This window comes from Halichoerus grypus, chromosome 4, assembly GCF_964656455.1.
Source record: "Halichoerus grypus chromosome 4, mHalGry1.hap1.1, whole genome shotgun sequence".
In the NCBI taxonomy this organism is placed as follows: domain Eukaryota; kingdom Metazoa; phylum Chordata; class Mammalia; order Carnivora; family Phocidae; genus Halichoerus; species Halichoerus grypus.
This window is the reverse complement of record NC_135715.1, coordinates 106,116,929-106,261,107: the sequence shown is the minus strand read 5'-3', so window position 1 is coordinate 106,261,107 and position 144,179 is coordinate 106,116,929. Positions and strand designations below refer to the sequence as shown.

At 35.5% G+C, this 144,179-nt stretch overlaps 1 protein-coding gene across 1 annotated transcript; it reads right to left on the bottom strand.

The window, feature by feature from the left end:
- Positions 1–39,332: 39,332 nt before the first annotated feature.
- On the bottom strand, positions 39,333–40,185 carry LOC118518816 (translationally-controlled tumor protein-like). Its single transcript, XM_036065818.2, has one exon. The coding sequence runs from the start codon at positions 40,076–40,078 to the stop codon at positions 39,560–39,562; it is 519 nt and encodes a 172-aa protein (XP_035921711.2). The 5' UTR covers positions 40,079–40,185; the 3' UTR covers positions 39,333–39,559.
- Positions 40,186–144,179: the final 103,994 nt, after the last annotated feature.

Here is a 144,179-nt window from a genome sequence, read left to right as displayed (position 1 = left end):
AACGTGTCTTTTCTGAATGGGCTACTAGCAAGTTCTGGCAGTTTTTAGGCTTGAGTATTTGCTGTGGGTGGCCTTGAAAATTAGCCATTTGGCCTTGAAAATTAGCCGTTTGGCTCTGTGTAGTAGGCATGACTCACGTTTCTGCTTTTCTCACCCAATACTGGTATTTCTGGTGCGAAGAGTGGTTGGGAATTGACCAAGATTCCAGATGTCTTGGACTATGAAAGTCTTTTTGATTCTCCTGGATGTGCTGTAACTAATTGTGATTCAGTGTTACAAAGCCACTTTAGTTTTTCACATCCCACTAGCTGCTGCCCACATGACTCTTTCCATAGTTGTTGCTTAAAACCAGCCCCTTAGAGGGACACCTGGGTGGCTCTGTCATTTAAGCATCTGCCTAGGGCTCAGGTCATGATCCTGGAGTCCTGGGATCGAGTCCCACGTCAGGCTGTCTGCTTGGCGGGGAGCCTGCTTCTCCCTCTGCCCAACCCCTTGCTTGTGCTCTCTCTCTCAAAAATAAATAAATAAAATATTAAGAAAACAACAACAACAACCAACCAACCAAACAAAAACCCCAGCCCCCTAGGGATTCTAAGGATTAATTTCCAGGTAGAGCATAGATAATCCTTGCAAGTAGTAGAAAGAATATTATTTTATTAGTATTTCAGTAACTTCAAATCCATGAATGATAGAAACCTTTGAGAAAACATCTGACATACTATTTTAGATGTTTCCTTCAAAGAAGAGGGGACAAGATGGATATTGAAGGACAATGAAGCTCATTAGCCTGAGGGGAGCTAATTTTTACTCAGGGTCTTTTTACCCAGGTGTGCCTGTGAATCTAAAAGTAAGATTTTATATTGTTAATAAACAAGCATTTTAACCTGCCATGTTTCCCATTTCTTAAAGTTACTGTTGTTTCTACATTAGTACTACAGAGTACCTTCAGGTTTCAAACTTCTTCATTCATCACTAATTTATTTAACAAATTGTTCTAAACACTTTTTGTATGCCAGGCACTAGATTAGGCATTGAAATACAGATATCAAGAGTATAAGGTTCTTTTCTTGGTTTCAATAAGCTCATAGTCTAGTGGGAGACAAAAATTAGTTAAACCATCCATTGGAGCATTCAAAATCAGACTGGAGTGGGGAGGGTGATAGGTGATAAAGGGAGAAAACTTTCTTTCAGAGGAGATAATGTGGTGAATTGAATTTCAGATGATAAGAAGGAAAATGAAGAAAGAACATTCCACCCAAAAGTCAGAGCATCTGGTAGCAAGATTTGAGATGCATGAGGTGTTTGCAGTGTAGCAAAATAATAGTGAAATGATTGATAACAAAGACTCCAGAGGAAGAGTTCCTGGGTTAGATTTTGGCTTACCATATACTGTGCAGCCTTAAACAGGTTGCTGCTTTTTTGTACTTTTGTTTCCTCATTAGTAAAAATAAGAAAAATAAATCTACTTTCCTCAGAAGTCTGTTGTAAAAATTAAATGAAACAATACAAGAAAATGCTCAGAATTGTGCATGATAAAATTAAGTCATTTCCAACTCCAACCATCCAGGTTACTATGGAAGTCTTTGGATTACCATGAACTCCAGAGGGACATTTTCAAATGGAAAGAATAAAATGAACAAAGACAAATTTATGAGTTACAGATTTCAAAGGTGAAATAAAGGATGCAAGTAGGCGTAGTTCAATTTTTCCTTTCACACCTGACACTAAAATGTCTATAAGCCTTGGAGAGAAATTACAGTTGGATCATATTTTATTTTATTTTATTTTATTTTTTATTTTTTTAAAAGATTTTATTTATTTATTTGACAGAGAGAGACACAGCGAGAGGGGGAACACAAGCAGGGGGAGTGGAAGAGGGAGAAGCAGGCTTCCCGCTGAGCAGGGAGCCCGATGCGGGGCTCGATCCCAGGACCCTGGGATCATGACCTGAGCCGAAGGCAGATGCTTAACGACTGAGCCACCCAGGCGCCCCAGTTGGATCATATTTTAGAGGGTTTTGCAAGTACAGAGAAATACAAGGGGCTCTTACAGAATAGAATCCCCCCTTGAGGCCTTGAAGTTTGGGGAATTCGAAAGAAGGGAAAAGCAGTGCTTCCTCAAAACTGTGTGTGGCTCTGATAGTCAAATGTCTTTGATGGAGTTGTTTGTGTCCAACTGAGAATAAGAGAACACATCCAGAATTAGATCTGAAGCAGACTGAGACAGAAGGAAAAGCTCTCTCCTTTAAACATGGGGTGATAATTATGTAAGTCACCTCCACCATCCTCACTTAATCTCCCAAAGATTAGACTCAACCCCTAGGAGAAGTAGTGCAAAAAATAAAAATAAGAGGGTTTAATCCTTTATGTGACTAAAATATAGGTCCTAAATGACTGAGAAATCACTAAGTTGGACTGAGTTTACATGAAAGTGACTAAAATCAGGCATATATAGTTTGGAATCAGAAAATCAAACTGAGTTATAAGAAAATAAAGTTAAAACTTTGCACAATGGCATCTGTGATTGTGAATGCCGGTACCCCCTGCATGATAAGAGGCTTGAACTTCTTCCTAAGGTCAATTAGATGCCATTGAAAGATACTAACCTGAGAGGTGGTATGATTATATTTTTATTTTAGTCAGAAAGCACTTAGGGAGAAAATTAATTGGATAGGAGTGGGAGGAAAAGCAGCAGGGCATAGATAAGGGAATCAGTTAGAAAGATATTGCTGAAATTCAGGCAAAAAAGAATTAAGTTCCCTAAATGTTGTAGTGAAGTGAATGAATCTGAGAGATATTAAGTGGAAAGAATTCATAGGACTTAATGGCTTTATACATGGAGGGTGTTAGAGGAATGGAGGATACATTCATTCATCCATTCATTCATTTAATAATTATTGAGCATCTGCCATGTGCCAGACATTGTGTTAGGTTCATGGAATATAGGAGTGAGCAAAAAATGACCATGATAGTCATGACTATCAGTGAACTTACAGTGTAAAAGAGAGATATAGTTATTAATCAAACAATCACACAAACAAATGTAAAATTATAGCTCTGATAAATGGTAGAACTCAGGGTTTCTTGATGTGATAAAAGACTTAAACTGGACAAGGGAGGTAAAGGAACATTGTCTGAAAGATGAACAACTGAGCTTATAGAGTTGAAGGATTGGGGGGGTTAATTTAGTTTTGGGAGAAGAAAGATCTGCCTGACATTTCAAGTATTTCTGATTATGACCATCAGTAAGAAATGTATTTTACCTAATGACCCAGCATCCGTACAATAGACACAAACATACAGGTGTATGTGGATGCGTGCCACGTACACACACAGAAAGAAAGAAAGAACAGAAGCTTTGGGAATCAAATTTACTCTAACTCCCTGCATGTACTCTGTCATGCTGTAAGTCTGTTTTATTATTTAATGTCCCAGGCAGTCTGTTAAATTGATTTCATGAGGCTCTTAGGAGTTGGAATCTACAGTTTGCAAAACACTGACTTATTTACAATGTTTACTGAATGCACATCATAATAATGTTTCTTCACATTAAGCCAAGGAAGTAAATACCACCATTAGTCCCATTTCATATATAAGGCAACTGAGGTTACTGGTCTCAAGAAGTACAGTTAAGAAATGGCAGAGCTTGTATCATGAAGAAACCAGAGCCAGCATGCTTCATCACTATACTATATTATCTTGTTTCTTATCTGGCTATCTAGATGGATGAGAATAAATCTCAGTAAAGATAAGAAACCAGAAAGTAAAAGATCCTTTGAATATAATCTCCTATTACATATGGATAATATCTTTTTATATCCATAAAACAGACCACAGCATGGCCAAACTTACCAGTATGGCATGCCACTGACCATATGAAGGATTGTGAAATATTTCTAAAGGAATGAAAACAAAACGGAACCAAAGTTATTTGCCTTGCCAAATTAGGATTTGGCATAGAAATCCGTAAGATTTCTAATCTCCTCTATATCCTTTTATAAAATGGTAGCAAAACATAGTCATTTATACACTGTGATGCAGTGTACATCATGACTCAGCGTACACACACACACACATCCCAAAAGCTTCACAAAACAGTATTTATTCTAATTATGTGTGATACATTATATTTTCCATTTTCTTTTAATTTTTCAAAATGCTGGCCAACACCCACTAAATTGAGGTTTACCTGCTTGCATACATCTTCCCAAGCATCTGCTGCATTTTGATGTCATTTCCTTGGGGAATAGCTGTGTCTCCAGAAGTTCTCTAATAAAAATTCAATTATCTTGTGTGAGTAGTGACACTTCAATCCATTATCAGTTTTTGACAACTTAATGGGAATTAGATTATCAGATTCAATTCAGTGTAACAAATATTTATTGAAAATCACTAGGAAGACTCTGTGCAAGGTTCAAATAACTATCTTTGGAAGCTGACTGCAAGAGCAGAGAAGGAATAGAACAAAAGTGGATAACTTTGGATGGGGGAAAGGAGAAAGAGGATTCTGGAGCCCAGCTTCCTCTGATCAGCTGATGTTGCAGAGTTGTAATGGATGAGCCACTACAGGGCAGGGCCTGGAGCAATCTGAGTCCCCAGGGACCCTAGGGAATTATGAGGAAGAACCAGTGGTAAAATAAGCTGGTATCAGAAGCAATGACACTCCAATAGCAAGGAGCTCACCTAATACCCAGATCTCAGTTTCTCATACATTCTCTGATAAAAGGAACCAGTGCTTCTTGGAGAAATGGCTGACTCCAGGATGGGGGCAAGTTTAGCCTGGGAGTGTCTTGTGTGGCCAGAAAGTAAAAAGTATTAAAACAAACAAACAGATTACCCACCATGACACCATGAGTATGTAAAAGGGGCACAAGAGACAACAGGAAGAGTTCCCAAGGCCAAAGCTGGAGCTATTTGAGCAACAAAATTAATGATGTAGTATTGGATTATAACCCAAAGTATAAAGTAAATATCTGTGGATGCATACCAATAAATGATTAAATAAATAAAAGAATGGGGGAGAAGAGACAAATCTCAAGTGCAGAAGAACTCCACATAATTTATGTAGATACTCTCCCAACAAGGAGGTGGCACATAAACCCGATGTCTTAAGTGACTTCCTTCCAAAATGCACAGTATGGAAAGGGGGAAGAAAAGAGTAATGTTACAGTGGAAAAACCTGATAGACAGTACCTCAGCCAGGCAATGAGGGTTGACATCAACAATGATGAGCCTTGTTGATAGTGGGTACCTTTGAAATGATGATGAAAATAGAGCTTTCCCTCTGTGGTCTTTTTTCCCAACCCCCTCAACCTAATCATGAGGAAAAATTTTATAAAAAAAACATTTAGGGACAATTTGCAAAGTTACTGACCAGTATTCCTCAAAACCACCAAGGTCATTAAAAGCAAGGCAAATCTGAAAAACTGTCAGAGCCAAGAGGAACCTAAGGAAACATGATGACTAAATGTAATGTGGTATTCTGAATAGGATATGGATATTCAGAATGTGGAACAGAAAAGGACATCAGGTAAAAACTAAGTAAATTTGAATAACGTATGGAATTTAGTTAATAATACTGCATTAAATTTGTTTCATTGGTTGCCTCACAGGTACCATAAGTAATATAAGATGTTAACAATAGGAGAAACTGAGTGTTAGATCTGTGGAAACCCTCGGAACTAGCGTCACAACTTTTCTGTAAGTCTATTTTAAAATTATAAATTATTTAAAAAAAAAGTTGGCATCACAAATGGTAAAATGTTGGCATCACAACATCCAACAAAACGAATTCTCTTCCTTATACCTCAGCCTCCAGCTGGCTTTACCTGTGTTCCAAAGTAGATTTTCTACTTTTTTCTACTTGAGTGCTAAGTCGCCAAATTAATTCAAGTTTAAAAAGCTGGCAGCAAAACCATGAGCGGTGGAGGTGAGTGACTGAAATGATGCATTTTCAACATCATCAGAGCCCTCTGGCACACAACTCCTTATATAAAACAAATAAAGTGTTATGAGACAGTAAATTGAATATGATGTAATGCCAAATGATCAACTCAACGTGCCTTGTCAACAGAAAAATAGCAACTCCCTGCAGAAAATCAACCAAATAATTGCTGTGTATGACACAGATAGTGTTCTCCTTGGAGCAGCTGCTGATGCCTCAGGAGAAGGGAAGAGGGCAGGTGGCGATAATGTCACTGCCTCTTTTTAAGTCATTGTTTCATTTTCCCTTTAGTTTTTTTCCTCCTCTTTTGTTTGTTGTCACTAGTTGGTCTCTGTGGAAAGAGTTAATCGGATTTGTGAGGTTACTCCGCACAGCCAAAGTTGAATAGCTTCCAGATTGTTAATACTCCACAGTACTGCATCCTATTATGATGAACTACTTTCTTTTAGGCCCTCTGCCCGACTGCTTTTCCCCTTGTAGACAGACGCTTACTGTTCCTTGGAGGTCCTTATGTGTCCAGAACTATGCTAAGGCATTATGGACATTAACTTGTAAATCCCTCAAAATAGCCCTATTTCTGGGGGATTTAGTTACTGGCGAGAAAACTGGGGCTTAGGAAGCTTAAGTAACTTTTGCAAGATCAGAAACTTGCAAGTGGCTGAGCCAATATTTGAACCCAGGCAGTCTGGACTTCAGCGTCTACACATTTTTCCAATTTACCACCCAGCCTGTACCACATACCCTGTGCGTGGAAGGTGGTCATCTGTGTGTTTGTCTGCTTCCCTTACTAGAGTGAAAGCTCTGTAAGGAAATGGATTATATTGTTTTTAGCTGTCCCTTTTACATCAATCCCTAGGAATAATAAAAACACCTTATAATTCTTTATTAAAGAAAATACACACAGCATGTCAAAACATTGTTTCTGTTTTAAAATGTGTATTGTATATATAATCTACATTGACCTAAAAAAGGAGGTGAGGTCTTGCTAATGTTTTTGTGCCTTTTTCCTGCTCTTTATTATTCCTGACATCAAAGGGCAAAGTAACCAAGAAAACTTTGCAAGCGGAGATGTTCAGAGAAGGAAATAGCCAGTGACAAGTGTTCCTTTTTAGTTGCACAAAATCAGGTTTTGAAATAACATTTCCTTGAGTAAAGGTTTTTGGGAAGGATGCCCTACACTGAATTATTTGCATAGCCAGCAGGGTAGTGTGATTATCTGGAGTAGAAAATCGCTTCATGAAGTGGCCCAGTGCTTCCGTGAGAGGCAAAACATGATTAGTTGTGAAACCGAGGACTGAGGAAAAATGCCCTGTCTACCTGGACTGGTAAGCATCCACATGTTCACATGTTCTGGGACTTACTAATCATTTGCAGTGCACTGAATAACTCTCTGAAGGAAGGAGATTGCATATCTTTGAAGACATAAAGATGCCAGAGGACCAATGAAACATATGCCTCAGCATCTTTAAGTGGGAGCAGCAACATTGCTCTAAGACTTTCCCATCAGCTCATGCATTTTGTAATATGGACTGAGAGGAGAGTTTCTGAATCTTCTAGGCATTCCTTAACACTCATAAATAAAAGGGGATCTTTATTAAGTAACTCTGACAGTGGATTCTGCAAGGGAACTGCCAAGAAGATGCCAAACCTGGGAAACCCATCAAGTGGGAAGAAATGGTGGCAGAGTGATTTTTTAATTCTTGCCAACAGGATCTATAACAGAAGGTGAGTGAGAGGTGACCGGACAGAATAAGAAAAAGTAGGAGAACTAGAGGGAAGAAGGAAGAAAGAATAAGAGAGAAGAGGGTGTATGAGGAAAAGAGAAAGGAAGGTGTATTTGTTTCTAGGTCACCTGTAACAAGTTATCAAAACTGGATGGCTTAAAACAACAGAAGTTCATTGACTCACAGTTTTAGAGGCTAGAAGTCCCAAATCAAGATGTCATCAGGGTCATGCTCTCTCTGAAACCTGTAGGGGAGAATCTTTCCTTAATTCTTCCAATTTTCAGTGTTTGCAGGCAATCCTTGGCATTTGTTGGCTTGTATATACATCATTCCAACCTCTGCCTCCCTTGTCACGTGGCTGTCTTCTTCCTGTGTCTCTTCTGATTGTTTTCCCTCTGTGAATTTGTGTCCAAATTTCCCATTTTAATAAAGACACTGGTCATATTGGATTAGGGGCCCACCCTACTCTGGTATGACCTCATTTTAACTAATTGAAACAACTCTATTTCCAAGTAAGATCCCATTCCGAGGTACTGGGAGTTGGGATTTCATCATATCTTTTTGGGGGACATAATTCAATACCAAAACAGAAGGTTTTGCCAATTAAAATTAATTTCAAAATGTGGTCTGGAAAGAATAAGATTTTTAACAAAAGCCATAAAATCTGAAAAGAATTATCAACCATTTCCACCTTTCGGATATGTGTGTGCCTTCACTGCCTTCAGAGAGAAGCCCCTTTCTTAACCTTGGAAATGGAGGTCTGTGTTGGGTGGGTGGCACAGAGCTGTATGAAAAAAGCTGAAGGGGTATGATACCAATTTTGCATATACTCAAGATGAGAGAGAAGATATGAATAGAGATCACTGATTTGGAAACAATCTATGAACCATAAAGTTCAAGAGACTCATTAGAGTAGAAGCTTCATAATACAGAGAGTGTTAGTTTTGTTGTTTAGTATGTACTGCTAGTTCCTAGACCAGTGGCTGGCAGAGTCATCTCTCCATAAATTTCTGTTGTATGAATAAATGGAGGAATTGATGGGAGCTAGTGTTGGGTGGTGGAAATATTAGAGACTATTAAATCAGAGATGCTGGTTTCAAACTCCAGCTCTCCAATCCACAATTATGGGATAACAGCAGTGTCACTTGTCATTGTCAGATGCCCTATTCTCACATATAATAACAATTATTAAAGTTTTTATGACTCTTAAATGCCAAGGGTTATAGAACCCCTAGTACCATTCCTAAAGCATTATAGTGTTCATGACTTTTTCAAAGATATTGCTGTGAGTTCAGGACAGCACACAGTTTAGACACCGTGCAAGAATATGTAAAGAAAATGATACAGAATTTTTCACTTCAAAGGGCTTTCACTATAGCTAGCAAGGTATACAAAAGATAGGTACCTTAAATGATTAAAATAAATAAAATAAATAAAATAATTAAATCGTTTTGCAGTAGTGACCATCAATAACAGCTCTAGCGTTTCAAAGAAATAAGACATGTAGGAAAAGCCATCTGCTCATTTCCCCATCTCAGATACACACTTTTCTTTCACAACAACACAGACTTCTAAGTATCCTACTAACTAAATGTCCTGGTATAACTTAAAATCTGTTATTTTAACTTATTTTTCTCAAACATTTCTGTTCTGATTTATCAACATTAACTCTTTTTTTTTTAAAAAAAAAAGATTTGTTTATTTGAGAGAGAGAGAAAGTCGGGGGAGGGGCAGAGGAAAAGGATCTTCAAACAGACGCCCTGCTGAGTGTGGAGCACTATATGGGGCTCTGTCTCACAACCCATGAGGTCATGACCTGAGCTGAAACCAAGAGCCAGTCCCTTAACTGACTGAGCCGTCAGGCGCCCCAACATTAACTCTTTATAAAATGCTGAAGTCAGTGCTGTGTTATATGGTTTATTTGATGTCTTTTGATAGCAAGGGACTAATAATTTTTCCAAGAAACCTCAAATATTGAGGATGGTAGGGATATTGGGAAGATACACACACCCAAGTAGCCAGGAAGGTCTCATCATTGCAACTTCAGAAGGAGCACATAACAAGGGAGTACAGTGGAGCCTGCCTTCAGGAAGAAGGGGGCCATGAGAAACCTGCCTCATGGAGAGTTCCCCTAGGAGGGCACTCAGAGTCAGAGGCTATGACAGGGACCAAAGGGGCAAATGATCTCTGATCCTTTCAGTGTTTTGTGTTAAACCTGCACTGTTTTGCTGCATTGCTCTTTTTCAGTCTCTCCTTTTTGTCCTGATATTCGACTACCATCTGCCCTTTTCACCCTCTAATTGATGATTCCTTTTCTATTGCCTATCTTATTTTGAATTTTTATAATTTCTGCTTCCTATTTAGGTATCATGATAGCTCTTAGGCTTTCCAGCAGAACCCGCTGTTGTTTTATTTTCTGTTTATTTCCAGTCTCAAGTTCCTGAGAAGAGTTTCTAGAAGCGTCTGGGGGTATGACAGGCACTGTGATTGGCTTTTTTGGTCAAGCCCCTTGGTACCCTCCAGAGGAATTTTAGGAACTGTACATGGCCATTCTATTGAGAGACCACCAGAAGCTTCAGTGGAAAGATTAGACTGAGCAAGAGGACGCTGACATTGAAATAGTGGTCCAAGACCTTATCAATCAGTACTCAGTCAAGGCACCCATCTTTCATGGACCTCAGTTCCCTGTTCTGTAAAATGGAAATAAGCTTATCTGAAGAACAAATTAGATAATACAGGCAAAAAGGTATTGAAAAGTCTAAATTCACATAAGCTATTTCTATTATTGTTGTAGTATATAGGAATAAGAAACCATTGAACTAAAGCGCTTTAAAAGAAATCAAATCAGGGAGGTAGGAAGGGCATTTTCTTTATTAAAATAATATAATTTTAAAATTTTAATGATGTATAACATTTTCTCTGTACTTTTTCTTAAAAGATTTTATTTATTTATTTGACAGAGAGATAAACAGCGAGAGAGGGAACACAAGCAGGGGGAGTGGGAGAGGGAGAAGCAAGCTTCCCACTGAGCAGGGAGCCCCATGCGGGGCTCGACACAAGGACCCTGGGACCATGACCTGAGCCCAAGGCAGACGCTCAACGAATGAGCCACCCAGGCGCCCCTGTACTTTTTATTGTATATAAAATAACCATATTACATGTGAGTTTAACACAGTATTCTAACAGTTTAGTATTAACTGGTCTGCATTCTGATTGGGGGTGGAGAAACCATAAATCAATGATGAAATCAGTATTCCTTAATACCCTCCTGCAATCAGCTGTCACTTTCCTTGGGCTAATAAGCAAAGGGACATTTGCAAAGCTGCCAAACCTTAGTACCCCATGCTGCAATTTGAGCTTATTTCCTTTTATTTTATCCATCATAGAAAGGAACAACAGCTGGACGCATCAATTTGCATAATAACCGCTCCTGCTTGGAGACTGTTAGAAGGTCAGGTCTCCACTCTTGCTAACACATCTCAGGGAGAACCTCTCCCGTTTTTCTTTTGTTCTTCTCATAGCAATAAAAACTTTTTGACCAAAGCTGTATTTCCTTTAAGTATTTGGGTGCCTGACTATATAAAACTGCTTTTCTAAGTCTCTTTCATTTCCTTAGCTGGGGAACATGTTTTTAAAACAAACACCCCCCCACCAACCACTGCTTCTTTTATTAATAAATAACCTTGCTAGGATTCTAGAGTGGTTTGGGTACATTTTTGTTCAGTCACTGCTGTGACTTCTGTAACATATCAAATTCAACTGAGATTAAATTCTTGGATAGAAAAGGAATTTGAGAATTACTTTATAGTTATCTCATGGGGAGCTAGACCAGATAGAATGCACAGATATTACTTTAAAGAATTTATCATACAATATTAAACTTTAGAATTGATGAAATATGATTCATTTCATATTAGAAAGGTACATAAATTTTCAACTTAAAAATCTTTCTATACAAGAATGATTTAAGGAGATAAGAATATGGATAAGATAATTTTTCATAGATTTTAAATAAAATTGGGACTGGTGGAAGATGTTGATCAAAGAATTTAAAACAAAATCAATTAGTTAGGCTTTCATTTTGGCCCCATGAAGTAAGTGGCACTGGACTAAACTTACTTAAACAAAAAACAAAACTATGAAACTTGGGGAAATATGTGAAATAATAGTTTTCAGGTATCAGACAATAAGCAGAGTAAGATTGTAAAGAGGGGAAACTCGTAAGATGAAACCCATGGTCTCCCTGCCTCTCTGCATGAAGACAAGTGTTGATGGCTAGGACACAGGAAGATCATGGTAGATCCACTGAATTGAAGACATCAGGGTTCAGGGGTGTGGAAGTAGCTGGAATCTGGTGATCAGGATACTAGAGAGCAATGGACTGCATGGGGAAGTGTATGTAGAACCACATGAGAAGGATTCCCATGAATTCTTCATTAAAAGTAAAACCAAACATACAAAAGGTGAGGTTATGCAAGGCTTGCCAAAAATTGGTTGTGATAGAGCAGAAAACAAAACAGAGACTAGAGATTGAGCAGTGCTGGGAGATGGTAGAATTCTGGTTTAGAATTCAAAGTAAAGAAATCATTTTAACACCCTGAACATGCAGCTAAGACAACAGAAAAAAACATGCCTTAGGAGTAATGACCATGTTTTAGAGGAAGGTTTACTTTAGACCTGCCCTAAGATAAACTCATCAAAATCCATACGGGAAACAGAGTTTAGAGCATGAGTTTTGCCAACATAGAGAACATTAGGAAACACCTTGGTTTTTCTACAGATGTTGGAAGAACAAAAACAAAAACAAAGCTAGAAATCATACACTTTGCATTCTCTGACCACAGTGGGTTAAATTAGAATTCAATAACAAAACAACAAACATAAAATCCCCAAATATTTGAGACTTAAATTATACCCCTTCAAAGCCCATGTACCAAAGAAGAAATTTCAAGCAAAAAAGTATATTTTTAAATAAAGGATACTGAAAATCCAACATATTTAATCTTTTCTATGGGATACTTCTAGAGGAGTCCTTGGATGGAAATGGTGGAATTTTCCACTTTAACAAGCTAAAAACATGTTTTAAATTATAAACTAGAAAAACTGTTATAAATTGTAAACTAGAACACAGAAAAATTTATCCATGGCAACAAGTCACTTCTCAAAATCATTGATAAAATTGATATTCCTCATCATCGTAGGTATAAAAATCCTCAGTAAAATTTTAGCACACCAATATAAAAAAAAGGATAATGTATGATTACCAAAAAAAAGGAAGGAATTCAAAGAAAGCAAACCTGGTTTCAGTATTCAAAAATCAATCAATGCAATTCTCCACATTAACAGAATAAGGGAGACAAATCATATGATCAACTCAATGAATGTAGAGAAAGGATTTGACAAAACTCAATCCCATACATGACAAAAACTGTCAGCAAACTAGGAATAGTATGTAATTTTCTCAATCTAACAAGGCATATATATGAAAATCCTACTGCTGACATTGTACACAATGGTTAATATCTAACACTTTCTCCCTAAGAGTTGGAAGAAGTCATGGATGCCCATTCTCTACCTCTTTTATTCGAAGTTGTGTTCTTGGATATATGTAGCAGAGTAAGGTGGCAATAAGAAATAAAAGATACACAAATTGAAGAAGAAAAGACATAGTTTCAATTTATAGATGGTGTGATTATTTATGTAGGAAATCCTATGCAATTTAGAAAAAAAGCTATAATAATTATTAAGTCAGTTTAACAGTTTTCATTTATAAAAGCATACAAAATAAATGCTTAGGAATGAATTAATGAAAATTGCCCAAGGCATCTTCACTGAAAACTACAGAACATTGCTAAGAAAAATGAGAGATTTAACTACATGGTGAGTTACACCATGTTCATGAACTGGAAGATTTAGTATTGTTAAAATGTCCATTCTCTTATTTCTCTTTACATTGATCAATAGAAATAACACAATGTCAGTTAAAATCCTAGAAAATACTTTATACAAACTGGAATTGCTTTTCAAATGTATCTGAAAATTTAGGCAACTAGAAAACCCAAATCAGTTTTGGAAAAAAGCAAAACATATTTGAAGGACTTACACTACCTGATTTCAAGAAATTTAAAAAGCTTCACTTATTAAACTGTATGGTATTTGGGTAAGGATAAACACAAAAATTATTAGAACAAAATAGAGTCCATAAATAGACCCACACGTATATGTTCATTTTTTTTTTCTACAAGGACGCCAAGATAATTCAAAGGATAAAGTTGTTTCCTTTTTTTTCTGCAGATGATATCGGAAAGAATGGATTTCTGAAAGGATAAATAATTAGTATTGACTTCTACCTTTCACTGTCGAGAAATTTAATTTGTAATTAACAATAAGACTAAAAAGCAAAAACTATAAGAACAAGTAAGAAAAAAATTATGACCTTGTAATTAAAAACTTGCATCTGAATGTTTATAGCATCTTTACTTATAAAAAGCCAAAATACTTGATACAACCCAAATGCCCACCAGAGGTGAATGAATAGATTGTTGTGTATTATCAGAATGGAATGCTAGACAGCAATACAAATAATAAAACAAAGTGGATGAGTCTCAAAAACTTGAAAAAATATTTTATACACAAATACATACATACAGTATAATTCCATTTATGTGAATTTCAAGAATTTCTAGGGTGATAGAAATCACATCTGCATTTTCTGGGAAGAAGTTGGGAGATGGATTGACTGCAAAGGGGCATAGAAATACTTTCTGGATGATTAAATATTTTGTTTTGATTATTACAGTGGTTATGATGTGAGAAACAAAGGCAAAAGAAAAAATTAAATTTCCTTACTACCTATAGCCCATTGATAAGTCCTTGAAACAGGTAGAGTAACCTTCCTTTAGGAGCTCAGCTCCCTTGATGTTGACACTTTGCTAAGGGTGAAAGACAATCTTAGCTTAACATTATCCTGATCCACTTCCTTTATCTATACCTCCCAAGATATATGTTAGCAATCATCCTCCAAGGATATGGCCCACTGATATACATCTGAAGGGTTTCATGATTGAGTTTTAACTGGACAGTAATAAATGACCTTCTCCTAACAATAGCTAGCCCCTTCAAGGTCCTGGAAAGCTTGCTTCCAAAATTACATAGAGGCTTATGCTATCCCTAACTCCTCCCAACTTGAAAGTATATAATCAGTCACCTGTCACAACACCAGTGTAGCCCTTTCTGCCCACAGGTCCTATCCCTGTGCTTTAATAAAACCACTTTTTTGCACCAAAGATGTCTCAAGAATTCTTTCTTGGCCGTCGGCTCTGAACCCCAAGATTTTCTACATCAGTTACATGGGTGCAAACATCTATTGAAACATCAAACTGTTCACTTGAAATGTGTGTTTTATTATATGTAAATTATACCTAATATAGCTAACTTTTTAAAAATGTTATTATGCTTGAGAAAGTATTAACTTCTTTGTCTTAAATAGTTCTCTTAAAATAATTTTTAAATAAGTACTGGTAATCTTTTTTTCCTTCCACAGAACATATCTTCTATTTTATACTGACAATGAATGAGAACATGTTAGAATATAATGCTGTATTATTTCATAAATTGCTTCCTCGGAATGTGTTCTTCTCGTGGTGAGGTATAGCTTTATTTTAATTTCTCTTGGCATTAAAAATAAATGCAGTTGTGCATTTCTCTCTGCTTCATTTCTTTTTACATACCTTCCGCTTTTGCTTTGTAAACTGATTGACAGTCTCTGCGTATCATGCAGTCATCATTATTATCCACAGTATTTGGTAATGAAGTACATAGATATGTTTGTTTGGAATCTGTGTGACACATTTTATTTCTTAAGTGAGGTTAGCCTTTTTTTTTTTAACTTCATTTTCTTTTTTTTCTCACCCATATTTAAAATATGTTCTGTAGGTCCACAGCCTTCTAGTACTGATTTCCATTTATAGACAATGTGTGAGATTGTGTGGTCACTCAAAATTTGGTGTGGATGTTAAGATTCATGTGGTCACACAAGCACCAAGAGGGTATGAAAAGGTTTACAATTCATATAATGAAGTTTTCTGCAGGGAGAGCAGGACAGATTCTCAAGCAGGTCTGAAATAGCCTGAGTGATCAGGAAAGGAGAATGGCTTGGGTTTTTATGGTGGTTAGGGGCTGAGAATTGGGTAAGGGTTCTGCCACAAGCTGGGGCTTGTGTTGTTTGAACTTCCCAGTGGCACCAAAGGAAAGCACACCCAGGCTTTGTTACCACCTTGCCCAGATGTGGATCTGAAGGGGAAGAAAGACAGATGGGGCTTGAAATCTGTTGGCTGTCAATATTAAAAAATGGAGTCATATTTACTTTTTTATTACAGGAAGGAAAAAGGAAATAAAAATCAGATATCATAGAAGTCAAAGTATATAATATTTAAAGTACCTTAAGTAGATAGACCTTGAAAGGTTGATTTTTGTTTGTTTGTTTTTGTTTTTGTTTAAGTAAGATCATCTCAGAGAAGATAGGATTTTTATTTCCTGAGTACACATTTACCTTATCTCTAGACATGGAATATAGTCTTGACCATTAACGAGATAGCTTGAGTCACCAACAGATCATGGACAAGATTGTTTGGATGATCTGAAGTACTATCTTCTAACCCCAAATAGTCCTTATTCTATACAGAAGTTCAGCTGTATAATTTCTAGTCTTTTCCAGTTTTCTTTGGGTCTTAGAATTTAAGCATACTTGCTTAGTTTCTTGTCACAATTGGATCTTGTCAGAAAGAAGAACTTTGAATAGCAAGTACATAGACAGTTCTTTCCCTGAAGTAAATTTCTAATGCCCCCCATTGATGCATAAACTATTTTCCGTTTAGTGAACCAGCTACGACAGGAACTTTCAGGTAGTTGTTTGGTTTTGTTCAGAATTGGCTAGTTATTATAATTGGCACTGCTAGCTATACACAGGAGGGAGTTTTCCATTGAAGAAGAATCCCCAGCCATAAATTATTTGTTGGTCAGAGATCCAAGTTGTATTTGACATCTGCAAACATTAAAATAAAAATGACAGATACTCAGGTGGCAAACAATTCATGTGACTTCAATGGGAAAACAGAAGAAGAGAATTTGACAAATCATTCATCTTTCTTAAACTTAGCTGTGGCTGGTCAAATATTTTTTGTTTCTATCTCTTTAAGGTAGACTTTTGAAAAGTGTTCAGTTGTCCATATAAGTCATTTAATAACAAACAAGTTCAATATGGGGGAATAAATTACATTTCAAAGGCCAGTCTGTAAATTTTAAGGACTGGAGAACTGGGTGTTACAAGTTTAACTTGAAGAAGTACATTTGCCTGAAGTATAAACCTTCAGGATGGTGAACATTTACGATAATATAGGACTACATTTGTACTGTTTATGACCAATGTTTTCAGGACTTAAACTAAAAATAACTGTGTCTCATAATTTTTTCATTTGTTATCTCAACAATATTTATTGATAACTTATGTGCTAGGCATTGTGTTAAATCATACTTTGCACATGATTGCAAAAGAAAAAAGGTGATCCATACTCTCAAAAGGAAGTTTCTAGAGAAATGGTGGAGATAGACAAATAAACAGGAAATTGCAACTTAGGGAGATAAGCTTGATACTTACTATAAATACTTAAGCTACGGAAGCCTGTGGAAGGACCCATTAACTTAGTCTTCAGAAGTCAGTGATATCTACAGGGAAAGTGAATTGGAATTTGAGAAGCTACACTTTGGTAGAGTTGAGTGGGGAAATGCCAGGTGAAGAAGACCGAATATATTGAAGACAAAAGAAACCATGGCACATATGAAGAACTGTAGTAGAATGTGAGAGAAGCAGTCCTCAAAAATGCTACTGAAGGAGTATTCAGAGGACAGAAGACAAAGGCTTAGGAATGATTAGGGACTTTTTCTTAACAGAAATAGGGAGTCAGTGAAGGGTTTTAAGTAGGATTGTAATTTAATCAATTCATATTTTAGAATGCTCACTTTCTACTTAAGTATAGAGGGTGGATTGGAGGGGGATAAAACTAGAATTCCCATGAATATGGAATCCAAGCTTCAAATCATCCTTTCTTTATGTCATTAACTTAGATTTCCTGTTTTATAAAGGATGCAAAATCTACACTCTAAAGTGAGCACTTCTACTGTAAAACAGATTGCATTTAAGTAGGTGGTGAAACTCCACTACTAATTACTGTTGGCCAAATGTCCTGCAATCAATATAGAATGTTGCTTGAAAACAAAGCCAAATACCTTCTGGAGTCTTTATCAAGTAAACATATTTGTCGTATATAAGCATGAATGGAAAACAGGCTTTTTAAAAAAGTAGATTTTCAAACTTCAGATTTTTATTTTAAAGCAGTTTTTAATATTTTATAATCTGGGTATATGTTATTCTTATTTTAAAACCAGTAAAAGTATTTTATTGCTTAAGATTTCATTTTATAATGTTTTTTTTTTTTTTAAATGTTTTATTCCCTCATTCATGAAAGTCAGAGAGAGAGAGAGAGAGGCAGAGGCAGAGGGAGAAGCAGGCTCCCCGCCTAGCAGGGAGCCCAATGCGGGACTCGATCCCAGGACCCCGGGATCATGACCTGAACCGAAGGCAGACGCTTAACCATCTGAGCCACCCAGGCGCCCCAAGATTTCATTTTAGATCATTGAAATGTCCGATCTTTTTTTATTAGCTTGATTTAGAGTAGAGAGCACTTTTCAGTTTGGGTCCGAATCCACTGTTTTGTTAGGTCATTATTTATGTCAACATTTATATAAATACTATATATGTTATACCTCAAACATCTTAAATACATAAACTTGAAATTTTAAGAAGCTTGTAGTTGCATTCATATGTTTAATCTTTAAAATATATTTATTGATATTTATGTGATAATGATCATCTAGATTAAATATATTTTATTTACATATATGAGAAACATGAATGAAGGCATACAATATAGGAAGTGAGACTAAGCAACTCAATACCAAAGTATTTTATAGATCTTTATAGCTGATGTGAAATGTGCTTGAACTAGAACTTGTAACCATAGTTTTAAATCTCAGAATCAACGGAAATGTAAATAAACTACCATACAAATATTTCTTAGAGGGATTTGTTATTTTGGGGGATTTGCTATTAACATTTTAAAAGAGATGAGTTTATTGCGTGTCTGTTTTATGAGAAACAGGAAATCTGAAAAGTTACATATTTAATCAAAATTGTTTTACACAAAATAATGTAAATGTTCCAAAAGCTGATTCTGTTCACTGAAGAAAATCAAATACTGTGGAAATTCCAATATGCTGTCATCCTTTGGAACTAGTAACTCACAGTATTTTTAAATGAAACGTACTACTGGCTACCTGGGGTGAAAGGGCTCCTGTTTGTGATGGAAGAAAGCACAAAGAAATGAGTGGCTTAGATAGGATTGTAAAACGGAAGCCTTTACTTTACACAAAAGACAAACATTGTTACCTACATCACAGGGAGCTTATTTTTATTTAAGAAAGTTATTTAGATTTCTAATCCCATGGGAAAGAATTTAGAACCTGAATAAATGAAAGCCATATTTTATCTTTTCTGTACTTACACAACACAACCAAAATCTCCTAATTTAGACTTTGGGGGTTTTATTATACCTTATTACCACAGTGTAATTATCTCAACTATGTGTTCTTCTAGATTCAATCTTTATTTCATTCAGCAAATATTTATTGAGTGACTGCTATGTGCCACACACTGGATAGGCACTTGGAATATATCAGTAACCATCATGATCTAATATGTTTACTTTTCCACAGGTTATTTTGTGGTAGTGTTAAATTGCAGACATATCTGCAAGTAAGAAAGACCTCTTTTTTTTTTTTAACTTTTTATTATTTATTTTTTACATTTTTATTAGGGAAAATTTCAAACACATAGAGGTAGGGAGAATAGTAGAATGAACTCTTATGTATTCATCACTCATTTCAACAATCAATATAGAACCAAACTTATTTAATACTTAGCCCTCTTGTCTTCCCATCCCTACCTGAATTATTTTTGTAACTTCTGATTGAAACATCATAAGCATACAGACAAGTGTACACATAGTATCAACACATTTTCACAAGCTGAACACATTTATAGAGCAAGTACTTAGATCAAGAAATAGAACCTTACCAATCCTCAGAAGAACCCTAATTTCCCCCCACTGGAATGCTGTTCATCTAATAGCATAGATGAATTTTGCCTATTATTGTACCTTTTACAGTTTATAGAAAGTATACATTTATGGAATCATATACCATGTACTCTTTTGCATCTGGATTCTTTTTTATTCAGTGTTATGCTATTTAATAATCATATGAGTATGTGTATCATATATATGTATATATCATATGCATATCATATGAATAAACCATATTTTTTTCTTTCCAGCCTACATTTGAGTATTTGAATTATTTGAATAGTTTCAGGTTAGGGCTAAGAACAATAACGTTTCTATGAACACTTTATCCATACCTTTTAATGAAAAAAAAAAATGTCAGGTATATACCTAAGAATGCTGGGTGATAGGGTATGTGTATGTTTAGATTTAGTGGATCCTGCCACACTTGTCCAAAGTGGTTTGCAGCTTATTCTCCCACCAGCAGAGTGTTCTTTCTCTTTGTTCCATGCCCTCATCAAGACTTGTGTGTTTCAATCTAGCTTTTCTAGTAGGTTAGTGGTCTATCTCCTATCTCTATCAACTAGTGAAATTAATTACCCTTTGTCTCCTCTCCTCCCCCTTCCCTTCCTTCTTCTTCGTTGTCTTTGTTGTCATTCGGATATCTTCTTTTTTTCCAAGTCTTTTGACTACTTTTCTTTCTTAATGTTTATAGTTCTTTAAATAATCTATATGCACTCTATTTTCCTTCCATGATGTGAGTTGCCTTTCAACTCTCTTAATAGTGTTCTGATTAAAAACATTTCTAGATTTTAATAAAGGTAGCTTATTTTTTTTAATGATTAGCACTTTTAATTTTTTGATAAAGAAATATTTAACTATATCAAGGTTACAAAGCTATCCCTCTGTGTTTGTGTCTGAAAACTGTATTGTTTGCCTAATACATTTAGATCTACAGTGCATTTGAATCTACTATCCATAGTGTCTGGCTCCTTTTAGAAACTTGATAACTGTTTGACTCTATTAAAAGCAGCCTGGCTTTTACAATAAAAATACCCCTATATAAAAATAAATTTATTTCTAGTAATTTAACAAATGGCTATTTGAGATGTTAGAAAATAGCTAATTCATGGTGGTAAATAGGGCATGCACATTTGTTTTTATCCCCTATTGACATCTCACTGAAACAAATGTTCAGGGGCTAAAAACGGAATAGTTCCATAGCACCACATAAAATGTAATGAGAATTACTAATAAATTTCTGTAGAAATAGAAATCAGGTGGTCATGGATAGCAGATAAGACAAATTGCAATTTAAGTGGGATTTATGTGGGGAGGTAGGCATTCTTTGCCAAGCTATAGAAGACCATAGACTAAGAGACCACAAAAGTAGCAGAGAGTGTGAGTGAGAATTTATTACCCCCCCCCCCCACACACACAAATTAGTGGGGAAAACAACTGTAATAGTCAGCCCCAATAGGCTTGTTTCACCCATACACTGAAAGTACAGGTGGTCAGTATTTGCTCCCTGGCAAACACTCCATATAAGAACAACTAGAATATCCTTTTCTAATGAATTTTAGCCTGAAAAAATAAGGTTCCTTTTGGAGGAGTTAATTCAACTAGGTAAAGTCCATTTTATTTTGAAAATACATGTTCTCATCATGTACAATAAAAAGACATAAATTGAAAATATAAAAGGAAGAGATATAGTAAAAAAAATGGAGAGGAAGAAATTACCAAAGAAATATTAAAAAAAAAAAAAACCCTATTCTCTAGAACTGAAGAAGCACATGACTTTTTCTTCAGATTGAATAGGCTCACTGAATGCCCATTTAGCACAATGATGAAAATAAACATATGTAATCTTGAATTTCACCAAAGCAGCAATAAAGAGATTACAATACTTCCAACATGGGGCAGGAAATAATCAAGAAACAAAGAAATGAAAAAAACACTGCCATTTAACTTTTCATCTGCAACAGGGAATACCATACACAATGGAGAATGGAGTTTTTAGTGTTTTGAGGGATAATAATTGTCTGTGTAAAGTTCTGTACTTTACACTGCCAAATTATCAAGTGGAAGGACAGAAGAACAACATATTCAGATATTCAGAAATTTAGGTAGTCTACCTTCTATTAACTGTTTATATTACAAGTTACTAGAGGTACTTCTAGCAAAAGAAGAAAATAAACCAAGAAAACCAAAGACAGGCGCTGCAGGAAAGAATTGGTCTAGCAAAGGAGGACAATGAAATAAAGGTCTGGGAGCCACCTGCTTTGAGATGGATGTTTCTTGGACAAAAAAAAATAAAAGCTTAATCTGATATAATGGAGGATAAATGTGCAGTGCCTCCCCAAAATGAGAAAGTGATTAAAACATTTAAAAAATCTCTTTCTGAATATCTTGCAAACAAATTTGTGGCATGATTTTAGACAGCTGATTACATAAAGGTAGATGGGCATTTAAATTTGAAACTAGGAACATTTTTTAGAGTACCCCAGGGGTATGGTTATTGATAATCTATATTTAAAATAATTAAACAGTGGGAAGAGAATAAAAGGGTTGAGTGGCAGCATAAGTGAAGGTAAATCTTTTTTCACATCATGAGGGTGATAAATATGATTTAAAATTGATAAACCAAGAAATAGAAGTGAAAGCATGTGATTTTGAATTATGGGGATACTTGCCAGAGAACTAAAAATAAGTAAGTTAAAAAAAAAAAAAAAGGTTGCCTTTAAGCAATAAGTCTAGAAAGGGATGAGATGGGGAAGTCTTACATTTATGGATAAGATCTCCAGTTCTATTTGATTTTTTACCATGTGGCTGTATTATCGTCACAAAAATAAAAATAAATCTTAGTGATGTATAAGATGTGCTGAAATAAACAATTGTGAAAGTGTGCCAAGATTCTTTAAGTTTAAAGGGCTGTAGACAGAAGCAGACCATGATGGAAGAGTAAAGAGAGATTAAACTGCCACAGAAAAGACCACATGCAAAAGGCCAGCTTAGCATGAAGGCAAAGTTCTTTGCTCTTACCATGAAATGACTTAGGTTAACCTAAAATAATGGCGATAGATGAGTAATTTTGAACAGGAGAATGACATGATCTTTTATGATGATGGTAATGATAAGAACACTTCTATTAACAGAGATCTGTATGTGTTAACTAAGATGGTCATGTGCAAGAAGTCTTAAATAGTAATATATTCTCTAGATAAATAGCACTGGTCCACACATTGAGTTCACACTACCCCTTTCTTAAAAGAATCACAAAGCTATAGAACCCTATCTGGAAGAACCTTTGGTCCAAATCTTTGGACCAAGGAGCATGTCTGGGTATGTTGGGTGTTTGTGAATTTTTATATTTCCATGTTCGTGATAGTCATGGTTGCAGTGGGGAGGAGTGGTAGAAAAAGGAATTTTACTTTTTCTTTTAATCTATTATTATGTCTCACGAATACATCAGCAGAGTTCTGAAGTTATTTTTACACACATGGAAGGTTGAAGTCCACTGTATCAAAGTACCATCTAAGATACTGACTTGGGAAAATAGTGTGGCACCATCCCTTTCCTGTCCATTAACACCAGTCGCTTGACATCAGTATCAGAATCTTCTGTCTTCTTTGGTAACCTCAAAGGTTCATGAAAATAAATATAGTAGTGTTTTCTCCTGAAAATACATTATATCCCTGTTTCTGAGATTTCCTTTTTTTTTTTTTTTTTTTTAAGATTTTATTTATTTATTTATTTGACAGAGAGAGAGAGCGAGCGAGCACAAGCAGGGAGAGCTGCAGGCAGAGGAAAACGGAGAAGTAGGCTCCCTGCTGAGCAGAGAGCCCCATGCGGAGCTTGATCCCAGGACCCTGAGATCATAACCTGAGCCAAAGGCAGACACGTAACCGACTGAACCACCCAGGCGCCTCTGTTTCTGAGATTTCTATCAGGTTATCTGGTTTATAAGAGAAAATGAGGTCTGCTTAAGAAAATGCTCATAGTTAATTTAGTTCAAAATATGGCATTTTCTTGGGCGCCTGGGTGTCTCAGTCATTAAGCATCTGCCTTCACTCAGGTCATGATCCTGGGGTCCTGGGATCGAGCCCCACATCGGGCTCTGTGCTCTGCAGGAAGCCTGCTTCTCCCTCTCCCACTCCCTCTGCTTGTGTTCCCTCTGTCGCTGTGTCTCTCTCTGTCAAATATAAATAAATAAATAAATAAATAAATAAATAAATAAATAATGGCATTTTCTTTAAAGAAGAAGAAACACAGGGTCTCCGGTAGTTTATAATTCATGCTTACAATAATTTAACTTTGGTCAATTTCTTTCCTTCTAGTTACTCAGGTGATTTTCCCACAGAAATATTATGAGATAAATGGTCATATACTATTATAAAAGGAAGTAACTAAAGACCTTCTAGCTAGGAAACTGGTTTAATTCTTTTTTTTTTTTTTTAAGATTTTTTTTTTTAATTTATTTATTTGACAGAGAGAGAATGAGAGAGAAAGCACATGAGAGGGGGGAGGGTCAGAGGGAGAAGCAGACTCCCCGCCAAGCAGGGAGCCCGATGCGGGACTCGATCCAGGGACTCCAGGATCATGACCTGAGCCGAAGGCAATCGCTTAACCAACTGAGCCACCCAGGCGCCCTAAACTGGTTTAATTCTGACACTTGGTCATCTGCTATTGTTTTTTTCTCAGGTCCTGTGAGTACTTACAATGCAAGGCTATTTACTTAGGTAATGTCCTATCTGATTTTTTTTCTTTTTCTTTACTGAAAAAAGAGAATTTATAGAGAATAGGAAGCTAAGATAAAAATGTGCTGGGCTGCTTCAAGAACTTCTTAGGTGGTGAAGTGCTTACCGAATTATCATTACTATTTAAAGGATCAAGGATCTTCTGAAGTGCTGCAAAGGGATTTGTTTGAAAGCTATTTCTTAGAAGTAAACTTGTAGGTTTGTACACTGGCTGTTTATCATTTCTTTCATGTCAAAATCCTTACAAATAAAATGATTCTGATTTAAACTAAATGATAAATGAAAATGTTTTTGTACAATTAGAGAAATGTTTTTGTACAATTAGTGAAATGCTCAAAATTATAGTTCTAAGGTACCCAAAAATAAATTCTTTAACATCTTTTACAATAAAACCCTTCTTACTCAATAAATGCATCACTTTATACTTTGACCCTTTTGATAAATGACACAAAATTTAAAGACCAATCATAATGTAGTAGATATCCTATTAGCAAGGCCTATATCATAAATGTTTACTACTTCCAACCCTTACCCATTTTATGAGAATATAATATATATTAAAATATTTGTTAAAAAACATTTGTTAAATGCCAACTCAGGCCTCTGGTTGAATTTTGCATCAAGTATTATTACTTTATCTATAAATATGATGCATATACTTATATACATGAATATCAGTTCAGGTTCTGGAGAACAGTGACTAGTACAGTTGTATATACTTATAATTGAGTTGTGGTTAGAAAAAGAAAAAGACCCGAGGCTTAAGAAAGTTTGAAGAGCCATGATCGGCACCAATCTTGACCTTCTTCCATTATGATACAGTGCCCTTAAGACAGCCATAATTATTTGCCATCATCATCTTTTTGATTGGTGTATTTTTTTGTATTTCATCCTAGAGCTACAAATTCTAAGCATCTGACACATATGGCAAAATAAAATTTACTAAATCTGTCACAGGAAAAATAGTTAATATGACTATTAAAGAAATTTTGAAACTATAATTACAAACCTCCCTCAAAAGAACGCCCTAGGACAGATGGCTTTACATGTAAATTCTACCAAACTGTTAAGGAAGAAAAACCATCAATCTTATACAAGTTCTTTCAAAGAATAGAAAAAAAAAAATAGAATTTACTTTGTATTAGTTATCTATTGCTATATAAAACATTCCAAAACATAGTAGCTTAGAACAACAAACATTAATCATTTCACAGTTTCTGTGAGTCAGGAATCTAGATAGGGCTTAGCTGGTACCTCTGGCTCAATGTCTGTTCTGAGGCTGTAATCAAGGTGGAGTTGCTCTTAACTGAGGGAGAAGACTGCAAGAAGAGTAGTTAGGTGGGTGAAATCAGGGCACAAGCTCCAACATTTTAACTTTGAGATGCTTATTGAATATCCAGATGGAGCTATCAAGTAGCCAGTTGGAATATGGGTCGGGACTCAAGGAAGAGGTCTGAGCTGAAGATATAAATGCATGAGGCCAGATGAAATCACCTGGAAATGAGTGTCATCTGAAAAGATACTAAGGCTGATCACTGGGGCACTCCACATGAAGACCTCAGGTAGATCAGGGAAACCTGAGTGGAAACTGCACAGGGCACCTAGAGAGTTAGAGGGAAAACAGCAAACAGAGGCTTGGAAGCCTGAGCAGGGACTGACTTACTGTACTGAAGGGTGCTAAAAGACAAGAAAGATGAGGATATTATGCCTCCTACCTGTCACATGATGAACCTATTTTATATCAGCTCAAAATTTAACAGAAACAGTGCTTTAAAAAGTAACAAAACTAGAAGGGTCTAAAACCATCAAATATGTTGAATAAGCTGTTCACAATTTCCCTAACCCTCTACTATTAAAATTTCCATCAGGCTCAGGAAATTGTATGAAATCTTCAAAAAACAGATAATCCTACTCTATATTAGAATGTTCCTCAGATCATTTTATAATGCTAGTATAATTCTGATTCAAAACCAGACAAAGACAATACAAGTAACCAAAATTACGTACCACTTTCAAGCATAAATATAGTTGCAATAAACCTAAATAAAATAGAGGGAAATTCAATTTGACAATGTATTAAAAGTCCAAGAAGTATTTATTTCAACCTGCAAGGATGATTTAATTTTGAAAATCTATTAAAGCAATTCATCATATTATCAAATTAAAGGGGAAAAACACATGGGAGGAAAAAAGCTTTTGATAAAATTCAGTATTAACAAACATGTACTAGAACAGAATTTCTTTGAATTGATAATAGATATCTAATAAAATTGGTCAAATATATTGTACTTGATGGTGAAGCATTAGACAAATTCCCTTAAAGTCAGGGACAATAAAAAAATCTGTTTCTTCATTACTAGTCATCATGTTACTGGAGAGTTGAGCATATCAGGTGAACTAAGAAAAAGAAAGAAAATATGCAAGGATTAAATAGGATGCAGTAATTGTTATTATTTATAAGTAATAAAATTGTATATAAAATCAAAGAATCTGGAAACTATTGCAAATAATAAAATATATCAGAGAATTAGAAGTAGGTATTAATATTAATAGAAGAGTAAAGGCTAAGAATATTCAAGGCAGAGAAGAAAAAATATGAACTAAAGCAAAAATAATTGAAACACCATGATATGTTGTAGATCTAGATAAACAGACTGAAGGAAAGCAGTAGAGAACCTATATATAAGTTCCCATGCATATTTAGGATCCAGATAATTAGGATGGAACCGTATCACATTAGAGGAGAATATGGGACACTTTAAAAATAGTATTGTGACAATTGGATCCTCATATGGAAATAAAATAGATCCCTACCTCATTCTATACATTTTAATCAAACTTTTACACTCTTACACAAATATATCAATATTGTTGTGAATCTAGCATAGAAAAGGATTTCTTAAGTAAAACCCAAAAAGGACAAACTATAAATATGTGCAAATATGGCTAGTTTGTCCTTTGAAAACTATAGCCAAAATATTATAAACCCTGTAAAAATACAAGTGAAAGACTTACCAAGATACACACACAAGCAATAAAAGATTTTTAATCAGAATATACAAAGAACTCCTAAAACTTAATAAGGACAAATCAACACAATTGCAAAATGGAACAAGGTTTTGAACAATCAATTTACATAAGAATCCAAAAGGCAAATATTCATATTATTAGATGCTCAGCATTACTATTGATCAGTGATATGTAAATTACAGCAACAACAATATATAATTTATCACTTTTCAGAATGGGAAAAAAATGTTTTAAAAATCTGTAATGCTAGTTGCTGGCAAGGATGCAGTAAAATGAACATTTTTACAGGTTGCTTATGAGGTTGTAAATTGTAACTACCACAAGACTCAATTTGGCAAAATAACAAAGTTGAAGATGCACATATATTTTAATATCCATCAATTTTGCTTCTACTTACAGTACTTTTGACAAACTCTTTTAGAAATTCATCTGGAAATAGATATAAGTAATTAGAGGGAAAACAAATGAATTTCCCTCAGTATGGAGACAGATAATTAACTCTAGTGTGTTACTGCAATAAAATTCTACATAGTAATTAAAATGAAGTATCTCAGATATAGATAAAGCTAAAATACATAAGATAATGTATGAAAAACTAGTTGCAAATATATATTTAACACTATTACATAGCTTTTTTAAGTGTTCAGAGCACAAAATACTTACATATGTATTGCTTTTTTGGTAAAAGTATGAAATTCTAAATGTAATAGAACAGTTCATCTAGAAGGAATAATATATAGAAAGGCCACGATAAACCAAAGATATGTTTTACTAGCTGCAACAAGATCCTTTTGGGGTACAGAATTAAGCTTAATGGGCACAGGATGAGATGAGCTTGATAGTGTAGGGTTTTGGGGACTATGTTAAAGAATTTTGAACAAATGGAAACTAAAGTGTATTCACATTTCATGTTGTTGTTCAGTCATCACCACTATCTATCACCAGAACAGTTTTCATCTTCCAAAACTCAAATTGCGTATCCTTTAAATATCAACTCACCATCCCCACCACCCACCCCTTGTAGCCACTATTCTACTTTCTGTCTCTAGGGATTTGACAATTCTAGGAATTTTATACAAGTGGAATTATACAATATTTGTCCTTATGTATCTGACTTATTTTATTTAATATAATGCCTTCAAAGTTCTTCCATGTTATAGCATGGATCAGAATTTCATGATTAGCTTAAGGTTAAAAATACTCTGTTTTATGTATATTCCATGTTTTATTTATCCATTCATTCACTGCTGGACATTAGGGTTGTTCCAGTTTTTGGTTATTGTAAATAATGCTGGTTTGAGTAGTGAAATGCAAATACCTGTTTAAGTCCCAGCTTTCAGTTCTCTTTTATATATATCCAGAAGTTGAATTGCTGGATCAAATGGTGATTCTATGTTAAGTTTTTTGAGGAACTCCCATATTGTGTTCCAGAGTGACTTACCTTTTTAGATTCTACCAGCAAGCAATGCACAGGGTTCCAATTTCTTCACATCCTGACCAGCCCTTTTTTTTTTTCTTTCATAATAAGCCATTCCAGTGGGGGTGAGGTCTCACTGTGGCTTTGATTTGCATTTTCCTAATGATTAGTGATGTTGCGCATCTTTTCGTATGTTTAGAGTAAGAAAAAAAGGAGGCTAAGAAGAAAAAAAGATAATGAGGCTTCTGTACCCAATCTGATATGGTCAGCCTCATGGACAAGGACCATTCTTCCCATTTCTGCAGAGAATATGGCCAATGAGGACCAACGGGAAACAGCAGGCTGTTGGTCTGGTGTTGGGTGTTACAGGCTCAGTAGGACAGTCGTCTCTTAGAGAAGCATTAGCTGAGCACACGTGGAGATGGCGCCTGCTCAGTGGGCATGGGGTCACCCAGTACAGGCTGGCAGAAGATCCCTATGCCAGATGAATATGGGTTTGTTTGAGACCACATGTGAAAACCTTCTGGGGACAACCAGCAGTAACAGTGGAGATGCATAAAAGACGAGATTAAACAAGTGCAGATGGAAGCATAGAGGGTATTTCAGATTTCTCACCGAACTCATGTTTTATCATAGGAATGATGCACATGTATACTGCACAACATGTAGAATGATACTTAAAAGAACAGAGCTAGAAGACAGGGCATCAGGATTGTTTCCCTACAATGCATTACCCTCAACGTCTGACCTTAGGGAAACCATTTGACCTTTTAACGCCTTAATTTCTTTTCACAAAATATTTGGGGAATAAGATGTATCACATCTTTTTACAGAGCTGTTATAAGGCTCCATAAAGATAATAAGTGGGAAAATCTTTGGAACAGTAGAAAGCATGTGAGATATGATAATGCCAAATTTGACAACTAGAAGGAGACATGACAAACTCTAGTTCCCTCCAACAGTGCTGTATTGTTTGCTCAAGGAGGCTGGAGAGCGGTATGTCCGCTGCAAGCCTAGCTCCAGTCAGGAGCAGACCAGGAATGACTTCCTGCTTTCTAAACAGTATCGATAGTGGCTTTTTTGTCAGGGAGTAACATCTAGAATTGATAGGCTAAGAGAAACTGAGATTTCTATTTCTTAATGTGAATTACTGTCTCAACTACACATGATACAGAGTGTGGATGGACCAAGCAACATTCACCAGAACGTTCAAAAAAGATTCTGGGAAGTCCTACTGTTATTTATTTCAAAGCTTTAGGTTTCCAAATGAGTAATAAGTTAGAATTTAGTATTCTGCACATCACATCAACCACAACATCTCCAATATGTATACAAGTGAAAATTAGGTAATCAGCAATATGTGGAAATAAAACTGACATACTCAGAGGAAGCAAAAGGATACGAGTCTGTCATCTAGTGTTCCAAAACTGACAGGTCTCTGACAATTGATGACAGTGAAAAAAGACCTGCTGCTTTGTGCACAAGATGACTCAATGCCATGATTCTTTTAGAATCAAAGAAATGTCAGATATTATTAGTATTAACAGAAAGCTTAAATATGTGGTAGAGCAAAATGCCCTAGCACCATTCTACCTGATTCGTGTTATTCAAAGGCCCAGTTTCTTGGCCTCAGTTGATGATGGATTCTAATATATAAAAGGATTGTTGATCTGTGGTTCTTATCAGAGGAAATGCAGTGGGTGGAAATATAAATTGTGAGCAATTTGCATTGGTTTATGCTCTGCTGCTCATTTGAAAAAAAAATAAATACGTTGCTTATATTATCTATTATTATGGTCATCAACCAAACGGTTACAATTTATCAGAAATATAGCAGGCAATAAGGATTTAAGACTTTTTTTCATCATCTGTGAGATTGTGTGTTTGTCCAAATATTGAATGTACAGGAAGAGTGATGCTGGGGAATAGGATGGTGGGGAAGTTGTCAAGAAATTCAGCAATTTGATTCAACAGATATTTTCTGTGCCTAATGTGTACTGGGCAGTACTCTGGGTGCTGGGGCTATCAAATAACAAAATCCAAAGATTTCACCTTTGTAACTCCTACATTATAGGTGGGGGACACAAATAAGAAAAAACAACCAAATAAAATCAGATGAGAATATGAGCACCAAAATTGCAAGTGTGGGAGTAGATTGGCTATTTTAAATAAAGCATTCAAAGTAGTTACACAAGAATGGTGACATTTGTGGAATGTCCTAAAAGAGGTAGGGAAATTAGCCACTTAGGTTATGTGGGTAAAAAACTTTCCTGGCAGAGGGAATGACCAGTGCAACGGCCCTCAGAGCAGGGTGGGTGAGGAGGAGAGGAGGAAGAAGAGAAGGTAGGGAGGAGAGCGAAGATCACTCTCTTAGGCCTTTGGAAGGTTTTGGTTGCATCCTCACACTGGAGCTGTGGAAGGCTCTAGCAGATTTCTGCCTTGCATGTTAAGAATTATTCTTGCAAGATAGACTATGGGGCAAGGAGAGAAACAGGGAGACAGGGTAGGAGGCTTTTGCAGAAGTTATAGTAACTCATACCACAAAGGCAGGAAAATTGGGAATGGTGCACTTTCTGAGGTTTACTAGGTGGGCCCAGGAAAATGACACGTGGAACCTGACTGCAGTAAAATAAAATTCAAGATAAAAAAAAAATGGTGACATATTTTGGAATAGAAGGCTTGGGGAGACATTTTTTACTTTTGTCCTTTTCATAATGTTTTCTCTTCTCACATTGGGATCTATTTTTTTTCTGCTTGAAAATCATTACTCATTTGGAGGAAAGATGCCGAATCATCCATAAACTTTCAATAGATGCCCTTGCATTCATGGAGCACTGCCCCTGTTGCCCTGAAGCTAACAGCAAGATGCATAATGCATGATGCACTCCAAGCCTTACATAAATACACATAAAACTTTAGCAGTTAAGAGGATGGAGCTATTAAAGAAAACAATGTGGGTGTAAAACAGTTTTGCAGAGATTAAAAAATTTTAAGCCAGGAGCTTTTTTCTAAAAGAACAGATTGGATTTCTGATTAGAGATTGGAGGGAATGATAATTGAAATACTCATTTCAATACCAATAGAGTAACATGTGTGAATCTGTCCAACTTATATTTGGTTTGGCTAGAAAGAGAAACAAATAGTGATGGCATATTTCCTTTAAGTGCATAACTATTTTTCTCTACTTTGTAGCCACTTTCTTCTGAAATGGTTATTTAAACAATTTACAGTTTACACCTTCCATTTTTTTTTTCATAATTTTACTTTGAAGCTCATGGAGATATGACTTAACTGATGAGAGAATGAGTGTAAAAAGACAAGGAAACATTTTGTGTAATGACATGCTGATTTCTTCATCTACTGCGGCAACCATTGCTTTAACCTCACTGATTGTCTTGTTATTATTACGGAAAATGGCAGACAGGCACGAACTTTTGATTAATCAACATGCTTCATCTGAAATCAAAAACCTCTAGGTTGCATGTTCACTTTTCAAAACAGTCTGTTCCAAGTAGAGAATTTTTGAGCACTCTTTATGATGGATGATCACTGCCATGCTCCCTGGTATATTTTTTATATTCCTGTTTTTTTCACTTTGATTAAGCTGAAGTAAAGAGCACATTGCATTTTGAAATGTCAGAGTTCAGCTTTTGTTCCATTCTCTTGGAATTATTGAAAATTGCAGTATATCTTTCCCACCAATGAGCTGAAACCTAACCCGGCAGACCTGCCCACCACGCCTGGACACAGAAAAGTGAATGGACAATATTAGAGAGAGGAAGAGGAAGATTCCCTAACACGTACTCTGTGACTTTTAATTTTTTTAATGGTTGAATGAAGTTGCAATATTCATTTATACTTCATGTACACTCTCAGTAGCACTATAGTGCTTCCCTGGAGTGTAGGCAATTTATTACAGATTATTCCCAATTCTTCCCTCCCATCCATTATTACATTGCTGTCATTTATTTCCCTTATCCCTGAGCTATCATCACCTGATACGTTATTGCTGTTATTATTATTATTATTATTTTAAGATTATTTATTTATTTATTTGACAGACAGAGAGAGGTAGAGAAAGAGGGAATAAAAGCAGGGGGAGTGGGAGAGAGAGAAGCAGGCTTCCTGCTGAGCAGGGAGCCCAGTGCAGGGCTTGATCCCAAGACCCTGGGATCTTGACCTGAGCTGAAGGCAGACGCTTAACAACTGAGCCACCCAGGCGCCCTGTATTGCTGTTATTATTTTAAACAAACTGCTGCTTTCAGTTAGCTCAATTAGGAATAAGAAAAAAGAAAATATTTTATTATATCTTCATTTATTACTTTTCTAAAGCTCCTTTTTTTTTTTTTAAATGTAGATCTAACCCGTAACATTTTCTGACCTATAAAATTTCTCTTCTCTCAGAAGACCTTCTTTTAACACTTTTTGCAAATCAAGTCTACTGGTGATAAATGTCTTTAATATTTGTTTGTATGATAAAGTATTTTTTTTTACTTCTGAAGGATAATTTTGCTGGATATATAATTCTAGTTTGTTTGTTTTTAATCTTTCAGAGCTTTAAATATCTCATCCCAGTCTCCTCTTGCTTACATGGTGTCTGAAGAAAGGTCTGATATGACTATTATTTTTGTTTCTCTATGGGTGAGGTGCCTCCTCCCCACCCACTTCCCAAAGCTGGCTTCTTTTCAAGGTTTTTCTTTATCTTTGATTTTCTGAAGTTTAAATATAATATGCATAAGTGTAATTTTTAAAAATATATTTATCCAGCACATAATTCTTAGAGTATCCTGGAGATGTGGTTTTCTGTCATTAATTTTGGAAAACACTCAGCCATTTGTATTTAATATTTCTTATGTTTTTTTTCTCTCTTTCTCTTCCTTTGGTATGTCCTTTGCATGTATGGTACACCGTTTGTAAGTGTCCCACAGTTCTTGGATATTCCAGTTTTGTTTTGTTTTTATTTTTTTCCTATTCATTTTTCTCTTTGCTTTTATACTTGGGAAGTTTCTATTAACCTCTTCAAGATCACTTATTCTTTCCTTTGCCATACCCCGTCTACTGATAAGCACATCAAAGCATTCCTCATTCCTATCACATTGTTTTTAATTTCTAGGATTTCTTTTTGATTTTTCTTAGAGTTTCCATCACTCTGCTTACATTACACATCTGTTCTTGCATGCTGTCTACTTTTTCCAGGAGAGCCCTTAGAGTTTTATCATAATTAACAAAGAATTCCAAGTTTGATAATTCCAAATTTTCAGCCATATTTGAATCTGGACCTAATAATGCTTGCATTATCTCTTCAGACTGTTTTTTACCTTTTAATGAGACTTGAAATTTCTTGTTTAGAGTCATACAGGGTGTAGTAGGTAAAAGGAAATGGGGAAAATAGTCCTTTAGTGTGACATTTTTATGTTTATCTGGCTAGAAATTAGGCTGTGTTTACTGTCTGCTGTAGCTGTAATATCAGAAGCTAGCATTTCTTCTAGGGTTCTTGCTTTTTTCTCTTCTATTGTTTTTGGGTTTCCTTAAAGACCATTTGTTAAACAGGGTCAGAAGATTGCAGTTATTCAGCTATAATTTTCTATTATCATATAGGAGCCCTGTTGATGTAGGTGGTTAGGTGTAGGTTAGGTGGTTAGATGATTACATCTGAGTCTTTTAGTTAGGTATGTTCTTGGGCTGTGGCCTTCACAAATGTTTCTCAGTCCCCTGCTGCCCATAGGTGAGCCAGGAAGGCTAAAGGAGGTTGGCGTTGGGTACTTCCCTTCCCCTGGGCAATTTAGACTTTGGTGAAATCTAAAGCGTGTTAGTCTTTGGTACCATGTTTTCTTTTCTTAAGGGCAGGGCTTATTAATGAGAGCATGGAACTCTGGGGATATTAAAAAATGGTTATGTTTTTTCACTGTATCCCTGCCAGAAGCAGAATGGGATTTTTTTTTTTTTTTTTTTTTTCCTCCCATCTTCACGGTGAGAACCTTGTGGAGCTCTTTGGGGTAAAATTTATAAAAATGTGGAGTCCCCCAAAACAGCCCCTCAATTTTTAACTCTCATGCTAGTCCACACTGATCCTCCAGTCAGTGTAGTTATAGCTGAAGTGTTCCTACTGCTACTGGGCTCCAGCTGCAGGAATCTGTTCCTGGGCGCCTACTGCTGGTTAGCTGTGATGCTCTATATCCTCCTGTCTCTTCTGTTTGGGTGGCAGCAGCGTGCCCTCTGAGCACAGTTCTTTAAGGCATTCGAGAAGAGTTGTTGATTTTTGGTTTGTTCAGGTGTTTTCTTATTGTGAAGATGAGCGTGATGACTTTCAAGTTTTTTATAGGACAGATTGGAAACTGCAAGTCCTCACTCTGTAACTTTTGAAAATCAGTGGGTCATAACAATAGCTTATTCTTTTTTTTTTTTTTTTTTTTTTTTTAGTAATGTTCATTATTTTTTTTTTTTTAAAGATTTTTTATTTATTTGACAGAGAGAGACATAGCGAGAGAGAGAACACAAGCAGGGGGAGTGGGAGAGGGAGAAGCAGGCTTCCCGCGGAGCAGGGAGCCCGACGCGGGGCTCGATCCCAGGACCCTGGGACCATGACCTGAGCCGAAGGCAGACGCTTAATGACTGAGCCACCCAGGCGCCCCAACAATAGCTTATTCTAATCACTGAGAGGCAGTTTGACCCTATGGCATAAGCTCTGACTTAAAATAAGTTCTACTTCTGGCATTTAACTGTTACTCACTTATTTCTTCATCTGAATGTTTATATTACCTATCTCAAAGAGTTGTATAAAGATGACACTCTATAAGGAATATATATATATATATATATATATATATATACACACACACACACATTACTTGGTATATAGTATTTGTTCAAACAAACGTTAGTGTCTTCCTTGATTTTCCATGAAGAATGACTTGAAGGTTATTCACAGCTGGGAGGCAGATGAGAAGACAAATGCTGGGTTTTTTTTCTTCACTCAATTCTCATTTGTTTCTTTTCTCAGGCACTGCTCCTGTAGTTCCACTGTAGAATAACTGTATACTCCACAGCATGCATGGATCTGAAAACTTTCAAAGATTCTTCTTCCTGAAATTCATATTCTTATTTCCCAAGTTCATGTTTTGAGTTCATTATGTGAGAGTAAATGTCTCTGTATTCTGCTACTTTGCCCACATCCTCTCCTCACGGAGTTGTTGCGATTCTTCCTTAATCAGTATAAGAAATAAGTGAACTCTCTATCGCCAACTGGCAGTGTTAGGTTGGAGTTGTTCTGGGGGACACTTGCAAAAAAATTCTTCAAGTGTTAATGACCGTGCTGTGACAGGCTTCAGCAGTTGTTAGAAGGGACTTAGAATCTCAAGATGAATGTAACTGCAGAAGAACTCCATGTCATTAGGGGTTGAGTGATAATTACAATCATTATCACAACATGGAATGATTTTTAGGTAATGTGAAAATTGTCTCTGAAAGCAATATGCTTTGTGAATCAGTTCCTGTATAAATTTAAGTATAAAATGAGCATATGCAGGTGAAATAATCTATTAGCTGAAGAGCTTTAAGCCACAAAATATGAAATTAAAGCAATATAATATTAAAGCAGAAACAAAACAACTCTTCTGTGAAAATGGAGACAGTTTTGTCGAGAATCATCTGTGACTACAAAGGCATGATGTTTTTTTTAAGTTTATTTATTAGTTTTTTTTTTAGTAGTTTCTACAAACCCAACATGGGGCTTAAACTCACGATCCCGAGATCAAGAGTCATATCCTCTTCTGACTGAGCCAGCCGGCTACCTGGGGCATGATAATTTTAATAGAAAGATGGAAATACTGTGGTCTTGTAACTATTTTTTTTAATGGTGGCTTGCAATTTCTCTGTGTTGGGGGAATTTTTGAAGATAGTATAACGAGTGAAGCAAAATATTCTATTTTTTTTTTGTATTACTGTAGCACGACTCAATAAAGTATCTTCTTTCCAGTTCATGCTACTTTCCTAACCTCTTCGTTATCACATTTTTCTTCTATTATCATGGTTTTATTTTGTCTTATTCCACTTCCTTCCTTGAAAGTACATTTCAAAAGAATGGAAATCCTTAACGAACTTTTACTGACTCTTTTTCTTCAAGTGGGGGTGCCATTTGTCTTTGGTGTTGGCATTAGATGAAATAATATGTTACAATATCCAGACTATGGAGCCCCACTAGTGCTGATCTGTACAAAAATACAAGATTTCAAATAGATGCACTTACGTGAGCTGGTGTGAATGGATTTTAAACTTGGTCCTTTGTTACCTGTTTGCTTTAGAAATGGTGTTCCATCTACCTAATCATCTCAAAATATTTTTTCTTTGTTTATTTCCACTTAGGGGATGCTCTTAGGTTTTTGATACAAAAAAGGTGTATTGCAAATAGGTATCTCATTAAAAAGAGACTAATGTTTGATTAAACTTTCATAGAAACTATTTTCTTACATAAAATTGGAAGACTTTAACATATTTTTAGGACATAAGAAAAGTAGAAATCCTCAATCATAAAAATAATACTGTAGAGAATCTATTAGAAAAGACCAGTTCACTTCATTTAGGTCTAAATAGTCAAATTCACTTCTCAAGCAGCAGAATATGCCCCATGACACTATTTGTCATCTGGTGTCCCACCAATAGGTTAAATAAAGTGTTCCAGAGATTAATTTTCTACTTTTGTAATACCTTACCTCTTAAGTAATTAATGTATTTTATTTCATTAAAAGGCACTACCTACATAGTACACGTAAATATGATCAAATATCCATTATCAGTGCTAATCAGAAAACCAGTAGTATGATATATCTCAAAAGGTTATGAGTAAAAACATTATTTCTATATGGTTTTGGAAAAGGGTTTTGAATTTGCACTTGATGTGTGTGTGTCTAAAATCCTGACCTGTCACCTCATTTTAAATTAAATTGTTGTGATGAATAGGTAGGGATAAGTAGACAAGGTTTGCTTAGGACTATTTCTTGTTCTTAATTTCCATTAAGTATGTAGGCAGACTTACCCAGAAAAAAGTGAAAATGAAACTAAAAAATGAAAAGAAAGAAAGAACATAAGGCTGAATGTCCCCCACCCATCTAAAATTGCAGCATTATCTTCATACATTTCATGGGCTGGTGAGGATGAGAGATAGCTAATAAGGATTTGGGTTTCTAAGGTCCCTTGCTGGACAGAAAGCTCAAGAGAGTGGAAAACACAAAGGTAAATAAGAGTCAGAAAAAAATCAAAGGGCAACATCATGGGAAAAATAGTCTAAAAATAGTATTTATTATATATTATCAAAAAATGACTTTGCATTTGTATTTTTAAGAGGGAGACATTTGCAGATTCAATATACTTGTTTAAATGCCTACTGTGCAAAAGTACTGTGCCAGGTGTTAACCATAATCTTTATATCTTTCACATTTCATTTCAATTACTTTCATACGTCTCATGCAAAACATAACAATGTAAACTTGAGAAGACTTCTTGTGTTCTTTTAGGCTATTAAAGTAAATTATATTAGCAATTGTCAAATCAACTTCCACCCTCCTGCTGAAGAAAGAACCATCCTGTTGTATGATATCTGTCCTCATAGCAGAGGGGTTCTCACTTTTTTTTTTTCCCTTCATAAACAAAGAGAAAGGGAATAGTTTGTTACTTATCAGGGTTTCTATCTACCTTTTTTTATTTTTCTCTGCGTAGATAAGCAATGAAAATCTGCTCGTGAACCGAGGAAATAACAACTTTCCAAGCATCTTTTAATATGCCTCTGTAATTCTCTCCCAATTTTCTTCCTGGTGACTTAATTTAGAATTTTTTAAAAATTTTAGTAAAATTTTTAATAAAAACTATTTTTAAGGAAATTTGTAACAATGAGTGCATCACTACCAGTTTCATTATTACTCTTTGCAAACCACAGACACATGGGGCACGTGTTCATTAGATAATATCTAATGTAAGTCCAGATTTGAAAACTGTGAAAGACAGAGTCCTTTCCTAGATGCTAAGGACTTAGGAGTTTCATGCATAACAGTCTTGACTGGCATAACATGTGCAAAAATTTTACATTTGGGGGCTACTAAGTACTAATGAGCTAGTACAAATGTGTATGTTAGGAAATAATATGTTCTTATGTTAAAGTTTAAACAGATCTATAATTTTAAATTCTGTTTATGGATTAGCAAACTGATTTGTCATGTAATTTTTATTGTTTTCTCTAGGAAATTAATTTAAAAAAAGTCTCCCACCACAAAGTTTGACAGTCTGCTCAACTGAGTTCTTTTTTTTTTTTTTTGAGTTTAAATGCATTTTATTTTTAGACAACCTACATGACATGTTTTTTTCTTAAAAACAATGCCTCCACTCCAAATAAATCCTGGCCAAAACAAATGAAGAGCTCAAGATGCCATCAGTCCCATCTGTCTAAGTCCTGGTGTCATGTGGATGAAGAGGAGCAGCCCCTTAGGGCAACAGGTGACACATCCAAAGTCATGGCCGAATTCGTTAACATTTCTCCATTTCTAAACCATCCTTAAAGAAAATCGTATATGGGGTCACCTCATCCTCACGGTAATCCAGCAGAGCAACCATGCCATCTGGATTCATGTTTTCACCAGTAAAGAACTGGTAGTTTTTGAAATTAGCAAGGATGTGCTTGATTTGTTCTGCAGCCCCTGTCATAAAAGGCTTTACTCTTTCTGGCCTCTGTTCTTCAAGTTTGCCTTTAATTGATTTCATGTAATCTTTGATGTACTTCTTGTAGGCTTCTTTTGTGAAGCTGGTTTCCTGCAAGTGATGGTTCATGACAATATCAACACCAGTGATTACCGTGCTTTCGGTACCTTTGCCCTCCGAGCCTTCAGGGGAGGCATTTCCACCAATGAGCAAGTCATCAATGTTACCCTCTGTCCTACTGGCCATCTTCCCCTCCACCTCCCGGCGCAGCCCGTCCACGATCTCCCGGATCTTGTAGATGTCGGAGAACATCTCATCATGGCTGATTAGGTCCCGGTAGATGATCATGACGACGGCTGGAGAGAGACGATGGCGGCACTACCTTAGCAGGAGCCGGGAGCTCTGAGCGAGTGCGGTGCAGCCAGAATGGCACTCGGGGGGAGGGGGGAGCAGGCAGAAAAAAAAGCTGCTCAACTGAGTTCTTAAAAGTGGAAATGAATTAGAACTGTAATATCATTAGCAGCAGAAGGGTCCAAAACAATAATTTTGAAATTACTCTTGTCATATGGGAGAATTGCAAGACAAGTCATAAACTAACAATTCTGTCTTTATTTAAATTAATTGGAATTATCAATGGTGGATATCCTGGTATTTGCTTTAAACCAACACAAGCACGTCCTGGATTATGAATCAGGAGAGTTAGATTCTATCACGAGTTAGCTCTGTGACTTGGTGTGGTTTACGTAAGTTACCTTGTAACCCAGTTTCCTCATCCCTTGTGTGAAACACTGTCAGTGCTCCACCCAGATCCCCTTGGATCCTTTTATTGTTTCTCTATGCTCCTTCCCCAACATCTGTGTTCTTTCACTTCTAATTACCTGCACTTCTGCTACTCTATAATACAGGGCATATTTTGCTAGAAAATATGGGGCCAAAAGTGTGTGGGAATTTACGTGGCTCTGCAGCAGCCCTTAGCCAAAGACTGCCTTGTGCGGAAGTGTGAGGGCACAGTCCCTTCCTTCCTGGATGGAAATAAACTCTGAGATGTTATATACATTCAGAGCTCCTCTTCATGATTAGTCTGAGGCTAGGACTTTGCTTGAAATCACACCCATTTGTGACTTCTTCATTTTCTTGTTTCTCCTATTTCCTTACCCATCTGAGGGTGCTTCCTTAATACATCACTTGCTGCACATCCTCATCTGAGTTTCTTCAGAACACAATCCATGACACCTATAAAATCAGATGCTAGACTGAAGCCCTCTTCCCCTCTAATAGTCTATGATTGAAATTATAGTTTAAATATATATGTATTTAATGACAGACCACATCAGTATGCTGTACTCATTTCTAGTGAACAAAGAGCAGTAAAAGCAACATCTCTTAATTCGATTTCTATGTTATAGAGAACTGCAATTACACTTGTATCTACCATGATATTCATAAAAATTAAAAGGGCATGTTCTTTTGGTAGGGTGTCTGTTGACATAAAATTCTTATTTGGATTCTTTTGAGATTAGAGAAGAGAGAAATTATGTATGTAATTACCCAGGGTTGACACTAAATTACGTGAGGTTGAGGGTAAAGAGATTTTCTTTGTAGTTTTCACATGCTGGTTCTCAGGAAAAAAGAAAATAATGACGAACCTTTGTCAGTAGCTTTTTAGGTTTTGTGTTGTGTTGTTTTTGTTTCTTTAAGGAAGAGAAAGAACCGCAAGCAATTTGTGATCAGAGAAAAGTCTCAATTGACAAGAATGCAGAAACACAGTAGGTGTGTGTACTCATAGTTATCATCCAAATGAAATGTGGAAACATAAAAGTTGGACTCTAGTTGGGCTTCATAAATGAGGGCAAATTCTCAGAAATAAGCAATGCTATTTAGCAATCCAGAGTATGTGTGCTCATGGTTCTATAATCCTGATGTTGAGAAATGAAAGAAGAAAAGTATATTGATAATTTAGAGAGCACACATTTAAATAATATGTTAGGTGTAGAGCATTCTCATTATCTTTTTCAGCATCCTTTTTTTTTTTTTTTAGGTTTAGCTGAGACTTCTGGATCATGCAATGTTTATGATGAGTTGTGTAATTATGACATAGATAGCTTCTATTTATTTCATTATAACTGACACTTTATTAAGCCCTTTATTTGTATGTATTATCTAATTCATTCTTGCAACAACCCTGTGATGTAGGTATTATTAGCTACCTTTTGATTTAAAAAGTTAAATTCATTTATTAAGCAGATTTTCCTTATGTTTAGCAACAAACTATATAGCATTGCACTAGTTTTTGGTAATCAGTAGTAAAAGGTGAAAGATTTATGCGATCTGAAGAGAAACCAGAGTAGTAAAGAATGTACACATGGTCTTTATTTTCGTGTGACTTACAGTTTAGGGAATACAATTGTCCACATAAAGAACAGTGAATTTGAATTTAAACAGATCTTTCATAGGCTAAAGCTCATAATCTTTACATTCTATAGTTTTTGACAAAAGAGTATTTGAAGTTCTACAAAAGACTACTAATATCTTTTTACCTAATGAACCCATAATAGATAAAATTATCCATTTATGGGTTTAAGGTGTCTCATTTTCCTTTTGGATCAGAATGTAATTGAAACATTAGATAAGAATGCCAGTTGGAGATTAATGCACCATGTTCATTTTGCAACTTAAAAATTGTGTGCAAAGTCCAGGTATTTACCTGGGGTATCACAAATAGGAAGAAAGACAACTAGAACACAGTTCATTCCCAGTCCAGTGCTTCTTAAGGCAGGTTGCTGCTCACATGGATTGAATGATTAGTTTGCTTTCTTTTATGAAATAATGAGATCCAGATATCTCTCTCTGCCCACCGCCCACCCCACACACCTTTTTTTTTTTTTCCAAGATAGAAACTCTGGGCAATTTTTGGTTCTCAGTTCCAACAGATCTTTATTTCTTGGATTTTCTTGGTGTAAATATTTTCCCTTCAAACACTTTTTTTAAAAATATAGAGCTCATGTTATTTTATTTGTATTATAAATGATCCTACTATTATGTTCCTTTCTTTGTAACTCACTTAGGTAGAGTGATTCCTGCAACACAGCATGATATGTTAGAGTGAGCCCCAAACTCTAGAGAAGAACACACTGGACTTTCAATCTTGGTTCTGTCCTTTATATATCTGTGTGATAAATCTTTAGAAAATTATTTAATCCCTTAGAGGCTTTTTTTGCATTAGAAAATGAAGATAACATCTACATAACCGGTTATTGTGAAGAATTGAAATGAGGTAATGCATGTAAAGATTATAATAAAAGTAGGGAACAAGTTAATTTCTTCAATGGTAGAGTACGTGGTATATAGTAAACACTTCATGATTAGTAGTAATTATTTATATGTGAAATTAGGAAAAATAATGATGTGTGGTTCCCCATGTTATGAAAGTCAGGTATGCGAAATAACTGTAGTCTGATTAGGGAGGTTAGAAAGTTTGAGTGTTTATGGTTTGCCATTACCTACCAGACTTCAATAGCATTGATAATACCTCATGCATATTTTTAATAATTTGAGTCTTTTACAAAACATTATATTGAACTCAATATAGTATCAGCTTTTAACTTCCTCAAGTACTTTGTTTTAATTGATTATTTGCATCCCTAACTGCTAAAAAAACTTCTTTATAACTGCAAATTTTTCAGAAATTGTTACACATATTTGAGTATAAGTGAAGAATGGGATACAGAAGGCAAAGGCTGGGGCTGATTTTTCTAAACAGGTAAAAAAATAGACATATATTTGGTTTTATATGTACTTTTAACTGAAGTGGGATAAATCTACCTTTTTTTCCGGCTTGTTTCTATCATTCTGCATAAATTATGATAATTATAATTATGCACCTAAATTATCATTTTATTTATTTTTTAAATTTATTTTTTTTTAAGATTTTATTTATTTATTTGTCAGAGAGAGAGAGAGCACAAGCAGAGGGGAGCAGCAGGCAGAGGGAGAAGCAGGCTCCCCGCTGAGCAAGTAGCCCAACGCGGGACTCAATCCCAGGACCTTCCAGATCGTGACCTGAGCCGAAGGCAGATGCTCAACCAACTGAGCCACCCAGGCACCCCTATATTATCATTTTAAATGACTTTTCTTATTCATTGTATGGCTATTGCAAAATTGACACAAACTTGTTTTCAAATTGGCCTCACCCAAAAGTTAATCTGTTATTTTCATGTACAGAGAAAAAAAAGTACCTGTTTTCTCACACATTAATATAGTATTAGCAATCTTCTAAAAATTTGGCAACATAAGTTATGGAAAATCTATCTTATTGTCAGTTTAATTGCAGAGAGATTGATGACTCTGAGGTTTATTGCTCATTTGTAGTTCCTCTTTTATGAATTGCCTATCCATGTTTTATTATTAATTTTCTTATATCGTTTGGGAAATTATTTTATTGTTTTGTAAAACTATTTGTGTCATTTCTAATATTGTTCTTTTATGCAATTTGATTTTTAATTATGTTCTATTATCTCAAATATGACTTTTAAATTAGTCACATAATGTGTGGTTTCTGCCATTGGACTAATGCATTAAAAATATTATATAAACAGTCACTTACATTTCATCCTAGCAATTATGAATTACCTCTACATAAAAACCTTTATTTTTTTGGTAGATTTCTATATTAGCTTTTATTTTTAAAAAATTATTTAAATTCAATTTAGTTAACATATAGTGTATTATTAGTTTCAGGGGTAGAATTTAGTGATTTTTCAGTTGCATTTAACACCCAGTGCTCATTACATCAAGTGCCCCATCCCCCCATCCACCTCCCCTCCAGCAACCCTCAGTTCTTTCCTATAGTTTAGAGTCTCTTATAGTTTGCCTCCCTCTCTATTTTCATCTTATTTTATTTATTTCCTTCTCTTCCACTATGTTCACCTGTTTTTTTTTTCCTTAAATTCCACATATGAGTGAAATTGTATGGTATTTGCCTTTGTCTGACTGACTTATTTCTCTTAGCATACTATCATCTAGTTCCATCCATGTCGCTGCAAATGGCAAGATTTCATTCTTTTGATGGCTGAGTAATATTCCATTGAATATATATACCACTTCTTTATCTATTCATCTGTCGATGGACATCTGGGCTCTTTACATAATTTGGCTCTTCTATTGTGGATATCGCTGCTATAAATATTGGGGTGCATGTGCCTCTTCCAATCACTATTTTTGTATCCTTTGGATAAATACCTACTAGTGCAATTGCTGGATCTAGGGTAGCTCTATTTTTAACTTTTTGAGGAACCTCTATACTGTTTTCCAGAGTGGCTACACCAGTTTGCATTCCCACCAACAGTGTAAGGGGGTTTCCCTTTCTCCACATCCTCGTCAACATCCGTTATTTCCTGAGTTGTTAATTTTAGCCATTTTGACGGTGTGAGGTGGTATCTCACTGTGGTTTTGATTTGTATTTCCCTGCTGCTGAGTGATGTTGAGCATTATTTCATGTGTCTGTTGGCCATTTGTATGTCTTCTTTGGAGAGATGTCTGTTCATGTCTTCTGCCCATTTCTTGACTGGATTATTTGTTTTTTGGGTGTTGAATTTGATAAGTTGTTTATAGATTTTGAATACTAATCCTTTATCTGATATATCATTTGTCAATATCTTCTCCCATTCCATAGGTTGCCTTTTGGTTTTGTTGATAATTTCCTTTGCTGTGCAAAAGCTTTTTACTTTGATGAAGTCCCAATAGTTCACTTTTGCTTTTGTTTCCCTTGCCTTTGGAGATGTGTCTAGCGAGAAGTTGCTGCGGCCGAGGTAAAAGAGGTTGCTGCCTGTGTTCTCCCCTAGGATTTTGATGGATTCCTGCCTCACATTTAGGTCTTTCATCCATTTTGAGTCTCTTTCTGTGTATGGTGTAAGAGAGTAGTTCAGTCTCATTCTTCTGCGTGTGGCTGTCCAATTTTCCCAACACCATTTGTTGAAGAGACTGTCTTTTTTTTCCTTTGGATATTCTTTCCTGCTTTATCGAAGATTAGTTGATCACCCATTTCTGGGTTCTCTATTCTGTTCCATTGATCCATGTGTCTATTTTTGTGTCAGTACCATGCTGTCTTGATGATTACAGCTTTGTAATACAGCTTGAAGTCTGGAACTGTGATGCCTTCAGCTTTGGTTTTCTTTTTCAACATTCCTTTAGCTATTTGAGGTCTTTTCTGGTTCCATACAAATTTTAGGGTTGTTTGTTCCAGCTCTGTGAAGAAAGTTGATGATATTTTGATAGGGATTGCATTGAATGTGTAGATTGCTTTGGGTTGGATAGACATTTTAACAGTATTTGCTCTTCCAATTCATGAGCATGGACTGTTTTTCCAATTCTTTGTGTCTTCCTCAATTTCTTTCATAAGTGTTCTATAGTTTTCAGAGTACAAATCCTTCATCTCTTTGGTTAGGTTTATTCCTAGATATCTTATGGTTTTTGGTGCAATTGTAAATGGGATTGATTCTTTGATTTCTCTTTTTTCTGCCTCATTGTTAGTGTATAGAAATACGACTGACTTCTGTGCATTGATTTTATATCCTGTGACTTTGCTGAATTCCTTATCACTTCTAGTAATTTTTTGGTGGACTCTTTTGGGCTTTCTACATAGAGAATCATGTCATCTGTGAAGCATGAGAGTTTGACTTCTTCTTTGTTGATTTGGATGCCTTTTATTTCTTTTATTTCTGTTCAGGTTTTCTGTTTCTTCCTGGTTCAGTTTTAGTAGTTTATATGTTTCTAGGAATGCATACATTTCTTCCAGATTGCCTAATTTGTTGGAATATAATTGCTCATAATATTCTCTTATAATTGTTTTTATTTCTGCAGTGTTGGTTGTGATCTCTCCACTTTTATTCATGATTTTATTTATTTGGGTCCTTTCTCTTTTCTTTTTGATAAGTCTGGCTAGGGGTTTATTTATTTATTTATTTTTATTTATTTATTTTTTAAAGATTTTATTTATTTATTTGACAGAGAGAGAGATAGCGAGAGCAGGAACACAAGCAGGGGGAGTGGGAGAGGGAGAAGCAGGCTTCCCGCCGAGCAGGGAGCCCGATGTGGGACTCGATCCCAGGACCCTGGGATCATGACCTGAGCCGAAGGCAGACGCTTAACGACTGAGCCACCCAGGCGCCCTGGCTAGGGGTTTATTGATCTTACTATTTTTTTCAAAGAACCAACTCCTAGTTTTGTTGATCTATTCCACTGTTTCTTTTTTTTTCTGTATCATTGATTTCTGCTCTAATCTTTATTATTTCTCTTCTCCTGCTTTATTTAGGCTTTATTTGCTGTTCTTTTTCCAGCTGCTTTAGGTGTAAGGTTAGGTTGTGTATTTGAGAATTTTCTTGCTTCCCGAGGAAGTCCTATATTGCTATATACTTACCTCTTAGGATCACCTTTGCTGCATCCCAAAGGTTTTGAACTGTTGTGTTTTCATTTTCATTTTCTTCCATGTACTTTTCAAGTTCTTCTTTAGTTACCTGGTTGACCCATTCATTCTTTAGTAGGATGTTTTTTAACCTCCATACAGTTGTGGTCCTTCCAAATTTTTTCTTTGGTTGACTTCAAGTTTCATAGCGTTGTAGTCTGAAAATATGCATGATATAATCTCAATCTTGATTGTGACCCAGTATGTGATCTATTCTGGAGAATGTTCCATGTGCACTCAAAAAGAATGTGTATCCTGCTGCTTTAGGATAAAATGCTCTGAATATATCCATAAGTCCATCTGTTCCAGTGTGTCATTCGAAGCCCTTGTTTCCTTTTTGATCTGTCCATTGCTCTGAGTGGGGTATTAAAGTGCCCTACTATTGTATTACTATCAATGAGTTTCTTCAATTTTTTTTATTAACTGGTTTATATATTTGGCTGCTCCAAAATTAGGGGCATAAATATTTACAATTGTTAGATCTTTTTGTTGGGTAGACCCCTTAATCATGATATAGTGCCCTTCTTCATCTTTTATTACACTCTTTGGTTTAAAACCTAGTTTGTCTGATACAAGAATGGCTATTCCAACTTTCTTTTGATGTCCATTAGTATGATAAATGTTCTCCACCTGCTCACTTTCAATCTGGAGGTGTCTTTGGGTCTAAAATGGGTCTCTTGTAAGCAGCATATCCATGGGTCTTGTTTTTTTATCCATTACGATACCCTATGTCTTTTGATTGGAACATTTAGTCCATTTACATTCAGAGTAACTATTGAAAGATACGAATTTAGTACCATTGTATTACCTGTAAAATCACTGTCCTGTAGATTGTCTCTGTTCCTTTCTGGTCTTTGTTACTTTTGGACTCTCTCTCCACTCATAGGAACCCCCTTTAATATTTCTTGCAGTGCTGGTTTAGTGTTCACAAATTCCTTTAGTTTTTGTTCATCCTGGAAACTCTTTAACTCTCCTTCTATTCTGAATGACAACCTTGCTGGATAAAGTATTCTTGGCCGCATATTTTTTCCATTTAGCACGTCGATTATATGATACAGTCCCTTCTGGCCTACCAGGTTTCTGTGGACAGGTCTGCTGTCAGCCTTCTGGGTCTACCCTTGTAGGTTAAATTTTCCCTACCTGTTTTCAAGATTTTCTCTTTATCTTTGTAATTTGCAAGCTTCACTATAAAATGTTGAGGTGTTGACCTATTTTTGTTGATTTTGAGGGGGATTCTCTGTGCCTCCTGGGCTTGAATGCCTGTTTCCTTACCCAGATTAGGGAAGTTCTCAGCTATAATTTTTTCAAATAAACCTTCTGCCCCTCTTTCATGCCCATCATTTCTGGGACTCCTATAATACAGATTTTATTTGACTTTATGGAATCACTGAGTTCTCTAAGTTTTCCTTTGTGATCTCATATTTTTTCCCTTTTTTTTTTTTTAAGTTTTATTTATTTGTTAGAGAGAGAGAGAGAGAGAGTACAGGCAGAAGTAGAAGCAGGCTCCCCGTTGAGCAAGGAGCCTGAAGCATGACTTGATCCCAGGACCCTGGGATCATGACCTGAGCTGAAGGCAGACACTTAAGTGACTGAGCACCCAGGCGTCCCTTTTCCTTCTTCTTTTCAGCTTCCTTATTTTCCATCATTTTATCTTCTATATCACTGATTCACTCTTCTGATTCATTCTTCCTTGTTTTTATGGCCTCCACTTGGGACTGCATCTCAGTAATAGCATTTTTAATTTTGGCCTGACTAGATTTTAATTCTTTTATCTCTACAGTAAGGGATTCTGTAGTGTCTTCTATGCTTTTTTTTCAAGCCCAGCTAGTATCTTTGTAATCATTTTTTAAACTTCTAGTTCATACATCTTACTTATATCCATATTGATTAAATCCCTGGCAGAGAGTACTACCTCCTGTTCTTCTGGGGTGAATTTCTCTGTCCTGTCATTTTGTCCAGAAAAGTAAAGAAGAAAGAAAGAGGAAAAAAAAAAAAAAAAGACAAAAACAACAATAACAACAGAAAAAAAAACAAAACAAATAAAAAACCTAGATCCTGGGTGTGTTCTGGTCTGCTTGTTAAAAGACACTAGATCCTAAAAGAAAGAAAGGAAGAAAGAAAGAAATATAGACACATATATATAATAAAATACAATGAAAGGAAATAAAAAAGATAACAAATATATATATATATATATACATAAAGTATATATAAAAATAAAACTTAAAAAAGAATAAAAAGAGAATTGAGAAAATAATACTAAGAGACTAAATAAAAATACCTAGAATGCTATATACTTTTTTTCTCCAAGAGCTGAAGCTTTGTAGCCTCTATAATCAGTACACTTGGTGAAATCGAGTTTTTTGTGCTGGTCTTCTGGGGGAGGGGCCTGTTTTGCTGATTATCAGGTGGACTTGCCCTAGTGGAAATCGGCCTCCAGTGTGCAGAGACAAAGCTCGGTATAGCAGCTCTGGACTCCATTATGTGGCAGTGTTTTGCTCCCTAAAGTGAGCACTGATGCACAGAATGAATATGGCTGTGCCCACTCTCTAGCCCCAGAGCTGAAAATTCATACTCCCCACTGTTCAGTGAGCCCTCACATAAAAGCAGTCATTCACTCTTGTTTGCCCGGTTTCCCTCAGAACTCTGTGTTCACCCAGCCTATGACGAGCATTTTTATCTCAGGCATGAGAATGAGTTTTCAAAACTCCAAATTTTATGGACTCCTGTGGCATGGACCTGCACTGTTCCTCCTGGGAGAGGGAGTGGGGTCTCGCCATGCTTCTGCCTTTTGCTGGATCCCTCCCAGGAAAGCGGATGCACAGCCATCCAGTGGTTCACAGTTTATGGCAACACAGAGCAGAAAGCTGGCACCTAGGCTCCCTGTTCTCAGCCAGCTCCCCAGCTCCTATGCCTGGGAACTCTGCCTCACTCAGGCACCCCCAATCTTGCAACGCTGGGGATCCTGAGACCATACTGTCACACATGGGATTCTGCCTCGCTTCCCCAGGTGAGCACCTTTAAGCCAGGCACTTTCCTCACTATAGTAGACTTCTAAAAGTTCTGATTTTGTGCTCTGTTGCTTATAATACTTTGCAGTAGCCTCCTTAAGCAGCCTCCCTCCCCTCTGTAGTATCCCGAACTATATTACACCAGATTCCTCTCTGTACCTTCTACCTTCCAAATGATGTTCACTTTTCTGCTTGCAGACCGCATTTGTTTTCTAAGATCTCCAATTGATTTCTCAGGTGTTCAGAATGATTTGATAACTATCTAGTTGTTTTCGAGGGATGAAAGAAACCTAGGGTCCCCCTCTTCCTACACCATCTTAACTCCTCCCCTAAAAACCCTTATTTTATCTGGAATTTGTTTCGGTGAAATAGCTAAAGTATTTTTTCAAAATGGATTTCCAATCATTATATCATTTAGTAAATAATCCATTATTTTCCCCAACTATGTAAAAATGTACACAAAACTAGTTATGTGAATTTGGATATCAAGTGTTACTCTTACTGTTGTAATTTTATATCTTTATGATTATTTGTTTTCAAATATTTTCTATAAGTTTGTGAATTAAGGGATGCCTGCGTGGCTTAGTCAGTTAAGTGTCTGCCTTTGGCTCAGGTCATGATCCCAGGGTCCTTGAATCAAGTCCAGCATCGGGCTCCTTGCTCAATGAGGAGCCTGCTTCTCCCTCTGCCTGCTGCTCCCCCTGCTTGTGCTCTCTCTCTCTGACAAATAAATTAATAAAATCTTTAAAAAAAAATTATGAATTTATTTTCTTCACATGAACCCTAAAATTATTTTATCCATTTGAAAATAAAATCCCATGGGGAATTTTATTGAAATTTATTTAAAGACTAATTTAGTAAGAATATATAGTGTAACTTCATTCTTATTAGACGTTTATTAGTATCTCATGATAATCTTCTATTCAAGAGAACACAGATTAGAATCCTTGCTTATAGGAGAATAATTTCAAAAATGTGATTATTGTTGTGATTCAAACTATGTTTTGAAGTTCCCTAAGGATCCCTTGGGGGTACTTGGAAGAATGTCACTGACCCAGAGAAGGCAAGAAATTAGAGAGGGTGTATGTATGTGTACATTTATATCCACAGATCTTCAACATGATTAGCTCTGCTTTAATTGTTGTGCTTCCACACTATATTTTATGTGAAGAAAGGTCCATGGGATGCGTAGGTGGCTTAGTCGATTAAGCATCTACCTTTGGCTCAGGTCATGATCTGGGGGGTCCTGGGATTGAGCCCCACATTGGGCTCTCTGCTTAGTGGGGAGTCTGCTTCTCCCTCTCCCTTTGCCCCTCCCTCTGCTCATGCTCTCTCTCTCTCTCAAATAAATAAATAAAATCTTAAAAACAAAAAAGAAAGGTCCATATGATTGATGAATGGAATTATAGACTAAAGAGAAGTCTCCAGGTATGTACTTCAGAACTTATACTTTGTCCCATTTTGTCCTTTGTATTTTTTTAAAGGCAATGTCTTATTAAATAAATAAGTCAAAGAGACATTTATACTACTGTCTGACAAAACGAAGTGGAAGGGATAATAAATATATCGAGGACCAAATCAAGATCTCTCTCCCTGAAAACATGACAAACAAACCTCAAAGATCAAATTTAAGAAAGGAAAATTTAAGGTGAATTGATAGATGTTCACACTTGGTTCTGAAGTTCTAAGGGCAGAGGTTCAGGATGGGGCAGATGCAGTTTAGCAGGAGCACATCTAAAAATATAGGTAAGAGATTTAGCCATTAGCAAGTTTCATACGAATTATCAGAAGACAGTAGTCATCAAAAAGAAAATTGTGATCTTGGATTCTATTGCTATCCTTATATTAAGTAGAATATTTGGCAGTAGCCAGATACATCTGTAGAAACACTTTTCATTCTTTATACAGTAGTTGAAATGAGATATAAACAAATTGAGTTTGTTTCAGAGAACAGAAATTAGATAATCAAGAGAGTTAAGGGAGACTCTAAACCTTATTATGTAAGAACAGTTGAGGGAAATAAGGAATATTACCTTTGGAGTAGGAAAGATTCGGAGAGAACGAGACAGCTGCTTATAAATATCTGAAGCATTGCCATGAAGTTATATGGCCCCAAGAATGCAAACTAGGGCAAATTTTTGTATACTACAGGGACATGAATTTTAGCACAAAATAAGGAAGAGCTAACAGCTAGAGCTATTTGAACATCAAACAAACTCTCTTGAGAAGTAATATGTAGCATATCACTGGAAATGTTCAAATATAGGCAGGGGCAGTTACTTCAAGTGGTATATTGTAGGGGAGATTCAAGCATAAAAGGGTAGCTAAATGAGATGATGGTTAATGCCCCATTCCAATCCACAGATTTCTGTACTTCTATTGGGGGTTTCATTTGACTGTAAACTCAATATGAATTAAAATGAAAGATTTTTTTACCCTGTTTAAACTAAAAAAACAAAAAACAAAAAACAACAACAAAAAGTTTTAAGGGAGGAGGGGAAAGAGATGTTATAATTTCACTGTGTTTTAAAGTCAGATCACAATGGTGAAGTGAAATGTGTAAGGTTCATTAAGAGCAAAAGGGAGGGAATAGTTAGGGGAGAATGAATAAATATTAAGGATATCTTGCCTATATGAACAAGTTCTCATGTACAGTGTATCTAGGTTAACTTTTTTGATGACTATCAATGTTTCAGGAAAGCAGATTAAACTCAATGTAGTCATTAGTGAACCAATGATATATTTTATAATAGATTGCCTCACAAAGAAGCACATTCAATGTTTATGTAGCCATAATTATTAAAATCAGAATAAACAGACTGTAATGCTTGCTTCTCTTTTACCTAATTGTGAGATGTGGAATATGTCCCTTGCCCTCTCTTGGCCTCAATTTCTTCACATGTAGTGGGAAGTAATTTGCAGTAAGTGACAGCTAATTTTCCTCCCACTTCTGAAATGCTAAAACTCCACACACAGGTGCAAGTCTGTTTTTTGTAACGCATTCCCTTAAGACTTACTTCCATCTTTCCTTTATTATAGCCAGCTCCAATGATGCATATAATCTTGTTTCAAAACCTTACTGTGATTGCCTGCTCAGAAGTCCAGTGAATTTTATATCATCTTGATTTGGGGACCTTTAAACCCGTTTAGTCAGTCTAGCAGAACTGTTTTGAAACTTGAAAGTGACTGTTGCTCATTTGTAGTATCCTTGGGGAACCTTATATGAAAGACATTCAGGTAAGGTAAAATATTTTTAAAACATGGCTCAAGTGCAATTAATGAATGTTGAAACACCCACACAAAACCCCTTTGGAAATTGAAATAAAATTCAGAGTTTTGAAAGGATATGATCTTTGGATATGATGTTTCAATAGTATCTTTTATCACAGTTGGAGAGAGAGAGAATGAAGGGGACCAAGCTAACTTTAACCCTACTCTGAGTTGAGAATGATACTGCAAGTAATCTATTTCATGAGCTACTATAGTTGGCAACTTCTTGACATAACTGACAGAGTTAGACATAGTACATACTCAATAAATGTTTGTTGATTGTATATTGATTTTGTTCTGAAGAACAACTTAAAAATATCATTCTTCCTTTCCATTCTTTGGCCAAACTCCAGCATGGAAAGTACATTGACGTCAGACACAATAGGTGGCAGTAAGGTTTCCTTGCTGTATAGTTCATGGATGTGACAAATAAAGCCTTGAGTAACTAATTCCATTTCTCTGGGCTTTATTTTCATTGTCTATGAAATTAGGAACTGGAGTTTTCATGAATCAAAAGTGACTTTCTACATCTGACCTGCTGTTACACTCCATTGATGGGATTATTATGCTTTGAGGTTCAGTCCAGAAGAGCACATATGTTTTATCATCTGCTATTTGTTTCTCAACCCTGCTGTTCTGAGAAGCTCACAGGCACATTTATGTTTTAGAAAGTGAGTAGTGTAATTGTGGAGACAGAAACACCAGCTTTGAGAATTGCATAGCTGTTCTCATTTCAGAATCAAGAATGTGAATTTTACCTTTTTCTGTATTTTTTCTTTTTTTTTTTTTTTTTTTTTTTAAAGATTTTATTTATTTATTTGACAGAGAGAGAGACAGCGAGAGAGGGAACACAAGCAGGGGGAGTGGGAGAGGGAGAAGTGTATTTTTTCTTTGGTCAAAAGAAAGGGATGAGAATTTGTAAAGTTTTGAAAATGCTCAATTTAGATCCCCAAGTGTCACTTTTTTTTTTTTTTCTGAGAAAAGCAATACATTATTTGGTGAAATTAATACTAGGAGTAATACTTCTCAATTCTTTGTGGAAAAATATAAACTTGAAGAACATTTTTTGTAATCTTTTAGAAGAAATAAAGACTACAAAAGCCCAAAGTAGACAAAAAGCAGCACCAATAAAATGTAAAAGTGATGCAGGTGTTACTTGAAATGTTAAGTGTTAATAATCTTACACAGTTTCTATGGGAAAGTTGGCAATGCCGAAGTCATGCCCCTGACTGGAATTTTGAAGTCTCACATTTCTGTTCCTTGTAGTGCACAAAGATAATCAGAATTGATGTACAGGGGAAAAAAGAAATCATAAAAGAATTAATTATGCTATAAAAGTATAATTTAGAAGGGTAAGAATATTTTATAGAATTTTTTAGTTGGATTAATACCATGGAAAGCCTTAGCTCTGTGTCCACTCTGAGCTTCAGATTTCTCATCTGTGAAGTGGGTATAACAGCTCACATGACATCACATTGTTGTGGCATTTAAAATAAATGTTAATAAATTATACAAACCTTCTGTAATATTTCGATATCTAAAGGAAAAATAATTATTTTACAAAAAGAGTCCTTTTAAATAACAAATGCACAATGTATGTGTTATTGTTATGGACACCATCCTTATGTTTTACTGGTTTAGGATATGTGGCAGAATATAAGCCTATGCTGAAATTATCAACTTTTTAAACATCTAATGAAGAGATATGGAAAGTTCAAATCTTTAATCAGTCTAAAAGGGTAGCAGCACATAAACTATAGGAATCAAGAGGAGGAACAGTTTGATAGGGAATGAAGGGGGGGTTGATTCATATGTCTGTGCTTGCATTTGTATAAGACCAAAGCAATTCCACTGATTATTTCTGCAGAGCCAGGCAGGCGTCCAAATACAGAACGGTGGCTCAAAGTATTTTTTGCTAAATAAACTTGAAAGGAAGGAACTTATTGAAACTTTAAAAGTAGCTTACACACTGATATTTATAAATTCTTTTAAAACTTTTCTCAGGTAAAATAAAGCCCAATTGAGGTATCATATTCCTTTCTGGTTTGTTACTTGATACAAGTGGTGTGGAATGATAGTAACACTTGGAACTACAATTCTAAGAATGTTGTTCAAATTAATTTGTGGAGACCCTTTGAGAGAAGGAGTTGAAAACATACTGTTATCTCTCTATAGCAATAGAAAGTTGATAGCCTCCTTTTATAACCCTTTCCAACTCAACTTCCCTCTATTTCAAATTCTATATTATTATAGAGAATCATGTATAGACACTAAAGAGAATTAATTATCCCCCAACCCTTTTCCTCTTGTGTATTCTGTTTCTCTCTTGAAGGCCCTTCTATTCAATGAATCATTCAGTCGTATTACCCGGAATTATACTTGATTCTTTACTCTTCCCTGCATATAGTAAAGTGCCAAATATTTCAGATTCTACCTCTGAAATATTTCTTATAGAATTACCTCTCCATCATCATTACTATTCTCTTCTAATACAGGCTTTAATCATCATTCACCTTGACTATGGCAACAGTCTCTGTCATAGCTCCGTGTCCTGTCTGAAATTAATATGCTATTCTACAATTAAAGTGATCTTTCTTAGAATGCAATTATTACCTAATCACTTACATACTTAAAACATTTAATTGTGTATAAAATATCTTCAGAATAAAATAGGCATTTAAAAAAAATCACATAAGGCAGTTTCTTCCTCCTGCCTCGTCTCTTAATCTTCTTTGCTTTAAGTGTTATCCTTCATCAATATTAAATATATTGTAGTTTCCAGCATATATCATGCAGTTTCATAACTCCCTTAATCAGGACATATAATTCTAAAAATCAAAATTGATTGTACAAGTGAATGAGGTTTTATCATGGGTCAAATAAGTCCTGTGAAAAATAACTGGACAAAGTATTTCTGATTGTCTCCTTTTCTTAGTCCACACATCTCTTATTCCAAAGCATTTGTACTCTTCTGCTTTAGATAATAATTCTGGAGTTCAGGTGATGCAACGGATAAAAAAATAAAGACATAAAGAATTCAAGTCTTAAAATCTTTGTAACATTAAGAACTGGGATTTCTAAAACCCTAAAACCTACATCAGTTAGAGTGGTTGGTTGGGTAAAGAAGTAACTTGTAAAAGTACAGGAAGAAATTATAAAGCTGAAGGAGAAGCATGGCATATTGCAGAGTAGTTAAACGTGTGAACCTTGGAGATAGAAAGCCTTAGGTTGGATCTTTGCTTTGCCATTTACTAGGCATGTTACCCGAGCAGTTATTTGACTACTCTGTGCTTCAGTTTCCATAAATATAAACTAAGAAAAATAATAGTACCTGCTTTATACAATTATACTGAGGATTTAGTGTGTGTATGTATGTGTGTTTGTTTGTGTGTATAATACCATTTATAAATTTGGCACATAGTAAGTACTCAGTAAGTATTATTATTTAAGGAAAAAGATGCAGTAAAATATGTTTTTTTGTGTGTTTCTATAAATGGGAACAACAGTGATTCCACAGAAAATTTACTTCTGATTACCCATATAAGAAAATATGGAGTTTCCAATATTCAGAACAAATGCCTCTTACCGCAATTGAGAAATAATGATTTGCTATCTCTCATATTTAGGGATTTTTTTTCCTTTTGTATCTGCATTATGTTTAATTCTAAAAGGAATGAAGAGTTGTGTGTTATGATGTAGTAAAGATTGAATAACATGAAAAAACTTGCCACATGGTAAAAAAGATGCAAAACACAGTCTATACTTGTCTGTGCATTTTTGTACATTATTTAGCAGTAAGACTGATAATTCAAATATGCAGGCTGTCTTGGGCCCAAACCAAAATATGTGAATGAAAGTAGAAGAAAGATACATGGCATGTTTTTCTTAGAATACATTTTTGATTGGAATAAGATCCCTGTAATATGTGTGTGTGTGTTCTTTTCCTTCCTCTTTTTCTTCTGAGTGCTCAGAGGCTTATGTACACAGTCTATGTCTCTTCAAAGCCAAGAGGGTGTGCTACCATCTCAGATGAGCATTACACATTTGTTAATTTTTGTGGAGTTGTTTGGGTGCCATAGAACTGAAAGTCCCCATGACATCTACCATACCCAGGATTACCAGAGAAATCTCCACAGTCTACACCTTTGGCATGGATTTGTTGTGCATAAAGAGCTTTAGAAGAGTAGTGTGGCTGGAAAATGGTGCTAGATTTGATGTTAGGATTTTTTTTAGCCTTCTTTCTAAGAACAGGCATTTCTAATGTTTTAGTAGAAGAATAATGACTTGTAAAGGTGGAATAATCAGGATGTGCTTATAACTGACAGAATTATCTTCCCACCGCACAATCTGCTCCATAATCCACACCATTGTTCTTGTCAGAAATACACACACAGGGGCGCCTGGGTGGCTCAGATGGTTGAGCGTCTGCCTTCGGCTCAGGGGGTGATCCCGGGGTTCCGGGATCGAGCCCCGTGTCGGGCTCCCTGCTTGGCGGGGAGCCTGCTTCTCCCTCACCCTCTACTGTTCCCCCAGCTTGTGCTCTTGCTCTCTCTGTCAAATAAATAAAATCTAAAAAAAAAAAAAAAAAAAAGGAAGAAATACACACACAGTCTCTCCCACAATGTTTATAGTCAAGTCAATCATAACATCGAGACTATTGTATTTTTTAAATAACTTTCAAATACACCCATATCAATTTTGTTTTTAACAACTATTTTGAGGTATAACTTATATATCATAAAATTCACGTGTTTTGAACTATACAATTCAATGATTTTTAGTAAATTCCTGAGTTGTGCAACCATCATCATAATCCAGTTTAGGAGATTTTCATCATAGGATCCCTCATGCTCATATACAGCAAACCCCCATTCGCCCTCCCCCCACCTTCAGAAAAACACTAATCTACCTCTATCTATATAGTTGCCTTTTCTAGATATCTCATATACACTTAATTATATAATATGTGGTCTTTTATTTCTTGCTTCTTTCACTTAGCATAATGCTTTTGAGGTTCATTTATGTTGTAGCATGAATCAGTATTTCATTCCTTATTATTTCTTTTTTTTTTTTTTTAAAGATTTTATTTATTTATTTGACAGAGAGACACAGCGAGAGAAGGAACACAAGTAGGGGGAGTGGGAGAGGGAGAAGCAGGCTTCCCACAGAGCAGGGAGCCTGATGTGGGGCTCGATCCCAGGACTCCGGGATCATGACCTGAGCTGAAGGCAGAGGCTTAACGACTGAGCCACCCAGGCGCCCCTGTTCCTTATTATTTCTGAATAGTAGTCCATTGTGTCAACATATCACATTTTGTTTCTCCATTTATCAACTGATGGACATTTGTGTCATTTCCACTTTTTGGCTACTATGAATAATATTAGCTTCATGTTCAAATGTTTGTGTGGACAAATATTTTCATTTCCTTTGGTAGCTACTTGGGAGTGTAATTGTTGGGTTGTGAGTCATCCACATTGATTCTTGACCCACCTTTAATCCATTCATATAACTATTAAAGTGGTCTCTGTAAAGTGAGATCTTTTTCATGCCACACATTTGTTGAAAGCTCTGAAGGATCTCCCAATGTATATTCACACTCTGTGCTAATAGATAGAATCTCATACAAAACATAGAGACCATTCTTCATCTCATACTATCTAATTCTTGCTCCCCTCTCTCTAGGAATATTGGCTTTTTAATAGCTAGTTGAAGGAGCTAGATTTTCTTATGCCCTGATAGTCTTCAGACTGCTCTTCCCTATGTTTGGTGGCCTACAGTATTATTTCCAGTGCATTCAGTGACTAATTCATCTTTTAGATCTTAACTTCCTCAGAGAAGCTATAATTGATTCTGCAAAATTTTTTAGGGTCCATTTATAACAGCACCCCATCTTCTAATTTTATTTTCTATCATTTCTCACTATTGATATCAATTAACTATGTGAGTAAACATTGTGTAAAATGTCTTTTCTGGTAAATTGCAAGCTCCATGAAGCCAAAGATCACAATTATCACAGCTATCACTATAATCTTCAGTTCCTATATAGTGACAGACTCATAGTAGCTTCTCAATAAATGTTTTAAAATGAATGAATGGATTCAAGGGGCAATTGATGATTGATTAGATAACTGTTAATCTAGATGGTACTAAACTCAAGAACATCTTTAGATATTATAGATGTTATTAGAGAATGGAGTACCAACTTTCACTGGGAAAAAGTAACTCTCCATAAAGGACAAACGGAGAAAAGTATTATCTGACTGCATACATGTAAATATTTTTTTTCTTTCTTTCTTTATCTCATTCTCTTTTCAATGTAGAATAACTATAACTCATACTATTTGCTCTCCTGCCTCCTTGAATAACATGTTGTATTGCCGGATATGGTAGTTTGGGCCTGATGTGAGATTTTGAATTGCCATATGCAAGAGATAGCCACAGGAGTAGGTAGAAAACATATTATGGAATTTGCTATGCATTAATGCATAGTGACAAGGAGAGATATTCTGAAATGAGATGTGGAGGAAGAAAAATCAGTATGGGACAGTGTTTTAGGATGCTTAATAATGAGAAAGTGATGACTAATGCTATCCAAAGGAGAGCTCGGATTTCCTGAGATTGAGGCAGCCAAATTCACAGTAGGAAAAGGCAGCCTGTAAGAAACAACATTTATTTTTTTTTAACATTTGCTTTCAAAGTGAAGTGATTATAAACTCACAAAATATTTCTCACAAGTTCTGTGTGTGAAAACAATGTTGTAATGTCATGGCACCTATGTTATGGTAAATTTTAGGGATGGTTATTATTTTTAAAATCTCTTAAAATACGAGTTGGAAATCATAGCATTCTTGAAACTCAGTTGACCTTTTGATACTGACATGTCATTGATTGGGAAGAGGGCTCTAATTTTCTGTAGGTCTGGTGCACTTTTTAATTTTAATGAGCAGACATAAGTGAATCAGGAGTGTGAAGAATGCCGTCAAGTTGTACAGAGGCAAGTGTCAGTTTGATAATAAGAACTACATCGGGAGTGGACTCTGATGGTGGAAACTGAAATTCTGGCTACATATTGAGAAGCTAAGGAAAGCTCTGTGAAACTAGGACAAAGGAAAGTTTGACTTTCAAGAAAGAAATTTAAAAATTCTCTCAAACCTGAAGGTTTGTTAAATATTTGTTTTGTTTGGGGCCTTTGGACTTGTTAATATTTTATTAATACTTGTTAAGTATTTTATTTTGTAATCAAAATAGGCAATACAAACCAGTTGACATAACAAGGATTCATATAAATAACTGCTTATAAACTTTGAGGAAAAATACCCGTGAGCATGGTGGTTGGGCTCCCAACACAGGGTAGAGACCAACCAGGCAGCTCTGCTTTTAGGAGGCAAGAAGGAGCCCAGAGGCTGAAGGGATGTCTGGGTGGGGCTGTTCTGAATGGAAGGGATACATCACTCCATAAATAAGACACAAAATTGTAAAAACACTTAAGGAGTCTCATTCAGACCCAAGAGTGAGGCTCAGGATACTTCTCTGAAGGCTCAAAACTTACCAACAAACTCATAGTAGCTGGCTCCTGAACTGCTCAGTGCTCCTGCATACCCTTACAAGGCCCTGGCTTGGCCTCGCTCCAGATCTAGTGGAGGCCTGGGGCCAGCCCAACAACCGAATACAAACAATTGTGTTTGAGATGCTCCCTAAATGAGGAGGCAAGAGAAACCAGAAAGCATAGGGTCCAAAGGCCCCAAACAAAGCCCAGCAAATAAGGAAAGCTATACCTTAGAGCTAAACTATACTGGGTACTCTGAGCTCTCAAGAAGCCCCAGAGCAAGAAAGGGAAAGGACCCTGCCCCCAAACAAAAGAGAGGCACAAGTCAGGGCTGGATGCCATCCCTTAGACCCAGGAGGAGGAAGTGAGCAGCTTGGCAGTTGCCCTGTGGTATTCTAGGGGAAAACCCTGCCCAAATCCAGAACCATAAAGAAGACTTTGCAAGAAGAGTTTGCTCAGCTGAGGAGAAGATTTCCCCAAGAAGACAACTTCTCGGGGCAGTTGGGTAGCGACAGTAAAGCCCCGGTTGAAAGTTTAAGACTGAGGGGTTATCAGATATAAGGAAGGCTCCAAATCCAAGCAAGGGATTATGAAAGGAACACGAGTCTTCTCAAATTCCCCTTGAAACATTTGGTCACTGGAATAGCTGAAGAACTCACCAAATTAACTTCTGCCTGCTGCTGCCATAGCAAAGCTCACCTCTGTCCTGGATCTTCTTACATTTCTATTGTTCGTGTTATTTTCCATATGTCTATCCCACAATACTGTCATGCCCTTAAGAGCAGAATGTGTATTGTATGTTGGGACCTTAGCACCCAGCACAGTTACGTACCCCGTAGGAGGCACTCAATGGGACAAATAAGTGGATAGCTAGATAAATAGATGCGTAAATGAATGAATTCATTAATCGTTGCAGTGGACCAATAAGGATGATTTTCTTTATTCAGCATGCAGACTTACATCAAACATTGAGAGTTAATAAGGGAAAGTGAAATCTTGATTCTGTAATATTTTATTATCTGCTGCCACAACTTTTAAAATGATGCTTTAGCAGACTCTGCACTCTGTGAGTATAGAGGTAATTTTTAAATGATTTGTAGTGTTTACAATAAGCTAATTTACAAGTATTTGGGGTGCATATGTTCTTGCATAAAAACCATTTACTGGCAAATATATTTCTCAAACTAATGTAATGTTCTTATCTAGTCTACTGTGCCTAATTTAAAAAGTGGAAGATGATGTGGAACTTTCTGGCAGGAAGTTGAGTGATAACACACGTTAATGAAGGCAAAGTGTATGACATATCAATTTAGGTCTGATTGGATCAAAGCATAACTTTCATAAACATGCAGTGTCCTCATTGTATATAGCTCCTTGTCCTTATATTCTCAATATTGAGATTTGAAATGGGGCATTCTTTCTGTGCTAATGTTGGCAAATAATGTTCATTGCTATCAATATGCCATCTATTTAGAAAGAGCAGGGATGACATTTTACCACTTTTCCTTAAAGGGTCATAAAGCTGCAAACTATCTCTGGATATCTCTGCTACAGATATTGACACCATGAGACAAATCACTTAAACCCCAAAAAGCCCTTTTCCTTTGAAAATCTGGAGATTGTCAATGCTGAAAAAAGAAAAGAATAAAATAAAATTCAAAAGTATCTTTGAAATTTTTAAGTCCTATTTAACAGAGTAACCATTCCCTTTGATTTTTTGGTGTGGATTAATAGCCATAGGAGATAAGTAAAAAAAAAAAAAAAATCCACAGTACATTTTTATTTGATTCTCAAATTAACATAATGCATTGATTTTTTATCTTCCTTTATTTCAAGGAACACAGGAACTTAAAGGATTTTGTCTCTGTGTGTTACTTTGCTCTGTCAGCAGCAGCCTGGAAGAACATACTGTGGAGGCTGGTTTATCAAGTAGCATAAAGCACTACCGAGCTAGATATTGCCTCTGGCACAATGTACAGTACTAATAATACCTCATTTATCCTACTACTGCCCATATAAAACTTGTAAGTGCTAAGCATAATTCATTTTATCTGCTCTAGCTTACTAATCCTTTTGCATTAGCACTTTCCAAGGTGTTCATTGTTGGCAATTGTCTTCCAGGCAGGAGGCATTTCAAGTTCTAGGTGCCAAAGAGTTAAAGTGGTATGGAATTATTAAATCATTGAATTTCCTATGTGAAGAAATGCTGGGGTAAATAAATCCTTTTGCTTATGCAGATTTGGTCCATCAGATATTCTTGGGAAGTCTGTCATCATTAAAGATGTAGAAGCAACTTTGCCAAGAATGTAATGCTTTGTTTGTCTTCTTGGCAAATTCAGTATCATAGAAAAGTTTTGAGTTCATGGAAATTTATTAAAGTACAATCAAGACAAGGTAAGCGGGTTTAAGTGCTATGGGAAGTTACCCTTTGCCACTTTCTAGTTTAGTTTTGCATCAGTGGTTTTGGAGTTTTTGAAAATTTTTTAGTCTTGGGAACATTTATTCAGCTGAAATATTTGGAAGAAGTCCAACACGTAAAATACACACTAGGGGATTTTCTCTGCTTGAGATGCATGTGAGCTGCTTGGAGTCCTGCCTACTTGGCCCTCCTAGTCTTTCATCCCCTGCCTCCAGCATACCCATATCACCCTCTGAGGACTCCACAGAGTACAATTTATAAAGCACTCTCTTAGACCATAACTACTTGAGAGAAAATTGAATAGAATACCAGTGTCAAAAATCGCCCTGTAGTAACCATGGTAGCAATAACAAATTAATTTAATTTAGTTGTTCATTTATTTAATTAGGATTATATAAAATCTTAATTATACATATATGTATAGGATTTTAAATATATATATATATTTAGGATATATATAATTAGGATAAATAAAATTATTATATTATATATTATTATATATATCCTAATTATATATATCCTAATTAAACATATATTTTTTTTCTATGCCAGGCATAAACATAATTCCTCCTTTCAAGGTGGATTAAGCAAAAAAATTAATGTAAAAAAAAGTGCTTATAGGACTCTGCCGTTTATATTGAAGCCTCTAGTGCTTTTCCTACTGAGATTCAGGAGTCTGGACTACGTGCTATTGGGTGCATTTCTGGCCAAAACCAAAACAAAACAAACAACAACAACAAAAGCACCAAACAAAACGAAATTGGAAAGATGGCATTCAAAATGAAATCTAGGAATAAATGAAACAGAAAGTCTGAAAAGTCTCAGGAGAGTAGAGGACATCAATATAAGGCCTCAAGTCAAAGAGTGGAAGTAAGGAATGAAGAGTTTGGGTTTAAAACAGAGTTGAGAGCCCTCTTCCCAAAGCGGGCAGGGTGGTGAGGAAAGAATCTTAATGAAGACCCCTGTCACATTATGAACAGTCACTGTATTTGTATTTTGTGAATTAATGGACATTTACTGTTACAGACATATTTTGTACAAAATACTGAGGAAAAAGCGATGCCTGGTTGACTCAGTTGGTTAAACGTCTGCCTTCGGCTCAGGTCATGATCCCAGGGTCCTGAGATCGAGTTCCGCATTGGGTTCCCTGCTCAGCAGGGAGTCTGCTTCTCCTTTACCCTCTACCCCTGCCCCCTGCTCATGCTGTCTCTCATTCTCTCGCTCTCTCTCTCAAATAAATAAATAAATAAGATCTTAAAAACAATAACAACAACAACAAAGTACTGAGGAAAAATAAGAGGAAACAAAGGCAGGGGCAATGTCAAGTTTAGGGAAGTATTTAAGAGCAGCTCAAGGATGAATAGAAGTGTGTCATGTACAATGCATGTACCCATACATGGACAGACCTGGCAAATAGTTGAGTATTGTTGAAATTCAAAGTGAAAACGGAGAAGCAGAAAAGCATGAGGCTAAAGTATTTGGGCAGTAGGCAGATCATGAAGGCCATTGCCTTCCAGGTAATCAGTTTAGAGTTAGTCCAATAGCCTACAGAGAGTCATCAAAAAATACTGTGCAAAGGATTATCATGGTCAGATTTGTATGCTAGAATGATATAATGGAGGAAGGGAAGACCAAAGACACTTAGAGAATGATTCTTAAATCATTGTCAAAGAGAAATTTCCCAAACTGCATTTTTTTTTTCATTTCAAGTTTTAATTTAAATTCTAGTTAGTTAACACACATGGTAAAATTGATTTCAGGTGTAGAATTCAGTGATTCATCACTTACATATTCCCAAATTGTTTTAACCAGGAGCATTCCATAATTAGAAGCATTACAAATTACTAATGGAGTGGTAAAATTCTTCATAGCAACATGGCAGCCAGATCATTTTTTAACTCCCATTTCCTGTTGAATTTTCATAAAAGCATAGGAAGCAGTGCAAATATTAAATCGACAAAGGAAGAAGGGAATACACATATCAATCTTTCTGGCCCAGGATGCAATCTGGCCCTGGATGTAATTCCAATAAAGTGCAGTTCACTCCTAAAGGCAAAGCAAAGGAGCAAGACAGTGAAAGAAACTTTTCACTTATCTCTACTTTGGACTTGTAACTCAGAGATTTGGGGGCTCTTTGACAGAGTAAGCATCCATACTCTTTTGGATTGGATGTGGCTTTCTGAGACAGCAAAGTAATCCCATCCTTGAAAGCCTCCAAGAAATGCATTTGTTTTAATCTCGGCTCCTATATGTGATATTTAGCTGCTATGTGCCTTACTTTCTGTGCTATAAAATGTGGATAATACTGGTATCTATTTCCTGAGGTTGTTGTAAGGGTTAAATGAGGTGATAGAAATAAAACAACTTTACAACTGTTGTTGAAACACAGTAAGTGCTTGTAATTGTCTTATCGTTATTCATCTTTATGCACATTTATGGGTTACTATATGCAGAAATACGTTTATTCATCTATAAAAAGGAAGTACTGACACCTACTTCACAGGATTTTTCTAAGTATTTAATCAAACTATGTATGTGATCTTCTTCGCTGGTATCCATAATGTATTAACTATGAATAAATCATAGGTTTAGTAGTAGTAGTAACGGTAGGAAGCAGCTGCAGTAGTGAAATTATAGTTAAGTAATGGTACACAATCAAAGCAACTGACAGTTGGGCATTAAATTCTGATATAAAGTTGATAATATGAAGTTGCAAAGAAAATAGATGTCACTCAGCAGACCAAAGTTTTTCATTCACTCATGTATTTCACGTACAACTTTCAAATAATCTGGTGGCGTGGAAGGAGTTGTCTGGAATCTAGTAACAGAATAGGAAAATATCTCATTCCTCTTCCTGGCAGTGTTACAGTAAAGAAATAAATGCAGACGCTGAGGGCATATTTTGCATATCAACTATATCTATAACTTATATCTAAGAGTAGGATTATAATGAGTGAATTGGGAGGAAACCTAGGAAAATTATCCATGATATTCAATTAACAGAGTAAAATTGACCTTTGTTCTTTAAAAAGGAAGAAATGGAAAAATATCATAGGACTTTTTAAGAGAGTCATTAATACAATGTATTTTTATCTTTTTCAACTTTATTGAGGTATAATTGACAAATAAAATTATAAGATATTTAAAGTGTAAAATCTGATGATTCAATATACATATACATTGTGAACGGATTCCTCCCATAGAGTTAATTAACATACCCATCACCTCACATATTTATTTTGTGTGTGTGTGTGCGTGTGTGTGTGTGTGAGAACATTGAAGTTCTACTCTCTTACCAAATTTTAATTATGCAATACAGTGTTATTAACTATAGTCACCATGTTAAACATTAGATCCTCAAAACATACTCATCTTATAACCGAAAGTTTGTACCATTTATCAACATCTTTCTATTTCCTCTATTTCAAGCCCCTGGCAACCACTTCATGGTTTCTACTCTTTTTTATGAGTCCAACCTTTTTTTTTTTTTAATTCCACATATAAGTTTACTATTGATCTTTGTCTCTCTAGCATATTTCACTTGTTATGATGCCCTCCAGGTTCACCCATGTTGTCAGAATGGCAGGATTTCCTTCTTTCTCTTTCTCATGCTTTTATAGATCACATTTTCTTCAGATATCTCTTCAGGATAATGGTTTTGTTTAATTTGGATATATACCCAGAAGTGGAATTACTGGATCATATGATAGTTCTTTTTTTGATTTCTGGAAGAATCTCCATACTGTTTTTCATATAGGCTGCACCAGTTCACATAACCACCAGTAGTACACGAGGATACTCTTTTCTTCCTGTCCTCATCAGTATGTGTTATTTCTTGTCTATTTGATAATACATATTTTATCAGGTATAAAGTGATATCCCACTACGGTTTTATTTGTATTTCCTTATGATTAGTGATGTTGGGCCACTTTTCATGTACCTGCTGGCCATCTCTATGTCTTCTTTGGAAAAGTGTCTATTCAGGTCCTTTGCCCATTTTTAATTGGGGTATGTATGTATGTATTTATGTCTATTCAGGTCCGTTGCCTGTTTTTTAATTGGGGTATGTATGTATGTATTTGCTATTGAATTGTATGAGTTCTTTGTATATTCGATATAAGCTTGCAAATATCATCTCCAATTTGGTAGGCTGCCTTTTTCATATTTTTGATAGTTTCCTTTGCTGTACAGAAGCTTTTTAGTTTAATAAAGTTCCATTTGTTTAATTTGCTTTTGTAGCTTTTGCATTTGTTGTCAAATGAAAAAAAAAATTCTAAGACTGGTATCTGGGAGCTTACACATATTTTCTTCTGGGAGTTTTATGACTTCAGGTCTTAGATACTAGTCTTCAATCATTTTTGAGTTGATTTTTGTGTATAGTGTAAGGCAGGGTTCCAGTTTCATTCTTTTGCATGTGGCTATCAGTTTTCTCAATATGTTTCTTGAAGAAACTATTCTTTCCCCATTTATTTCCCTGGTTCATTTTTTGAAAGTTAATTGACCACATATGTATAGATTTTTTTTTTTTCTGGGCTCTCACTTCTGTTCTTTTGATCTATGCATCAGTTTTTGTGACAATACTATACTGTTTTGATTATTATAGCTTTGTAATATAGTTTGAAATCAGGAAAGTAATGTCTCCAGCTTTGTTCTTCCTTCTCAGGATTGCTTTGGCTATTCATGCTTCCATACAAATTTTAGGATCATTCTATTCCTGTGAAAAATGCTTTGGGGTGGGGTGCCTGCGTGGCTTAGTTGTTAAGCATCTGCCTTTGGCTCAGGTCATGATCCCAGGGTCTTGGGATCAAGCCCCACATCGGGCTCCCTGCTCAGCGGGAAGCCTGCTTCTCTCCCTCCCGCTCCCCCTGCTTGTGTTCCCTCTCTCACTGTCTCTCTCTCTCTGTCAAAAAATAAATAAAATCTTTAAAAAAAATGCTTTGGGGACTTTGATAGGGGGACTTTGATTGGGGACTTTGCATTGAATCGGTAGATTGCTTTGGGTATTATAAACATTTTAACAATATTAATTCTTCCAATCCATGAGCACAAAATATCTTCCCATTTATTTGTTTCTTCTTCAATTTCTTTCCTCAATGTCTTATAGTTTTTGGTGTATAGATCTTTCACCTCCTTGGTTAAATTTGTTCTTAAGTATTTTATTCCTTTTAATGCTGTTGTAAATGGGATTGTTTTCTTAATTTCTCTTTGTGATAGTTTGTTGTTAATGTATAAAAATGTAACAGGTTTTCACATACCAATTTTGAATCCTGAATCCTGCAACTTTACCAAATTTACTCACTAGTTCTAAACGTTTTTTGGTGGAGAACTTAGAATTTTCTATATATAATAAAATGTCACCTACAAACAGAGACAATTTTACTTCTTCCTTTCTGACTTGGATGAATTTCATTTATTTATTTTTCTTGCCTAATTGCTCTGATTAGGACTTACAATACTATGTTGAATAAAAGTGGCAGGAGAATGCATCCTTATCTTGGTCCTGAACTTGAGGAAAAGATTTCAACTTTTCATTATTGAATATGATGTTAGCTGTGGGCTTGTTATATTTGTACTTCATTATGTTGAGGTATATAAACCTTCCTTATGAATTGTTAAGAATTTTATCATGAATGGATATTGAATTTTGTCAAATATTTATGCAACTATTGACATGATCATATGATTTTTATCCTTCATTTTGTTAATGTGGTGTATCACATTGGTTGATTTGCAGAGTTTGAACCATCATTATATCCTTGGAATAAATTCCACTTGGTCATCACATATGATCCTTTTAATGTGTTCTTGAATTCAGTTTGCTAATAATCTACTGAGGATTTTTACATCTATGTTCATCAGAAATACTGGCCTGTATTTTTCTTTTCTTACAGGGCCCTTGTCTGGTAAGGTATAGTATAATGCTGGCCTCGTAAAATAAGTTTGGAAGTGTTCCCTCCTCATCTATTTTTTGGAGGGGTTTGAGAAGGATTGGTATTCTTTAAGTGTTCAGTTGAATTCATCTATGAAGCCACCTTGTCCTGGGTTTTCTTTGTTCTTTTGTTTTTGATTAGTGATTCAATCTCTTTACTTGTTACTGCATTAGAAGCAATCAACAAACACAGACTCAAACATTAGAAATAACCTAGACATTTTTCTTACCAAAGCCAATTTTAAGCCAGATCCACTGTATTCTAATAGGTCTTGCCAAACAGAACTCCTGCAGGAAGAAATCAAATCTGAGATCTTTGATCAGAGCTTTACTATTCTCTCTGCTCCTCAGGGTTCCGCCAATTTTTCAGGCATGACTTAGGTTATCTTTTAAACATACACTTAAATGCCCATGTCTTTATGCTTTAGTAAAAGCTTTTGAATTTGTCCTCATGCAATTTATATCCTTCATACCCTCAGGTGGTATATCTTAAATCTGTTTGAGTAAAAGTTCAAAATAATCCCCTTTGGCCAGTTTCAACATTAATACATTTTATAAAGTGTGTTAAATCTGTAGACAAGATCTAGCTGGTGATCATTACTGACTTCAGTCTGTAGTATAAACTGTGGATACTTGGTGCTTTTACCAAGAAAATTCCTGGCATTTTTGGTATTATACCACTTGTTTCTCTCAACCATCCCCAAGACATTACTTTGTCCTAATACCTTAGATACTGAACACAGCACTCATTAAATTTTAATATGCACCTAAGTTACCTGAAAGATCTTGCCAAAATATTGCTTCTGATAAACTAAGTTTGAGATAAGCCCTAAGATTCTGCCTTTCTAGTAACCTCTTATGCCATAGAAATGATGCTAGTCCAAGAACCACATTCATAATAGCAAGGTACTGGAGAAATTAGACTAATGATTCTGAACCAGGGTTATATATTAGAATTACCTAGGGAGCTTTTAAAACCATATATATATATATATATACAATCCTTATCCCAGACTAATTAAATTAGAATTGGGTGAGGCCAAAATATTGACATTATTAAAAATTGTATAAGTTATTCTAATATGCATTCAAGAATGAGAACTTCTGGGTTAGCCCAACCTGTCTTAATGTTGCATCTGAAGATATATTGCTAATATCTGTCCATTCATGACTCTTGCCCAGAGCCAGCTGAAAATTCCTTGCTGCCAAGAGTAGAGGTACTATCTTATTCATCAATTTAGCCCTGATATATAGGACAGTGTCTGTCACATAGAAGGCTCTCAAATCATATTTTTTGAAAAGGTCAGAAATTCTCTAGAACATGCCTGTGACTTGTATGAAACTGGATTTTTCCTTGATCAATTTGAGCATGGGTGAGGGAGAGACATGATTCATTAATGCATCCTTTCCACATATATCCAGTGCCTATTCTTCATCAGGGATTTTGGGCATACACGGAAAACGCTCTCAAGAAAAGTTGCAGTCTATGAATTAAGCATGTATTTGTCTTATTGGCTTATATTCAGACTAAGATTTTTGAGTCATTCTTTCTGCAGTCTTCAGCAGCATAAGCATAATTTTAAAACAATAAAATAGACAATTAGCAAAGATGACATTCTTAAAGTAAAGGCTATCAAATGAGGCAACTGTCAAATTATGTAAATTTGAAAGTCTAACAACCTTGGTAAAAGTCTTTTAATCGGATGACTCATGTAGAAAATAAATGAACTGTCATTTAAAAGTCCCTTTCCATAGACAGATTTAAAGGAACAGAAATAGTACTTTAAAAGGCTCAAGGTAGAGAAAAAAAATCAATAAATTGCAAGATATTTTTACACACCTGAAGTATATATATTTTTAATGTACCACACATAAATATAGCCATCTTTGCTAAAAGAAAATTTTATTTTGTCCAGTAATAATAGCATGGGAAAAATTGATAATACTTTGAACAGTATATTATGATATTAACTCATGGAGATACATAAAACATTAATAGTCTTTATACCTAAATGTTGAGTTTATACATAATGCTCACTTCCTTATTTACCATTTTTTTATATTCTCCATATTTTCTAAGTTCACTTTTTATTTGTAATTAAGACATTGTTAAACTAATATATTTAATAGAATCTCACATTTATTATTAAATTAAACAGAAGCAGGGGCGCCTGGGTGGCTCAGATGGTTAAGCGTCTGCCTTCGGCTCAGGTCATGATCCCAGGAGCCTGGGATCAAGTCCCGCATCAGGCTCCCTGCCGGGCAGGTATCCTGCTTCTTCCTCTGCCTCTGCCTCTCTCTCTCTCTCTCTCTCTCTGACTCTCATGAATAAATAAATAAAACATTAAAAAAAAAATTAAACAGAAGCAATATGTAGGGTTATATTTCCCAGCTATTTTCACCTTCCCTTTTAAAGGATGCTACTTTTCTGCCTATTGTTACATGACCTCCATGTTTCATTGACTTTGGGTTTGGAAGAGAGACATATTTTGGCTGAGTGGTGTGTTGGCCTTTTGTGAAAGTTAAATGTGATTGTATGGTTTAGCTAGTGCTCTCTTGTTTCTGCTTTCTGCATGAAATAAAGGCATACCTAGAGAGAGGCCTCTTTTTCTGTCTGAGCCCTGGAATGAGAAGGGATGGGGAACAGAAACCCAGTCTACCTGCAGCCCAGCCAACCTGAAACACAATAACACAGTGCCATCATTTAATGTGACTAGAAGTAAATCTTGGTTGTTTATGCCACTGAGATATTGAAGTTCATTGTTCCCAAAGAAAAGATTAATAGGAAAGGAAAGTAGGAATTGATATAAGGGAAAATCATATTTATAAAACAGATTACTCAACTTCTTTAATGATTCTGATAGTAGCTTTGATAAGGGAATCATTAGAGAGGGAAATTAGAGAGAAGAAGTAGGGAGACATTAGAGAAGGAAAACAGAAGTGCTATTCAGTGGACAGCTTTAGTGAGGGAGAAACACCTTAAATCTGTACTGTAATAAAAATAGTCCAAATAGACCAGAGGTTCAAATGTAAAAATAATTGAACCATACAAACACACTAGAAGAAACCTTGGGTGACTCCTTTTATAACTTTGATATGGAGAGGAAATTTTCTAGGACTCAAAGTCAAGAAGTAATAAGAGAGATTTGACATAAAAATGAAGAAAATTTTTGTTTTGTCTAAAAAACCCACATCATATGTAAAGTATAGAGACAACACGCTAGAAGAAAATATTGGGGTATGAATCAGAGGTAAAGGATATCCCTAAATATATGTGCATACATATATATACACACATACATATAATATTAAATAGTAAATCCCTAATATATGTAATGTATAATATTAAATAGGATATCCTTAAATATATATATTTATTATATATAGCTATATATCCCTAATATATTAAAAAGTCTAATACTTGAAGGAATACAAATACTTTTGAAAAATGGATGAAAGACATGAGCAGAGAGTTCACAAAAAATTAAGCAAGTGTTCTTCAAACATGTGGGACAATGTCAAATACATTCATAACGAAGGGAATGATAATAAAAAACCTTTCTCACTTATGAAATTAAGAAGAAGTTAAAAGCTTGACAGTATCCTGTTTGGCAAAAGTTTATCCAGCAGGTATACTTCTGACAACATGAACACAAATATGCACAAGATATTCACTGAAGCATCATTATACCAGTGAAATATTAGAAACAGCCTACATAACCATATAGAGGAGATCAGTTGGAGAAGACATGCATTCTCACAGTAGAGAATGTGCAGCTCTAGAAATAGAATGAAGAAGGGCTCTGTAAGTTGACATGGTGTAATTTCCTGGTTATATTGTTTAGAGGAAAAAACAGAATAAACTATGTTACATTTTCTAAAAGAGAGAAGGGGTTATTTTTTTTGAAAAACGATAAACACAAGAAGAATAAAATAGAAACTAAAAATGACAACTACAACATGTGGGGTTTTTCTTTCATACGTATTTGACTTTCCAACTACATTAATATTTTACATATTAAAAATTGCCAAATGACAAGGATTGGGGAAAAGTCTTAAAACTGTGTTAAGATACAATACAAATACAAACAGGAATTGATGGACCTAAACTGAAACCGGTTTCAGTTTCTCTTCTTACCAGTGTCTTGGAGTCCTGTGTTAGGTAGGGGGCTTCTCCAGCTGGGGTGCCTGAGTGAACCTGATGAGCAGAACCCTCTGAAATTTTACATTTGGCATGTAGAATGAATGAAAAATAAACTTGTAGTACTTAGTTCAGCAACTTCCATATTTTGTTTCCAGCATAAGTTAGCCTATGCCATCAAATGAAATAAAATATGAAGAGATTGTGATGTCATGGCATTTTAAAGACAGATTATTTATTACCTCTTTTAGTAATACCCAAAATAATAAATTTGGATGTCACTCTAAAGTTATTATCATAAACTTATATGCATTTGTGGATATTACATTTGGGAGAGGTGGGTTCTTGATGAACAAGGACACAATAAGACACCAACTGGGCTGAGAATTGTGACAGAGTCTCTGAGGTGATGGCAAACTCTAGTGATTGCAGCTATTCATTCAGCAAGCAGGATAACTAAGGAATATTTCCACTTGTTTACTGTCACACATAATAGAAATACATCCCCCTTTGAAAACCAAGAGCTTGCTGTGGAATGACTAGAGAATTTGAACAAAAGAGGCACAAAGAATGAGAGAGGATGCAAAATGAAAGGAATATGAAGAGATGACCTGAATGTGAAAATAATAAATATGAAAAGCTGAAAACCTATGGTGATAAAAGTAACAGGTGGCATAATTTTTTCTGGCAATTGTTCTTATTTTTATTTTTAAATTTTGTATGCTTGATAATAAACTGCATGCACTAAATCTAAGTTATGATATTCTATTTGAGAATTACTTCTCTGATATTAAGACCATTAAATACTTATGAACATTTTACCAGAAATAAATCATTAGGCACTAGGAATTCTTATTAAATTAGTCCATCTGGTCAGCAGCTAGTGAAAACACATTTAGTTGATGTTGAATATTGCACAGCACATTACAAATGGCTGATGCTCCATAACTGGTCCATTTAGAGTTTATGGTGCAAATTTTAAAGTCAAGTAAATGGTGTTTTCAGTGGTAGTTCATGTGTTATGACTTATCGGGGTTGTAAATAATTTGTAGGGCATTTATGTATTTCTAGATTCCATGTACCTCTTGCTTATAAATCTATTTATTAACTGTTATAAATAATTGATGGTCATATCTCAAAATGAATCATTCCTAAAATTGCTTAACTGTCTGGAATTTTTCTTTAGTAATCCTATCCCTCATTTTCTTTTCATTCTTCAATCAGGTATAAATAGAAGAATCTTGCATGCACCTTTTTCTTCTCATTCCTGAGTCTAAGTGTCTGTGCCATCATTCACCTTTATGGTGAGAAGCCCGAATTCATGTCATCAGTTCTCTTGACACCTTCAATGAGTAATTTGTTTTCTTCCCACCCCTCCATCCATCCCAGCTTTACTGCCGACTTTGCTCTCTCTCTTTTTTTCTTCCTTTCTTTCTTTCTTCTTTCTTTCTTTCTTTCTTTCTTTCTTTCTTTCTTTCTTTCTTTCTTTCTTCTTTCTTTTTCTTTCTTTCTTTCTTTCTCTTTCTTTCTTTCTTTCTTTCTTTCTTTCTTTCTTTCTTTTTTCTTTCTTTCTGTCTTTCTTTCTTTCTTTCTTTCTTTCTTTCTTTCTTTTCTTCTTTCTTTCCTCTTTCTTTTATTTTACCACTTGGATACCCTACCAATTTCTTTCCATTCTTTAATATCAGGTATATGAATAACTAATTTTATCATATTAATACAATGTTTTTTTTTTAAAATTAAATCACAGTAACTGAGTATTTTGTGTCAATTAGAATGAAAGTCTTAGAATAGAGAGAGAAGTGAGATGTAGGAAGGAGGCCAAGATTGGTAAAAGGAAAAAAAAAAGTAAAATGCATGGCAGGCCCTTGAAAGAAATATGTTTTAGGAATTTGCTACTGCCCTATTTTGCATCATTTTTAAAAAAATTAAAACTCAGGGGCGCCTGGGTGGCTCAGTCCTAAAGTGTCTGCCTTCGGCTCAGCTCATGATCCCAGGGTCCTGGGATTGAGCCCCACATGGGGCACCCTGCTCAGCGGGGAGCCTGCTTCTCCCTCTCCCACTCCTCTTGCTTGTGTTCCTTCTCTCGCTGTGTCTCTCTCTGTCAAATAAATAAATAAAATCTTAAAAAAAAATTAAAATCCAAATCCTCTCACCTTTACCCCATCTCCCAGCAAATCCTTTAATTAATACAATGTATTTTCATTCATTCAACTATTCATACATTCAGAACTGCTTCTTAGTTCATTATTTATCATTATTCATTTTTTCATATATTTCTTGATTTGTTTCAGAAAGAATGAAGGTTTACAATAACATATGAAATACAAATTTAAATAAAATAAAACAAATGAGTGAGACAGTCTGGACAAAAGGAATTTTAGGTGGTAAAAATAAAATGAAGCCAAGTGAGCCATAGATCCTATGTTCTTTGATATAGAGCAAAATGCATATCTTGGAACAATGCTCATCCTTGAGACCACAGAGATGCCATCATTCTCATCTTCATTTGAGAAATTTTATATTGCTTACCTCTGTAGCTAATATTACTTCATCCCTCTAAAAATGTTCTCATGGAAATAATTTTTGCTGAACTCTTCTTTTGGATGCCATTATTATCTCCATGTATATTCCAAGTGTGCTAATACTCTGGATTTAATGGCTCAATAGAGCAGAGAAGATTGTTTATAAATCAAGCTGGATTTCAAGGGAATTATCCACATAAACATCCCATGAATCAAATAGAAAAGAAAACTTACTGTCCACACTGATGATGGTCTTTGCCAGCAGAACACAGATGAATGCTTCTTTGTAAAGGTGTACTGGAAGTTTCTCCATAGAAGCAAACACTTTTTCTGGGGTAGATCTGTTGGGGGAGATGAAAAATGATTGTGGTAGTGCAATTAAAGTGTGCAAATTATATTTTGCATTATGCAATATTTGAGTTAGCTGCTGTTTGAAGGTAAAAGTTTCCTCTGCGTGAGAGGTAAGACATAGGTAAACATGTATTGCTAAACCAGAAGGGAATCACAAACAGTATGCTTGAGAAGTAAGAAAAGCAGTGCAAAGATTTGTTGAGGAAAGTGTTCAGTTGATAAACGATAACATTTATTTATAATTTGAGGATCTGACCCAAGCGACGCTCATTAGCTCAGCTTGTATGAAGCCAATTAGTTTCATAAATTTATTATTTGTTCTGATGTTATTTGTAAAAGGATATTATTATAGTACTGGAAATGAGATTTGTTTTAAAACAAATGTGAAATGTTTCCTTAATTATGCTATTTTGCTTTCTCTGTAAAATTCTGGATATCTCAATTTCGTATAGCAGGTGTATAGATTGTAATCGTAGTAAATAGTTTTTGATATAATAAAAACTCATCCTTTGTACTTAATGCAAATTTTTGGAAGCATAGGAGATACCAATTTACTGATTTTATTTTAGCATGTATCTTATTTACCATACTGTACCCCCCCTCCACTGATCTTAATAATAAGAGCCAAAACACTTTTTGAGAATTTCCTATGTTCCAGGTAATGTGCCAACTATTTGCATGGATTCTCTTTTTAATTTTCATGACTCAATAAAGTATGTTCTATTACATTCACCATTTGGAAATGAAGAAGTAGAACTTAGCAATTATACATGATGTATCCATCTATGGACAGACACTACTAAAATGAGGAATAACTACATAAAGCATGATTAGAAATTTTATTTATTCTTAACTACTATTTTATTTTTCCTTTTGACTTTGGTGCCATTTGAAATGTTATTATATTCTTTACTATTCACATAAAAGCTATTACTTTCCTTAGTAAACAAATATTAGAAAAACAGATGGTCCCAAATATCTGTCCTAAATTAAGTCAGAAAACATCTCAAATGTATTTGAAGAAAGCATCTCAATATTTAATAGATATCAAATATAAGTTGGTTTCCTCTGAAGGAGATTCAGATGTATTTCCTCTTATAAACTAGTTTTCCTCATTAAACTCAGTTGTTAGTTAGGGATCATTCTGATGCCACCATTTGGTACTATAAAGACTATGAATATAAGAGATTCAGTTTATTTAATAATTGACTAAAAATAATTTAAAAAGGAATTTTCATTGAAGAATGTCTAATATTGGCTTATTAGAAGGCAGCATCAAAATATCCAAATGAAAAATTGTCAGCTACTCAGTTGTCACTCTAACGAAAAATATCTTTTATATTTGGAATCATTTAAAAAGGTATTTGTTGGGCGCCTGGGTGGCTCAGTCAGTTAAGCGTCGGCCTTTGGCTCAGGTCATGATCCCAGGGTCCTGGGATCGAGCCCCACATCAGGCTCCCTGCTCAGCGGGGAGTCTGCTTCTCCCTCTCCCTCTGCTGCTCCCCCTGCTTGTGTTCCTTCTCTTGCTGTGTCTCTCTCTGTCAAATAAATAATAAAATCTTTAAAAAAAAAAAGGTATTTGTTATGTTAGATTTTAACCTATTTTCATAATACATCAAACAAAAGCCACTGAAGTAGGGAGAGGTATACTCTGGACAAGATGTGAGCTCTTCTTCCTTATATTGAGAAGAATAGCTCCCCATTAATTTGTCTGATTAATAAGCATTTACCAGGGGTGACTGGGTGGCTCAGTCGGTTAAGCGTCTGCCTTCGGCTCAGGTCATGATCCCAGGGTCCTGGGATCGAGCCCCGCATCGGGCTTCCTGCTCAGCGGGAAGCCTGCTTCTCCCTCTCCCCCTGCTTGTGTTCCCTCTCTCACTGTCTCTCTCTCTGTCAAATAAATAAATAAAATCTTAAAAAAAAAAAAATAAGCATTTACCAGCCTCTTTCAAAATGTTGTATGTATTCTCTTCAACATTAAAAAATATTTTCCATTTTTGCATGGTTCATGATACATGGGGTTCATGATGTATGATACATACATTCTATACAATATCAATGTTACTTATACACTTTATTTTTAATCATCAGTCCACTTTTAGAATAAAAAACAATACATGAGTGAGTGAAAAATGAATTAAAACTTCTCAATAGTTAAAACTACTGAGTGGTCGTCCAGCTGATTGAGCAGTTGAATTATGAGCGTGCTCACATGCTTGCCAGTAATGCTATGCCTGCTTATCTGAATAAGCACTCGAGTGTTCTGAATTATGTTTAAAAGTGAAAACTTTAAAGTATTTAATTTATTAATTTACAGGAAAATAGAATGGAATCTGACTTTATTATGACCCTCAATGTTGTAAATTCCCTGGAATAACTCTGAAGTCCACTGGTTGGAAAATGATGATCCTTTATTTGCTGTCCTCTGCCTCATTGTTTATTTTTTTCTAGCATTCAAGAGCTTATGAGATAATTTAATATTTATATTCATACTCAGTCCCTACAACAATGAGGAAACTGAGGCTCACAAAGTCTAAATACATTGAAAAAAAAAAAAAAGCCCCTAAGTGGGTAAGCCAAAGCCATAGCTAAGCAAAAGCTACATTATTTAAATAGTGACCCTAGTATGTAGAAACAATTTTAATTTAAAACCCACAAAAGTAATTTGTCCATATTTGTTAAAACATAGGGGAAAAAAACAAGAAAATATTGACTGGAGATTTATTTGAGCTCATTAAAACTTACTCCTTCCAAGCCTCTGTCATTTTGTTCAAATAAATGTGCATTACATTAAAGTATTTCTTCAAAATTACTGCCCTCTTGAAACTTTCCTCAGTGTCCGCTTCCAAAACTAACCTACCCACTTAAATTTGCACAAGGAAATGCATGAAGACTTCATATAGTACTGTCTTGAAGCACTTGTTTTTCACTTGCTAATGAGTACAATAGAATACAAATGTCTAAATCTGTGTTTGTTCTGGGAAAGAGGGAGATTTGGGCTTCATTTTATTCCCACATATAAAATGTGTTTGCGAAGCAGTGTGCCTGTATTGGTGGAAGGAGGTTGGGAAAAGGTATGGAGAGATGCTACCCCTGCTTTGTGATGCCCAGTTCTGTAGATTTGGAGCATATAGGCAAGCAGTTACTATCATACCAAAGAAGTAAGTAAGGGACAAGGTATCAGGAATATGAATTAGGTATGTTTGAAGACCCATCTTATAAGAATTCTGAAGGTAAGAATCACAGCACAGAAATGTATATATTAGTGTAAGGGTGAAGGGCATCAAAAGGTACAAACTTTCTGTTATAAAAGAGTAAGTCATGGGAATATAATGTATAACATCGTGACTGTAGTTAACAATGCTGTATTGCATATTTGAAAGTTCCTAAGAGAGTAGATCTCAAAAGTTCTTATCACAAGAAAATAAAATTTTGTAACTATGTAAGGTGACAGATGTTAACTAAATTTATTGTGATCATTTTGCAATGTATACAGTTATCAAATCATTATGTTGTATACCTGAAACTATACATCAACTATACCTCAATAAAAAAATAAAAATTAAAACAACAAAAGTAAAAAGATAGTTTCACAAATAGAGATTTTACAAAGGATGCTTATTTTTTCTGATCATTAACCCTAGAAAATGAGAATCAGGGCATTGAAGCAGGTATCAAATGAAGCAGTAAAAACAAAGCTATGCTCATGCATCTTTGCTATCTTTTCCTGATAGAAGTTAGTGTTAAATAGTGTAAAAATTGGGAAAGTAATTGTTAAATATTATTGAAAGAGTATTTCAGACTTAGATTATTATTCTGTTATTTATTTTACTTTAATCATGAAAATAACAATCAGGTAGAAATTTGGTTTTAATCATGGTGGTGTCCTTATTACCGCCCATAGTTCTTGGCATATAGAAGGTGCTTCATGAATGTCTGTGATTATATGAAATGACCAATGAATTACATGTACCCACCAAAATCCTCATAAATTTGAAAGCTGTAACACAGGATATTAAGATAGAACAGAACTATTCCTCCCCTCATTTTGGGTGCCAGTAAAATACCTATTAGTATCAAAGTGAGACAGATTTTCATTACAGACATTTCAAAAAACAATTTACAACTGGGAGGGAGGTGGGGGGGGGGGCTATATCAGACACCTCAAACCTAGTGAGGGGCTCTTCCTTGGGAAGACTGAAAGAGCTTGAAATGTGTTCTCTACTACTGGGAGACCCAGAGGTCTGGGACCAGATTTACTCCAGAGAAAGCTAAAGCAAGCAATGTGTATAGTAGACAGGGCTATGTTAGGATAGTCCTCTTCTCCAAGGATTTGTCAGGGTAAGGGTATTTTCCTTGGAACTGATGTGGGCCCTAGAAGGACGATAGAACCCAGAAGCAAGAAGATGGATAAGAGGACCAGTTTACTAAGAGCTGAGGAAGGGGTTACAACTTACCTCTAGGAATACCGATGCATCTTCTAGAGTCAAGAGATGTACATGAGAAAAGTATCCAATGATGGATTCTACTAAGAGCCCAGAAAAAGTATACCTCAAGGCAGTGAGTCATCTGTAAATATCCACCAGTCGAGTGAGAACAAAGTCAACGGAAATAGTACCTGATAGATGAAGAGCTTATCTCTCTTACCTCTCTTCTTAGCACACTTACTCGCCAAACTCTGACGTTGGCAGGGTCAGAAATAGCTAGCAACTGGGCAGATGGGAGAGGAGGAAAAATAAAAAAGGAGACAGAAAGAGCCAGAAATAATCACCTATGCCATTTCATATTTAGGCCAAAGTAAGGCCTCAAATTAGGAAGAAGAAGATTTAATATTGAATTGATTTTGATTGGTATATTGGACTACATAAACTAATTTTTGAAGTGAGACAATATTTGTGACAGCATGAATACAATGCTGTCTGACACGTGAAAGCTGGACATTTTAAGCAGGAGTAAAGGATGATTAAACCCTCTTGGTTCATGAACCTGGTGGATCAGTTGATATTAGAATATTGTCCCTGCTAGTTTATTTGTTTGACTTCTATACCAGAGGCCACATTTACCAATGGCTCAACCGAGGAAAAAAATTACAGAAATGCATATATTAGTGTAAAATTGAGGAACCATAAGAAGATGAGCTCTGAGAAGAAGAAACATTATAACATGGAACCTTTCTCCTTGATCCTCTTCCCTACCAGCTGAGAAGTATTTCACAGACAGAGAGGAGGCTGGGAAAAAGCTGGTCTTCACCCAAGGTGTGTTGCCTTTTTTCTTCTTTCTCGAGATAGTGAAAAATCTAGATATCCTTGGGGATTTCCCTAAATGGGAAGGAAGAGTGACAGTTAAAGAATGTTTGACTGCATTTGATAGTAAGCGAGTGGTCCCGGGAGCCAGTCTTTGGGACAAAAAACAGCCCACTATTTTTTGAGGTAGAGAGACAGGAACACCCAGAGATGAAGGAAATCAGACAAGACAAAATGGTGGTCTTCAAAGATACTGGGCAGTGACATGACTGGTCCTGATTAACTTTGGGGGAAAGCAAATGCCTGAAAGCAAAGAACAGTTTGCTTAGTAACCAGAGAGATATACTTCCACTTTTATCTCTACCAAAACCAAATGCTTGAGATTTCTTTTAAGACCCAATAGAAATGCTTGATAAGGAAGGAGATTTTAGGATCTGGTTCCCTTTCAGGTGAGGTTGAATTCCTTGTTCTGGATATAGTACTCTTAAGAACACCAATTCCATCTCAAACATTCCAGTTTCAGGAAATAATTTGTTTTTTTTAATATCTTATTAGAGTATTCAACACTGCTTCTAACACAAGACAATGAATGCCATTAGGTACAGAGGAGCTCTTATTTGTTTCCTGACAAAGGAAATGAAAGCGTTGCAGAGATTTTTGTGCTTTATCTCTGTACCTCAAATTCAGGTTACCTTTACAATTGTTTTTATGTGTTTGTGACAAACGCTTAGCACCTATAGTCCATATCGTTATATTCTTGTAACATTCAATGTGACCAATTAAGATTATGGCCCCCAGGCTCTCTCCCTGATGGTGTGATGACCCCTTCAAACTGGAAATTGATTTATCTGAGTAAAACATGTTGTCCTCAGGAGAATTTTGTGGGGTAGGGTGAGCCAAATTGGCCAATACGTAAAGTGCAGCTTTAGAAGGAACTCATTTAGTGCAGATACCATCTTTTAGAGGCCTATAGGATTTAATAATCTCCCAGTGGTCTTCCAAAGACACTCAGCCAGAGGCTGATGGTCTGAACTTTTCCTGGCCAAGAAACGATTAATCTGAAGATGGACAGTTTTCCCATATTCAGGCGGCCTCAGTGTGGGGCTGTGTAGTAAATCCATCTCACAGTTGGAAAGTATATGGTCCATTCCTGGATCTGAGACACCTAATCTCACAGGGCCCCATGCATTGCAATCTTGTCATCATTGAGGCTTTTTGGTTCTTTCCTTTGAAGGTAGATATATCAGCTCTTTCGGTACAGAAACCTAAAAGGAAAGAAAAATGAAAAGAATACACCATGAATTCTTTTCCCTTTAAAAAGCATGAACAAGGTCAAACATATTCCACATGAGATGACTGTTCCAGCATCTTATAACTGCATTTTGCACTTGAAATTTAGGTTGTCAGTGAAACAATTATCATTTGATTTAGGGAGTAACTTTCAACTTTCCTCACCTTCGTTTTTCCTGTTTTTAACGACCTTGGACTTGAGTCACAATATAAAGTGATATAAATTCTACATCAATATCCATAATTCTTTTTAACTTTGTTCCTTTTAAAATATATTTCAGTTTAAGACATTTTTTTAAGCAAGCAAACAAACTACCACAACAAAAATGCCGGGAGAAGTGTGAAGACCCTGAATTGGTACTTTAACAAAGACTGAATTTTAGGAAATAAACTGATAGAACCCAAGGACAAAGAAATTCAGAAAATTAGTTAAGTGTGCCACTATATTATACTACACATCCTACAGCATTTATTAGAAACCGAAAGCCAACCATTGAAATTTGTGGACATACAAAAACAAAAGAAGTTTGGTTATCATTTGAACTAGGGCACTTACATCCTCTCAATTACCAGTTTTAGGTAGACAGCCTCAGAGTTACCTGCTGTAATGATCCTTTTTGATGGAAATTATTTTATATCTCAGATAGCTTCAGTTGAGAATATAGAGCATGACATACTTTAGCAAAATAATTTTTAATAATTAAAAAATATTGATATTTTCCTTAGTAGCCATTAATTTAAAAATAAGTTTCCTTAGGGTTGAAATCAGTAGCTAAATGCAACCTCATTATTTTCTTCCTCAAATATATATCTATATTTCCAGAAACAAACATGGATTCATATTCAAAATATAAAAAGTGTTAAATTTATTGTGTGTATTTGATTTTTTATTTTATTTTATTTTTCATAGCACAAATATCACGTTCATTTCCAGTAAGGATATCTTTAGACATTGCATTCATTACTGATCCTCAGGAAAGGCGAAATAAGCTTAATTCTCAGGATATGTACATTTCAGTGTTCAAAGATTTGCCTGAACAACTCTGATAATCCAAAAGAATTGGGGAGCTGAACACAGCACTATATAGCTTTTGTCAGTATTTAATTTAAATAACAAGCATTAAGACATCTAATACTACACCTGGAACCTAACAAGTACTCAGTAAATGTTTGCTAAATGAGGAGGAATAAAACAGAATTAATTGATTCAAATTCCTGGCCTTTTTCAATCCAGAGAAAAACAGAGAAACTGGATGGTTACCTAAATCAAAGAGACAATTTCAACCTGAAAATATTGTCTGAATTCTGAATTACTGAATTTTATAAAGTATTTCTGTATGTATTTTCCTCCTTTAACCCTACACTGGATTAATGATAAAAAAAAATAAGACTCAGTTTTAATGATTATATATGAACAAACATGGATTAAGTTGGCAGGGTCTCTTTTTTAAAACACTTTAGTTTTTAGAGCAGTTTAGGTTCTACATTTATAAAAAACCTCTGAAAATTCCCAAGATATCTATGATATTGTATTTACTGGTTAGTACAGTTATTTATTTCCTTAACATTTATTTTATGCCTAGTGGATGGCAGATGAGGTCACTATTTTGCACGCCAGGGACACCAGTTATGCTCCAGGAAATCCTAGTTACATGGAACACGATGGGATGGAGTTGCGCCATGTGGCCGTCTGGTACAAGGCACTGTTCTAGGCACTGGTAAAAGCAGTGAGCAAAACAGACAAAACCCTACTCTCTAGATTATAACTTCTTTTTTTTTTTAACATAATAAATTTTTATTCAAAATATAAAAAGTCAGAGCACAAAACTATGTATGGAATTTCCGCTAGCAACTTTTCCAAAATTTTCCTCTTTCTTTTTTTTTTAAATTAAAAATTTTTTGATTGTTATGTTAATCCCCATACATTACATCATTAGTTTTCGATATAGCGTTCCATGATTCATTGTTTGTGCATAACACCCAGTGCTCCATGCAGAACGTGCCCTCCTCAATACCCATCACCAGGCTAACCCATCCTCCCAACCCCCTCCCCTCTAGAACCCTCAGTTTGTTTTTTAGATTATAACTTCTTATGGGAGAGGCAGTCAAGTATAAGTTAATAAAACCTAGAGTATTAGAGTTACAAGCACTAAGGAGAAATCTAAAGCAGGAGGAGATCCTGAGAGGGCAGGAGCCAGCAGAGAAATTTTGAATTGGTGTGAAAGAGCTTGGTGAGAAGGTATTATTGGAGTGAAGTTGTGGAAAAAGTGTGTGAGTGTGAGTGTATGTGTGTGTGTAGTCGATACATATATTGTTATACTGAGTCTAAGAAGGTCTTGGAAAGGAGAAACTGGTTATCATTGGTTGTTTTTCAGATACAACTGAGTTTTACATGAAATATGTTGTTCACTGCACATGCATCTCAACAGTAGTAGACGAGAACAAGGCAGAACTGAAAGTCAACATGGAGTCTGTCCCAGAGCCACTGTGGCATAAATTCATGCCACTGTTCATTACATTTTGTTAAAAATATAAGATGTCAAACATAAATGCAAAGGAGAAGGGATGCCACGAAAATGGGCATAAAGGGATATGTCCAAGGCATAACTGAATGTTTGTAGCTCTAATTACAAAAGACTGGTGAAATTTAATGCACTTCAGGTTTGTGGAAGAAATTGAATGCAGCAAGAGAGAGCAACAAATATTCTACCAATACAGTTAGGGCTGCTTAATGAGCAGATATTTAAGTAAAAAATGAATATAATTGAATAATATGAAATATACATTTTTCTCTCTCCGTTTCTAAGGAATAAAAGGGAACAGAAATACTTCTTGGTGGAGATTATTCAAAAAAAGGACAGCGCAGAAGTGGGATTAACCCTTTACTCGACATTTACTTTAAAAGCTAATATAACTGAGAAAAATGAGGATTCTCAAAACTCCAATTATGTAAACTTGAGTCTTCATGACTTTGTATTTACTCTCAAAAATAAAAAAAATAAAAAGGAAAGAGATCATGTCAGAAAGAAAGAATAACATTTGATTATATGGTTCTACGTGATTTAGCCATTAGCCAGATAGACGAAAATACTTGTTTTTTTTTAAGATATTAAATGTAAAGTGCATGAAATTGCAAGCTAATAGTAATAATGATATAACAACCCAAACAGCTACTAGTTAATGTGCACTTAATCTGCCAGGTACTGTGCTAAGCACTTTACACACATTATATTATTTAATCCTCATAGGAATCAATGAGGCAGTATATAAAACTGAGAAATTTTAAAAGGATGACTGCTTTACTAAGGATATCAGTGAAAAGAAGCACAATGAGTTATTCTCAAAATTAGAACATTAACTATAACCAAGAAATTAATTCAATAAGGGATTCTTAACCCTTTCTAATAAATAGAAAGTGAGTTATCAAAAATATTTCATGAAAGCCAGAATTCTCAATGAATTTTAGAAACAACTAGACATTTTCTTACAAAGCTGGAGGGTTGAAAAATACAGTGCCAATGACAAATGAGAGCAGTGGAGTTGAGATAAAATTAATGAGGACAGGCTTGCTTCAGGCCCTTTTCTGTCCTGCATTTCCTTTCACCTGGTGTCATTATGACCTATCCCAAAGATAGCATAATCGTATCAAAAAGTCTACTCATTTCCTATTTCCATGGATACACAGTAGACTACTAGTGCCTTTTTTAGTTGCTAGTCTGAAACTCCACCAAAACCTTTCATGAATGCTGATGCTGAAATTTTGAAAAGATAGGAGATTGACTTTAAGCTATTAAATAATTTGGTTTAGCTTCACTGAAGCAAAAATATAAGAGCTCTAAAGTTGCGTGTGGGTTTGTTCATTTCTATCTTGACATTGGACAGAAATATGATAGAAAACTCTGTTTAGAAGTTATTATGTCAAGGGAACATATGAGTTGACCTACAAAAGTTTGTTCTAGCACGTTGTGATGTTTGATAATGAGATTTGACAGGGATGTGGCTGAATTTGTTAATAGACTCAGAAAATATTTATTAGCACCTATTTAGAGCGAGAATGCGTTGGTGCTGTAGAGCAAGCAAATGCAGTGTACGTGGCAACGTCATTGTCAGTGTGCCCTTCTAGAAATCATGTGTTTGCCAAAATGTCAAATGTCAAAAAAATATTTCTTCTGGAATATTAATTCTGAAATGAATGAAATGTAAGTGTTAGTTTGAAGAACTTTTCTCTGGGGTATTCAGTTTCTCTAGGACAAAAGTCTTATATGTCTTGCCTGGGTCTGCCAGGGTGGGGATTATAATTTGTCTGGTTGGCAATCTTCCTTGATGGTACTAGGGGAGGTTGCTGAGAGTCCACAGTTCCTAATGCATGCTTTCACGAAATTCCTGTTTCTCACCCTCTGTCTCTCTTCTTCCTTCCCCTGTGCTTGGGGACTTCTAGTCTCTTTACTTCATTTGCTTTACAGAGTAAAACATCCCATCTCTTGCAGCATTGATGAGAAGTAATAGTCATCTCATGCATGAGTCAGGGAAATTCCTAGAGGGCCACATACACTATTCATAGACACTCACCCAAGCCCCACTCTTTACCTCCTATTTGCAGGTTCTGTGATGCTTCCAAGCTCTGAAAGCTGAACTGCAGAGCTTATCAGCTCACTTCTTAAAGGTATTTGACTCTGTAGGCACATAGACTCAACTTCTTTAACTCTGTAGTCAATTATCACTTTTCCATCTTTTTTTTCTAAAACTTGGCTAAAAAACTTTCATCCACTGTTGCTTCCCACCCACCATTCTCATCATAAATATCTTACTTTACTTTTCTTTCTTTCTGTCATTTCCCATGTTTGGGAGAAGGAGAAAACTTCAATATACCTCACTTAACTGGTAGTATTCAACGATTTATATGAATAGTAGATATAATGAGTATTCAACAATTTATATGAATGGTAGATTACTGAAATATTTTGCCAAATGTAGTCTATCAGGGCGCCTGGGTGGCTCAGTTGGTTAAGCGACTGCCTTCAGCTCAGGTCATGATCCTGGAGACCCAGGATTGAGTCCTGTATCGGGCTCCCTGATCAGCAGGGAGTCTGCTTCTCCCTCTGACCCTCCCCCCTCTCATGTGCTCTCTCTCCCTCATTCTCTCTCTCAAATAAATAAATAAAATCTTTAAAAAAAAAAAGAAAAAAATGTAATCTATCTACCTTAGTCATAAATTAGAAAAAGATTTTTCGTCTCTCTTCTTCCTTTCTTCCCTACAACAGACTTGGTCTTCTTGCTTTTTTATTTGTCTTCTCTATTTTAATCAACATTCTGTTCTTGGGGAGAGTTAGCGCTTAATCCCTTTTGTGGAAAACAGAACTTTCTTGTTGAGGACTGAAGTGAACATAGATTCTTCCCCACTAGCCAGAAATATAGCTGTCGTGGTGCTTCCTGTGAGGCCATGTTGTTGGTGGGACCTATCCCCTCACTCTCCAAATCTGCACACACAGAGGTCAGAATATGACTTCTTAATTATTTCATGCCAAGTATCCTGCTATTAATATGTGTGTGTGTGTGTGTGTGTGTGTGTGTGTGTGTGTGCATCTATGTGCACGTGGTCAGTAAGTCACACTATACAGGTTATTATTGCATATCATGGATGGAGATAGGAAAAACAAAAGGCTTGGAATCAACAGAAAAAGGTAAGGCTGTTTTGGTCACCCTCCCTCACCAACAAGCATATAACAGACTAAGGTGATTCATGTAGCTATCAAGAGTTCCAGGCCTGTGGGTACAAGTACATGAGGACTGTGGATATAGGCATTCATAGGCAGCAGACAGTCTCCATCTCAGGGAGGCTGAAATAAAAAACCAGGTGGGGTTGTTTCAGGACCTGGTCAGCATTAGGGATGCAACAGACATAGGTCCCAGTCTCAGATCATATGCCTTTTTAAGAACAAACACAGAGATCAGGGTGGACCCTGATCAGACATGCCATGTTAAATCTTGTTGGATAAGGTATCTCAAATAATACAAAACTAAGACTATAAGACCATTCTTTAATAGTACCATGGCAGTAGGTGTCATCTGAGGAAGGAATATCTAGAAAGGTGCAATTATGTACTACTTAAGAGCATTGCCTACTTCCAAATCCAAACTAAAAATATGGAAATATGGTGGGTCAGATGATGCACATTTCTTGATCTGTAGCTTAGTTTATAAGGTTATCTCCTTTTCCATGAATAGGCAGTCAGTTTTCACCTCCACAGGGGCCAGGAACCAGGCCACAAAATGCTCCTAAATGAAGAATAGTTCAGCAGAGAGACAATTGAATTGGTTTCTTGGCATATAAGGCTCAAGTCCAAGGCATCTTCTACCATAGCTTCTATTCCTTGCAGAACCCTTTCTTGATCTGGGCTCCCATCAGAACTAAAGGTCTTGTGAGTTGCATACATAAATATATAGTTGTATCCTAAAATCAGATTTGCCCACTCCTTCCTAGTGGAGGGTGCCACAAGATGCAGCAACCAGTTTCACTTTAGAGAGGATCTCCCAGCATAACTCAGAACAATAGACTACTAGAAATTTCACTGATATGACAAGACCCTGAATTTTCACAAGATTTAACTCTTTTTGACATGTAAGTCTCTTTTTTTTTTTTTTTTTAAAGATTTTATTTATTTATTTGACAGAGAGACACAGTGAGAGAGGGAACACAAGCAGGGGGAGTGGGAGAGGGAGAAGCAGGCTTCCCACTGAGCAGGGAGCCCAATGTGGGGCTCGATCCCAGGACCCTGGGATCATGACCTGAGCCGAAGGCAGACGCTTAACGACTGAGCCACCCAGGCGCCCCGACATGTAAGTCTCTTGATATGGGACCAAGGGTACTGGCTACTTAATGTCCAATTAATAGGATATCATTTATTTAATGGATAAACTTAATATTTTATAGGATATCAAGATATTAAGGTTCTTTGGGAAAATTGTATTACAGGGAACAGAAAACCTGACATAGTAGGTCAGAGATAGGGCATCGAATTGCTCTCTGCATTTTATAAGGCAGACTGCTTCTGATAGTCTTTACTAACTACCACCAAGAAACAACAACAAAAAAGCCTTCCAGGTCAATTGATGGTGGGTGAATTGATCCACTAAAGATATAATATCTTGAAGGGCAATTCCAGTTGGCCTTCCCATTTTATTAAGTTTTCAGTAATACATGTTTTTTTCTTCAAAATCCATGAAGGATCCTTGCATGTTTGCATGATGCAAGGAAAGATAAATTGAGGTATGATAAAAATCAACACCCCTGAATCTTTCAAGGATTTGATGGTACTTTAATTTCTATAACTCTCCGTGGCATGAGGTAGGCACTGCTTTTCTATTTTGATGGTGTAAGGAAATGAAATGAAGCTGCGAAGGGTGATTCCAAAGGCTTTTATGGATTTTCCCACTATATCTCTTAGTAATATGGGAATTTGTTTGAGAGTCAAGTATGTATATCCGGAGTATACAATATGTTATCTGATCTATATATTGCCTCTATTTGCTATTTTGATTTTTCAGATAGTAACAATAATACACAATCACTTTCTAAAAAAGCACGTTTTTCCTAGGTTTTTTTTTTTTTTTTTCTCAGATTATAGTAACGCTGGTGAAAGGATACATAACCTCCTGGGGAAGATTTATAGCAGAAATTTTATCTGTATTCCTTAAGTTGACCTAGCCTCTCCCTCAATCAATACATTTTAGTTCTAATAACTGGCTTAGATGTGAGAACCAAGTGGGAAGCTTGTATTCCCACTGTGATAACTAGAGTCAAGTTTCTGCTTCCAGTCATAGAAACTGTTCTTATTATATGTATCAAGCAACACCTTTGAAAGCTGCCCATCTATTTCATTTCACCTGATCAACCGTATCATAAAGACTAAGTAATGATACTATAGTCCTCTAAACTCAAATTAATATCTCTAAGTACTATTTCTAACTAAAAAGAAACAGCTCCTTAAAAATTTTAATTCCATGATTAAGGCAGGAAATATGCACAATTAACCATTTGCTATTATTATTATTTACGCCTATGTAATTAACATCAATTCATTGCTGTCTTATTGCACCTGCCTACCATGATCTCTATACTGAGTAAATTGCACTATATACATTCATTGAAAATAGAACTCCTTTCAATCATGTAGAATAGCTTGATTCTCAATGACATCAAAACAATTACTCATTTGCTCTATTACAAAATACACATAAAGCTGAGTCTGAATAACAAAAACAATATTATCAATACTGTCGACAACATGATTTAGGAAAATAGTTTAAAACTGTTTTTTGAACATTGTTTTTGTTTTGTTTTTAAATCTCCATGTTATTATTTTGATTTATGACAGATTTATTTAATTTACTTTAATTTTTATAAATTGCATTTTAAAATTTAATTGTTTTACAATTATGTATATTTACATAGGTTCAACATCACATCTGAAATAAAGATTAACAAGTTAAATCTCTTGAAAGAATCTGCAATTTAGAGAAAAGGTTCTATCCCTGACCATGCCACTCTACTGTTACCATTCTATATGTAAATATAATTATTTTTCATTTCTCAATGGCTTATCCTCCCAATTTTTAAAAATTTTCTTATTAAGGTATGCAAATAGTGAAACTCTTGGGGTGCCTAGGTGGCTCAGTCGTTAAGCGTCTGCCTTCGGCTCAGGTCATGATCTCAGGGTCCTGGGATCAAGCCCCGCTTCGGGCTACCTGCTCCGTGGGAAGCCTGCTTCTCCCTCTACCACTGCCCCCTGCTTGTGTTCCCCCTCTAACTGTGTCTTTCTCTGTCAAATACATAAATAAAATCTTTAAAAAAAAATAGTGAAGTTCTTTTTAGTGTAAATTTTTCAAATTTATTTTTTAATTTAAATCCAATTAGCCAATATATAGTATATCATTAGTTTCAGATGTAGAGTTCAATAATTCATCAGTTGCATGCAATACCCAGTGCTCATTACATCATATGCCCTCTTTAATGCCCATAAGCCAATTACTCTATCCCCCCACCCACCTCCCCTCCAGCAACCCTCAGTTTGTTTTCTATAGTTAAGAGTCTCTCATGGTTTGTCTCGTCTGATTATTTCCTATTCAGTTTTTCCTCCCTTCCCCTATGATCCTCTGTGCTGTTTCTTATATTCCACATATGAGTGAAACCATATCATAATTGTCTTTTTCTGACGGACTTATTTCACTCAGCATAATACCCTCCAGTTCCATATACGTCGATGTAAATGATAAGTATTCATCCTTTCTAATGGCTGAGTAATATTCGTGTGTGTGTGTGTGTGTATCACATCTTCTTTATCCATTCATCTGTCAATGCACATCTTGGCTCTTTCCATAGTTTGGCTATTGTGAAAATTGCTGCTATAAATATTGGGGTTCAGGTGCCCCTCTGGATCACTACATTTGTATCTTTCCACCATTTATTTTCTTTAACTCATTCTTCAGTTGAGGGACATTCGGAATATTTTCAGTTCTCCAGCTCTTCATTGCTAGTATATAGAAACATTAATTTTTGTAAATTGTCTTGTATTCTACAACCTTGCTCAACTTCTTAATTGGTTCTAGTTAATTTTTTTGTAGATTCTTTGAGATTTTCTGTTAAGATAATCATGCTATCTCTTTATAAGGGAAATTTATCCATAGTTTTGCTTTTTATAACATACATATATACACACACATATATATACACATACACATATATATGTGTATGTGTGTGTTATAAATAAAAGCAAATGCACCTTTATGGAAATGAATATTGTCCCTTGCTTAAGTTACAGAATATTATATTTTTTCATCATGCTTTATAAAAAATGACAGAAAACAAAACATACAACATGTCCAGAATATCACTCTTCATGACTGTGTATAGAGATATTTCTTTTTCCCTGTTAAAGAATCTTGGTCCTCCAATGATTGTTCTGCATCATTTATTCAGTCCTCCCTTGGTGGACATTTGGATTTTCCCCAATCTTTTGTCAATTTGTAGAAAGTTGCAATGTGTAGCTTTCTGCACATGTATTTTCATCAATGAAACTTTGGAGCAGATGCCTAAAAGTGGATAGCTGGATAAAATGTGTATGTAATTTTGTTTATTATTGTCATATTATTCTCCATAATGGTTATGATATTTTGTATGCCCATTAACAATATATGAGAGTTTTGATTTTGGAGATTCTTCAAGAGAACACTCTATTACATCTGTAGAATTTTGCAACTCATATGTGAGATATTTTATTTCAATGTAGTTTTTATTTTCAAATTATTTTAAGTATAATAGACATATAGGTAGGTCCACAAACTTAAGTGCACAGTCCATGAATCTAAAAGCCTAAGCCTATTAAATGTAACTACAGAATACTCCAAAAACTCAAGAAGATACCTTTCCTGTGTCCCATTTCCACAGAGATAACCACCGTTTTGACTTGCATTAGCTATTTGAAACTCTTTTATGAAACTCTCTTTATGAAACTTTTTTGTGAGAAGACTTGAAATTGTGCAAATCTTGTTCCTTTTATTACATTGTTACTCTCTTCCTTATTGCTTTGTGGAAGATGTTTATATATTCTGAAAAGTATTTTTTTGGATATATGTATAGCAAGTATCTTAGTTTTTGTTTTCCTATTAACTCTTTTAATTGGATTTTTTGATAAGCAGAAGTTTTCAATTTGATCAGTTTATAAGTATGTTTATTTGTTGACTTATTGATCTTCTTGGGGCATTGGATTTATAGAGATTGACATAATATTGCTGCCACTACTATCTTGCCATAATAATTTTTCTTTATGGGTTTTAAGCATATATTTTCTACAAGTATTATAAAGCAAATTTGTCTTTAAAATCTCCTCCTCCATAATTTTATTATTTATCTAATAATTAAACTATTAAATTTTTAATATGATATTCATGTTGTGATACTTAATCATTGCCTATTTTTAATGGAGTAGAAAATGCTGTATCTATAACATGTTATTCCTTTAAGAGAAATAAGTAGAAAGAACAAATCCTGAATAGAACATCTAAAAATTGTTGGATAATTCATGACATCACCTTATTTTAATTGCACATTAGACATTATATGGAACTCATTTCAACCTAAATCATGATGAACATTTTCACACATGAAAAGGAGCTATAGTAGCAAAATCTCATTTTATACATCGGTAATTTGAGAAGTGTCATCTGATTAGACTTGCAGAGTGAACAACAATAAAGACCCAAGTTTCCAGCTTCTGTATAACATCCATAATTTTCCTCATATTAACATTTTAAATTCATCAGAATCCCAGCATTCTTGTCACCTGTGTATGACACTTTCCTTTAAAATTAGAATAAGTGTGTGGCACTTTCCTTTAAAATTATAATAAAAAAATTGTTAGACGTGCGGGAGAGGGGGATGGATGCTTTTCCGATCAACATGCAAATTCCCTGCCAAAGAAGATTAAGTCTTCACATTTGTGAATTCCTTTCATCAGGCTCTTACAGGCCCTTCTCACAGGGGTTTGTGACTGCAACTTTGGAACTGTTTGAGCACATGGAGATTCAGGATCCTCCTCCAAATGTATAATCAGCAGTAGCATAGGCAACCTGAGAGGTGACAAAAGAGATTTTGGAATTCATCTGTAGTTGTTCATTCAACCAGTCACTAAAACAAATAGGCAAACAAACATTTATTTAGGATTCACCATAGACCAAACTCAGTTCTAGGCATATAAAGATAGTCGGAAACAGTGCTAGTAGGTACAGTGTTATGTGGAGTTGATCGCTCATTGTCACCTGATTTATCAAAAATCATCTCTTTCTACAGACATAATGTATATAAGGTACATAGCTAGATACAGTACTAGTTATCCTGCAAAGTTGTGTTAGGGAAACAACACATAACGAAAATAATTTGAAACAAATCTCAATGCTGCTATAAAATAGGTCTCATTCTCTCTACAAGAAAATAAACAAGTTACTAGTACTTGATGAAATTGGTGTATTGGTCAGTCTTTTTTAATCTAGAGGTACTTTTTCTTCATATTAGATTACATCCTCCAGCCTGATTCTTCACAAAATCGGCAATGAGGTCATATCTATTACCAAAGGCATAATGATGACTCATTGTCTTTGCATTTATAAAACATTTTTCCTGTAATTTATAATAAATTAGGAGTATAAGCAACTCCATTTTAAGAAGTTATAAGTTATATTTTACATGGCATCAAAATATTTGATGAAACCAACAAACCAGCAGCAAAACAATTGATAACCACCTCTCCCTCTCCAACAAACCTAAAAAATTGAAAAGAGTTTCACTAAAACCAAAGTCAAATTAGGATGTTTGGCCTAGACACAAATCAACTTGTTTTTCAATGAAGAGAGGTAATAACCAAGTTTGGGGAATGGTCTCTACTAATTGTCTTTCTCTCAAAAGTCAAATGCTTTCTTTCCTTACAAAATGTGTAACTGGCTACATGTGTGAGAAGTTTTCAGAAATGTATGGCTAATTTCTTAAGCATTTCTTGAACCAAAAATCTTTGAATACTACAGTAGTTTTTGAAAAATATTGATTAAAGTGTTTATTAAGTATATGCAAAATTATTTTTTAATTGAATTTATACTAATCCTCAGTGCTATTTTTCTCTTTTTCTTTATTTCCTCTATTCTACTTCCTGTACTGATTGAATTTCTTCTCTGAAAGCTCAGGAATAGAAACCAGTACATCAAGAAATGTCTTTATATCCCACACTGAATATGCTTTGACATTGGATACCTGTTGAATGGAGCACTGGGTGTTATACGCAAACAATGAATCATGGAACACTACATCAAAAAAAATAAATAAATAAAAATAAAAAGATAAGTGACAATGATAGTCACTTAGACATCTCTTGAGTGCAGCTGCCCTGGGGGATTGCTAGGAAAACCACGAGAGAGGTGGCCTTTCTGTCCAGTTCCCTATGGCTTGGGTCTCTCTTAATAGGCTATGAAGTATGAATTAACTTAGAGAATGTAGGGGGAGGACATAAGACTCTGTGGGCAGATTGATTGACTGATAAAGAAGAAATTTTGACACCACTTATGGAAGAAATTGAAGAAGTGTCAACATCCAGTAACATGGTCTGGTAACAGTCACAATAGGCTAAAACCTTTTTCTGTTCAAATGGAGGGCAGGGATTCAGTCATTCAAGGAATGCCATCAGTTTATTAAATAATATTGTTGCCTTGTTATACAGGCATTAAGTTTTTTAAAAACAGAGTATTTAATGAATTTTTTCAGAAGTTTGACATTCCTGAGACTTTAATAATATGCTTCTGTTTTTAACTACTTTTCTTGGAACATTATTTTGCTGCAAATTTTAACTCAAAATTAATTTAGAAACCTAATTGTTGACTTTTATCAAATTAAGCAGATTATCTATTTTGGTTTGGTTTGATGTTTTTTTGTTTTTGTTTTTGTTTTTATTTGTTTTCATTATTAAAGTGGGAACAGCATTCTCTTGTGGTTTTCTATGTCCTAAGTAGAAACAGGAGTCTTCCTGTGGTTGACTGTGGGTACCTTGTACTTAGTGTGGTTCCTGGGGTGCCAGAGGGCTTTCCTCAATGTCAGTGTTCTACTGTTAGCTCTCAGGAGTCCCTGCAGGCCTGTGCTTCAGGTGGGGCTGCTTCCCACACACTTACCCTGTCTCCAGAAGCAGCCTGCTGTCGCTGTTTACCAGGTGCTAGGCTTGTGTGGGGTGCAGGGATTCTTGATTCTCCTCATTCAGCCTGATTGGTAGTATCTTTATCTTAAGGTAATAGTACTTATTATTTATATATATTTTTTTCTTATTGGAAAAGGATTCTGCGTGTCTAAGAGTAAGATTAAATGAACAGAAAAGCTTATAGAACTCATACATTTATACAATTAAAAAAAGAGAGAAATTAATAAATAAAAATTTTCCTGAAAACTTAACTAGGTATAGAAGAGACAAAAGGATATTTAGTGAGAAGTCAAAATATAATTCAGAGATATATGTCAAAAACCTAAAAATCAATTAAATAGAAAATTGTCAATCTTTAAACATCACTCATTTATTTTATGAGTTTAAGGACTTTTGAAAAAATATTTTCCTACCAAAAACACATTTTGTACTCAATTCAGTTAGAAATTAATTTGGAAATAAACAGATAAAAATTCAACCAGAAGGATTGTTTATTAATATCCATCCTTTAACATGAGTGAGATTCATTTATTGTGGTGGGTAGCTCCAATTCCATCATGAGAATGGGACTCTTGGTAGAGGTAGGGTAGAAATGAGGTAAGAAGGGCAATTCTGATGCATAACAATCTATGGGCCAGAGCATCATTTTGCCGGGGGGTGGGGGGGTGGGGGAGGGGCATGGGCTTTCTGAGGCTAAAGAGTAGAATGTGGATATTTGGGGTTGAGGGGTGCAGGAGAGGGAGCTGTAGGCAGCAGAGCAAGCACAAAGTATGGAACATGGAAAATAAGTAGGATTTGATCCATTAACTGAATACTTAACACTGGGGCTGACATGCATGACATATTTTTCACAAATAGTTTATGTATGTCTGTCTGCAAAAATAAACCATTTAAATTGTGGTCTCAAGTTGAAAAATGTATGACACAGAGAGAAGTGACTTAAAGAAAACTTAATATTTTTTTTTTGAAATACTGAAAACTAGAATCTGGGGTAAAATTCAAATCAAATGAATTATTTAGCAAAGCAAAGTGCTCTTCATGGCTACAAGTCTAGACAGTACAAAAATATCTTAATAAAACTTGATAAATTCTGTCAACAAATCAATATTTTTCCAGTTTTATGTGATTTGCAAAATAAAAATGACTGCTTTTCTCCTGAGTGTAGCCTTGGATCAAAAGTCCTCAGAAGGCAAGCTTCAAATTTGTTAAAATACCTTGGGATATGGTGTTCATGATTCTTCATTTAGGTTAAGTCTTGAGACTAGCTTTTCTTGCTGTTCTGATTATAATATTTTTATGGGTCTCAAAAAGACATGATTTCCAACTTTGAGGAAATTTATTATTTTAAAACTTTTTACCATGACAAGAAGTTGCAGAAAAAAGGCCTGTCTGCCTTTGGACAAATGCTATTCTGTTTAGGATTTGGACAAACGCTCTTCTATTGAGTTGTTAGAACAAAGCAAGTACCTGATACCTAGTTGGCTCTCAGTCATTTCTTCCTAAGGAAGGATCCCTGAACACAAGGATAATGACTGGAACATACTTGCTGCTTAGTAGTAGATAAAAATTACCTTTCATACTTTCCTTCCAGCTAAAAATGCTTATAATGGAATTATAACATTTCCCCAAACAAAATTAGATGCATATTTATTTTTAAAATCTTTAAGAAACAACTCCCATCTTTCTTCTCTGCAAGAGATCAAATAAATCATAAAGCAAGACTTAAAAACAGTTTTATCCAAAGTGCACGCACACAATCAATATTTTTAATGTTCTCTTAACTTTTATGCAAAGTGACAGAGTAAACATCTAGTTGCTTTGTAAGGGATCCACATGTCTCCACCCCCCTTCATCCTTCCCCCTTCCTAACACCAAACACACACAAAAAATGTTTTCAAATTTCTTGAGGGCCACAGCTGGATACAAAATTATGTTGAATATTAAAATGATAAACCACATCTTTCCTTTTCATGATGGGTGCTTATGCTGAGTGGTAAATATTTTGGCATGATTAAGTATGTCATAAATGGATTCACTTTACAATGTGTTGACCAGCTTAACTTTTTCACCCCAGCTAGATTCATCAAAGTTTTGTTTAATATCTGAATGTTCTTCATTGTCTTTCCTGATGTTAAAGCAGCAACATATGGTGCTTTGCAACAAAAGATAATTAGAATTTTGCCTTGCCTGCCTTTAATGCTCTAGTTTGTTTAAAAAAAAAAAAAACGTTTGTTAGTGGAATTTACAAATAATAGGGTGCAATGAGAATAAGAAAAATTACTAAGTAAATCATCAATTTAACACCATCATTTGTACATTTCTACCAATGAGAATAAATACAAATATTCTGAGTATTATTTTTAGCAAATTAAAAATAAATCCATATCTTCTCCTCCTACATCCAAAAAAAAAAAAAAAAAAAAAGAAAGAAAAGTCCCTTTCATCCTAAAGTGATTGGAAGCCATAGGATAATCTCTGTCTGTCCTTTGCAAAGACTTTATTTTAAGGCAATATGTTAATGAAATCAGGACACTTGAAAATTTTTGCTAAGAGATCTAGAGTTTTATTAATAATTTCAGTTCTTGGACATTTCTGGGCCTCATATTTCTCCTTGTTATTTTGGCAACCTCTGTTGTCAAAATGATAGTTTCATCATGAATTGTAACCTCCAAAGAGAAGTGTAGTGCTTAGAAAATAGTAGAAACTAAATAATGAACAGATAAATGAATTAATAAATGAATTAGATTTTTTTTCATAAAGTTTCTTTTATTAATATAACTGAATGATTATCAGGCTTGAGAGGAGACTGGTTCTTAAGTCTAGGAAAAACCATGCTGTACCTTAGTCCTTTCCTATCAGTCGGACTTTTGAAAAATCAGTGTTGATTTTTCCAGACTGCTTTCTCTTTCACTGTTCTTTTTTTTTTTTTTTTGGCATTTTTTTTTTTATTATGTTGTGTTAATCACCATATATCACATCATTAGTATTTGATGTAGTGTTCCATGATTCATTGTTTGCATATAACACCCAGTGCTCCATTCAGTACCTGCCCTCTTTAATACCCATCACCATCACCGGGCTAACACATCCCCCCCCCAGAACCCTCAGTTTGTTTCTCAGAGCCCATAGTCTCTCATGGTTCATCTCCCCCTCCAATTTCCCCCCCTTCATTTTTCCCTTCCTGCTATCTTCTTCTTCTTCTTCTTTTTTTTTTTTTAACATATAATGTATTATTTGTTTCAGAGCTACAGGTCTGTGATTCAACAGTCTTACACAATTCACAGCGCTCACCATAGCACATACCCTCCCCAATGTCTATCACCCAGCCACCCCATCCCTCCTACCCCCCACCACTCCAGCAACCCTCACTTTGTTTCCTGAGATTAAGAATTCCTCATATCAGTGAGGTCATATGATACATGTCTTTCTCTGATTGACTTATTTCACTCAGCATAATACCTTCCAGTTCCATCCAGTTTGTTGCAAATGGCAAGAGTTCATTCCTTTTGATAGCTGCATAATATTCCATTGTATATATATACCACATCTTCTTTATCCATTCATCTGTTGATGGACATCTTGGCTCTTTCCATAGTTTGGCTATTGTGGACATTGCTGCTATAAACATGGGGTGCACATATCCCTTCGAATCCCTACATTTATGTCTTTGGGGTAAATATCCAGTAGTGCAATTCCTAGATCGTATGGTAGTTCCATTTTCAACTTTTTGAGGAACCTCCATACTGTTTTCCAGAGTGGCTGCACCAGCTTACATTCCCACCAACAGTGTAGGAGGGTTCCCCTTTATCTGCATCCCCGCCAACATCTGTCGTTTCCTGACTTGTTAATTTTAGCCATTCTGACTGGTGTGAGGTGGTATCTCATTGAGGTTTTGATTTGGATTTCCCTGATGCCGAGCGATGTTGAGCACTTTTTCATGTGTCTGTTGGCCATTTGGATGTCTTCTTTGGAAAAATGTCTGTTCATGTCTTCTGCCCATTTCTTGATTGGATCATTTGTTCTTTGGGTGTTGAGTTTAATAAGTTCTCTATACATTTGGATACTAGCCCTTTATCTGATATGTCATTTGCAAATATCTTCTCCCATTCTGTCAGTTGTCTTTTGGTTTTGTTGACTGTTTCTTTTGCCTTGCAAAAGCTTTTTATCTTGATGAAGTCCCAATAGTTCATTTTTGCCCTTGCTTCCGTTGCTTTTGGTGGTGTTTCTTTCTTTCTTTTTTTTTTTAAAGATTTTATTTATTTGACAGAGAGAGAGACACAGCGAGAGAGGGAACACAAGCAAGGGGAGTGGGAGAGGGAGAAGCAGGCTTCCCGCGGAGCAGGGAGCCCGATGTGGGGCTCAATCCCAGGACCCTGGGATTATGACCTGAGGTGAAGGCAGATGTTTAACGACTGAGCCACCCAGGCCCCCCTTTGGCAATGTTTCTAGGAAGAAGTTGCTGTGGCTGAGGTCGAAGAGGTTTGCTGCCTATGTTCTCCTTTAGGATTTTGATGGACTCCTGTCTCATATTTAGGTTTTTCAACCATTTTGAGTCTATTTTTGTGTGTGGTGTAAAGAAATGGTCCAGTTTTATTCTTCTGCATGTGGCTGTCCAATTTTCCCAACATCATTTGTTCAAAAGACTCTTTTTTTTTCCATTGGACATTCTTTCCTGCTTTGTCGAAGATGAGTTGACCATGGAGTTGAGGGTCCATTTCTGGGCTCTCAGTTCTGTTCCATTGATCTATATGTCTGTTTTTGTGCCAGTACCATATTGTATTGATGATTACAGCTTTAAGTCCAGAATTGTGATGCCACCAGCTTTGCTTTTCTTTTTCAACATTCCTCTGGCTATTCGGGGTCTTTTCTGGTTCCATACAAATTTTAGGATTATTTGTTCCATTTCTTTGAAAAAAGTGGATGGTATTTTGGGGGATTGCATTGAATGTGTAGATTGCTCTAGGTAGCATTGACATCTTCACAATATTTGTTCTTCCAATCCATGAGCATGGAACGTTTTTCCATTTCTTTGTGTCTTCCTCCATTTCTTTCATGAGTATTTTATAGTTTTCTGAGTACAGATTCTTTGCCTCTTTGGTTAGATTTATTCCTAGGTATCTTATGGTTTTGGATGCAATTGTAAATGGGACTGACTCCTTAATTGCTTTCTTCTGTCTTGTTGGTGTATAGGAATGCCACTGATTTTTGTGCATTGATTTCATATCCTGCCACTTTACTGAATTCCTGTATGAGTTCTAGCAGTGTTGGGGGTGGAGTCTTTTGGGTTTTCCACATAAAGTATCATATCATCTGCAAAGAGTGAGAGTTTGACTTCTTCTTTGCCGATTCAGATGACTTTTATTTCTTTTTGTTGTCTGATTGCTGTGGCTAGGACTTCTAATACTATGTTGAATAGCAGTGGTGATAGTGGACATCCCTGCCATGTTCCTGACCTTAGGGGGGAAGCTCTCAGTTTTTCCCCATTGAGAATGATATTTGCTGTGGGTTTTTCATACATGGCTTTTATGATATTGAGGTATGTACCCTCTATGTCTATACTCTGAAGAGTTTTGATCAAGAAAGGATGCTGTCCTTCGTCAAATGCTTTTTCTGCATCTATTGAGAGGATCATATGGTTCTTGTTCTTTCTTTTATTAATGTATTGTATCACATTGATTGATTTGTGGATGTTGAACCAACCTTGCATCCCAGGTCGTGGTGAATAATCCTTTTAATGTACTGTTGGATCCTATTGGCTAGTATTTTGGTGAGAATTTTTGCATCCATGTTCATCAAGGATATTGGTCTGTAATTCTCCTTTTTGATGGGGTCTTTGTCTGGTTTTGGGATCAAGGTAATGGTGGCCTCATAAAACGAGTTTGGAAGTTTTCTTTCCATTTCTATTTTTTGGAACAGTTTCAGAAGAATAGGTATTAATTCTTCTTGAAATGTTTGGTAGAATTCCCCTGGGAAGCCATCTGGCCCTGGGCTTTTGTGTTTGGGGAGATTTTTGATGACTGCTTCAATTTCCTTAGTGGTTATAGGTCTGTTCAGGTTTTCTATTTCTTCCTGGTTCAGTTTTGGTAGTTGATACATCTCTAGGAATGCATCCATTTCTTCCAGGTTATCTAATTTATGGCATATAGTTGCTCATAATATGTTCTTATAATTGTTTGTATTTCTTTGGTGTTGGTTGTGATCTCTCCTCTTTCATTCATGATTTTGTTGATTTGGGTCATTTCTCTTTTCTTTTTGATAAGTCTGGCCAGGGGTTTATCAATCTTGTTAATTCTTTCAAAGAACCAGCTCCTAGTTTGGTTGATCTGTTCTACTGTTCTTTTGGTTTCTACTCTGATCTTCCTTATTTCTCTTCTCCTGCTGGGTTTAGGCTTTATTTGCTGTTCTTTCCCCAGCTCCTTTAGGTGTAGGGTTAGGTTGTATATTTGAGACCTTTCTTGTTTCTTGAGAAAGGCTTGTATTGCTATATACTTTCCTCTTAGGACTGCCTTTGCTGCATCCCAAAGATTTTGAACAATTGTGTTTTCATTTTCATTGGTTTCCATGAATTTTTTTAATTCTTCTTTAATTTCCTGGTTGACCCATGCATTCTTTAGTAGGATGCTCTTTAGCCTCCATGTATTTGAGTTCTTTCCGACTTTCCTCCTGTGATTGAGTTCTAGTGTCAAAGCATTGTGGTCTGAAAATATGCAGGGGATGATCTTAATCTTTTGGTACTGGTTGAGACCTGATTAGTTACCTAGGATGTGATCTATTCTGGAGAATGTTCCATAGGCACTAGAGAAGAATGTGTATTCTGTTGCTTTGGGATGGAATGTTCTGAATATATCTGTGAAGTCCATCTGGCCCAGTGTGTCATTTGAAGGCTTTATTTCCTTGTTGATCTTTTGCTTAGATGATCTGTCCATTTCAGTGAGGGGGTTGTTAAAATCCCCCACTATCATTGTATTGTTGTCAAAGTGTTTCTTTGCTTTTGTTATTAATTGGCTTATATATTTGGCTGTTCCCATGTTAGGGACATAGATATTTACAATTGTTAGATCTTCTTGTTGGATAGACCCTTTAATTAGAATATAGTGTCCTTCCTCATCTCTTATTATAGTCTTTGGTTTAAAATCTAATTTGTCTGATATAAGGATTGCCACCCCAGCTTTCTTTCGGTGTCCATTAGCATGGTAAATGGTTTTCCACCCCCTCACTTCAAATCTGGGGGTGTCTTTGGGTCTAAAATGAGTCTCTTGCAGACAGCATATCGATGGGTCTTGTTTTTTTAATCCAATCTGATAGCCTGTGTCTTTTGATTGGAGCATTTAGCCCATTTACATTCATGGTAACTACTGAAAGATATGAATTTAGTGCCATTGTATTGCCTGTAAGGTGACTGTTACTATATATTGTCTCTGTTCCTTTCTGGTCTATGTTACTTTTAGGCTGTCTCTTTGCTTAGAGGACCCCTTTCAATATTTGTTGTAGGGCTGGTTTTGTGTTTGCAAATTCCTTTAGTTTTTGTTTGTCCTGGAAGCTTTTTATCTCTCCTTCTATTTTCAATGACAGCCTAGTCGGGTATAGTATTCTTGGCTGCATATTTTTCTCATTTAGTGCTCTGAATATATCATGCCAGTCCTTTCAGGCCTGCCAGGTCTCTGTGGATAGGTCTGTTGCCAATCTAATGTTTCTATCTTTGTAGGTTACAGATCTCTTCTCCCGAGCTGCTTTCAGGATTTTCTCTTTGTCTCTGAGACTCGTAAGTTTTGCTATTAGATGTCGGGGTGTTGACCTATTTTTATTGATTTTCGGGGGGGTTCTCTGTGCCTCTTGGATTTTGATGCCTGTTTCCTTCCCCAAATTAGGGAAGTTCTCTGCTATAATTTGCTCCAATATAACTTCTGCCTCTCTCTCTCTCTCTTCTTCTTTTGGGATCCCAATTATTCTAATATTGTTTCGTCTTATGGTATCACTTATCTCTCGAATTCTGCCCTTGTGATCCAGTAGTTGTTTATCTCTCTTTTTCTCAGCTTCTTTATTTTCCATCCTTTGGTCTTCTATATCACTAATTTCTCTTCTGCCTCATTTATCCTAGCAGTTAGAACCTCCATTTTTGATTGCACCTCATTAATAGCCTTTTTGATTTCGACTTGGTTAGATTTTAGTTCTTTTATTTCTCCAGAAAGGGCTTCTCTAATATCTTCCATTCTTTTTCAAGCCCAGCTAGTATCTTTAAAATCATCATTCTGAACTCTAGTTCCAACATCTTACTAATGGCTGTATTGATTAGGTCCTTGGCAGTCGGTACTGCCTCTTGGTTTTTTTTTTTTTGAGGTGATTTTTTCTGTCTTGTCATTTTGTCCAGAGGAGAACAGATGAATGAGAGAACAAAATGCTAATTGGGTAACAATGTCCCCAGAAAAATATACACTAAACAAATCAGAAGAGACCTGAAACCGGGGGAAAATAAAGGGATAAAAAGAAAAAAAGAAAGAAAAAGAAAAATATAAAAACTAACAAACAAACAAATGAAAACCAGAATATGATCAAATATGATCAGGCTGGTGCATAGATCAGTGCCACACACTAGATTTTGGGCATATTTTGGTCTGTTAGAAGAAAATGCCGCCCAAAATTTTAAAGAAAGAAAAACTTATATATGTACAAAAATGAGGGTTAATACAATGAAGGGATGGAATATGACTGTAAAGATGAAAAGTATAAAAGATTTTACAAAAGGAATTGATAAGAAGTTGTTTGAAAAAGAAAGAAGAGGTTTGAAAAAACATGGGAGATAATGTGATCAGGCAGGAGACTAGGACAAAGCCATTCACTAGAGATTTAGGGTGTATTTTGGTCTGTTAGAAGAAATTGTATCCCAAAATTTTAAAGAGAGAACAACTTTTATATATATACCAAAAATAAGGTTAACTACTATGAAGGGATAGAATATGACTCTAAAAATGAAAAATAAAAAAGATTTTTTAAAAAAAGGATTGATAAGATGTTGCTTGAAAAAGGGAAAAAGAAAATTCAAAAAAAGAAAAAGAAAAAGAAAGTTAAAAAAATTAACTTTGAAAGACTAAAGAATCATGGGGAAAAAAGCCATGAATTCTATGCGCAGTATTCCCCTAGCTCTGGAGTTCTGCTGTTCTCATTGATGGGTAAACTTGGTCTTGGCTGGCTGTTCTTGCTGATCTTCTGGGGGAGGGGCCTGTTGCTGTGGTTCCCAAATGTCTTTGCCAGAGGCGGAATTGCCCCACCCTTCTGGGGTCCGGGCTAAGTAATCTGCTCAGGTTTGCTCTCGGGAGCTTTTGTTCCCTACAAGCTTTCTGTACAGCTTTGGAGGATGAGAGTGAAATGGCAGCCTCCCAATCTCCGCCCCAGAGGAGCAAAGAACTTGGGGCCCCACTCCTCAGTTCGCCTCCAGAGAAAAGCAGTCAATCACTCCCATCTCCCCGGTCTCCAGCCGCACTTCTTGCTCACACAGCCTGTGATTGAGCATCTCTATCTCTGGCGCTCAACCCCGTGTGGAGTCTCCAAACCCAGCAGATCCCTGCGGTGTGCTCCCACTCCACTCCTCCCGGGGAAGAAGGGGAGTCTCCCCGGATCTGCTGCTTGTTGGATCCCTGCTGGAGGAGCAGTTGCCCGACTGTGCCGCGGATCATGGTTTATGGCAACCCCGAGCTGAGAACCCACTCCTCGGCTCTGTCTCTGCAGCCGGCTTCCCCGCTCTGATACCTGGGAGCTCTGCTGCACTCAGGCACCCCTGGTCTTTCTGTGACCCCGAGGGTCCTGAGACCACACTGTCCCGGTGAGGGTTCCACCCCCTGCTTCGCCACTGGCGCGAGGTCCCTCAGCAGAGTAGACTTCTAAAAGTTCCGATTTTGTGCTCCACTGCTCTATCACTTGCCAGTAGCGGCTGACGGACGCCCCCTCCTCCGCCATCTATCTTCCCGAATATTGCCTCGGATTCACTTCTCCGCACATCCTACCTTCCAGAAAGTGGTCGCTTTTCTGTTCAGAGTTGCTGCTATTCTTTTCTTCGATCTCCTGTTGAGTTTGTAGGTGTTCAGAATGGTTTGATCCCTATCTAGCTGAATTCCTGGGACCAGACGAAATTTAGGTCTCCTGCTCCTCCACCATCTTGCTCCTCCCCCCCTTCACTGTTATTTCTAATCTTTGTTATCATTCTTGAGAAATTTGTACACAAAGTCTCTGCCTTTGTGTGTGTTTTCCTGTTTATTTTGTTCTTTCTTATTGCTATGAAAGTGTCTGATCCTGGCCATGACCCAGCTTCTTGGCTTCTGCTTTAAGAAGCCATGATTATGAAATTATGCCTCTGTTCTAGATTTTCATTCTATAGTACTTGATTTTGATTTTACATTTCCATTCTTATGGCACGTCTACATTGCCATACCAATAAAACTAACCTCTATCAGCCAGCTTTGAAATCTCCCTCATGATGGAAGAGGTAATTATAATCATCATATTAGTTTCACTTCATTTTTAGTTTTCTATTTAATTTGAAAGTGGAGGAGAAAGCACTAAGCCCGACTTCCCTAAACCTGCTTCCCATTTTGTAATTTCTGCTATACAACACCATGAGCTGACCAGAACAGCATAATTTTTATTTATTCATTCCTCATAAATACCTGTTTCTATCAGTGACAGGGTCGGGGGGAAGGAATTTTGGAGGCGATGTACGAAGAAGCTAATTAGGCCTGAAATTTGTGGCTCCTTAATTACATAGGTCCTTCAAAGGCATAGGAAGGAACCCTAGCAATCTACTTACATGATCCTGTGTTTTTGCCAAACCTCAGTTGATTAAGTCCATGGGCTCTTGCTATTCAGTAGCTCTGAAGTCACTTTCCTCTTTTGGTGCAGGGATATTGGAATAGTTGTGGACATTCTAAAGGATTAGCAGTAGGGAAGATAAGACTATTTGGGGGATAATGACATATATCATGGTTTGTAGTCACTTTTGTATTTACTTAAGGTTATTGGAAATCACACAAAACAGAATTTTTCAAATTTTCTATGAATATCGACCACAACTTTATAGTAGTAATAACAAGCACTGAAAAATTGTTTGGATTAGATTCTGTCTTATATAGTCTAACATTCAAAATAAAAATTATTGAAGTATGCTAGAAGAAAGAATAGATCATCTTTCTATTCTCTATATAGGTAATAACAAAATTTGTCATACAAAGAGGCAATCAAAAAGTATAAGCCAAAACATGCAGGAATAAAGTATTATAGAGGTATGTCTGTCAATCCATTTAAAAATGTCATTTTTCCAAATTTTTTCAAAATTTTTAATACTTGTGATAATTATCGTATTTAAAAAAATAATTTGATTTATTTTTCAATCTGAACACACATCCTTTTCATACTTAATTTTATATTTATAATTTTTATTCATTTTCTTAAAGATGCCTCCCAAATTGGCTGAATAAAATCTGGATATATCCTAGCTAGGGGTTATTTATGATGTCTTCTTATCCCCCAACACTATCATTTTAAACAATCTAATAGGAAAAACATTCCATAATTGTAATAATGACAACATAAGGGACAAAATAATGAATGCTACTTAAGTGGTACAATCAGTAAGTGTATATAATTACAGAAGAGGGATTTACATTAACATACTTATGACCAAAAAAGAGGAGCCAGTGTTCTATTGAAGGGAGTCATTTGGATATGTAGATAATTAGCAGTAGAATGTTAATGAAATTAATAGTGTAGGTCAGTTTTCAAGTTTCTTCTCATTTGCATCTTCAGAATTGAAGTGTGTATTCCCAGGTCCTAATCTACCACTATGTACATAGTATTGAAGCTAGAACATTAAAGATAAATTAACAAATTCTCTTGTCAACATTTTGGGGTTGTCTGTGCATACTCCCTTCCCCTACTTCCATTGTTTTACACTCATGCTCAGAAGAGAATCGCCAACTCACCAAACATAACCTCAGGGTCGGGCTACAGTTGAGAGGTTTAAGGGTGAGTATATGACTCAACAATGGCCAGACTTACTGTCCCATCAGTTTGTAACTAAAGCTGAGAAATTTCAGAATAATCCTGGCTAAACTCTGAATTTCAGAAGTATTGGTGAATAAGTAGCTGTAAAACCTGAGATAGAAAAAAAAGTAACACAAAGGGAGGATGCCGAGATGACTGAGGAAAGACTTCCTTGGTTCTCTCAATCTTTTCTTGCATATTGGTTCCAATCTTTGCTGAGGTCTAGTCATAATAATGATGTAGATTCCATGAAGTACATCTGTATTAATTAGTACCCTTCATGATAACCACACTTTCATTGTACAAGTCCATTGTGGTCCTTAAACCTGGTAGCACACTTGAATCACCTAGAGAATGTCTGGCCGTATCTGGGACAAATTAATGAAGGTTCTCAACTACTTTTCAGCTTATTATGAATCCTTGTTTGTTTCTATCTCAAGAATGACTTTATTTTTTTTAAAATATTTTATTTATTTATTTGACAGAGAGAGAGCGAGAACGTGTGTGTGCACAAGCAGGGGGGAGGGGCAGAGGGAGAGGGAGAAGCAGACTCCCCGCTGAGCAGGGAGCCTGATGCGGGGCTTGATCCCAAGATCCTGGAATCATGACCTGAGCCGAAGGCAGACGCTTAACTGACTGAGCCATCCAGGTGCCCCCAAGAATGACTTAAAGAAAAAGGACAAATAATATTTAAACTTCCACTTCCGAAATATCCCTAGATGGTAAGGCAAATAGAAGTCACAATAATTCCCATCACTAAGCCAAAATTAACAAATGAATTTGACCTAAGTAATACATATATTTATATATATTACAAGGTATATATATATATATATATATATATATATATATATATACACACACACACAATAAATTGATGTTTAGATGTGATTTTAAAACTATTAAAAGACATAATAATATTAACAATTGACAATTTTGAATGGTGATTATTGAATTTGAAAATATTGGTTAGGTTTTGAAATTTTGAGTGCTTGTTACCAACAAGTACCACAAAATAGAGTAGTACTGTGGTGAGGTGACTTGCAGTATCGTTTGAGGAACTTGACAAGCATGGAGAATTCATAGACAGTATGGTATTCTAAATGAGTTTAAACACATTTATGCCAAGATATTTCAAGGAAGCTTATTCACACAGAGGATACTTTCTGCTTCAGTAAATACGTTCCCTAGTGCAAAAGATCCCAATTCTGTTTGAATTCTCTGTGGTATTCTGTCATGCATACTAGTTTCGTGTGTGTATTTGTGTGTGTGTGCGTTTTCTTTCTTTCATTCTTTCCTTTCTTGACAAACACCACATAAATGGGAGTGCATAAAACCCAATTACCTTGAACTTGCTAAAAACTGTCCATGGGGTTAAGAAAACAAAACAAAACAAAACAGAAACCTCCTGACTCCCTAATCATCCAAATGAAGAGATTTGAATATCTCTTGTGTATTGTTCAAGCTTCCCATTCTTCAAGTTTTAACTGACTTTACTGTGTTCCTGGGAGGCAGAAGTGCTAGGAAAGAAAGTGGAAAAATAATGTACTAAAAATATGAGAATCCGTGCTCATTTTTTTTTTTCTTTTTTTTACTTTATTTTTGTAAAGACATGAAAATTGGACTCTGTTTGATTTTCAGTCCTTTGAAGCAAATTCTTGTTTCAAGGGTTTTCTTATTTGTTTTGGTTTCCAAAATTATGTGCACATCTTTTTTGGTCACAAAAGGGCATTAGGCAAAAACTCAATATATGATCATGGACTAGACTTTGTTAACATATGGGATTGTTGCTTGTTCCATGTGTGCAAAACTTGATACCTTAACTAGATAGAGTGCACCTGAGGACAGCACTCAGTTTATCACAAGTCACCTAGCAGAATCGTGATCACCTAACAAATGATTACTAACATGCACTTGTTTAGTCTTACTGAAAGAATGTGGTCTTGGAAAGTCATTTTTTAAGTCCCAGATCCTTCATCTGTTAAGTGGAATAAAAATAGCACCCAACTCAAAGGACAGTTGTGAGTATTGAATGAAAGTATACCTGTAAAATCAGTGAACCCAGTGCCTGATACATAGTAATCTCTCCCTTTCTTTATCTCTCTCTCTCTTATAAATATAGAGCATATAAATAAAGATATAGCATATTTTATAAATTCTAGAACACATTTCTTTGTATATTTTAATCTCTGAAATATCCATGTGTCTGTCATGGATTGCACCTTAGCATTGTGACATAGATATATTGGTGTTGTCCTTTTTTTTCGTTGTTATTATGTAAAATACTAGTGTATCTTACCAGAAATAGTGCCTTGCATTCAATTAGATGAATACATTTTTGATCTTGTAGATGAAAACTCAAATGTGTTGTAACTATATATATTTTTAAACACTATATGTAGAAATAGTATTTAACTATTTGTATAGCTACCAACAGAACTTTTTGTCTTTAGCTATTTTTTAAGCCTTATATATTGTAGAAGATGAATCCAACCCAGGAATTTCAATTGCTATGTTCCAAATGAACTGTGGTGTTGATAAACAATATTTGCTAAATTAATCAGCAGAGGCAATAGAAATATAAAGTTATTTGCATTTTAATATGCATTGTATTGCATTTGTTACAGTAAAACACCAACATACCTATTAAGAAACATGTGCTGAGCTAATAAGAGCCTAGGCTGGAAGATAGAAAAATCACATTCCTAGCTCTGCTCATAACCAAGGTCACTTGTACAAGTCACTAACTTCTCTGAGCCGTCATTTCCTCCATTTGTAAAATTAGCATTTCAGACTGGTGATTGCTGATATTTATATGACTCTATATTGTACAAAATGGTGGATTGTCTCCCATGGCCATCCTAGGTCAGATTATTCTACGGAGAAAATAACACAAGTTTCTTTAGTCTTTGTTGATGTGAAGATCTGGTTAAAAAAAAATCAGAAAATAAACAGTTGTTTGTGTATGGTGGTAAAAGGGGCGTAATGCTGGAAGTTTTACTGCCAAAATATTTAGAATTCTTTTAAAAAGTTGTACTCAGAGAAGTCAGTAGTCATTATGTTAGGTACTACGATTATTCAAAGCCTTAGTAGAGTTTCCATGACTTCTCACACTGTGGAAATACACGTTGCCCTCTGAAATTAGAAGTAGGGCAAGGCAATTTGTATTCATTTCTGTTCAGTCAAGAAGGGTTCAGCAGAGGAGGCTCTATTTCACAAACCTTGTTATGAAAGAAGAAAGAATGTTAGTTTAATGCTCACTCACATTAAGTGTTCAGTAAACCATACTGTCTAGTTCACAGATAAGTGAAGCTATTTTCGCTCTAGTGACAGCAAGAGCAGTGATATAGTATTAAGAAAGGTGACATTAAACAAGTCTGCCACTAACTTACTGTGTGACATTGGGCAACTCGGGTCTCCTCTGGAGTTAATGGTGATCTGCATTTCTTTCTAATTTATCTTCTGGCTCCCAAGGAACATATTGTAGATACATATTGGACAATATGATAATTGAGATTTACTTTACACATGGTCCAGTGAGAATGAAAAATGATTACTAAGACTAATAGGACAGAGGAATGAGAAGACCCAGGTCAAATGCGGTCATAACCTATCAAGAAAGGCTTTTGGAAATAGATAACATTTGAAGTGATCAAACCAAATTGGTAATACAAAGCTCTTCTCTGTAAACATTTGTAAACAAATTACTATGTATCAGGCACTGGGTTCACTAATTTTACAGGTATACTTTCGTTCAATACTCACAACTGTCCTTTGAGTTGGGTGCTATTTTTATTCCACTTAACAGATGAAGGATCTGGGACTTAAAAAATGACTTTCCAAGACCACATTCTTTCAGTAAGACTAAACAAGTGCATGTTAGTAATCATTTGTTAGGTGATCACGATTCTGCTAGGTGACTTGTGATAAACTGAGTGCTGTCCTCAGGTGCACTCTATCTAGTTAAGGTATCAAGTTTTGCACACATGGAACAAGCAACAATCCCATATGTTAACAAAGTCTAGTCCATGATCATATATTGAGTTTTTGCCTAATTTGTAAACATCAATAGATCAGATATATAGTTCAGATTCCTAGTATTTTGGAAAAGAGCAAATTTTTCACTTTTTTTTCCCACATAAAATTGTCCATGAGAAGTAATGGGCATTGCCTCAATTTAATTTCTTGATTTAGCCAAGGTGCCGAACTTAACTTAGTTGATGTACCAATTTCAAGTCTTTTCCCTCCATCGTTCTCACCTACCGTTTATTTTCCCTAAAAGTTGGCAATATAAAAGAGAACATGTTTGTAAGATTAATTGATAGAAACTGATCATATAGAAAGGAAGCAGCTGCAAAACCAATAAATATCATAGTAGGGGTTAATAATGTTTGTTAATGTGCTCTTTACTATTTGACTTATAACAGGAATCTATGCTGTAAGTTATTCATAATATTTAAATAGAAATTCAGGTTAATATAACTAAAAATTTGGAGAGAGTATATAGTGTTAGCAAAGACCACAATTTAGATTTCCACTTTACTATTTATTGTCTCTGTGATTCTGGGACATTACCTGTTTTCAAATATCTGAAATAAGAATAATAATGCCTTTTTCATAGAGTTGTAAAAATTAAATAGTGTTGTATGTATAGGCCCTATGAAGTGCCATATAAGTACTGAGCGCTAACAAATAATCACTAAGAATTCAAACTTTAAAATAATTACCAACTCATAAGCTGTGAATCTAAATTGTTCCTGCATACCTATAGATTTCACACCTTTACATTTATATATTAATAAAAATTAATGTTTTTTGTTAATATTAAAATGTTTATAAACTTCCCAATATATTTCACATCATGTCATATATGGAACATTAAATATATATGACACACTGGAGTAAGATAGAAGGTGTTTGTGTATATCTATTTAGGACATGACATGGTGAAAAAAATCCTGTGCAATGTCATTGTGATAAGAAAAAATGAAATTATTAGTGAAATGTGTACGAAGCTTAAAAATAACCTAACCTTGCTTCCATGAAATGGCCATGTGTATTTCTTAAGATTTTTTAATACTTGAGCGCATGGAACACACACTCCCTGGAGCTCCACAGGCCCCTTATCCAGGGAGGATGGTGCATGCTACTGCAGACTGTGAACGGACATGTTCAAGGGCAGGGCACCTCAGTGACCATGCTCAAGGCATGGTGGCAGAAAAACAGCAGACGGCTTTTGCTCATTGCACTCAATGACAGTGGAGTTTGAAGGGCACGCCCATGGATCTGTTCCACTTGGGCCGTCCTTTAAGGAATCCAAATGAAGTTACCTACGCAGAGACAAGTAGCTCACCCTTCTGGCTACGCCACAGCACGAGGGATTGATATTTTAGGTAGTACGCCTATAATCTCTTCATGGCATATCATTTAGGAGTTCCTGAAAAAGATACCATACATGAAAGTATCTTTCACAGGGCCTAGCATGTCTACAGTTTTTGAGCCTAAATATTACATTAATAGAACCACATACTTATGAGTCTTTGAAAAGTTGTAGATATGAACTTGGTCAGTTGCTTAGTGAACAGCTATAACCTTCATGCTCTTGAGCATTCATTCCCTAACTTACTACAGTTGTCAACACTCAACAAATATTGATGTAGTTTCCGAAGTTCATATCTGGAGCTTATAAGATATATCATGAAATTATGCACAAATGCTTTAAAGAATGTTTAAATTCATCTTTTTGTAATTAAAAAGATGTTTCCAATATTAATTAGCTTTTATTCACCGTTTACTTTTATATAATTATGTAAATCAAAAGGACTTCTATACGTGTTAGTGAAAATTTAAGATTAAGAGGACCAGTTAATTTGTATTATGAATTATATAGAAATTTCCCCATTAGGTGGTAATATTAATTCATTCTCAGCAAAAATCTCGTCAATGGTCAGTTTATTTTTGTGTAACCTCATAGTCTCCATGGTTTGATGTTCTTTTAAATTCAAGGATATTGTAGAATGAGCTAGAAGACAATAATGAAGATTAAACAAAGAGTGACAGTTGAGAGGCTACAAAATGACATGATTCCTTCTAATGGTATTTTTCTACATGGACAAAAGACATGGATTGCTAAAGGAATGTTTTAAAGTATTTTTTTAAATTTTAATTTAATTTTATTTTTAAAAGATTTTATTTATTTATTTGACAGATAGAGACATAGCGAGAGAGGGAACACAAGCAGGGGGAGTGGGAGAGGGAGAAGCAGGCCTCCCGCCGAGCAGGGAGCCCGATGTGCGGCTCGATCCCAGGACCCTGGGACCATGACCTGAGCTGAAGGCAGACGCTTAATGACTGAGCCACCCAGGTGCCCCTGTTTTAAAGTATTTATAGAAACTTAATATGTATATGCTTGTCTAGACTTTACTATTCATGTAAAAACAGGGATTTTAAAACATTTTGATTTTGTATTAATAAAGCCCCATATTCCTACAGCTAAATATATTATTTTAAATTGTTAAACATAAAAAACTGGGAAAATAAATTATTCCAGGACTATTTTCAATATCACATGTAAATACTTTTGCACATGAGGCTATATTTACACTGGGACTGGCCAATGTTGGCCAATTTTTCTCTTGATTTTTTTTTTTACAAATAGCATTTGACTATGTTGATTTTTACCTTTTGCTAAAGAGATAGTAGAAAAACAACATCCTGAGCTTATCCTGAGCTTACCCAGTCACAGTAATAGTCAGTCGTAGGCCTTGAGAATCAATTCTTAAAGTCTGTCTATTCTGCAAGAAGCACAAGCATATGTTTATTTCCTACTTATTATATGTCCAACATTTCATTAGGTGCCTTGGGAAATACAAAGTATTGGATTTGGATATTGTCAAGTAGTTTAAAGCTTAATTGAAGATGTAAGTGGCATATGGGAAAACATATGAAATATATATGAATGTACCTGATTGCATATAATTTTAAAAAGTTGGTTTAGAAAAGTTGGGGAGAGATGGGATAACTGGAGAAGATTGATTTTTATATAGTCAGTGCCTAAAGCAACCAGAAAAGATTCAACAAAAATTTTTATTTTACAAAATTATTTTTTAAGTTTATATCACATAAAATTCTGTTAAAAAACAATATGTTTTTACTCATTTAGAAACCAACTATATGGTACAATAATATAATCTTTATAAAAACTTAATTTGGCTTTATTCTACTATCAAAAATGTCAAAACACCAATAATGGTTTGATACACTAAAATAACTTTGTGAATTGATTTTGGGGGAAAACTAACTTCAGGAACTGGATTACTCATTCTTCTTGGCATACCCATGATTTGAAAATCTCATGCAATCTCTCTTTGTGCTTTTTTGTTTGTTTGTTTTTAAATCTCAGTCCTTTGTTTTTGTTTTTTGATGTGTACTTTGTTCCAAGTCCTTTACCTTTTGATTTATTCTACGGCAGTTGTAATATAAAGGTAAGACTATAGGAAGAAATTTAAAGCAAACTATTTGTATAATGAAGAAACTAAATACCAGAACAGGAGCCACTGATAGTGTTTGAAACCTGGAAAATACATATTTAAAATTATTTTGCTAAATACATTCAATTTAACACAGCATATTATATGCTGCTGAATCTAATTTTAAGTGGTAGGTAGGTTCATACTTGTCTTGAGGTCTTTAACTGTTGTTAAAAAAAAGTTCTCTGCATCTTAATGCTTAAGAGTAAAAACTTATTTTTTGCTGACATCTGTCATTAACAAGTCAGGAGGGGGGTCTCTACTTCATATAGTAATCTAGGGACCTGGACTCCTTTTAGCCTGTAGCTTTGTCCTCTTTTATATCCTTAAAATTCTCTCTCCTTAGTTGATAGTTGGGAAAAGAGAGCGAGCATGGAGAAAGGCCACCTGTTCTTACCCGCCTCAGCCAGGAAATGCATGTGTCACTTCCACCCACATTCTCCTGGGGAGAAATGGTGATATGGCACTATTTAGATACATACAGCAAGGAAATGTAGTCTAGCTGCCAGTCATATAAATGAGAAAAATACACATTGGATACCAGCAATGTCTGTGCAAGTCTAATCAAGATTCTTTTGTTTAAATCCAGGAAAAACTTAAGTACTTAAAATAATGTCAGCAAATTGAAAAGAAAAAACCTACTCCTCCAGCAGGCAATATATAACTAAAAGGAGTTCAGTGGGGAGACTCTGAAGAAATTATGCAGCAAAAAAGATATCATTGACCCAAAATCAAAATATTTGTTTTCTGATATGTAATCCAACATGTGTTAATACAGAAAAAGAAGCATTCAAACAAATAAATTAGAGAGAAAACCAATTTCCTTTATAGAAGAAAATTTTATATTTAACTCATAAAACAATCTTCTTTTAATATCTGTGATCTAAAATGGGGAGGAAGGGATAATCACATAACATCTGGGCACCACTTGGCGAATTTCATCAATCTTTGAGATTTTTACTCTCATTTATGAAAGAAAAATTATTCAAAAATAAATACAAAGCAAATCTCCTTAATTATATTCTAAAAAAAATTCTCGATTAGCTTCTTAAAACTTTCTTCATCAACTGCAATTCTTAGAAGGATCCTTTTAAAGCAAACTTAGTTGGCTTGCATGAGGGAAAACGAGGAAAAGGGGGATCACCTGTAAGACCGAGCCTAAGTTCCTCCTTTGCTTTGAAGTATCTGTTTAAATAATCAGTTTATGAGTGAAGAAAGTCAGGGTCATGGCTGTAGTCTGCCTGACATTTGCACATCCATGTGAATGCAGGAAGAGTTGGTGTGTGTGCGCGCGCATCTGTACCTATTGTAGAAGAGCAGAGGAAATACAAGTGGGGCAGAGAAAAACTAAGTAAAGATAGAATATTGAAAGTGGCAACGTACCCTTAACTGAATTTAATGTCATCCTATGTAAGTATAAGGACTTCCACTTAAAAATTGCTGTTTTAAAACTAAAGTATAATTAAAAAAAAGTCAAAAATATTTTTTCTAAAGAACTAAGTATAATACTATAAAAAGGCATAATGTAACACTATTACTATTAAATACACATAGTGATTTGAATAAATTTTCATATTGTCATCCAAGCTTATTTGAGTGAAATAATAAATTTCATTTGTAATTAGCAGCATTCAGTTAATCTGCTAAGAAGTCACTTAGAACAATTTTATAATTGTGATGGTTAAACCTTTTCCTTCCAGTATTTTTTTTTTTTTTAAAGATTTTATTTATTTATTTGAGAGAGAGAGAATGAGAGAGAGAGAACACATGAGAGGGGATAGGGTCAGAGGACGAAGCAGACTCCCTGCCGAGCAGGGAGCCCGATGCGGGACTCGATCCAGGGACTCCAGGATCATGACCTGAGCCGAAGGCAGTCGCTTAACCAACTGAGCCACCCAGGCGCCCCCTTCCAGTATTTTTTTAAACTAGTGACTTGACTTGCACTTACTTTCTTTGGAATTATGTAAAGCTAAAGTGTAACCTCTCCAAGACTGATGTATCACAAACAACCAAAGCTGCAGGTGCTTCGGTGCCCTGTGTCTCCACCCTTCTACCCACTGTTTACACCATCCCCTCTGCTATTGACTTCTGTTTTCTGTTTGATATAATTCAATCCCAGAATAGCAATCACATCCTGTCCATTGTAAAAACAAATCCAAATCCTAATATATGTATTTGAATAGTTACTCTTTTGTGTTATCTACTGTTGTGAATTAATTATGCTATCCCTCTCTGTTTGTGATGATAGTTGAAAGAAGATATTAGTGTTATATTTAGTTGTATCTGTAATTGCATTACATTGAAGCATTAAAATAAATTACTCTGTTTACTCTTTGTCTGATAGTTTTAATAGAATACTCAATTGCAGGGGGAAAAAAACTTCATTTAAATTATCTGTACTGTTTAAATTCACTTACTTGTTTCTGCTTTAAATCCGTGATATATCGTTAGAATAATGCTGCTTAAACTGTTTAAATAGTTGCCATGTTTTAGTCCTGGATTTGTTTAAATCTGTAACTTTCTCATACTTCTCTATTTCTGTTTGTTAGGTACATTGGTGCCCCATGTCAACTATGACCACAAATTTAAAGTTATGTTTAACTCTTTACCTTGCCTTGGGCATTCAATCATTTGGCAAGACCTCTTGTTTCTTCTGCTACAATGCCCTTCACCCCGATTCCTTTTTCCTTCCCTAGTTCATTTCCTCAATACCGCTCAATTGCTACAGTGTCCTAGATTTTTGCATTATCTCTTATCTCTTCTTTCTTATAAGATAATGCTCTCAGATTTTCCTCGTTTTCCCTCATGCAAGCATTATAAGATAATGCTCTCAGATTGGTCCTATGGGTATGTGATTTGGATCATGACACTTGAAAAGTAGAAAAATGGAAACTCTTCAGCAGTTTCAAAGCCTTCTCATTAACCTCACTGAATGCCCATGTTGTCTTATATCATCTAACAATATTGAGCAATATTAAAGATTAAAGACTGATCTATTTCTAAATATTGTTTTGTACCAGTATGACATTTATGAACTTCTTTCTATCAAATAACCCTTAACAACAAATCTAACATCATTAGGGAATTGTTCTAATAATGAAGACATTGACATATCTACAATAAGTTATGGAGAAGACATGATAGAACAAACCTTTGTGATAGACTATGCCATTGATTTTTTATCTTATCATAAAAATGTGGTTGCTTTATTAGATTATTATATATCATGTAATATGAGATTTGTAATTAGTCATGTTTTTTTAAAAAATCATCATTGTTATCATCATCCTCTTTTTTAATACTTGAGATAACTTTAATTTACATCAATTTCTATGCAGACCAGTCATGATCAACATAACCTTCTTTCATGCTAACAAAGTTCTAAGCTTTACTCAATGTTGCAGATTGTCTTACCCCAGAAGCAATCTCTGAGACAGTTTAGCATGCGGGAAGTTTATTATGGGCCATGCCTTCTATCAGTACCTGGGGAAGAGAGAGGGTGAAATCAGGATTGAAAAGAGGGAGAAATAGAGTTGTGATTTAGCACCAACAAAAGCTTGCATTGATCTCCCAAGGAGTGCTGGAGCTGGAGGAGCATGTCAGAGTTGGCCTGAGTTGGGCAAGGGGCTGAGCCTTTTTCCCCCATGTTGATTAAACATTGATGTCACATGCACCTGGAAGGACTTTTTACCTTGAGAGTGGTAGCTAGTCAGTCCTTAGGGAGGGCTCAGGGCGGTCTTCCTGCAGCACTCCAGCAACTGTGGCCACAAATGCTTCATTTCCAGTAGGAGATGTTGATGCACACCACTGTACCCACCTCATGATAAACAGTAATGATTTTCTACATGTTAGGATGCATCTGCCATACCTAAGTTACAATGCCCTATAAACACCATCTGGACTTTAGGGAGCCCTCTTCTGATGCCAACCATGAAACCATCCACCTGTGAAAAATCACTATCTTCTGAATCATTAGCGTATGGGATGATGAAATCAGGGTCATTTAAATAAGGACTGCAAATATTCAGCTTTTTTGGAAGTGGCATCCTTAGCTCATTTTACAAAGATGCATGTATGGATTTATCAGATTAACTTGTTGACATATTGAAAAGGCTGAGAGTTGGCTTTTGAAGGAAGAGAAAAAAATGTAAATGTCAGTGGATGGTAGGTTATCATCGGCATCATATTATGAAAACAGTATGTTTGAACTAAAAATGCGATGTTTTGTAAGCCAGCCCCATCATTTAAGAAAAAAGCAGCACCAACATTCCACTATCTGCCTATGATAGGCAGGATAATGTCTCTCTACAGATGTACAAGTCCTAAGCCTCAGAATCTGTGATGACTGTGTTATCATATGTGACAGAAGGACTTTGCAGATATGATTATGGTTATAGAGCTTAGCTAGAGTATTCTAGATTATTTAGTTGAGCCCAATTTAATCATATGGACCCTTATACCCAGAGAACCTAACCCCAGCTAGTCAAAGAGCTGTAAGGAAAGAAGAGGAAGGAGAAATTTAAAATGTGGGAGGGACTCTACCCATTGCTGTTGACTTTGCAGATGAAGGAAGGGGGTGACAAGCCAAAAAATGCAGATGCCCCTTGAAGCTGGGACCAGCTGTGAGCTGATAAAGAGCTAGAAAGTGAGGACCTCAGTTCTACAACTGCAAGCAATAGAATTCTGTCAACTACTCAAATGAGCAAGGAAGTAGACTCTCACCTAGAGCCTCTAAACAGGAACATGGCCTTGCTGGTGCCTTGGTTTTAGCCCAGTGAGATCCATGTTGGACTTATAACCCACTTTCTTACAACTGTAAAAAGATAAATTTGTTTTCTTTAAGCTGTTAAGTTTGTTGTAACTTGTCATGGCAGCAATAGAAGACTAATACAGATCCCCTGCATTTCTTTAAAACTGGATCAGACAGCCCAGTGAGATGTGATAAATTAAAGGTGAGGGTGAGGGCTGGTGTTAAATGGATAAAAGCAAAGGAAGTAAACACATAGAAGGAATGTTAAAATGAGAAGGTACTATTTAAATGTGTTGAATGGAGCCTCTAAGAATAAATTGTACATTTACTATTATTTTGCCTAGATATATTTTTGGCTAGAAGCAAGGATGCTGGTCACAGTTTCACTACTTAACTTCTTGGATGTTTTTGAGCAGGCATTTTAGTGAGTCTTGCTTTTGAAACTGCAGAAAATCTGTAAATTTATGAATGCTATTGATAGGACCAGAACTAAAGAACTTCTGGAAGACAGTTTATTGCTATGCTTAGAAGCAATATTGCCATTTCACTGTCTTCCTACAAAGAGCAGGTATATAGGATGGAAGGAGGCAATACTTTTTACATGGTGGTTTTATTAGCATAACTAATCTGGAGTCTAAAGATATGCTAGGGTCTTTCTTTAAATAATATTTGGAACCTCAAGGAAGCTAGAATTGTTAGACTGACCTAGTATGCAGCTTACCAGTCATTGTCCAGTGCCTCATTTATGGATTTGCCAAAGGACATATTATATTCAGATGAATAAATTAAAAATGCACAGTTTTTGCTTTCTATAACTCATCTAAACTTTCATCATCTGTCCCCACACATATGGGAACTGGAAAACACTTATTTTATTCCAATTTGGTAAATTCAGTACTATGCAGCTAAAAATAAACAAAAGCTCAAGTTATTTTTCTCTACTTAAAAATGCTCCCTTACCCTTAGTTCTCTGCCATGTCTGTTCCAATTTGGTGTGTGACAGTGTGGCTGAGGCATCCAGCAATGTGTGTCTCCTGCTAGAATCTCCAGTGGGAATAGGAGCACGCACTTTTGGTTTCTTCTTCTACCTCTCTAATAGATCTCTCCATTCTAAGACATTATCCCACAGAGGAGAGGCCAGAATAGATGAGTGTCACCACTTCTCTCTGCCTCTCTCCTCTATTCTTGCAAATCTTCCAGGATATTAGAGGCAAGCCATCCACTTTTTGTTTCATTGCGGCTCAATTGACACAGCTTATATCGTCCTCTTTCCCAAGGATGTTTCATTTACCTGCTTTCTCTTAGGACTAAGTAATTTCAGGAGAACAACCCGAGAACAGGATTTCTTAGGGACAACAGGAAAAACACACCAAGATAATGTTTTCAAAATTCTTTTACCATTACTCTTCCTCTGTAGGAAAACATTGTGTCCCAACAAAGGGTGTGTATGCCCATTTGAGCTTCTTCCACCTTTCTAAGATGACTGGATCTAGCATTCTAGCAGAATCTTTTTTTTTTTTCCCCCAACAACTCTTCCTGTGGTGTGCATAGGCAAATTTGGCCCCAGGGTGAAGTTTTTTCCTCTTATCACTGAGTTGATTCTTTATGCTCCCAAGAAACTTACCTTCCTCCCAGTTCTGGTCTCTATCCCACCCATATTTAATCCTTTAAAAGGAATAAAGTTGGTGGATCTTCCACACAGTGGATGAGAAATCTTCTCTGTTTATAGGTATTTGATGTGACTGCTGTCCATACATCTGATTTCCAAGCATTTTCTCTCCTCCCAGACTATCTTTCCATCTGTTGTTGAATATCTGGTTCAAGAGGGAAATGGGCTGCCTTGACCCAGTATTTCATAAGACAATCCTGCCTATACTCTCTGTATCCTAGGAAATTTCAAGCTGGCAAGAGCATTCACAGCAAAAGTCTGGTCTGGCTGTGGAATTATATACTTTCCTTCAAACCACAGAATTGAAAACATGTCTCAGGCTACTGGGACTGGGCTTTCTTTCCTAAATAAGGATCTCTGTCTTTGTAAACATTCAAAATTTAAGAGAGCTCTGGAAATGACCTTGTCCCAGCTATTCTCCTCCTCCTTTCTCTCACCAAACTGGATTTGCCTTTTTCTCACCTGGTTGTAACCCTGACCTTTCTTGCTCAAATTGAAAGTTGCTTGAGGGAAGAGATAGAGTTACACTTTCCTGGATTTCTCACAGTATCTAGTTTGGTGTGGTGTAGTTGGCTTCAGGCATGCAGTGTGGAAGGAGCTGCGTGCGGTGCAGGGTCTTTTCAATCACAGAAGAGAGAGCAACTTTGGTAGCATTTATACAAGATAGATTGAGATCAGTTGCTAACCTCCATAGAAACTTTGAAGCAGGGAATGGTAGAATTAGTAAAAATGGTAGAAATGACATCAATTTGTCTAATTCGGTGATTTAACTGATTTATGTAGACTTCTGAAAAGTGGGAACCGGATTCTAAAATTAGAGCCCCTAAATTCTGGTTTTGCCTCTTATTGATCTATGAACTTGGATAGGATAGTTTCCTCCTATGTAAAACGGGACTAATACTACCTATGTCAGAGTTGTAGTGAAGGCTAAGTGAAGTGTTAAATATAGAGCAGGAGGCACTTAGCACATAATTGGTGCTCAGAAGGTCAGCTTTGTTGTTATTGTTGTGATTGTATTCTTATTAAACCTTTCTGTGAATACCTTTAATGATGTGGGTGGACCACATTATTTCCCAAAACAGGCTCATTTAATTTCAAGCCCCTCCATTTTCTATAATGTCCTTATAACTATGTAATGTCCTTCTGTCTGTAATTTCTAGGCCTGTCCTCTGGAAGCCCACAGACTAAACTGTCTCCTTTCCATGTACCTACTTTTTATATGGTCGAAGAGAACTGTGTACTCCCACTAAATCCCCTTTTCTCCAAGGTAAACATGCTTAGGTCTATCGGTCAGTCCACATATGGTCAATCCATCTTCTCTATGTATGTGCTCTATTTTTTGGTTTATGTTGCTTTTATGGTTATTCTTTATTTTGGTTGTTTGCTTTTGTGTGTTTTTAATTTTGTTTTTATTTTATTTTATTTTACCATTTTTTAAAAAGATTTTATTTACTTATTTGACAGAGAGAGGGCACAGTCAGGAGGAGCAGCAGAGGAAGAGGGAGAAGCAGACTACCCCCTGAGCAGGGAGCCCGATGTGGGGCTCAGTCCCAGGACCCTGGGATCATGACCTGAGCCAAAGGCAGATGCTTAACCGAGCCACCTAGGTGTCCCTTTTTAACTTTGTTTTTAACTGTTCCTCTAAATCTCTAGCTTATAGAACAGAATATATTTTAGACATACCCTCAGAAGCACAGATGAGAGTATCAGTGGGCGTCATTGCTCATCTTGTTCTATCTGTGCTGGTGAACTGCTATTATTACTTTTGTTGTTATTATTGTTGTTGAATCACCTTTCTGACTTACAGTGAATTGGCAATCCTTTACGATTATGTATTTTTTTGTGCAAGTGATGCTTTTGATTAGCATCTCCCCATTCTGTATCTCCATCTTGATTTACTGGATCCAAAAAGCACTAGCTACAGACATAATGAATGTAGTACATTCCATACAAAAGTCTATGACTTTACATTTAAAGAAGAATAAACAGCATATGAGAGAAAACAAAAATCATCCGTTTGCATGTTGTTTACTAGATATTACCATGCAGTTGGGTTCATTTTGTTGGATGGCCTCCCTTCCTGAGTATCCTGGCTCCCTTCATCTCCTAACCAATCAACATTGTGAGCATCTGTCTCTCTATTGGCGTTAAGACAATCTATCCCATGTTTAATCCAATACTGCTGTTAATAAAGAAGAAACTTATTAACTAAAGTGTTGTGGCATTCATTGATTGAGTCAAATGCATTCCTGAAATTTGATTTCCTTAGATTTCTAAGAGAGGCAGAAACTGGCTAGTGTGACATTGGAGGGAGTGGAAAGATGGTTGGAACTAAATGCTTAGACTGAGCTTGGTTTGATGTGGTATCCAGAAAAAGATGATAATTAAAGGGATCATTTATAAAATACATTGCAGAGAAATGTGCTAAAGTAGAGAAAATGTACTTAAAGTTGCATTGACTTACAATTATTTTATTATAAGATCTTCTCATCTTTTTCTCCTTAGAATTTATTAGAATACTATCCTTAGAGGTATCTTTTAAATATTTGTTTATATGGTTTGAGATTTTTCTATTAGTGCCAGAGGAAATTCAGGTGAAAAATTAATTCACTATTCTTGGGAGACATTTGATCTAGTGTTCTACTTTTAGTACCTTTGCAAAGTTTAATAATCCCTGCTGTTGGAATTATAAGACTCTTACTCCAAATACTTCAGGAAATCTTTAAAAATTTGCTTACTCAAAACTTAAGGGGCACCTGGGTGGCTCAGTTGGTTAAGTGTCTGCCTTCGGCTCAGGTCATGATCCCAGGGTTCTGGGATCAAGCCCATTTCAGGCTCCCTGCTCAGTGGGAAGCCTGCTTCTCCCTCTCCCTCTGCCTCTCTCCACTGCTTGTTCTCTCTCTCTCAAATAAATAAATAAAATCTTAAAATAAAAACCAAACCCAAAACTTAAGTATCTCAACTTTACTGTTACCTTCTCAGTTGCTGGAATTTCAGATATTCTTTGAATGTATTTGTTCACAAGTTATGATATTATCCACATAAGTTATATCAATTTCATAACCTTTATTCTTTTATGTAATTAAAAATTCTAGTAGGTTTGTGTTGATAGATACCACACTAAATTCTATATATCCTTCAAATTTCTTGTGCATATATGCATGGTCCAATCCTATACCACTTTGTGGTTATTATTAAGCCTTTTTTTCCTGACTTATACTTAGGTGGACCATAGAATTTATTGTTCAAAGATACTTTTCCAAGTAGACTGGGCCACTGTAAGTAATTATTCTGCGGTAAACTGGAGCTCTTCTAGGAAATGTTGAATGTAAGATAACCCTATTTATAATAGAAAAAAATTAGAAAATACAGATAAATATTTTTATTTATTTATTTATTTAGTTAGTTAATTAGTTTTATGAGAGCGAGAGAGACAGCCCACATGCATGGGGGTTGTGGCAGGACAGATTGGGAGGGAGAGAGAGAGAATCTCAAGCAGGTTCCACACTCAGTGTGGAGCCCAAAGCGGGACTTGATCTCACAACCCAGAGATCATGACTTGAGCAGAAATCAGGAGTCAGACACTTAACTGACTGAGCCACCCAGTTGCCCCCAGATAAATATTTGAAAAATCACTCACAGTCCCTTAACTTCTTTTTCCTTCATTCTCTTTATTGATAAGTATTTACATATATGGCTATGCATATATACTCATACATTCATACATACATACATACTCGTATCCATAGTTATACATACATATGCACATATTGTATGATTGGAATCATACAACTTCAAAAAGCATTTCAATGGCTTCATATTATTTTGTTGTATGAATGTGTTCAAATCCTATTTAATTTCTCCATTGTGGAATACTTAGGCTTTTTATTGTTAATACCACTGTGATGATATCCTTGTATATAACTTTGTTTATAGCATTTATTTTTTATGATAGGATACTAGAGGCAGAATCGTTGAATCAGTGTTAATATTATAATGTCCTTGACACATCTTTTCACATTAATTTTATAAAAATTGTATGAATTAGCACTGTTGTCAGTCTTTGAGAGCTATTTTACCACACTTTTACCATTATTGGGCCCTATCATCATTTTTATCTTATCATTAGTGAAATTGTAATTACTTCTCAGGAAAAGTGGCAAAAAGGTTTTAAATTTACTTAAGTTAAAACGTCAAACTGCAATTTTAAGGTTTTAATTTCTATGAAATTTGTTCCAGATGGCTCGTAAGTTAGCTAGAGAAATGAAAAACAGACTATTTTAATCAACTTTAATCCACTCTTATGGTCCAATTGAACTCAATAGTTTGCAACCAAGAACTTACAAACTGAAAAGAAAGCCTGTTTTTCAGATACAGCCTTTAAAGGGGAGCAGTATTCCCATGTTCCTAAAGCAGACTAATCTCACATTTCTGGTGTTTTCCTCTGAGATATGGCAGATCAGAGACATATTGTTAATATTCCTTCTTGGAACATACTTTGACTACTGGTAGCTACTATACTGGGTTGTGTTTTTGAAGGCATTCATTTTAAGGCATTTAAGTTAAGAGACACTTACCGTCTCAAAGAATCGAGTGATAAAGATATAGATTGCAACCTCTATTTCCAGTGTCCCTTCACCCTCTTACAGGGAAGCAGTGCTTTAAAGCATGGGCTCCAGAGTTAAATTGCACATTTAAAAAAAGTCCTTGCATTACTCCTAATTGATAGATTTTAGGCATCTTATTTTTCTTTTAAGATTTTATTTTATTTCTTTATTTAATTGACAGAGAGAGAGAGAGAGTGAGAGAGGGAACACAAGCAGGGAGAGTGGGAGAGGGAGAAGCAGGCCTCCTTCCAAGCAGGGAGCCCGACACGGGGCTGGGTTCCAGGACCCTGGGATCATGACGTGAGCCGAAGGCAGTCGCCCAACCGACTGAGCCACCCAGGTGCCCCTTAGGCATCTTTTTTTTTTTTAAGTTTTTTTAAATTCCAATTAGTTAACATACAGTGTAATATTAGTTTTAGGCATACAGTATAGTGATTCAGCACTTCCATACAGCACCTGGTGCTCATCATAACAAGTGCACTTCACCTATTTAACCCACCCCCCCACCCACCTCCCTTTTGGTAACCATCAGTTTGTTCTCTATAATTAAGAGCCTGTTTCTTGATTTGCATCTCTCTTTCTTTTTTCCCCTTTGCTTGTTTTTGTTTGTTTGTTTATTGGTTGTTTCTTAAATTCCACATATGAGTAAAATCTTTCTTACCTCTCTAAGCTTCAATTTATCTGTAAGGAAAAGCAAAGCAAAGAATACTACAACATCTTTTTATAGGGATTATATGCTATGATCTCTCTTCCTGTTCCTGTTTATTAGAAGTAAGCAAATCCTAATAATCTATAACAGAAGTATGTGTGGGAAAGAGGAGAGAGAACATTTTTCGCTTATAATGAAGTATGGACTTTATTATTTTTGGACTTGATGTACTATGTTACTTTTAAAAAGAATGTCCAAGAATACTATAAATGAAATCAACATTGTGATTAAATTATGGTAATTATAAAATAGTGTTTAAGCATTGTACATTCTTTTTTTTTTTTAAGATTTTATTTATTTATTTAAGAGAGAGAGAGTGAGTGAGAGAGAAAGAGAGCACAAGCTGGGAGAGACACAGAGGGGGAGGGAGAAGCAGACTCGCCACTGAACAGGGAGCCTGATGTGGGGCTTCATCCCAGGACCCTGGGATCATGACCTGAGCTGAAGGCAGCTACTTAACCGCTTAACCACTGAGCCACCAAGGTGCCCCAGCGTTGTACATTCTTATGCAAATCATAATCAACAGCAAAATCTAAACATACGTGTTTAGTTTTATGTTAAATTGTCATGAACAAAAGTTTTTTGGAAATTCCCCAACCACACACTAATACTCTACTATCTTCTGAAGTGTATTAATAACAAAAAGAACTTTAAAAAATACATCTTATTCAAGAACAGCATTGTTCATTTGCCAGAGATGGCTTCCCTAGGTGGTCCCTTTGTTAGAGATTATATCTGGAAAACATTTCAGCAAAAATAGATCCTGTCATAAAAATATAGACTTGGGAAGATCTAGTTTTTTATGGAAAAGAATTGTGGTATCAGGTTAAGTTGCTAAAAGCATAAATAAAATCAGTTTAGAGAATGATTCAGTGTATTTTGAACACAGATGATTTACCCACTTGTTGGTAATTGTGGTTTTTGTAATTTTCTTAGAAAATTAAACTTCAAAAAACCTACTTTTATGTATGAGTGGGTTAGGCCCAGAAGCACAAAACCTGTGAGATTCAGTTTCAGCCTGTGGTGAGAGGTCAAGAAAGAAAGGGAGCATAATATAATATTTTGAGTTTTGAGAACTAGGAATAATTTAAAAAGGTGAGCCAACTTCATTAACTTTAGAAACCCTGATCCTGAGGAAAAACAAAAATGTTGAAAGCCTGTGGAATTCAGCAATCATACAAAACACAGTGGGATCAGAGAAACTGCTAGGTTGGAGTCTGTCTACATAGAAAAAAAAATGCAGACCCAGAAATCAAACTGTTAACAAAATTTTTAAAAGATAGCAGATAAATTAAAAATTTTATATTTTTAATTTATTGGTGGTTTGCATTTGAAATTAAACCTGCACTTGGTGAATATTAACTGTTAGAGAGTCGAGTGATAGAAGTATCAAAAATTGACTCTTCAGTGGAAAAGAGCGTGGATATGAAAACTTCCAATAAATAAAACATAGTCGGGGCGCCTGGGTGGCTCAGTCATTAAGTGTCTGCTTTCAGCTCAGGTCATGATCCCAAGGTCCTAGGATTGAGCCCCGCATCGGGCTCCCTGCTCGGCGGGAGGCCTGCTTCTCCCTCTCCCACTCCCCCTGCTTGTGTTCCCTCTCTCGCTGTGTCTCTCCCTGTCAAATAAATAAATAATAAAATATTTTAAAAAATAAATAAATAAATAAATAAAACATAGTCATAGAAGGTTCTTTCTTCAATGTTTTCTCTTATGATTGTTTTTTCTCCAGCTTCACTGAGATATAATTGATATATAACATTGTATATGTTTAAGATATACAACAGATTAAATTGATACATCCATATATTATTGAAATGATTACCACCGTAGCCTTAGCTAATACTGACATCATATCAATGAAAACCTTTTTTTTTTTTTTTTTTTGATGAGGACATTTAAGATCTACTCTCTTGGACCTACAATTTGCACATCTACAACATGTTATTGTTAACTGTAATCACCATGCTGTCATTAGATCCCCAGAATCTAATTCATCTTATAGCTGGAAGTTTATACTCTTTGACCAATATCTACCCATTTCCCCCACCTTGCAGGCCCTGGTAACCACCATTCTGGTCTCTGCTTCTATGAGTTCAGCTGTTTTAGATTCCATCTACATGTAATATCAGATAGTATTTGTCTTTCTCTGTCTCACTTATTTTATTAATGGCATAATGCTCTCAGGATCCATCCATGTTGCCACAAAGGGCAGGATTTCCTTCTTTGTTATGGCTGAATGATATTAAAGTGTATATGCCTACCACATCTTCTTTATCCATTAATCTCTTGAAGGACATGTACATTGTTTTCATACCTTGGCCATTATGAACAATGCTACAATGAACATAGGAATTCTTCATACCTTCTTGTATGGCATTTGCCCTAGAAAAACAAGAGTTTGCATTCAATCTCTTGTTAGAAGCATACCTTTACTTAGATTTTACGTTAGGTGGTTGTGCTCTGACTCTTATCATGGCTGCCCTCTGACTGTTCTCAAGAGATATTGTGATTTTGTAGGTCACAGCTTTTCATTTTTGTTGCTGATATTGTAGCTCTTTTAATTGTACACGGGAGTGGTATTCTTTCTAGTTTCCTCCATCCTATGTAGATGCTAACCACTTATAGAAGCTTGGGGGTTCCATTCTTATAATATTTTAATCTTTAAATGTCTTCAAATGTCCTTTTGTGTTTCCCTTTCTTTTTGAACATTTTCCTAGTTGGAGTTATAATTTGTCCTTAAAGACTTTTACCCTAGGGCAGGAGATTTCAATCCAAATGAAGAAATTAACTCTTTGTTAACTTAGGGAGATTTGTAACCAACTTTAAAGTGAAATCCCATATGAAACATGTTCAAATGTGGTAAGGGATTGAGTTAGCTTGAATTTGTTTATTTCCTTTGGTATTTGCTGAATAACTGGGAGTTTATTTATTTTAAGCTATTTCAAAGGGTTTTAATGTTTTTATTTTGTTGATGCTGTTTCCTGTTTCATTTGGAGAAATGATGGAATTATGTTTCTGAAGAAAATATTTTGCATTAGCAGAGATAACACCTACTTACAGGACTAAGGAATAATAAATGATCTTATAAAATGCATTTTATTTTATTTCACTGAATTTTATTTTCAGGTAAATACAAAAATAATGTTTACTTCTTTTACTTACTCTCAAGGATAAGTCAGGAAAATCCCAAATAGTCTTTGAATAGCCACAAAGTGAATTTATGAATTTATTCCTTCAACAAAGTTTGTATTGAGTATATACTCTGTGCTTAGGACTTAAACACACACTCAGATACAATGGTGAGCAAAGGAAGGTAGTAATATCTTTGACCTCGTTTAAGCTCAGATTGTTTCTAATTAACCCTGAAGCCCAAATTAAATATTGATTTTAGGGAGAGAGAGATTCTTTAATCATATAATCATATAAAAATATATATCATTACAAACTGTGAGTATCCTTTTGAATAAAAATTGTAAGTTTCCATGAAATAGTATAAAGGAATACTGGAGTCAGATTTCAGGGAGGGTGTCAAAAAACACATTTAAAGTGAGATAGGACAAGGCACTATATAGGCAGGAACTATGCAGAAAAAGTGCTCTAGAAATATGTACAGAAGTGCCCTTGAGTCTTTAAACACTAAATTGTGCATGCAAAGGATAAGACTCAGCAAGTCCAGGGAAAGAATAACTACCAAAAAGTTGCCAGGTAAACATTTCCCAAATCAAACACAAGGCTAGGGGACATTTAAATTTTAAACAGTAAGAGTAACAAAACCTTGTTGGATATGTGAGGCATTCAGTAGAGTCCTGAAAGTGTCATGCTTTAATAATCAGGATGAACTAACCCAGAATAAAGGTGACTCCAGACATGCCCTAATAAAATCTGGAAACATGCTTTGGAAAAGAAACCCAGACAAGCTCAGGCTAATTTATAATAACAGAGCTGCCCAGTTAAACAACATTATTTAAAGGAAGATACCAAAAAGAGCCACCCAAAATAGGATATTCACCATATCTTAAGACAATGAATAAAATAAAATAAAATAAAAATAAAAATATGAAACAACAACTCTTAAGACATTGAACATTAGACAATGATGAATGGTGATCCCTGAGATATGAGAACCAACTAGGTAGGCCCTTTATTTCACTAGCTCACTGCCTAGAGAAGTTTTCCCGATTATAGGGCAGGTAGGATACTTAGGCAGAGCATCCTTGAATTGAGGAAATTGAAGAATTGCTAGAATTTGCATGGCAGAGTACCAAAGTGGAGAGACACACAAACAAAGAACTATGGGAGTATGCAGAAAGGATCATCTAAGTGTTCAGTTGATTACCTATTAGTACATGCATGTAAAAAATACTATCTGAGGCCAAGAAAAGACTGTCTGAAAGAATTGAGGAAACAGTACCCAATATTAAAATAGTTCCAAGACTGATAACAGTTTCCAAAAACCAGAGTGCAAAGCCTCCTAATTCACCAGGAATTATTAGAGAATTAACATGGGTCTTGCCTCACTAGTGAGGAAAACAAACAAATATAAATGTGTATTAAATGCTTCTCTGACCCCACTTAGCAAAGCTAAGAAAGCAAGAGCTGAAAGGGCTATACTATTCAATGAAGTACTATTGGCATCTTAATAAATTACTAGTTAAGTTTTATTTTATTTTTGTCATTACTTGGGGTCTGCCCTAAGCAACGTACAATGGTTAGCGGAATCCCTGGCCTCTACTATTAAAAGCCAGTCCCCCTCCCCTCATTGTGACAAAAATTTATCCAGCTTTTACCAAAGAGCTCTGAAGGGATAAAATGTCCCTGATTTAAAACCATTGGCTAAGAGAAAAGATTGAGTGGTTAGTTAAGTAGAAAGCAGTAAGATATTTAAGAGACTCAAGACTTTTAGAGTTAAAAGCTATACTACCCAAGATGAAAAATACACTAGATGAGATTAGTGACAAGTTAGATATTACATGAGAAAAGATTAACGGATTGAAGATAGAACAATATAAATTGTCCAACAATAGAACCTTGGGGAAATAATAAAGCATAGGTGAACTATAAGATAATTTCAAGTGGCCAAATATACATGTAATTCTTTAACCCTGAATCCTTTACCCAGTGATAGTATCTTTCAAAAACTAAGATGAAATAAAGAATTCTTCAGAAACACAATAGTTGAAAAAAATTAGCCTAGCAGATTTCCATTATGTTCATCAAATTTCAGCAAAATGCTCCACATGAAAATCTGGCCTCCACAAAGAATGAAGAGCACAGGAGATGGTAACTCCATGGGTAAAATAAAGACTTTCTTTTTATTACATAAATTTCTTTAAAAGCTAATTAATTCTGTTTGGAGAAAATAAATAACATGTTGTGGGGTTTATAACATTACAAAGAAATAAGTGCATGACAATAATAGCACAAAGCCTCAGACAGGAAAAATGTGAAAGTATACATTTTAAGGGTCTTATTTTATTCATGAAATAATGTAATATAACATGAAGGTAGACTGTGACAAGTTAGACATATATGCTGTACTATAAACTCTAAAATAACACAATGAAGAGTTACAGCTAATAAGCTTGCAAGGAGATAAAATGGGATCATTAAAAAAAAACTCAATCCAAAACAAGGCAGAAATAGAGGAAAAAAAGAACAAAGAATATATGTGACAGACAGAAATTAAATAGAAAGATGGTACATTTAAGCCCAACCAATCATTAATCACATTAAATAAATGTGGTTTGGGGTGCCTGGGTGGCTCAGTTGGTTAAGCAAAGGACTCTGGCTAGGGTCCTGATCTCAGGGTGGTGAGGTCCGGCCGGCCTCAGACCCCATGCTGGGCGTGGAGCCTGCTTGAGATTCTCTCGCTCTCCCTCTGCCTCTCCCCTTGGTCATGCACACTGACTCTCTAAATAAGTTAAGTAAGTAAGTAAGTGAATAAATAAATAAATACATTTTAAAAATAAGTTTATGTGGTTTAAACACTGCAGTTAAAGTCTGAGATTTTCAGATTAGATAAAAAACAATGAATCATGGAACACTACATCAAAAACTAATGATGTAATGTATGGTGATTAACATAACAATAAAAAATTAAAAAAAAAAAAAGCAAGACCCAACCCTCTACCCCTTAAAAGAAACACATTTGTTTTTCAGAGTCCATCTTCTCTCATGGTTCGTCTCCCCCTCCGATTTCCCCCCCTTCATTCTTCCCCTCCTGCTATCTCTGAAAAACAAACTGAGGGTTTGGGGGGGGGGGGGAGGATGGGTTAGTCTGGTGATGGGTATTGAGGAGGGCACGTTCTGCATGGAGCACTGGGTGTTATATGCAAACAATGAATCATGGAACACTACATCAAAAACTAATGATGTAATGTATGGTGATTAACATAAAAATAAAAAATAAAAGCTTAGGAGGTAGTTCATAGGAGAATTTAAAGAACTCTCTGAAGTAAATAAAGACTTAAAAAACAACAACAACAACAAAAAAGAGAAACCCATTTGACATAGAAGGAACATAATAGATTACAAGTGAAAAGATGGAAAAAGACATGATGGTAACATTAATAAAATGAAAGAAGGGCACCTTGGTGGCTCTGTCAGTTAAGCGTTGACTCTGGATTTTGGCTCCCGTCATGATCTCAGGGTCCTAGAATCAAGCCCGGCATCAGACTCCCACTCAGAGGGGAGTCTGCTTGTCTCCCTCCACCTGTGCCTCTACCCCCGCTCTCTCTGTCTCTGTCTCTTTCTCTCTCCCCATCTCTGAAATAAATAAATAAATCTCTAAAAAAAAGAAGAAAGAAAGCAAGTTGGACAGATTATGCAAATATCAGATAAATAGATTGCAGAGCAAAATAAGGCAAAATAAAGACACTTTCTTATAAATAAGAAGTGAGAGAGTTCCTTATAACATACCTGTACCACAAGAAATGTATAAGAAAGTCTTGGGCTAAAATGATACCAGCTGGAAACTTGGATCTACACAATGGATTAAATTATACTGAAATGGTAAAATATGCAGGTGAATAAAAACGTTTTTCTTTACTTAATAGTCTTTTATTTAAAGGGAAAGAAAGACCATGTATTATAGGATTTATAAAATATGTAGAAGTAAAATGTATCATAGAGATATCATAAATGATGGCATTTAAAGTGGATTAATGTTCTTTGAAGCTAGACTGTGCTAAGTTAAAGATGCATATTGCAAGCTCCATGGCAACTGCTAAAAAATAGAATTATAGTTAACAACAACAGAGTGGACAAAGTGAAATAATAATAATAATAAATAACTAATTTTAAAGAAAACAATGAGGGGGAAAATGGGACATAAAGGAAAACCATAGACTTAATTAGCTAAAATATATCCAATCATTTTTAACCTAAGTAGAATGAACACTTCAGTTAAAAGACAGAGTGTGTTGGTTTGGATAAAAATGCAAGACTCAACTAAGTAGTGTTACTTACCAGACACCTACTTTAAATAAAAGATACAAGTTAGAAGAAAAAGGATGGAAAAAGTTAAGCAAAGCAAACCTTAACGATAGGTTGAAGAACATGTATTAATAATAGACAAAGTAGACTGGAGGGCAAGGAATATTTCTAGAGATAAAATAAGATAATTTGTAATAATAAAAGGTACAATTCATCAAGAAAACATAACAATCCTTAATGAGTATGTACCCTGTAAAAGAGATGCAAGCTACATGAAGCAAAAACTAGTAGAACTGAAATTAGAACTAACAAATTCACAATTATAGGTGGAGATCTGAACGCTTTCTCCCAGTAATTGATAGAACATGTAGATAGAAAATCAGTAAGCATGTATAGTCCAACCCGACCGTCTACAGAGCACCCTACCCAACAACGGTAGAATGCACATTCTTTCCAATTGCACATGAAACATTTACAAAGGCAGACCATAGGTTGGCATATACAAATCTTGATAATTCATTTAACTTTCTTATGAAATACATGCTGTGTTTATTTTCATTTTATAGATGAAGAAACTGAGAGAGAGAAGTTAAATAAGTCACTGAGTTGTTAGGAGGCTGAGATGATATTTGAACATGGTGCTGTTTCAGAGCTCATGAGCTTTACTTTATTTAAGATATTACCCCAGAGCACCTCTTCACTTCTTGTGAGGTTCATGAAGTAGACAGATACCTAGATAATAGTTGTGAAACAATTACAAAATTCTGGTAAGTTGGGCTGGCTTATCAAACTCTAAGGCGGATTTGCCTAGTATATTCTTTTTTTTTTTTTTTTTTTTTGCCTAGTATATTCTTAATGTATGCCTCTTGTCCTAATGTAAGTATACTGGTTTAGACTATAAATACTGTGGTCTCAAATCTAATAGGCTTCTTTCCTTACTAAATTAAAGACAAACTTTTAGAAATTACTGTATTCTGGCCAGTCACATGAAAAAAAAAAAAAAAAAAGATAATGAAGAGAAATGAGCATTAGAAGAATCTGATCTGATAAGCCAGTCCTGAAAAATTGGCATCCCACCTACTTGAGAGGAGGAGGAAGATGTTTGGCCTCCCTTCTTGATGAAATGAGTTCTGGACTATTCTCCTTTGACCTATTCAGAGAAAAAAAGAGAAATCCAGAGAGGGTTGATGGTGGTGGTGATGGAAATTAATTGAGATAGAACATAGTACTACTCATTTGTATGAGTTTTAAAGAGATCCAACCATTACTGTCAACTGTGGCCCTTTCAAATGTAATTCCTGCTCTCTAGACAACAGAGACTAGAACAGAAACATCCCCTAATCTAGCTCTACTTCCAACTTTCATATCACTGTCACCATCATTGAACTTTATTTTCCTCCTTTTATTTGTGAGTAGCTATCAATTACAACAAAATACACATCGCAATATAAGGCAGCAGGCTCCAGAGTAAACACAACATGACAAGATGGTTGAACACCAGCAAAATGATCAAATTTGAATTTAATTTTTGCAAGATTCATGCTCTAAAAATTAAATTGCCTACTTTTGGAAGGGAATAAAAAAGTAAAAATTCCAAAGATGAATTGGAACCAGAAAATGAAAACATTTAATATAAATAGTGAAACATTAAAATTCTACATCAATCTTTCTGGAGTACTAAATTGATGCTTTCATGGAATAGAGTGCGGCTACTCTTAACATTAAAGAGACAGACGGTTTCACTTGAAGAAAACAACCCAAGTTAAGTTATATGGCTTGACATTGTCTTGTATAACATAGCTGCTTTTACATAATATTATTTTCTATTCCTTAAAAGAAAAAAATGCTGCATAAATAAATCTGTTATTTTGCGATCAAATAGTATTTAAATTATGTAAAGATGACTATTTCAATATTTTTTAAAGATGTATTTATTTATTTTAGAGAGAGAGAGAGAGAATGAGCAGGTGGGGCAGAGGGCGAGGGAGAGAGAATCTCAAGCAGACTCCATGCTTAGCATGGAGTCCAATGCAGAACTTGATCTCAAGACCTTGAGATCATGACCTGAGCTGAAACCAAGAGTCGGATGCTTAAGCAACTGTGCCACCCAGGTGCCCCAACTATTTCAATATATTTTTACACACAGCATCAAAATCTGATAAACTTTTTAACTTAAAATATTTTTTTCAGAATTAAAATATTTTAAAGAACTTTCAATTAAGTTTTATTTCTTCTTCTGGAAGAACTTATATCCAGTTAGAAATGTGATTATCACTGCAAGACTTTTATTGACAGCAAGAAATAGCTCCACATTTGAAGCAGACAGAATTTTCTCTGATAGCTAAGCCTTATGGAAGTATTTTTCTTCACTTTCTATAGCTCTCTGATGATTTATTTGCAAATATTTTTAATATATATGAAATGAAAGACAGAAAACACACAGAATTATAAATGTTTTGAATTTCTCTTCCTTCTCCTTCCAATTAAAGGGAAAGGATTTGTCTTTACCACACTTATTTCTTGATCTTCTGTATTTTCCCAGTTGTTGTCAAGAAGTTTTATTGATGTTAAGGATGTGCTATTGATGAGAAAGACTGCTTTAAAACTTCAAATTACTTTTATTAATTTTTGTCTGTTGGGTTAAGTCTCTTCAAACCAGCTCCACAGGAGCCTGGAATGTGGTCTGGGATGACTTTATACAGGTTGCACATTCCATTTCAAACAGACTTAAAATTTTCTTGCACTCTTGTAACTGCCAAAAACGTAAACATTTTGAGATCCACTATCATTCCTTTCTACAGGAAATTTCATCCAGTGTTAAAGTTAGAAGATCAAGTTAGAATTCAGTATCTATAGGCTTGCGGTATCTCGTATATAAATTCCAGCTGCAAGCCATGATAGTGAGCCTAGATTTAATGTTTGACTTTCTGGTTGACAGAGTGAGTAATCTGAGCCTGAGTTGACAGTAGTGACCCTCAACTAGAACAAACTGATGTATTAGCAAATTCTTCTATGTGGACTTCTCAATGCTTCAAGGAAAATAATCTACTTTTGAGGAGTATTAAATAAAAATCATCAGAATAAAATCTCTTCACAAATATTCATTTCTGCATAGGATTTCCTTGACCTTTCAATAACAGAAATAGCAAGACTGAAATACTTTTCAGTCTATCTTGTTATTAAAATAATAAATGAGTGTGGAGCACCTGGGTGGCTCAGTTGGTTAAGTGTTCAACTCTTGGTTTTGGCCAGGTCATGATCTCTGTGCTCAGCAAGGAGTCTGTTTGAGATTCTCTCTCTCCCTCTACCCTCCCCCCTTCCTCTCTCTCTCAAATAAATACATAAATCCTTAAAATAATAATACCCAAATAACCAAAGGAATTTTGAAAAAGGAAACCAAAGCTGGAGACATCACAATTCCAGACTTCAAGATGTATTAGAAAGCTATAATCATCAAGACAGTATGGTACTGTCTTGTAAACAGATACATAGGTCAATGGAACAGAATACAGAACCCAGAAATGGACCCTCAACTCTATGGTCAACTAATCTTCAACAAAGCAGGAGAGAATATCCAATGGAAAAAAAAGACAGTCTCTTCAAAAAACGGTGTTGGGAAAATTGGACAGCCACATGCAGAAGAACTGGACCACTTTCTTATACCATACACAAAAATAAACTCAAAATGGATGAAAGACCTAAATGTGAGACAGGAAACCATCAAAATCCTAGAGGAGAACACAGGCAGCAACCTCTTTGACCTTTGCCGCAGCAACTTCTTGCTACACATGTCTTCAAAGGCAGGGGAAGGAGGGGCAAAAATGAACTATTGGGACTTCATCAAGATAAAGAGCTTTTGCAAAGTGAAGAAAATGGTCAACAAAACTAAAAGTCAGCCTACAGAATGGGAGAAGATATTTGCAAATGTCTTATCAGATAAAGGGCTAGTATCCAAGATCTATAAACAACTTATCAAATTCAACACCCAAAAAACAAAAAGTTCAATGAAGAAATGGCAGAAGACATGAAAGGCATTTCTCCAAAGAAGACATACAAATGGCCAACAGACACATGAAAAAAATGCTCAACATCATTCAGCATCAGGGAAATACAAATCAAAACCACAATGAGATACTACCTCATACCTGTCAGAATTGCTAAAATTAACAACTCAGGAAACAACAGATGTTGACAAGGATGTGGTGAAAGGGGAACCCTCTTACACTCTTGATGGAAATGCAAACTGGTGTAGCCACTCTGGAAAACAGTATAGAGGTTCCTCAGAAAGTTAAAAATAGAGCTACCCTAGACCCAGCAATTGCACTACTAGGTATTTATTCAAAGGATACAAAAATAGTAATTTGAAGAGGCACATGCACCCCAATGTCTATAGCAGCAATTTCCACAATAGCCAAACTATGGAAAAAGCCCAGACGTCCATCGACAGATGAATGGTTAAAGATGTGGTAGATATACACAACGGAATATTACTTAGCCATCAAAAGAATAAAATCTTGCCATTTGCAACCATGTGGATGCAACTAGAGGGTATTATGCTGAACGAAATAAGTCAGTTAGAGAAAGACAAGTACCATATGATTTCACTCATATGTGGAATTTAAGAAACAAAACAGACTAACATAAGGGAAAGAAAGAATAAAATAAGACCAAAAAAGAGAGGGAGGCAAACCATAAGAGACTCTTAACTACAGGAAACAAACTCAGGGTTGCTGGAGGGGAGGTGAGTGGGGGGGATGGGATATCTGGATGATGGGAATTAAGGAGGTTGATGTAATGAGCACTGGGTATTATATGTAACTGATGAATCACTAAATTCTACCTCTGAAATTAATAATACAGTATATGTTAATTAAATTGAATGTAAACAAAAAATGAAAATAGATAAAAAATAATATAATAAGATTAAGGGAAAAGAAGATTAAGACAAAAGTGTTGAGAGGTAGAACTTAAGTAATTAATAGATTGTCATAAATTCATTGTTGTGAATCTTTGCTGGTTTAAAAACAAACATGTAAGAATATGTTAGATGTGGTAATAATCACATAAATAAAAAATAAACTGACAGATTGGGGTTCCATGGTAATTCTTAGAATAATATCCATATCTGTATTTCCTCGCATGGATGTCAAAGGTTTTGTTTTTCTAATTTCCAGAGTAACAAACCACCTCGGATACAACTCAAGCTGTGTTTCTTTCCATCTCTTATGTTAATAATAGTCTTTATAATCCTTCTCTCAGAATTTATATAGTCATTTGGCTTAGCATTTTTACAATTTGAGTAAAGTCTTAAATGTAAAATAAGAATGTATAAATATAAACATACATATTTTATTTGAAAGCTCAAATCTAAGGACAATGTGCCTTTCACAAGTAGGAATGTTATCTTTGTATTTTCATTTTTAATTTGTCATGATATATCTTCTATTTTAATACTCTTTCATATGTTTGCAGTATGATAATATAATAACCAAGGAATGCGTTGGTTAACTAAAAAAAATTATTAGTAATTATAAATGGAAAAAAGTTGTTTGTTTTTTTGAAAACCTATTTATTTATTTGAGAGAGAGACAGAGAAAGCAGGAGCAGGGTGGGGGGCGGGGAGGGACAGAGGGAGAGGGATCAGCAGACACCCGGCTGAGGGTGGATCCTAATGCAGGGCTCCATCCCAGGACCTGGGATCATGACTCAAGCCGAAGTCAGATGCTTAACTGACTGAGCCACCCAGGCGTCCCAATGGAAATTGTTTTTCCCGAAAACATCTTTGACAAAAACAAGGGAATACTAGGAATGAAATTTTTAAACAATTAGTATGGAAAACTAATACATATATATTATTAAATATGTAAAACAGAAACTTCTAAATACAAAGTGTTTGCTTTATTTTTATATTATTATTAATTTTTATTGTTATATACTTCAAGTCAACTGAGAAATTCAAATCAGAAGAAAATAATCAAAGTTCAATATTTTATTCCAAAAATTCCAAAAACCTTTCCTGTGGATGCGTTAGGATGAGTGCTTACTTTTTAGTAGGCACTACATCCTTTTTTTCCCTTTCTAGATCTAAACTACTATATAGTGACAATCTGTTTTTAATATAATGCTTGAGTAATTGCATGAAAGCCATCAAAAGAAGGCAGCTAAGTTCACTGTACTATATTTATAAAGGACCAATATATAGTAGATTTTCAAGAACAGGGATTTGAACTAAAATAATTTTCTGCCAGTATTTTCATACATTAAGACAGCTAGATTAGTATGTTTTCCAAGAACCCACACAACAAAACAAAGGAAGCGCCTCAGTTTTCCAACAAAAGAAAGTTAACTTTCTTTTTTTTATGTTTAATGATTGCAAGGTTCCTTTCTTTTATAGTAACACCATTTATAGTAACACCATTGTTTACAGTAACACAAATAGCACTCTGCTACAAGACCTTTCAATTGACTGGTTAGGTTTAATTTCCTTGAGGTTTCTCAGTAGGATTTCTGCAACAGACTGGGCCATACGCCTGATTTAATTAGATGCTCTAAAATACTTACTAGTTATTTATTGCCACATAACAAAATTTCCCCCCAAACTTAGTGGTTTCCAACAGCACATTTATTATTTCACACTCTGTGGATCAAAAATCCTGAGCATGGCTTAACTGAGTCCTCAATTTAAGGGTCTCTCAAAAAGTTGCTGAGTCAAGGTGTTAGCCAGGGTCACAGTCACAGAAAAAGCTTGAATAGGGAAGCATCTGCTTCCAAGTTCACTTCCAATAGTGGGTAGGATTCAGTTCTGTAAAGGCATTTGGTCTGAGAACTTCTCCTGCCGCCAGTTGGCCAGAAGCCACCCTTAATCCCTTGTCATGTGTACCTGTCCAACCTGATTCATCAGAGCAGGCACACAGAAGAACAAGGAAGAGAGTGCCATTAAAATAGAAGATATAGTTTTTTATAACCTAATCTAAGGAGTTACATTCTTGCTATATTCTAATCATTAGAAGCAATCACTGGGTCCTGCTCACACACGAAAGGGACGGGTTTCACAATGGTTTGTATATCAAAAGGCAGGGATCTTTGGGAGACATTTTGGAGGGATACTTGTTATATTATCAAACCAGTTTTTAGATTAATGTGAATCATACGACTATGCCATGCTTAAAATATTTTTTCAGAAAAAATCTACTTTTGCTTATTTTATTTTATTTTTTAAAATTTTATTTATTTATTTGAGAGAGAGAGAGAGAACAAGCAGAGGGAGCAGCAGAAGCAAAGGTGAGGGAGAAGCAGTCTCCCCACTGAGCAGGGAGCCCAACGTGGGGCTCAGTCCCAGGACCCTGGGATCATGACTTGAGCCAGAGGCAGATGCTCAGCTGACTGAGCCACCCAGGCATCCCTACTTTTGCTTATTTTAAAAAATGATATAAATGAATGGGTTTAACAAAACAATTAATTGGCTGATTGCTAGTACTGTGTTATTTAAAGAAATAAATGTGGACATTTTCTTATAGTATGGGAGATAGATGGGTGATTATACATGTTTTTTTTTTTTCCTGAATAATGTATGTGTTATCTCCCATACAAGTACAAAATTGCTGATATCACCACCAACATACCTATAATCATTTGCTCAGAATGATAACATAATTTTTCAAGATTTCAAAGTTTCCCAAAGCTTTCTACTTCCTAATCTTTTTATATTCTACAATTTAATTCTCCAATTTTAGGGCATTAAAGTGGCTTTTTAAAATAAGAATGATGACTTTTATCCTGTACTTCCAATATTTTAATTTATTTTCCCAACATCCATTCATTAACATGCCCCCCCAACACAAACACTCTTAGACACTTTTGAGTGAATGTGCTGTGTGTTCAGAAATTTTTTTCAGAGTATTTTATTGTATATAACTATCTAATGAAAGCGCATCCCAAATTATTACTTATGGCTGTAATTGGCTTTGATTCCTCTTCAGGAATCTGCCAACTAAGCAGAGGAATATAAACTTTTGGATTTGCATCTTATTTCTTGCTTCATTAATTTCATTAACTTCCAAACTGATGAATTCTTTGAATTAAAATGTCATTTACATTTAATACCCAAAATCACTTTCTTTGCATTTAAACCTTTTAATTGTATTTTTTAATTCTAGTTCTAAATTGTGTTTGTCAAAGTCTTAATTAGATTTATGTCATAGGGATACAGAAGTTAGCTGAACAATAATAAGCTTAAATAAGAAGGTTTTCTTTATAAGGACCTATGAAATGGCTGAAAATAAGTGTTATGCAACGTAGATGTTCTATGCTGTGTAACTAAGGGTATGTGTCTAAGATGGGTGAATGGTGTATATAGGTAACTATTGATTTATACAGAAAGATCAAATCTGGACACCTGGAGAAGAGACCTTTCTTTTTTCCAAGTACAGACTGTGTGGGATTTGTATGGAGTCTCATTTAGTAAGAGAAGATTTTATTTCGCTGCTTACTTACAACAGTGACAAATGGTGGCCAGAAGGAAAAGCAAAGTATGTAATCAATCTTAACACCTTTGTGTTTTTCTGAGAGAAAAATGAGAAAAAAAAAAAAAAAAAAACTAAAGAAGGACAAAGCAAAGGATATACCTTGAGAGAAAAAGAGAAAAAAAAAACATGTCTCTTGTTTCTGCTATTAATGATGATGATGGTGATGGTGATAATGACATCAGTGAGAATATAAACAATGAAAACTGTCAGTCCCAATCTTTAAAAGGACACTAAAAGTTAGGTATTATTATCGTAGTCTCATAGGTGAGGATATTTGAGGTTTAC

Excerpts from the sequence above, each read along its gene's own strand:
- LOC118518816 (XM_036065818.2), bottom strand. The coding sequence starts at position 40,078 with ATGATCATCTACCGGGACCTAATCAGCCATGATGAGATGTTCTCCGAC.